This window comes from Ambystoma mexicanum, chromosome 8 (genome assembly GCF_040938575.1).
Source record: "Ambystoma mexicanum isolate Mex_15411 chromosome 8, UKY_AmexF1_1, whole genome shotgun sequence".
Classification (NCBI taxonomy): domain Eukaryota; kingdom Metazoa; phylum Chordata; class Amphibia; order Caudata; family Ambystomatidae; genus Ambystoma; species Ambystoma mexicanum.
In genome coordinates, this window is record NC_090929.1 from 759,526,457 (window position 1) to 759,670,635 (window position 144,179).

The following is a 144,179-nucleotide window of genomic DNA, read 5'->3' on the forward strand; positions in this document are numbered from 1 at the left end:
GCTAATTTATAAGTTACCTAGCATAACATGAGCATGTAGAAATCATATTATGAAGTATAAGGAAAATTACAGACAGCCTCAAGCTACAGAAATCTGAGACTAGAAGAGCTTATTCAGGCTGCACAGAGCGCAAGGCAGGCTCACAGCCAAGGTCGGAGATACATGGTCACATTCCAATCTTCAGACAACAAGGTAACCAGCTTCAGAGTAACAGAATAAATCCTAACAAATGCAATGCACAAGGGCTTGATTTTGTGGTCTCTAAGTATGTGATGCAGCCAAATGAAACAATGGTCATTCACCCATGGTGGGAAATCAGAGCCAGTCCCCGCAAAGCCAGACAAAAGAAGCAACAAGTGTTGCAATGTCGGAACACACTCTCATGGGCAAAGGTGGTACACTGATAGTTACAATAGAGACACATAATCGTTCACATCACCTTGAAGAGGTGCACAGAGAGCTGAGAACCAAATTGAGTCCCAGGCCTGGCAGGATCAGCTCTAACCAATCAGGGGTGATGGCAAGGGTCAAGGACCAATGATAAGCCCATTACTCTGCAAAAATGTAATAGATCGTTTCTTGAGGATGGGACATGACAACCACCTGACATACAAGGGCTTGAATAGGCATTACCACTCTCGATACCCAATCATGTGTGATGATAGGTTTTTGGAGGAAGGGCCCAGGAATGACGTGGATTGTCCACAAAAATGCAAAGCACGCCATGAAAGTTGAGAAGTATGGGAGAATCTTAATGGTCTTGTATGATCTCTGTTGGTTTTTGCAATAAACCACAGGTTTAGCTCGCCATTGGCTGAGTCCTCTGTTTATTCTGGGGAAGTGATTTGGGCCCTGGAGAGTCAGGCAGACCCCCCGCCATCCTCTGGTATACCTGGGAAAACTTCCCCAACAAGTTGGTAGCAGAGGTGATGGTTAGCTACGGTAGCCCGGCAAGAAGCTGATGCTCCCACTGCATTGCCTGAAATGCGTCAGGACCCCTTTTGTCTTTTGAGAAGAGTGGGAACACCTGCCCCACGGAAAGGCCATCAGGAGCAAGCCTGGGAAATATCCTACCTGAAGTCTTTGAGGAGTCCTGCAGACCAAGAAGGCAAAGTGGGAGCTTTTGGGACGTGGCGGCCGAGCAGCGTCACCAGGCCAAAGGAGTGTAGGTAATGACCCAGCCACATGGCAACAGGCATTTGAGGGGGGCATTGAGTATTGTGGAGTATTGTTTAGCATTAACAGGTATTGTCGAGCATTGTCTAGCATTGTGAAGCTTAGTAGGCACAGGAGAGAGGAAAGGTTCTGTTGAACAACCTAGACTATTGACTCGAGGGCACAATCACAGAAGTTATGTAAATAGTGGATTTCCTGTGGGTTGGGTGTTGTAGCTTGGCTCATAGATGACGGTATTCCTGTAAGGTTTAGCAAAGGGTGCTGACGTAGATTGCAGAAGGTGAGTCGACCGACTAAGTCTCGAGGAGATGCTTTGCTTCGGAGGTGATGTAGCAAGTACAGATCGAACCCAAAAAGAATAGTGGTATACTCTGCTAGTAAGCAGGAAGAAAGCTGTGTGGTTTGTGTTGGGAGTGTGTGTATTTTTGGGCAACATGGTTTTAAGCATTGTGCGCACTGTAATTGACTTCTTAGCACTACCTTGTTCAGTAAATTGGTTACGTCATCCATAGGTTTGCACATAGGACTTGGAGAACACGAGATGGTGAGAAGCTAGCGTGGAAAGCTTGAGATTGACAGACGAGGTGAACCAGTGGTGGTGCTTGGAAGGTGCATGCACAAGATTTGTGTGTGTGCCTGAGGAGGCAGTGATTGTAAAGGGGCGGTGGGTAGAGCATGCCTGACAGGTGGTTGAGGAGCCAGAGAGGCTCGTAGTAAATTAAAAGCATCTTGATTACGCTGTGTTTCCTCCTTAACAGCGGACTATCAAAACCCTCAATTTGAGGTCAAACACGAGAAAGAGCAATGTGTCAAGGAGAGTGCAGGGGTTACACACCTCTACAACACCTGTGTAAGACCCTTCCACCTTATAAAGACAAGATTTACAAATATAGCATAGAATGGACTAAATGCATAGAGGGTAAATTGACCAAACCATGGCCACCTTGCAGAGGTTTGTTTCTTCAAGGATGTGCAGTGATCACTATTGACACACATACAGGGTACATACGAGGGGAAGAAGCTAGTAAGCCACATGGCAATATTTTAATTGTGGAGGATGTTTCAGGAGGGGGACAGCACTAGGCGTCAGTTTATGCTGAGACAGCAGGATGTACAGGGGCCTGCGCCCCCACCCTCCGCTCCTCCAAGCAAGGTCTCCAAAGGCACAGACGATGAGCAGTGGATGTACCCATTACGAGAGCTAAAAGCAGCGGAGGGGTATTGAAACCCGACATATAAACCACCACCATATATTAAGGAAGAGGGACAGAAAGGAACAGGAGGGAGCAACCAAAGCCATTGAAGGCCTCAAGGAGACCAGTGAAGCAAGTTATTGGTCAGTGATAATGGAGGAGATGCAACAGAAAGGAGGAGAGGGAAAGAGAAGGGAGACTAGAGAAGGAATGCGGAGAAAGCAAGAGGGAGGACGATAAAGAGCGGGAGCAGTGGGAAAGAAGGAGACGGGAGAAAGAAGAGATGCAGGGCAGCAGACTAGAAGTGAAAACGCATGTTAATAAACAGGGAACAAAGGAAGTTGCAGGTATAGAGAATAGCAAGAGCGTGTGCATGCAAGGCAGAGGCTGAGGACATGCAATAAGGGACATAAAGGCATGATAGACAGTGAACACAGGAAATTACAGAAGAGGAGTGGTCAGACAAGCAGAGCCAGACAGCATGACCACACAGGGTTGGACTACCACAGTAGTAGATAGAACAGGCCTAGGGTCCTGTGGGGGAGGGAGTTAGCATGACTTGCATGACATCTATGTTAGCATGAAGCCTAACACAGACAGCACTACTAGGAGACTGAGCTTCATGGATGACTTTTACAGTAATATGGGCTCTGGTTCAGACAATGAAGGAAGGGATGGTGGGGACAAAGGAAGAGAGCGATTCAAGCCTCAGTCCACAGGGAAATGTGCAGAGAAATGTGTGACATCGGAGAGGTGGACAGGTACAGGGGGAACAAAGGGAGATAAAGACGATTGAACACCACGGACAGAAGATGAGTATTGCAATATTGATGACTTAGTATGATAGCTTGAGAGACTGAGAGATCTCCCAGGATGAAGGAAGGGGGAGACCGCTATAGTATAGTAGATAGGGAATACGCTGAGGATCTGACGACCGTGCTGGAATACACATAGGAGAACCAATAGATGTGTACACTGACATTAGAAATGCTGAAAGGCAGATCAGACTGACTAGAGGAGCGAGTGGGGAGGCAGGGTTCACACATATGCCCCTACTGGAAAAGGGAGGAGGGTGTACTCAATATATTGACAAGGAAAACAAGAGATGTAGGTTATCTTTGCTAACCGCGGGTGTGGGGAAATGGATATATGTAATGGAAAGAATGACAGCGGGACAGAGACTAGCAATAGGGGATGTGAAAGGGCAATTACTGGCAATTCTTGGAGAAGCTGCTGATGATGTATGGAAAACGGTGGGGTTTCCAAGAGTGACCACCCAGAACACGGCGCACGATGGCTCACAGTTTACCAATTGCAGAGCTGCCGTATGTCAAACCGTAGGGACACAATACCCAAACACATCAGACATTAGTGCAGTTATGGCCCGCAATATGGGGCCAGACGAGGACCCTTTACACTATATTCAGGCTATTCAAGAGGTATGGAGCCTTGAAACACGAGAACCGTGGGACAAAACGGTAGAAGTATTTTACCACATATTATGCCTGGGACTGCCAGAACCGGTTCAGAAACAGCTGAAGAAGTTAGTAGGCATGAAGGCAAAACCTTGGCCAGAAATACAGCTTACAATAGTACAGCACTGTAGGCTTTTGCAGTAGAACATTCGGAAGAAGGCAGAGGAAAGAAAGCTAGAGGAAGCAAACTGAGTGCAGAAGAAACTATCAAAGTATGCATTGGAAGGGGTGGTACTGACAAGTGCACATTGGACACAGCAGCAGCAGTAAACACCACAGGGGGAGGATTCTTCAGGTGAGGGAACATGTAGCACAGGTTTGAAGGAAGAGGGGGGCCATCCAGAGGATGCAGGTGTGGGCCACACATATATCACAACCAAGGGAGTTTCCCAGGAGGGTTTCAAGGATATGGGCAACAGATGCAGCAAGGCCCAGGGGACTATCAGTGGGGATGCAGGCAGATAGGGCACATCTCGAGAGTGTGCAGAAACAGGGGGATGTAGCAGAACTGGGGAGCACAGTACCAGCAAGCATATCAGTGGGTCCAAGACGTCTGTTACACATCGGACCAACCACAGCTATAAGGATAGATACAGAGCACACATCCGCAGGCACACCAGCACATGACACAGATACCACAGATGCAAGCACGCATTCCACAGTATTTGCAATCACCCCAGACTCGAGGCAGTACACATCAGGTGCCACAGATACAGAACAGCATGCAGACAAACAATGGCACAGTGTCACACATAGACTCCATAACAACGGCCCCTGTTAGAAACCTGGGCGCAGGGCTCACCATGGTGGGGAATAATCCATTTTCAGTGAAAGGGATGTCCTTACACCCTCAATAGGACAGCCCACAGATGGACCTGGTGTGTTTCATCCTGTCAATGACACCCATCCCTGCGGAGGAACCTCACATAGGGGTGGTGATAGGAGACAAAACGTTTTCCTTTCTTGTAGACACAGGGGCGACCTGGTCCTGCATTCGAGAGGGAACATTTAGATTGTCAGGTGATGCCATGAATACTCAAGGATTTCCTAGGGCTAGGAAGTGGTTACCTTTATAGACAATATCTCCCTTTCTGTAGGGGAACATGATTTATCTTTGCCTTTACTTTACTCTCAACAGACACCTGTAAATATGCTGGGACAAGACATTATGAGCCGACTAAACACGACAATTTCAATCATAGAGGAAGGGATAGTGTGCTCTACACCAGTGATACACTTTCTCAACGTAAGAGTGATCATTCAAGCCTATTGTGGATGAAAGGTACAGAGGTGGATGCAGTAGATGAGGAGCTGTTCTAGTACGGAACTGAGATTGCAATTCCATGGCTCCCAAGGGAAGATGTGGCATGTTCCAAAAGAGTATTTGTTCAGACCAGAGATACCATTGGATGAGGAAGAGGGCACAATAATACCAATACAGATTGTGGCAGTGATTGTGAGGAACGAGTGGATAGCGGTACACGGGATAGACGACACAGGACGACCATGGCGAGCAGTGATTGCTGTAGTTGAAGGCTACAGGCTAACCACAGCGACAGACAATGAACTATTCAGTGACTAAAGATCAGCGCACGAGATGCTGTTCGAGATGAGTGTGACATATTCGTTGAAGAAAGACTACAGAGAGGTACCACAGAGGATGGCAATGGCGCTGGAAGAATCCTTCTGCGAGGAGGATTTGGCTAAGGTGCCCAGCATCTTATGGAGCACAAGTTCCTATGATGTGGGGCTTCTGAAAGGAGTGGGGGGAGTGAAGATAAAGCTGAAATCAGGAGGAATATTACCCAGAGTCAAACAGTACCCATTATCAAAAGAAGCAGACAGCGGCATTTATGAGATTATTGCAGCACTAGTGGAGAGAGGCTTTCTAATACCACCAAAATCACCATGCAACATTGCTGTGCACACAGTTAAAAAAGCAAAAGGGTAGTCATGGTATTTTATCCAGAAAATACGCACCCCTAATCACATTGTACAAGCAGAGTATCCTCTGGTTCTGAATCCAGAGGCAATTTTGTGCAGCTGCCTGTTTCACGGTCATAGATCTGAAGAATGCCTTCTTCTCTATACCACTACACCCAGACTCACAAGACTTGACTTCCTTTATGTATAGAAACCAGAAGTGGAAATATACAAGACTTCCTCAAGGGTACTGTGAGTCACCCTCCACATTCAATAGGGTCCTCCAGATGGACCTAGGCAATGTACAGATGCCGAGCATGGTTATACAGTACGTAGTCGATGTTTTGATCTGCAGCACGACAGAAGACCAGTGTAGACATGACTCAGTGCACATGCTGACAGTGTTTACTGACAAGGGATACAAGGTTGACAAAGCAAAACTACAGTACTCTCAGAGAGAAGTGCTATACATTGGACAGATGATCTCACAAAATGGCCGATCAGTGATGCCAGAAAGGGCAGAGGCAATAAGCAAAACTGCAAAACCCACAACAGTGAGAGAGATGCAGCAATTTATGTAGTTATGTAATTATTGCAGAGCATAGGTTTTTGATTACAGCACTTACACAAGTCCTTTACTGGGTGCTCTGAAAGAAGCACAACAGGGACATAAGATAATAAAATGGACAACATAAATGACTCAGGCATTCGATGAGCTGAAAGGGCAATATGCACAGCTCCAGTGTTAGGGATCCCAGCCTACAAAAAGGAGTTATTTTTATTCTCACACACAGGTGGGGTGGTAATGAAAGCAGTACTGACACAGAAGACACGTTTGGGGCACACACCAATATCATATTACAGTGATGAGGAGGGGCTTCAGGGGGGCACACAGGTCACCAGTGCAGCATGCACTTTTATTGGCAGATTAATTGAAGTTATACAGTATCCTGCATAGATAGCCATAGTGAAGTGCCAAGCACACGCACAAGAGGAAGACCTTATTTCAAGGAGAAACGAGGCAGCAGACTCTTTGTGGACCAAAAGGCGGTGCACAGTTTCTCCAACAGATGCCCTATGGTGGCAGAACAACACAGGACATTGGTCATGCCACTAGCATTGTTCCACACAGCACTGGCACAGTTACACTATCCAACACACACAGGCAAGGAGGTCATTGCCACACATATTGGCTAAACATGGTTCTGTCCTAACTTGGCGGAACACATGGCTACATTTGTGAGTAACTGCTCAACATGTTAACAGTTTACTGCAGGGCATAGATTGAGAGTTGTGAGAGGAACCACACCTCACCCAGCTGGTCCATTTCAACATCTCCATGTCAACTATGTTAACAGGATCCAAGTCTGCCAAGCATACCAGTACATGATAGTGGTTGTGTGACCATTCTCTCGATGGATTGAGGCAAGCCCCTGCTTGCATCCTGATGCCCTCAGGGAAGCGAAGTTTCTGGACTGGGAAGTATCCCCACGGTAGTGCGTGTGTGAAGTCCTGCGATCTGACAATGGCCCTCACTTCGCCAATGAGATCTTCAAGCACATTACAACACTGCTGGGCATTCAACATAAATTCTCCTGTGTGTACCACCTGCAAGCAAATGGTGTGTGTGAAAATCTCAATGGTCTTTTGAAGGAAAGCATAGCAAAGACCAAAAAGAGTACGAACAAAAACTGGCTCTGTTGTTTTTCATTGGCACTCTTTGCTTTGCAGAATAAGCCTGGGTCCGAACATCATTTAACTTCACATGAGGTGGTGACAGGACAGCACATGCAACTCCCCTTGGCTCCTCCCACTGGGGTGTTAAAAGACGCTGAGAATAGTGCAGCTGTGCCAGGTCAGGAAATGTTTGATTACATTACTTCCTTGATTGCTTGTGCCTCTTTAATCTCTCGCCAAATACAACAACACTAGGGAGGCCCTGAAGACAGCAGAGAAAGCAACATTGTCAATGAACTAAAGGACTCTCTGACAGAACGACTTGTTTGTCCCGGGGACACTGTCCTGTTGAAGTATTTTGGCAGGAGGTGGGATGCACCCAGATTTACCAGACAATATATTGCTGAGAGAGTGGCAGACCGAGCTGTAAAACTAGAAGGAAAGACTGTCTGGAACCACCTCTTGGACATCAAACTGTACAAAACTGAGGCCTCACCTGGCAACAAGATCGACAGTGCCAATGATCAGCAGCAAGAGGAACAAGGCTATAATACTGATATTACACTGCTGAGTGGAGGACACCCAATGATTATTCGCTCCAGGGCAGCATAGTTAGGGAAAAGACTTCCTACATATCCAGAGCAAGACTACACTGTCTGGTTGTTATTTTATTCTCTACATACATTCTTTGTGAAAGCCGACTGTGATATTTGATGACTGTTTATGTTTCCCAGCCGTTTTCGAGCACGTTCACCAAGAGTATCTTGATTTCGTAGCATATCTGGCCCAATCTTACCCACAACTTGACAGGGAAACCCTTCTGTTCTTATCATACTGAGGGACCCTGGAATTAGAGATCTGTGGGAGCATTTATTTTCACAATAAACGACTATATGATTCACAGGGCTTTAAAATGTATCTGACACTGACACAATAATACTCACTCTTGTGCATTTCAGACAGGCAACTGATATCTTCAAGCTGCACCAGGATCGAGCAGCAAAGGTAATGATGGGTGAAATAATAAAAAATGTGCTTATTTTGTCATGTCTCTTACTTCCAAGTGGAGTATTTGTATTCATATTCTGGCGAATATTACTTGTTTCTATGAGACCGCTGTATCCTCTACTAACATTATCTGACCCCAGCAGGTGGAACAACCATGTCAGGTGGACAGGAGAGCACTGCAAGCACGGTAAGGAGAGGTAAGTGCAATGCTGACACAGACATGGAGGGGTGAATCTCTACCTCACTGACACTGCTTGAGTGTTTAATAACATGTGGTACAAGCACATGACCAAAGTAGGTAAGGAGACCCGCGGGGAGAGCTGTGATGTCTCCTTATTAATCCCCTACTCCATGAATGCCTCCAGAACGTTCTTAGGAACTGAAATATGGTAACATCTCGAGGAAGAGTTCAAGGGAAAACTGCAACATTGAGATCAATGTCTCAGGCAACGTTCCTGTATGAAAACAGTTACATAAAGACTCTTGTCATGATGAACAATTATTGGCAGCTAGACCAAGCTATACAGTACATAATTGATGGGCCTCAGAAAGGTGACATGAAAACCGTAACATTGAAGGAGAAGCCCTGCCCAAAGAAGGGGATGAAGAAATAGCTGGAGAACCAGGATGTAGGGAAAGACCACAGATGCTTGTTTATTGTCAAGTATAGACAAAAGGAGGATGGAAGGATGGAGTAGTAAGAAGCACAGCACACACCCTTGTACAATCACCAGTGAATACAGTACAAGGAGAAAATGACAGGTGCCTGAAGGAACAGGGTGCAGTGCAAAGCTGATCACTTGGGTAGAAAATGAAGCAGAACCAATGCCTATAATACTCTTGAAGAAACCAGCATTGTGTTTCCAGATTGATGGAGAAGTAAAAGTGAGAGATAAAACAGAATGTCGATAGACTGAAAAGCACCCAGCATTGAAGATAAGAACTGCAGTACTGATGGACCACTACTGGGCATGTGGATCCAAGGCATACGAGAAGCTGCCACCTAACTGGGAAGGACTTTTCTCATTGGTGCATTTCAATTTCCCATCACTGGTACTGCCCCACAAAGACATAAAGTTTGATGACTTCCCAAAAGTGTATACTAACTCAAGGAAGATGTATACAAATGTTACAGGGTATGACCAGATAAGTATGGGCGCTTGGGTTTAGTGATGGATACTTGCTAATATGAGGATAATTGAAACAGCTGCAGATTTTGGCACTACTAGGCTAACCCCTGCCTAGAATAGTTACAGCAAGAAACATTGTGTGACAGTGTCAATGCACTTGTGCAAAGTATAGGTTTTATTAGTTCATTAGTTTATTATACCAGTTTAAACACTGTAAGAGTTTGTCTCATTGTAACAGTTTTGCCACTCTAAAAGTATGCTAGTTTGCCAACACGTGTTTAGACCTCTGTGGTCTTTGTCATGGCAAAATTCAAAGATTAGCGACCTAAGTCTGCAATGTGATCTGTCAATATATATATGTCATTATTAAATACATGAAAACCATTAATGGATGCATCACATTGGCATCTCACAAAATCATTCAGTTTACATTGTATATCACCAGTAGAGAAAAGCATTTCCAAGGCCACTTTTAGTTCCCAGTCCTGGAGCAATGACATTTTCATAGTGGATCCATAGCATTCTCTGGAGGAGAATGCACGGTGGCCACCCCCAAAATGGTCATTAAAGTCCTTAAAGTTTGCGGCACATCATTTTGTATCGCATTATTTTGAATGTGTTTGACAAGGATTTTAGTACATTTGGGAATGTTTTTATTTTAACATTTTACAGAAATTATTTATAAAAAAACGATTTGTGTTTTCTAAGAAACACAATACATAGTGTTTATTTAATTAAAAAAATAACTCTAGCTATAGAGGCGAAGTGCGACCTCATAGGCTTTCTTATCGCATGCTCTCCCAGTCAAGTGGTGCACATCTGAGCCACTCTGGGACGCTCTGCAGACTGCATGCATGTCTCGTTGCTTTGCTGCAGTTTCAAAGAGAGTTCAGACAGTGATCTGTGGAAACCCGCATTACTCAGAGAATCAAAAGGAATGGATTTAACATTTGACCAGAACCTGCTGAGGGACGGATGCCTCGGAAGTCTGGAAACACTGTCTGACGCATTCTCATCATTTTGTTGATAAAAGCTTTGAGATGAAACATACCCATTTGTTTTTTATTAGCCAACTGTGAACTTGAAACACGGATTTGTTATGAGAGAAGAAAGACGAATGTGCTTCAAATGTTTTGAATATATAGGCTCCACAATCCTAGTAAAATAGCTCAGTGGGTTAAAAATCATGCAAAACCTAAAGGTTGTTCCCCAGGCTGGCTGAAATCCTGCTAAGATGAATATGATTGCATGGCCTCCATTATGATAGTGCCCTAACACAATACCAGCAAGAGCAGTACTGGGGGATGAAATGGACACTTTGCCTGTAATCAAAAGATTCGTAATAATTGCTTTCAAAGCCCACATTTAGCACTCGGAGAGAAGGAAATTCAGAGACACCTTAAGCCTAGTACTTGTGTGACACAAATACGTTAGTACAACACAGTGTGATACAAATCAACCTTCTCGGATGTTACAGAGACCAAAACTAGACCCTATGTTTCCTCATTACGAGTTTGGTGGTATTTTGGCCGTAAATCCACCAAAATATAACCAAACAGATTTACCGTTTCCACCACTTGGTCCAACCAAATTACTGCTGGATTACAAGTGGTGTTAGATGGTGTTAGTGCCCATGTATTGGAGTCCATAAGACTCCATGGGGATTTTGGGGGAATTACCAGTCTGGAATTCCTCACACAGTAATTCCACCGATTTTGCCATTTTCTTTGTGGTAAGTTGGAAAATTTTCCTCCAGCTCTTAGCTGGAGGTAAATCCTCCACCACACCACCAAACTCTAAGCATGGCAGTGCCGGAATTTGGTGCTAACATGGCAGTAACAGAATTACCAACACGTTACCACTGATTATTTCCCACACCACCATGAGGCCGTATACAACAGGCAAACACGGTATTGTGTGCCTATTAAAAACTAATTACCCAACAACATTATGGAATCATCTCTTTGCTCTACAATCAAATTGTAGAGAAAGCAGACAGCAGTGACAAAATTGGAACTCAAGCCAAAGAAAAGTAGCATTATCTAGACATTCATGACTAGGCAGAGGATCTGTTTTCAACATCTGCCAAATTATAAGTATTGAATGCAGTATTAGTATTGTTGGGCATTATGTATTTATTAGAGTTTGATGATGTGCCAATCATAGACACAGCTGCTTTGTAGCACTTCCAAATAATAAGTAAGGGTAAATGGATTTTTTTATTATTATTATTTTTTATTTATTTGATTTAATTGAAGGAACAATTTTTTCAAAGAAGAAAAAGGGAAAACATTTCCAAAGAAAACCATTTGTTTCCACCAGTCCGTATGTGCATCGCAGAAAAAGAAATGGGAAAAACCAAACAGAGAATTGCACAGTGAAGTCAAATCCTACTAGGAGTTTCAGAATATCAAATTAAGTGATGAATAAGAGAGGAATTGCATAGAAGAAAGAAAGAAGGAACAAAAGGGAGTAGAGTCCAATTCCCCACCGAGGGTATACATGGCGTCTTTAGAACTGTTTCATGTTTATTATTATTATGGTGAATTGGTTCACAAATGAAACATGACACAAATAACGTATAGTACCACACAACATGGTGTGGTTTAAAATAGACCAACATTACTTTGAATAAATAGCAAGTATCAAAAGTATTTAACATTAATAAAACGTACTACAGCCAATGACAATATGACGTCCTCCTGAAAACAATCTCAACCAAAATTCAAATCATCTAAAATAGAGATGTCTTTCTTTGAAAAACTCGGGGCATTTTGTACACAGATGTATTAATGTTTCATAGATTTTATCTCCACTAAAAAAATCTACCTAGGCGACCAACGTACGCATAATTATTTCTTAACCCTATTATTTCATTTGTAGGCAATAGGTTAAGATGAAATCTTGAAAATTGTGTACATCAGTTAGAATTTCAATAATGAGATAATGCGGCAGGGAATTATGCTGTTTTTCCTCTGCTGCAAGTTGTCTATATAGTTTATATCCCTTCATAGCTTTTATTGTTGAACACCAATCAGTCTTCCATAACTTCTTCTCGATTAAATCACAGGCCCCCATATTTATTAACACATCTTTGTATTTTCTTTCAAGTTCTAGTAGGACTTCAGCCGAGTCCTGCTCATATATCTGACGAAAATCATCAAAAACTGAAATCATAGGAGGAGCAAAGATTTTAAAGTAGATAGGAAGCCAGTTCCACTTTTAAAAAATCAACACACACATAGGAACGCAGGTAGGTAAACCGAAGGCTTTCCACCATAGTATACCTTCTAATCGCTCTATAATATCCCAACTGTGCAATGTCAATATCTTGAGCCCATATATAATACTTGGTACCACTTTACCTTTATAACATTTCACAAGTGTTAACAAGTAAAATCGACCTTAAGTAGTATTTTTCTACTTCACTGCAGAAAAAATAAATACAATTATATGTCTCAATTTCTTGATGTGCTCAACCACTTCTAATTTGTTTCAATCAATGGTCCAATTGTAAGTATGTCACGAGATATTATGCAGCACATGTCAGGGACCTTCTATCCCTGCAATTATGGTGACGCACAATAAAATACTTTTTATGATTCCACAGAATTCTTTTGAGGAGGCCTCCACCCTGTCTCACACCCAACCTCCACCAGCACCCCTTTTCTCAATAGACCAGGAACCAGGCCGGTGTGTTGTCAATGAATAATTTATTAATGTATTATTTTAATATTCAATCAGGACAAACATATGACATCAGCCACTAAAGTTGTGGCAACACAATGCACAGGCTTCTAGAACATAATCAGCTTAAGAGAGACTTCAATGTCACACCAAATTTGTGTTGGGAAAGCAATGCCAATTACTTTCCCTCAACTGATTGCAGGAAGGTTAAGCGCCCTGCTGTGACAATGGAAAACTGAGTTTTAAATGATTCAATACTACTACCATGGGACAGCACATAAGGGACCTTCAGACTGCTTACACTAGAGAACACATAGGGCTTCGAAAGAGACTAGCTAGCACACATAGGAAATCCAATTTTTACACAGCCCACGAGAAACAAAAATCAAAACAATCAAAGGGGATATAATTCGAATCTGTGATCAGTGTATGATAGAGAAGGAAAGGTAGAGTAGGAATAACGATGTATCCAAGGTGAAAAGAAAGATTTGGAAAAACGAAAATACAAATACCACTAAATTTAGCTGGAGCTGGAAATGACAGTCAAGCTCAACACCATGAAAAACGAAAGAAAGGCAATACCAAATATGAGCTCAGAACATGATAGAGGAAGGGGAATACTCTGGGAAATCACTGTTTAAAGTATGAAAAGAAATATTTTGAAAAACGAAATTGGGAGTCCCACTAAATTTGGCTGGGGCTGGAAATGACACACACGCTTTCCACAATGAGAAAGGAACGTAGGAACCATGGTTTTTAGTAAAAATCACAGGGGCAACTCACAGGTATGTTTTGGGCAAAGAGATTCTCACAGTGGGAACAACAGTTTGGGTTTAATATGACATATGCAAAGGGGATTTGTTTTTAAACACACAATTTAACACCTGTACAAATTCGGTTTTAGCTCATACAGGGAATAATTCTTCTGGGGCAACACTTTAATGACGATAACAATTAAAAAACAACACTGTCCACAGGATGGTTGATTACGAATTACAATAATCTTGATCTTTGTATTTCAATGGGGGAATTAATTGATTTACTAAGCAAAAGTCTAGGGAAATAAATTACTTAACTATGCAAACAAACAAATTACTGTTGAAGGGAAAGAGAACTATGATCAACAGATACACAAGGGGTGATTTTGTTCCATGGGAAAAATGACTTAAATGCACAGAGGAACACAGTATTTGTCAAGGGGAGAGTTACCAAATTGCAAGTACAAATAAAATATGTTTCAATAGAAAAAATAATAAATTTCACAAACAGAGAGCATAGAGGATTTTTCCTGATGGGGACACTCAAGAGTATTGCTTAAATAGATAGGACTTTTTTAAACTATGGCTGTGGAGAGCTATAACCACAGAAGAAAAGGATTATATAGTCATCAATGATGCCAGGGCTCCACTGCCAGGACCATCAAAGGGGCAAATCAAGGCCTCACTCTGTCCTCCGAACCAGTTACTCCAGGTCCCTGCTTCACTCTGGGACTAGACCCAATTTCTGCAAGTATAGCTCCAGATTTCCAGTCAGCTGCACACCTCGAATTTTGTAGAGTGAATCTTCAGTTTGAGGAGGAGTAACCTATTTATAAGCCAATCGACATCACTGCTGTGTCATCCTCCTCGCACAACTGATTGGGCAGTGGTTGAGGGTTCCCTCCCCCTCTGTCAGCTGTTAGGCTCAGAGAATGTAGGCGTGATTTGAGCAGTTAGGGGAGGATACCCCATCCATCATATGACACAGGGAGAGGTTTGGATCTGGCTTTTGTACCTGGTAACCTCACATTTTAATAAATGCCTTTTCACATCATGTTAGGTCACCTATGGCAGAATTTCTAGATAATATATTTTCCAGGCAATCACCTAAACTTTGTTTGATGACAGGGGGACCTACTGGTGCAAACCCACAGTTTTCCCTTGTTTCCGCCCAAACCATATTACTGAAAATTCAGGCATTCGATGGGTAGAACACCTAGCACCTCTTACAAATGTTCTCACATTTTTAGGATCGTCATATTTACGCAGAGATCATAATCAACTTTTCCCTTGTAACTTTTGTCATGTTGGGGTCACCAACATCATTTTCTGCTAATCAGATGCAGCTTGCGGACACGTTTCCAGAAATCTGCCAATAAAAATTCTGAGATAAATATTGGGGATATTACACAAAGAAAAGCATATCTCCCCATTGTGTCCAACTGGACACTAACCCCCTCTATGCAACTGCCCCCACCATCTGTCATCTGGGGCTGTGATGTCGCAAGGGTTGATGTTCCTGCTTCAAAGGGCTGATGTCTAGCCACAGCAGATTTTATGATGTCCTTAATTGCTATTGGTCATAAAACTGTGGAACACAGAGAATTCCTTAGCCCATCTTCTTGGCAACGGGGCTTGGACACAGCCAGCATCACACCTAAGGAGCCCACAGCAGAAATGAAAGTGAAACCCCGGCATTTCCCCCACTGTAACCACTTTCTTAAATCAACTATTAGAGTGGCACAATTACAATATATAAAAACCTTCACTCACTGGTTGCCTGCAATCCCTGATTATAGAAAGGCAACATAATGTATTTTACATGACTTTGACGGAACATGTGGACACTTCAAGTGTCGGTGTTTAAAAACACAATTACAATTTTGCTGCAGAAAGTTCCAGCTGTGACCGTTCAATTCTGTTGCAGTTTCACATTACCCTACGTGGATTCTGAAAATTATGTCTTTTCATGATGGACTCATGATGCACAAATGCACAGTTCCTTGATTATTCTTGTGCCCAATTTTCAGGAGCATATCTTTAACTGAAAAGGAAAAACGAATTTTGAAGGCAATGAGTGTGGCCAAAGTACAAAACTCCATTCTGCGGTGCAAGTCTATACCCAAATTTACACGCTGGACACTGCCGTTTTTACCAAGATGGACCCAGCCTTTCTGGAACTTTCTCAAAAGAATCACAAGGTCTTCCCCTCATGTGTGGCAAGATTCATTTTCAGGCCTCACTAGACTTAGATGACTAAATCTTCTCCATCATGTTTGGGCACGGGCCTCATTTTGCATGTGCTCATGCCCTTTTGCTGAGGTGCATATCTCACCCTCTGACTCTGGCCTGTAGCTATGGCATTTTAGGGCTATTTCACCCCACAAATCCCCCCTGATAGCTCTGAAGCATCTTTATTGAGAGAGAAGAGCTAGGAGAGAGTGGGGTGTCCACTCTTGATGGCCTGGGTTTGCTCCAGGGGTCTCCTTTTGAGTGCGTCAGCTCCTGGGTTCATTCGAGGACTCTCCTTTGGATTGTGTCTGCTCTATTCCTGGTCCGGATGGAGTGGTGCACTGGTTCGCACTCATCCTCTTCAGATTTTTTATTTTTCCATTAGGTTGGGGTTCCTGGGCCTCTCCCCGTCCGGCATCTCTCCTCTGTCCCGTAGAGGCAAGGAGATAATAGATCTGCCAAGAAGAACAGAGAAATTAAGTATTTTACACAATACCATTTTCCCAAGTAGGGACGTGAGAATAGATAACAAAACAGCAGGAGAGATACATATAAAGTTCAGATTACAAGCATACATAATCCTTATATAGACCTTACAAATATGCATTTTTGGCTTCTACAAACTTATCGCAAATACACATTCCCAAAGAAGAAGAATTGTTATACTCATGTTAATGTGTGATTTTGTTCATCCGGGTTGCAGTTCCTTAGATTACTCATCAGAGGATTCCTGGGCTCTACCCTCACTGGGTTCTTCAATCAGCTCCAAAACCTGCTCTCTTAACTTTTAGGGGGATGGTGAATTGTTGGGCCAGGCCTGGGAATGCAACCTCTTCTCCAGCTTGATCTTCAACTGCATACAGTAGCAATTGAGCTGACTGCAATGCCTTTTCAGGATTGTCAAAGCCCAGGGCTTTATCCCCCCATCGGGACCAGACTTGGAAATAAAATGAGTCCAAATTAATTGCAAATTGATTGAGAATGTCACTGCCTAAGTAGAAAGCACAGAGGACATCTGGCACAACCCCCAGTTATGCTCAATACTTTTGTTGCCAATGGAAATTTTGAACACGCACCTGCTAGGCAGGAGATGTTTGGAATTGGGAGTTTCAGGTCCGTTTCCCACTTATCAATCAATTTAAATGTGGGAATGGTCTGGTCTTTTGGGAGTTTCCTGAATAACACCTCGCTGATGAAGCTTTTTCCATTATTCAGGCATACTCTTGCGAGAACAGGCTTCCCCTTCATTTACCTGAATGGTGAGGAACAGCTGTGCACCCTTTTTCTGAATATCAGCCAAGCTTTGTGGTGGTTTTTCATCACCTTTTATCATGGGGTTGGGGTTCTCTTCAAATTGTGGATCAGTACAAAATTTCAGAGTATTTCCTCCCAGTGTAGAATGCCACTTAAAACTGGGAGGAAGGTGGATTTTCAAGAATGGAGAAGGGTTTAGTTTAGTTTAGTTTAGTTTGTTTATTTGTGTAGCGCAGCCAAACCCTGGGGTAACTGGGTGCATTAGACTTGTAAAGCAGCATAGGTTACAGAAGGTTACAAATGCAATAGACAGCAGCTGATGATAAATACAATAAATAGCATGAGGGACCAGGTTAAAGGATGGTCCGAGTCAGTGGATAGCATCAATTGTTACAAAGTGAACCGTTTTACAGAGTGGTCCGCGTCTAAGGATAAGACAGAGTTACAGTATGCTGAGGGATGATAACAGGGTATTGCTGAGTCGTGAACAAAGCCTTGACCTTGGCTCTGAACGAGCAAAAAGAGTGGTCAGCTCTAATTTCCGTGGGAAGTGTGTTCCAGCATATCGCTGCTAACACAGGGAAGCTTGCTCCCTATGCTGTTTTCAGGTTAAATTTAGGAATGTTTAGTTGGTGCAGATATAGGGATCTGGTCTCTCTGGTTGTGCTTTGTCTGGTAAATGTATCTGATAACTAACGTGGGGCTGTCAGGGAGAGGCATTGATGTGTAATGACGAGTGAGCGTAGTTTGATTCTGTCACAAATAGGGAGACAAAGAGCTTCCTTTCTGAAGGTAGAGATGTGGTCTTGCAGGGAAGATTAAGGACACATCTGAGGGTGTTATTTTGAAGAACCTGTCATCCGTGCCGTTGCTTTCACTAGGCAAGGTTAGGCGTTTGCCTATATTCGCAAATGTTAGAGCGGCAAAATGCTAACACTGCCTGTCACATAGCAGCGGACCTGCTGTTCGCCCTGTTCACACTGTCTGAGGCGAGGCTGCAGGCAGCCTGCAGGCCGAACCTGAGGCTGGCTGTAGGAGCGGCAGCGCGGCACCAGCCAGAACCCGCGAAATGATTGGGGTCAGTTTCGGTCACGCATGGGCGTGGTCAGCGCTCGCTCAAGCACTGGCATGATATATCTTAGCACCTGCGCAATGCATTAGCAATGATTGGCAACACAAATGCCCGAGCACCGCACGTGCCACTGCCCCTGGACTGACTGATTCAGTGTCAGTGAGTCTGCAGCCTGCCTGAGACAGTTAACTTCTTCTTTGTGGCACAAGCTGCAGGCGGCGGGCAGACACACAATCAGATCATCGTGCCTGGCATCCCCATTCCCGCATCACGAAGAGGGCAAGAGTCGAATAGTGTGGGACCTTAAGACCGTGGCCTGTGGCCAGAGCTGGCGGCCTTTCCAAGTCTGCTGAGCTGAGTGAGCTCCCACATTGTTCAGATTGAGAAGGTGCGTTGAATTCTGTTATAGTTATATATTAGGGCCGGGCAGAGGCCCGCATCCCTCATGGCAGCCACCCATGACTAGGCCGATGCCCGACGGTCTATCTCGCCCACACCACACACACACACGTGCGCACCGGACTGAGACACGCATCCCTCATGTGAACTCCAGCCAGGGTAGAAAGGTGCATTTTTCTTTAAAACCTCACCCCTTTGTATTTCTTTCACACCAAACACACAAACACACACTCACATGCCCGTTGGAGCACCATTTGCAGGCCCCATTGAAAAGGAACAACCTCTATTCATAATGCCCCGCGAGCCAAGATCCGGTGCCACTAGCCATCCAGGCACATTGTACTCTGCATGCCAGCGGCACAGGTTGGCAGGGAAATATCACAGGCATGTGGAAAATAGCTTTGCCGGACACAAGCCTGCAGACAACAGAGGCAAAATAGCAGTGCCAAACCCCTGCAGGATAACAGTGCCAGCCGCCTCCCTGCTTGGCCCAGGAATGTTGGGAGAGATTCGAGAGAAACCGCACTCCGCACACACTATATTGAAGACACCCACTAAAACCATGAATCACCAAATAGTGAACGTGTGTTGGAAGCGCTGCCTGCCATTGTGGCCTCATCAATGCCATTGTGGCCTCATCTTTGTGCACCTGTGCCCTCCTCCTTTTTCGTCGCCATTTTGCCTGCTGCTCCTCATTGTTGTAAGTGTGTTACAAATATCCCCTAGGTCCGTTCTGTGACCGATGGATACATAGACATAGGACAGTACAGTCTACATCCTTAGGCTTGTATTTGTGTTTCTTGGCATGGACAGCCGCAGAGCGTAAGTGGACATCAGCTGCAATGTTTCCATGCGTGTAACACCTCGAGCCAGGCCTCATTTGCATGCTGGGACTTTGCTGTACCGTTTTTCCCATTGCAAGCATGGGCAAACAAGTACCAGCATGCAGTGGGAAAACCAGCACTGGCTCGAGGTGTCACACATGGAACTGGGAAGGCTTCTTTCTATGGGACACACAACAGGCCGTTCATGGGGGCCATTTTCAAAGTCACCCCCAAAATGTTCATTAAAGTCCTTAACGTTTGCGGGACATCATTTTGTATCGCATTATTTTGAATGTGTTTGACAAGGATTTTAGTACATTTGTGAATGTTTTTATTTTACATTTTTACATAAATTATTTATAAAAAACATGGATTGTGTTTTCTAAGAAACACAATATATAGTTTTTATTTAATTAAAAAAAATACTCTAGCGATAGAGGCAAAGTGCGACCTTATAGGCTTTCTTATCGCATGCTCTCCCAGTCAATTGGTGCACATCTGAGCCACTCTGGGACGCTCTGCAGACTGCATGCATGTCTCGTTGCTTTGCTGCAGTTTCAAAGAGAGTTCAGACAGTGATCTGTGGAAACCCGCATTACTCAGAGAATCAAAAGGAATGGATTTAACATTTGACCAGAACCTGCTGAGGGACGTATGCCTCGGAAGTCTGGAAACACTGTCTGACGCATTCTCATCATTTTGTTGATAAAAGCTTTGAGATGAAACATACCCATTTGTTTTTTTATTAGCCAACTGTGAACTTGAAAAACGGATTTGTTATAAGAGAAGAACGACGAATGTGCTTCAAATGTTTTGAAAATATAGGCTCCACAATCCTAGTAAAATAGCTAAGGGGGTTAAAATTCATGCAAAACCTAAAGGTTGTTCCCTAGGCTGGCTGAAATCCTGCTAAAGTGAATATGATTGCATGGCCTCCATTATGATAGTGATTGTGAAAATTAGCAGCATTTAGAGACTCATCATTTGGCAGATGTTGAAAACAGATCCTCTGCCTAGTCATAAATATTGAAGGCAGTATTAGCATTGTTGGGCATTATGTATTTATTAGAGTTTGATGATGTGCCAATCATAGACACAGCTGCTTTGTAGCACCTCCAAAGAAAAAGGAAGGGTAAAAGGATTTGTTTATTATTATTATTGTATTTATTTGATTTAATTGAATGAACAATGTTTTCAAAGAAGAAAAAGGGAAAACATTTCCAAAGAAAACCTTTTGTTTCCACCAGTCCGTATGTGCATCGCAGAAAAAGAAATGGAAAAACAAAACAGAGAATTGCACAGTGAAGTCAAATCCTACTAGGAGTTTCAGAATATCAAATTAAGTGATGAATAAGAGAGGAATTGCATAGAAGAAAGAAAGAAGGAACAAAAGGGAGTAGAGTCCAATTCCCCACCGAGGGTATACATGGCGTCTTTAGAACCGTTTCATGTTTATTATTATTATTGTGAATTGGTTCACAAATGAAACATTACCCAAATAACGTTTAGTACCACACAACATGGTGTGGTTTAAAATAGACCAACATTACATTCAATAAATAGCAAGTATCAAAAGAATATAACATTAATAAAACGTACTACAGCCAATGACAATATGACATGTCCTCCTGAAAACAATCTCAACCAAAATTCAAATCATCTAAAATAGACATGTCTTTCTTTGAAAAACTTGGGGCATTTTGTACACAGATGTATTAATGTTTCATAGATTTTATCTCCACTAAAAAATCTACCTAGGCGATCAATGTACGCATAATTATTTCTTAACCCTATTATTTCATTTGTAGGCAATAGGTTAAGACGAAATCTTGAAAATTGTGTACATCAGTTAGTATTTCAATAATAAGACAATGCGGTAGGGAAAGATGCTGTTTTTCCTCTGCTGCAAGTTGTCTATATAGTTTATATCTCTTCATAGCTTTTATTGTTGAACACCAATCAGTCTTCCATAACTTCTTCTTGATTGAATCACAGGCCCCCAGATTTATTAACACATCTTTGTATTTTCTTTCAAATTCTAGTAGGACTTCAGCTGACTTCTGCTCATATATCTGACGAAAATCATCAAAAACTGAAATCATAGGAGGAGCAAAGATTTTAAAGTAGATAGGAAGCCAGTTCCACTTTTCAAAATGCAACTCACACATAGGAACACTGGTAGGTAAAATGAAGGCTTTCCACCAAAGTATACCTTCTGATCACTCTATAATATCCCAATTGTCCAATGTCAATATCTTGAGCCCATATATAATACTTGGAACCACTTTACCTTTATAACATTTCATAAGTTTTAACAAGTAAAATCGACCTTAAGTAGTATTTTTCTACTTCACTGCAGCAGAAAAAAATACAATTGTATGTCTCAATATCTTGATTTGCTCTACCACTTCTAATTTGTTTCAATCAATGGTCCAATTGTAAGTATGTCACAAGATATTATGCAGCGCAAGCATGTCAGGGACCTTCAACCTCTGCAATGATGGTGATGCAAAATAAAATGCTTTTCATGATTCCACAGAATTCTTTTGAGGAGGCCTCAACCCTGTCTCGCACCCAACCTCCACCAGCACCACTTTTCTCAATAGACCAGGAACGAGGCCGGTGTGTTGTCAATGAATAATTTATTAATGTATTATTTTAATATTTAATCAGGACAAAAATATGACAGCAGCCACTAAAGTTGTGGCAACACAATGCACAGGCTTCTAGAACATAATTAGGTTAAGCGAGACTTCAATGCAACACCAAATTTGTGTTGGGAAAAGCAATGCCAAATACTTTCCCTCAACTTATTGCAGGAAGGTTAAGCGCTCCTCTCTGTGACAATGGAAAACTGAGTTTTACATGATTCAATACGACTACCATGGGACAGCACATAAGGGACCTTCAGACTGCTTACACTAGAGAACACATAGGTCTTCGAAAGAGACGAGCTAGCACACATAGGAAATCCAATTTTTACACAGCACATGAGAAAGAAAAATCAAAACAATAAAAGAGATATAATTCGAATTTGTGATCAGTGTATGATAGAGAAGGAAAGATAGAGTAGGAAAAACGATTTTTCAAAGGTGAAAAGAAAGATTTGGAAAAACGAAAATACAAATCCCACTAAATTTAGCTGGAGCTAGAAATGACAGCCAAGCTCTACACCATGAAAAACGAAAGAAAGGCAATACCAAAAATGAGCTGAGAACATGATAGAGGAAGAGGAATACTCTGGGAAAATCACTGTTTAAAGGATGAAAAGAAATATTTGGAAACATGAAATTGGGAGTCCCACTAAATTTGGCTGGGGCTGGAAATGACACACACGCTTTCCACAATGAGAAAGGAACGTAGGAACCATGGTTTTTAGTGAAAATCACAGGGGCAACTCACAGGTATGTTTGGGCAAAGAGATTCTCACAGTGGGAACAACAGTTTGGGTTTAATATGACAGATGCAAAGGGGATTAGTTTTTAAACACACAATTTAACACCTGTACAAATTCGGTTTTAGCTCATACTGGGAATAATTCTTTGGGGCAACACTTTAATGACTATAACAAATAAAAAACAACACTGCGCACAAGATGGTTGATTTCGAATTACAACGATCTTGATCTGTGTATTTCAATGGGGGAATTAATTGATTTACTAAGCAAAATTCTAGGGAAATAACTTACTTGACTATGCAAACAAACAAATGACTGGGAAAGAGAACTATGATCAACAGATAAACAAGGGGTGATTTTGTTCCATAGGAAAAATGACTTAAATGCACAGAGGAACACAGTATTTGTCAAGGGGAGAGTTACCAAATTGCACAGACAAATAAAATATGTTTCAATAGAAAAAATACTAGATTTCACAAACAGAGAGCATAGAGGATTTTCCCTGATGGGGACACTCAAGGGTAGTGCTTAAATAGATAGGCCTTTTTTAATCTATGGCTGTGGAGAGCTATAATCACAGAAGAAAAGGATTCTATAGTCATCAATGGTGCCAGCGCTCCACTGCCAGGACCATCAAAGGGGTCAATCAAGGCCTTACACTGTCCTTCGAACCAGTTACTCCAGGTCCCTGCTTCACCTCGGGACTTTGCCCAATTTCTGCAAGTATAGCTCCAGATTTCCAGTCAGCTGCACACCTCGAATTTTGTAGAGTGAATCTTCAGTTTGATGAGGAGTAACCTATTTATAAGCCAATCGACATCACTGCTGTGTCATCCTCCTCGCACAACTGATTGGGCAGTGGTTAAGGGTTCCCTCCCCCTCTGTCAGCTCTTAAACTCGGAGAAAGTAGGTGTGATTTGAGCAGTTAGGGGAGGATACCCCATCCATCATATGACACAGGCAAAGGGTTGGATCTGGCTTTTGTACCTGGAATCCTCACATTTTAATAAATACCTTTTCTCTTCATGTTAGGTCACCTATGGCAGAATTTCTAGATAATATATTTTCCAGGCAATCGCCTAAACTTTGTTTGATGACGGGGGACCTACTGGTGCAAACACACAGTTTTCCCTTGTTTCCGCCCAAACCACATTACTGAAAATTCAGGCATTCGATGGGCAGAACACCTAGCACCTGTTACAAATGTTCTCAAATTTTTATGATCGTCATATTTACGCAGAGATCATAATCAACTTTTCCCTTATAACATTTGTTATGTTGGGGTCACCAAAATCATTTTCGGTTGATCAGATGCAGCCAGAAATCTGCAAATAAATATTCTGAGATAACTATTGGGGATATTACACAAAGAAAAGCATATCTCCCCATTGTGTGCAACGGGACACTAACCCCCTCTATTAAACTGCCACCACCATCTGTCATGTGGGGCTGCGATGTTACAAGGGTTGACGTTCCTGCTTCACAGGGCTGATGTCCAGCCACAGCATATTTTATGATGTCTTTATTTGCTTTTGGTCATAAAACTGTGGAACACTGAGAATCCCTTAGCCCATCTTCATGGCAACAGGGCATGGGCACAGCCAGTATCACACCTAAGGAGCCCACAGCAGAAATGAAAGTGAAACCCTGCCATTTCCCCCCCTGCAAGCACTTCCTTAAATGAACTATGAGAGTGGCACAATTACAATATATAAAAACCTTCACACACTGGTTGCCTGCAATCCCTGATTATAGAAAGGCAACATAATGTATTTTACATGACTTTGACTGAACATGTGGACACATCAAGTGTCAGTGTTTAAAAACACAATTATGATTTTGCTGCAGAAAGTTCCATATGTGACCCTTCATTTCTGTTGCAGTTTCACATTATCCTACGTGGATTCAGCAAATTATGTCTTTTCATGATGGGCTCATGATGCACAAATGCACAGTTCCTTGATTATACTTTTGCCCTAATTTTCAGGAGCATCTCTTTAACTGAAAAGGATAAATGACTTTTGAAGGCAATGATTGTGGTCAAAGTACAAAACTCCATTCTGCTGTGCAAGTCTGCACCCCAATTTACACGCTGGACGCTGCCGTTTTTTCCAGGATGGTCCCAGCCTTTCTTGATCTTTCTCAAAAGAATCACAAGGTCTTCCCCTCATGTGTGGCAAGATTCATTTTCAGGCCTCACTAGACATAGATTCCTAAATCTTCTCCATCATGTTTGGGCACAGGCCTCATTTTGCATGTGCTCATGCACAGGCCTTTTGCTGAGGGGCATATCTCACCCTCTGATTCTGGCCTGTAGCTATGGCATTTTAGGGCTATTTCACCCCACAAATCCCCCCTCATAGCTCTGAGGCAACTTTATTGAGAGAGAAGAGCTAGGAGAGAGTGGGGTGTTCACTCCGTGATGGCCTGGGTTTGCTCCAGGGGTCTCCTTTTGAGCGCGTCAGCTCCTGGGTTCATTACAGGACTCTCCTTCGGAGTGTGTCTGTTCTATTCCTGGTCCTGATGGAGTGGTGCACTGGTTCACACTCACCCTCTTCGGATTTTCAATTTTTCCATTAGGTTGGGGTTCATGGGCCTCTCCCCATCCGGAAGCTCTCCTCTGGCCGTAGAGGCAAGCAGTTAATAGATCTGCCAAGAAGAACAGAGAGATTAAGTAGTTTACACAATACCATTTTCCCAAGTAGGGATGTGAGAATAGATAACAAGACAGCAGGAGAGATACATATAAAGTTCACATTACAAGCATATATATTGCTTATATAGACCTTACAAATAAGCATTTTTGGGTTCTACAAAGATATCGCAAATACACATTCCGAAAGAAGAAGTGTTTTTATACTCCCTGTTAATGTGTGATTTTGTTCATCCAGGTTGCAATTCCTTATATTACTCCTCAGAGGATTCCTGGGCTCTACCCTCACTGGGTTCTTCAATCAGCCCCAAGTCCTGCTCTCTTAATTTTTAGGGAGATGGTGAATGGTTGGGCCAGGTCTGGGATGGGGACCTCTACACCGGCTTGAACTTCAACTGCATACGGTAGCAATTGAGCTGATGCAATGCCTTTTCAGGATTGTCAAAGCCCTGGGGTTTACCCCCCCCATCGGGACCAGGCTTGGAAATAAATTGAGTCCAAATTAATTGCGAATTGATTGAGAATGTCACTGCATAAGTAGAAAGCACAGGGGACATCTGGCACAACCAACAATTATGCTCAATGCTTTTGTTGCCAATGAACATTTTGTACACACACCTGCTAGGCAGGACATGTTTGGAATTGGGAGTTTCCAGGTCCGTTTCCCACTTATCAATCAATTTAAATGTGGGAATGGTCTGATCTTTTGGGAGTTTCCTGAATAAAACTTTGCTGATGAAGCTTTTTCCATTATTCAGGCATACTCTTGCGAGAACAGGCTTCCCCTTCATTTACCTGAATGGTGAGGAACAGCTGTGCACCCTTTTTCTGAATATCAGCCAAGCTTTGTGCTGATTTTTCCATCACCTTTTATCATGGGGTTGGGGTTCTCTTCAAATTGTGGATCAGTACAACATTTCAGAGTATTTCCTCCCAGTGTAGAATGCCACTTAAAACTGGGAGGAAGGTGGATTTTCAAGAATGGAGAAGGGCTTAGTTTAGTTTAGTTTAGTTTAGATTAGATTAGTTTAGTTTAGTTTAGTTTAGTTATTTGTATAGCGCAGCCAAACCTTGGGTACCTGGGTGCATTAGACTTGTAAAGCAGCATATGTCACAGAAGGTTACAAATGTAATAGACAGCAGAAGCCGATAAATACAATAAATAGCATGAGGGACCAGGTTACAGGGTGGGCCGAGTCAGTGGACAGCATCTGTTAGGAAAGATTTCGTAATTGTAGGTAATTTTCCTTCCATGTGGCAACCCCTAAACTTTTTGCTGTTGTTTTTCACCTTGTTCTTGACTTTGCCAGAGAAGTGCAGCCTTCTGCCGCACTCCTCTGGGCTTTTGCTCCTTTCTTACGGGGAAACTGACATGCCCTTAAGACAGTCAGTACCGGGGAACGCTGTTTCCCGTAGTTTCTTTTATCATGTTGCGGCTTTAGTGCAACATGACACAAGAGGGCACTGTAAGCTAAGTTACAGCTCTCTTGGATCTCTAGCCTTCTACAGGCCCTAGATACTCTTTTAGGATGGTATTTTGATCGGTGCAAGTCATTCAGGGACTGGAATGGTGGCAGCGATCGATTTGTGTATTTTGAGCTCCTTTTGGCGTTCTGAGCGCGTTTTTCGCACTGAACCCAAAATGGTGGCCTGGCTCCCAAAATGGCCAGACCACGAGGCTCCTTTGTCCTGTCCACTGACCGTCTTGCTCCCTTCACCTTCCCCAGGTCGAGCGACCCGGGGCCTTCCTTATTTGGGCATGTACTTTCCCGCGAAACGTGGTTGCTTTCGCGGGCTTCTACATGTCGTTTGTGTGCCTCCAGGGTGTGGGCTGGGATGTCTGGTCCCAATACACATCCTGGGGGCCAGAGAGTCTAGGGTGGTGTGAATGCCTGGGACCACCGTGGTCCGTGATTGGTCCACGTATGGTATGTGTGTTGATGAGCGGATCTCCCATTGGCTCCCCTCCGTTTTGGCACGAAGGGAACCGTGGATAAGAGGGGGCTGGAAACACCACTACCATGTCGATCTCCTGAGTTCTCACGAACGAAGGAATACAGGAGCCAAGTATCCTGCAACCACGAGGCTGGACCGAGGAATCGCTGGTGACCCGCTGAAGGAATCCTCCTTTGCACTGCTGTCGTCCTGTGAAACCCTTTCCTCCTTTGATCGAACCAGAAGGCCTGTACTGGTGCTTCGACCTTTGGAATAGCAGGAACAGCTATTCCCGGCGACTTCATCAACTCCTGCCAAGTAAGCCTTCGGAAGTGTCTCTGGGCCATCCAGTTGACTGACCAGCTTACAAGGGAGTCCTGCTCTGTAACCGCCGCCAGGTTGTGTTGTATTTCGAGTCCTTGTCACTCTCCCACGCTTCGTACACTTGGCGTTCCCAAGTCTGAAGGGAGGAGTGTACATTTGGCTCGAATACACACGGCCGCTCCGTTGCCCTGCGGTGGTGACAAAACTGTGCAGGTTTCTTCGATTGGGACGTCTTTTTGCTCTACACGACGACGAGGCATTTCCCGACTCTTCTGAACCTGCCAGCTGCTGAAACTAACGTGGAGAAGCCTGGGTCTGCTTGCATCGGGGACCGGTGAGTAGTATAGCTAGGATCTGGTCGCCCTCCTGCAGTAGCCCATTGCTTTTCCCCGCTGTGTAAAAACAGCACCCTTTTGCCCGTACTCGCGCTCTGCTTCTGCTCGCTGTGGAGGCTGCGCTTGAGTCGCGGAACCTGTTCTCCTTCTGTTGTGCACTAACCCGAACTGCCTGACTTCCTCCGAAGAGCTTCTCCTTTTGCCCGTTGGCACCGGCGTGGCAGGTACTTTGAGCACAAGGCTCCACTCTTCGCAGGGCTCGGACTTCCATCTAGTTAGGTGCCTCTGAAGGCGAACTGAGTCTAAAGCGTTATCGCACTGCCTGTTTTCCTTCCCTTTCAGGTGGACTACACATTTCGTGCTTATAACGCTAGCGACTGTCGTATTTGTATATATATTGTGTTGATATGGTATGTGTTGGCTTAGTATTGTGATATTGTGATTTTCTCGCTACGGTCATTATTTTAAAGGCCTTAAAATAAATGTGTATATATTTTTGATATAACAACTGTTTGGAGTAGTTTGTAAGCGCTCTTGCTTTGTGTGCTCATTGCGGGCTTTCAGTCACCCTCACCCCTCTTGAGACCTAGTCTTGACCGCCGCGATCGCTACCTTGATTGGTCTGGCTCGTCCAGAGGTTACCCTGTTCCAAGTAATTAGGTTGGCCTTCTGAACTTCTGCGCCACCAGGACAGAGTTCAGAAATCCGTCTTAACAAATTGGTGTACAGCGGTGGGATACGACTGAAGGTATCCAGTGTTGCGCTCGAACTAAGGCATTTCAGGTTATTCCAACCAGTACACGTAGTGAATTGTTGTAGAATAACTTTAAAAAGGCCATAGTCCTATCAAACAGTATGGAAACAAATACCTTGTTAACTTTAAATGCTTCCAAATCAGAAACATTGAAGAAGATGTGTGCGGAGAGAGGTGTTTCCTCTCAAGGCACTAAATTGGAAATGATCCAAAGAATCGTGGCGTGGCAAGAAGCGCAGCTTGACGCTATAACTTCTGAGGACAGTGCAGAAGGTGGTGGGGCTGCTCTCACTGGTAGAACCGACGGTTCCTGCGCTGCACTGATCCATCGCGACCACGAGGACAGGGAGGACGAGATGTCTAATGTTTCCTCTGCCAGTGTTGATGGGGATGCTATGCTTGAATTCAAGAAGCAAGAGCTGCGGTTTAGGCAGCAGGAGCTTGAATTCAGCATAGCCAAACTAAAAATCGAACAGGCAGAAAAACAGAAAGACAGGGATCACCAGTTGGAACTGGCCAAGCTTCAGGTTGCAAATGGGTCCAAGGGTCCTGGACATGGGTCTGGGGCTTCCTCTCATCCACGGTTTCCGAAAGATCTGCTCAGTGTGTATGAAGAAAGGAATGACATTATGGACTGGCTGAATGCGTTTGAGTATGCATGCGAAGTTCAAGAAGTTGACAATGCTGATAAGATTGCGTGGTTGCTCAGTAGACTGCCCCATTCTGGCTGTAGTGCCATCATGGAAATGTCGAAGGCTGAGCGAGCTGATTTCGCATTGTTAAAGCAAACTCTCATTTAAAAGTTTGGGAAGACTCCGGCCCAATATTTAAAGCGTTTTCGAGAGTATAAGAAAAAAGGAAGGTGGTACTTGGGTATCTTATGTCGCTGAATCTGTGAAAAACTTAACTGGCTGGGTCGAAGGTTATAAGGTTTCTACCTTCGAAGGCATGATCAATCTGGTCATGCTGGAACACATTTTTGCTTCTTCTTCCCCGGAGCTTAAGCAGCATTTGGCCGATTCAAAGGAGATAGATCCTAAGAAGCTGGCCATTGCAGCAGACTTATGGGTGTCACATCGAGTGTCCCATAAGGACAAAACTCATCCTGGTAAGCAGGAGGAAGGGAAAAAGTCCAAAGATATGGAGGGTGGGGAATCTGCTAAATCTTCTTCCCATAAGGGCCACAAAAAGAAAAACAAGGGTAAGACACAAGAGAACTCACAGGGTAGTGGAGGTCCGCCTCCAAAACAGAACTCTGGTTACAATAAGCCTTCCTACGTAAACAGACCCACTGGGGCTTGTTTTTCTTGTGGAGCAACTGACCACGTGAAGGGGGATCCCCGTTGTAAGGTTAGACCTTTGGGGGTGTACTCCGCTAATCTGGCCTTCTCCTCCTACGAGGAAGAAGAGATTACAGGAGCATCCTTCTCCTCAGACTCATTTCCCAGCGGGATAGAGGCTGAGGTAGTTTTAGTGTCCCTGGGTTCCTGGGAGCCTAAAGTCGCAGAGGCTTATGCTAGGATTCCGGATAATACCAAGCACTACTTTAAAGACAGTGTGCTGATCAATGGAGTGGATACTCCAGCTCTTAGGGATAGTGGGTGCAGTCGCACTGTAGTGGATTCTACCTTGGTAGACTCAGAGGAAGTTGCCAGAGCTACTCTGATGCCCACTAAGTTGGCTGACGGCCCCCTCCGTATGTTTCCAGTAATACCTGTAAATCTTACTTTAAATGGTACAGCAGTCAGGATTCCAGTGAGCATTCAGAGAAACGTCCCGGGAAAGGTCTTGTTGGGTAATGATCTCAGAGCTTTAGGGCTCGTAGGAGACACTGCCTAAAGACCCTACACACGGTCTCAAGCACGGGCAGCATTGGCCAAGTCCAATACGCCGCCCCAGCCGAAGGGGAAACCCAAGGCGAAAGGAGTCTACAAGTCAAAACGAGGGAAAGAGAATATTCCCCCGAGCTCGCCTACCACTGCGGTGGAGGAAGATGGTCAATCGCCCGGGCCTGACGAGGAGGTGGCGATGCCTGAAGTATTCGACCCCAACGATCATCCTGAACTAAAAGACTTGTTAGTTGAAGGAGGTCCTGATAGGGACGAATTCAGTAAAGGCCAACGTGAGTGCCCATCTCTGGAAGGCCTAAGGAGACAGGCCTGCTCCCAGCTTGAGGGTGAACCTCCTGGGAAGCATAGGATTTACTCGGAAGGTGGACTCCTGTATAGTGAGCCCACAGAGTCTACAGAAGGAGACCATAGGAGGTTGGTGGTTCCCCTTGCTGTTAGGCCCTTCCTCCTGCAGTTGGCGCATGAAGTTCCCCTTGCTAGTCACCTTGGTATGAAGAGGACCAAGCAAAGGTTATCCATGCACTTCTACTGGCCCAAGATGGGGGTGCAAGTAGAAAGTCATTGCAGGAGTTGTGCCTCCTGCCAGTTGTCTGGTAAGGTTGGCGCGACAATCCAAGCTCCGTTGGTACTGCTCCCAGTTGTAGGGGTACCATTTGAAAGGGTAGGGATCGACATCGTTGGTCCCCTTGACCCGCAAACATCCTCAGGCAATAGGTTTATCCTGGTGCTGGTCGACCATGCAACCAGATATCCTGAAGCCATCCCATTGACAACTGTAACTGCCAAGTCAGTTGCAGAAGCTTTACTCTGCATATTTACTAGGGTTGGCTTCCCTAAAGAAGTTGTGTCGGATCATGGCAGCAACTTTATGTCGAAGTATAGGCAGGCTATGTGGAAAGAATGTGGGGTCACCTACAGGTTCTCTTCTGCATACCACCCCCAGACCAATGGTCTGGGGGGGCGTTTCAACAGGACGTTAAAGAGCGTGATTGGGGCTCTGGAGGAGCCTCAGAGAAGAACATGGGATCTTCTTGTTTCATGCTTACTGTTTGCCTACCGAGAGATACCACCGGAGGGTGTTGGCTTCAGCCCCTTCGAACTTCTGTTCGGTCATCCCGTACGGGGACCCTTAGCCATCGTCAAGGAGGGATGGGAGATGCCCACTCCCCCTGTTACTACCAACGTAGTTGATTATGTGCTAGGGCTCAGAAAACGGATGGTACTTCTGATGGGCTTGGCTAGTGATAAATTGAAGGCAGGACAAGCGCTGGTGAAACATTGGTACGACCAGAAAGCTTCCCTCATCAACTTTACACTTGGTCAGCAAGTCCTGATCATGAATCCCATAAGGCCTCGAGCTTTACAGGACAAATGGTCAGGCCCTTACCCAGTGGTGGAGCCCCTGGGTGAGGTCAACTATTCAGTGGACCTTGGAAGGCCTGAACAGGCTCCAAAAGTGTTTCACGTGAATAGGCTGAAGGCTTTCGACCCAAGCGTCGAAATCGCAGCACTGCTACTGGCTTCAGATGTTGAGGAAGAGGAGTCTGAACCTCCCCCCGACCTGTTCCAAAGCAGTCCTTCAGATAGCTCTTTTGAGGGTGTCCGAGTGGCCCCTCACCAAAATGGACAAGGCTCAGTGGTTTACCTTGGACATGAAGTAGGTGGAGGGAGGAGACAGCCTCTACCCAGTAAGGTACAAGCAGTACGAGACTGGCCTACCCCCACTACGCAAACCCAAGTGAGAGCCTTCTTAGGACTCACAGGGTATTACCGCAATTTTGTGGCAGACTATGGCACCATAGCTGCTCCTCTGACTGCCCTCACAACTCCGAAGAAACCCAAGAAGGTAACTTGGACCGACGAGTGTGAGAAGGCCTTCAATGGCTTAAAAGACTCCTTGTGCCAGGCCCCTGTCCTCAGGGCCCCGGATTATCAAAGACCTTTTATTGTGCAGACGGATGCCTCTGACACTGGGATAGGAGCTGTACTATCACAAGTAGATGAGAAGGGTAAGGAACACCCTATCGGGTTTATTAGTCGCCAGCTTAAGGACAGAGAGCTCAGATGGTCCACGGTAGAGAAAGAATGTTTCTCTGTTGTGTGGGCCCTAAGGAAGCTGAGGCCCTACCTCTATGGGACCCACTTCACTGTGCAAACTGACCATAAGCCGTTAAAGTGGCTAATGAACATGAAGGGGGAGAATCCAAAGTTGCTTAGGTGGTCCATAAGTCTACAAGGCTTCGACTTCACTATTGAGCATAGGCCAGGTGTCCAACATAGCAATGCTGATGGGTTGTCCAGAATGTTTAACCGACCTGAACAAGAGACTCATCCAGGGGTGGATTAGTTCCCCCTGTCCATAGTCTGGGAGGGGCGAGTGTTAGGAAAGATTTCGTAATTGTAGGTAATTTTCCTTCCATGTGGCAACCCCTAAACTTTTTGCTGTTGTTTTTCACCTTGTTCTTGACTTTGCCAGAGAAGTGCAGCCTTCTGCCGCACTCCTCTGGGCTTTCGCTCCTTTCTTACGGGGAAACTGACATGCCCTTAAGACAGTCAGTACCGGGGAACGCTGTTTCCCGTAGTTTCTTTTATCATGTTGCGGCTTTAGTGCAACATGACACAAGAGGGCACTGTAAGCTAAGTTACAGCTCTCTTGGGTCTCTAGCCTTCTACAGGCCCTAGATACTCTTTTAGGATGGTATTTTGATCGGTGCAAGTCATTCAGGGACTGGAATGGTGGCAGCGATCGATTTGTGTATTTTGAGCTCCTTTTGGCGTTCTGAGCGCGTTTTTCGCACTGAACCCAAAATGGTGGCCTGGCTCCCAAAATGGCCAGACCACGAGGCTCCTTTGTCCTGTCCACTGACCGTCTTGCTCCCTTCACCTTCCCCAGGTCGAGCGACCCGGGGCCTTCCTTATTTGGGCATGTACTTTCCCGCGAAACGTGGTTGCTTTCGCGGGCTTCTACATGTCGTTTGTGTGCCTCCAGGGTGTGGGCTGGGATGTCTGGTCCCAATACACATCCTGGGTGCCAGAGAGTCTAGGGTGGTGTGAATGCCTGGGACCACCGTGGTCCGTGATTGGTCCACGTATGGTATGATTGTTGATGAGTGGATCTCCCATTGGCTCCCCTCCGTTTTGGCGCGAAGGGAACCGTGGATAAGAGGGGGCTGGAAACACCACTACCATGTCGATCTCCTGAGTTCTCACGAACGAAGGAATACAGGAGCCAAGTATCCTGCAACCACGAGGCTGGACCGAGGAATCGCTGGTGACCCGCTGAAGGAATCCTCCTTTGCACTGCTGTCGTCCTGTGAAACCCTTTCCTCCTTTGATCGAACCAGAAGGCCTGTACTGGTGCTTCGACCTTTGGAATAGCAGGAACAGCTATTCCCGGCGACTTCATCAACTCCTGCCAAGTAAGCCTTTGGAAGTGTCTCTGGGCCATCCAGTTGACTGACCAGCTTACAAGGGAGTCCTGCTCTGTAACCGCCGCCAGGTTGTGTTGTATTTCGAGTCCTTGTCACTCTCCCACGCTTCGTACACTTGGCGTTCCCAAGTCTGAAGGGAGGAGTGTACATTTGGCTCGAATACACACGGCCGCTCCGTTGCCCTGCGGTGGTGACAAAACTGTGCAGGTTTCTTCGATTGGGACGTCTTTTTGCTCTACACGACGACGAGGCATTTCCCGACTCTTCTGAACCTGCCAGCTGCTGAAACTAACGTGGAGAAGCCTGGGTCTGCTTGCATCGGGGACCGGTGAGTAGTATAGCTAGGATCTGGTCGCCCTCCTGCAGTAGCCCATTGCTTTTCCCCGCTGTGTAAAAACAGCACCCTTTTGCCCGTACTCGCGCTCTGCTTCTGCTCGCTGTGGAGGCTGCGCTTGAGTCGCGGAACCTGTTCTCCTTCTGTTGTGCACTAACCCGAACTGCCTGACTTCCTCCGAAGAGCTTCTCCTTTTGCCCGTTGGCACCGGCGTGGCAGGTACTTTGAGCACAAGGCTCCACTCTTCGCAGGGCTCGGACTTCCATCTAGTTAGGTGCCTCTGAAGGCGAACTGAGTCTAAAGCGTTATCGCACTGCCTGTTTTCCTTCCCTTTCAGGTGGACTACACATTTCGTGCTTATAACGCTAGCGACTGTCGTATTTGTATATATATTGTGTTGATATGGTATGTGTTGGCTTAGTATTGTGATATTGTGATTTTCTCGCTACGGTCATTATTTTAAAGGCCTTAAAATAAATGTGTATATATTTTTGATATAACAACTCTTTGGAGTAGTTTGTAAGCGCTCTTGCTTTGTGTGCTCATTGCGGGCTTTCAGTCACCCTCACCCCTCTTGAGACCTAGTCTTGACCGCCGCGATCGCTACCTTGATTGGTCTGGCTCGTCCAGAGGTTACCCTGTTCCAAGTAATTAGGTTGGCCTTCTGAACTTCTGCGCCACCAGGACAGAGTTCAGAAATCCGTCTTAACAGCATCAAGTGTTACAAAGTGGACCGTTTTACAGAGTGGTCCGTTTCTATGGATAACACAGAGTTACAGAATGCTGAGGGCAGATAACAGGCTTTTGCTGAGTCGTGAACAAAGCCTTCACCTTGGCTCTGAACGAGCAAAACGAGTGGTCAGCTCTAATTTCCATCGGAAGTGCATTCCAGCATTTCGCTGCTAACACAGGGAAGCTTGCTCCCCATGCTGTTTTCAGGTTAAATTTAGGACTGTTAAGTTGGTGCAGATATAGGGATCTGGTCAGTCTGGTTGTGCTTTGTCTGGTAAATTTATCTGATAAGTAACGTGGGGCTGTCAGGGAGAGGCATTGATGTGTAATGACGAGTGAGCGTAATTTGATTCTGTCACAAATAGGGAGACAATGAGCTTCCTTTCTGAAGGTAGAGATGTGGGCTTTGCAGGGAAGATTAAGGAAACATATGAGGGCGTTCTTTTGAGGAACCTGTAATCCGAGACGGTGCTATCACTAAGCAAGGTTAGGCGTTTGCCTATATTTGCAAAGGTTAGAGCGGCTAAATGCTAACACTGCCTGTCACATAGCACCGGCCCTGCTGTTCGCCCTGTTCACACTGTCTGAGGCGAGGCTGCAGGCAGCCTGCAGGCCGAGTCTGAGGCTGGCTGCAGGAGCGGCAACGCGGCACCAGCCAGGAACCGCAAAATGATTGGGGTCAGTTTCGGTCACGCATGGGCGTTGTCAGCGCTCGCTCAAGCACTGGCATGATGCATCTTAGCACCTGCGCAATGCATTAGCAATGATTGGCAACACGAATGCCGGAGCATGGCACGTGCCACTGCCCCTGGACTGACTGAGTCAGTGACAGTGAGTCTGCAGCCTGCCTGATACAGTTAACTTCTTCTTTGTGGCACTAGCTGCAGGCGGCGGGCAGACACACAATTAGATCATCATGCTTGGCTTCCCCATTCCCGCATCACGAAGAGGGCAAGAGTCGAATAGTGTGGGACCTTAAGACCGTGGCCTGTGGCCAGAGCGGGCGGCCTTTCCAAGTCTGCTGAGCTGAGTGAGCTCCCACTTGGTTCATATTGTGAAGGTGCGTTGAATTCTGTTATAGTTATTTATTAGGGCTGGGCAGAGGCACGCATCCCTCATGGCAGCCACCCATGACTAGGCCGACGCCCGCTCGTCTATCTCGCCCACACCGCACACACACAGGTGTGCACCGGCAGAGACACGCATCCCTCATGTGAACTCCAGCCAGGGTAGGAAGGGGCATCTTTCTAAACACCTGATCCCTTCATATTTCTTTCACACCAAACACACAAACATGTACTCACATGCCCTTTGGAGCGCCATTTGCAGGCGCCATTGAAAAGGAACAACCTCTATTCATAATGCCCCGCGAGCCAAGATCCGGTGCCACTAGCCATCCAGGCAGGTTGTTCTCTGCATGCCAGGGGCACGGGTTGGCAGGGAAATATCACAGGCATGTGGAAAATAGCTTCGCCGGACCCGAGCCCGCAGAAAACAGAGGGAAAATAGCAGTGCCATACCACCACAGCATAACAGTGCCAGCCGCCTCCCTGCTTGGCCCAGGAATGTTGGGAGAGATTCAAGAGAAACCGCACTCTGCACACACTATATTGAAGACACCCACTAAAACCATGAATTGCCAAATAGTGAACATTTGTTGGAGCGCTGCCTGCCATTGTGGCCTCATCTTTGCCATTGTGGCCTCATCTTTGTGCACCCTGGGCCCTCCTCCATTTTTGTCGCCATTTTGCCTGCTGCTCCTCATTGTTGTAAGTGTGTTACAAATATCCCCTAGGTCCGTTCTGTGACCGATGGATACATAGACATAGGACAGTACAGTCTACATCCTTAGGCTTGTATTTGTGTTTCTTGGCATGGACAGCCGCAGAGCGTAAGTGGACATCAGCTGCAATGTTTCCATGCGTGTAACACCTCGAGCTAGGCCTGATTTGCATGCTGGGATTTGGAGTTCCGTTTTTCCCATTGCAAGTATGGGCAAACAAGTACCAGCATGCAGTGGGAAAACCAGCACTGGCTCGAGGTGTTAGGCATGGAACTGGGAAGGCTTCTTTCTATGGGACACACAACAGGCCATTCATGGGGGCCATTTTCAAAGTCCTAGGGTGTAAAAGTGAGGGCTGAAGCTAAGATGTAAGCGCTTTATGTCTTATTTGTACACTCTGATGGATTTTGATGGCCTTTTGAGGCAGAGTAGGGGCATGAAACATAATGTTTCGGCCGTGCAATCTATTCACACTCAGCAGTGCCAGCGTGCAGGCTCCCTGCAGGATACGCAAGTGGGCTAGAAGAGAAATACCACATCGTGAATGGAACACTGTATCTGTAAACAAACAACGCGCCATTTATTTCGAAAACCATTACAACCCAACATGAAACGAGTATGGTGGCAGTGCCAGCCGTGTTGCACTGAGTATAGCCGGTGTGCGAAGCGTGAAGCAGGAATATGATGTGACACATACGATGGGAATCTTGATTACTCAAAAAAACACTTGATAAAAACCCCACCGACCCCCTAAAAAATGCATCTGAAATTATTTTTAAAGCACATTGGCAGTGCCATGCTCCGTCGATGCGGCACAGATCCTTGAACGGGAAATGCCCCCTAGTTGGAAGGGCCAGCACAGACAAAAAATGTGCAAACAGAAAAATAATGCCGAAAAAGCACAGACTTACGCCAACGTATCTTGGATCTAATGTCAAACTCGAGGGTCTCCTCCTTAGAGGACTACGAACATGTGGATGTGTCCGATGTAAGTAACCCTTAGGTTATGTTACGGAAATGCACTTAATTGATCGGAAAATAAGAATGCCCGTCTTCAAATGCGCTCCCCCGAAAAGTGCGCCGCAAACACAACTATGCCTGGGCAATGCCACCATGTCGGCAAAGCCAGCGTAAATGAGAGAGACCTATAACAAGACCTGTCTAGATATAAAGGCACTTTTTGATTTGAATCCAGATTGCCCCCTTATTCCAGCAGCATCCCCAAAAAGGTCCCTTCACCCGCCACAGACAAGACCTGCCCCTTCCGAAATGGCGCCTAACACGAGAGCTCATGTGTTCATTCAAAACACACACACGTGCACACAAAGGATGCTTTCTAGATTACAAGTGCCACACCAGCGCACCACAAAGTGCGTGCAATCGTGCTGCCGCCCTAATCGTTAGAATGCGCACCTAGCTGGAGAACTCACATTATGCGCAACCCAACCCGCAATATGCGCATAGAGACCCCAAACGCGCGCTGGCATCCCCACATCGCACGGCTCCCCTGCCCACACTAGAATCACGGAGCACCGCTCTAGGATCCGTTGCAAGATGATCAATTCACCCTTAGTCAGCCACTATATGGAACATGGTCACACTCCCGATGATCTACGATGGTGGGTGGTTGATACTGTCAAAAATGCCTCTAATTCATCTGAGGCTTTAAACAACAAGGAGGCACGTTGGATTTTCAAATTGGACACAGTCGCCAATGGTCTTAATGAGGCTTCTCCCACTTGGCGTTAACATTTGATTCCTTTTTCTAGGGCTTGGTATTCACTACCCCCTTTGCTCCAACCTTCATGTTTTTCATCATAGTGCACAATATGTCATGCGCTTTAGTGCTCTTTGATACATTAATTATACGCATTATCTTTAAATGCTGCTATTACATGTATCACACATTTTTTATGGAAGTCCTATATCCTTTTCAGCACTGGTCGTTTGTTGGTGTATATATATATATACACTTCAATGGAGAACTGTTTATATCGGCGGCTCTATTCCTCTTTCTATGCACATGCATCTCTTGAGTTTAGACCACTCCCCCGGAAGAGTAAACAGTGAAGTGTCTCGGCGTCTCTGTACTGACGCTGTGCTTCCAGTCTGGCGGAAACTTTCCAATACTCGGAGGGGTGCTCTGAAGTAAGTACTGTGCTTCACTTTCCTTTCTGCACACCAACCTTTTTTCAACTTGTTAAATCCTCTCAAATGCCTGCATCTGTCGTTTCAGCTACGGCGCTGCCTTCCATAGAATCTGTCATTACGGCTTGATGGAATCCGTTTAACCACTTGATTCCCTGCATTTCTAGCGTTGAACATGTACAACGCGCTCTTCCAGATAAAGCACAGGTCAGTGCAAACGTACCGTGTACGAGCTCTGCTCGTTGTGGTAACTCTTTGGAGTCCCTCATGTTAAAATGTGTGTGCGGCTTATCTTTTCGCAGATGTGACTTCGTATTTCTGTGTGCTGATATATAGTCATTTCATTACTGTATCGTAATACAGTGACCGCAAAGCGCCCTTTGCTGCAGGCTTTCTTCATGCCGCCTCTAGGTATGATTTTGCATTACATCCCTGGAGATGTGGGATTCTTTCCTCTCTTATTTGGGCTGACATGTAGTTCCCCTTTAACATTTGAGTGTCTATTTCCTTCTTGGCTTCTTGTGACCTTCTGTGCATGGGGCTCAAGACAGGATCTAGTGATCTTCTCTTTCCACTATCTCTTTTCTAGGGCACCTACTTTTTACCCCTTCACTGGGTGTTTTTTAGGGTCACTCAATATGTATTGATGGGGGCACCGGCTAACAGTTGAAGGGCAGCAGAGGCCTAATGCTTTTCACCATACATTGGTATTCATCTGTGTTTATCTCCCTTTCTATTAACATTTTGAATATGTCCCTTGTGAGTATCATTCTCTTGTGGACATTGCATTTTTTTCCATTTTTTTAGGGGCTGAACTTGAAGATCTCAGTACCTGAGGAAGGTGGTCTTTATCTACTATCATACCACCGGAACGCCACCCAGCTCGACGTGAAGACTAAAAGCGCAATTTGACCCCTGTGTTCAGTCATCGTGGCTATACACGCTCTTTAGCGGAAGGCGTAGTACACCTTTTTCAGCCTGGGTTATAAATACGCCCGTCTACAGCCTGTGATATTTCCGGAGGCTGTCTGTACAATATTTCAACATGTGACATTATTGTTGATTTTGCTTTTAAACTAGAAACACCTGTCCTTTTCAATTTCTCAAATGTATGCATTTTCATTTATGTTGTTGTTCCCCCCTTTTTTCTCCTTTGCCTAAATCAGGCCTAAGGCATAGCATTGATTTTCTGTGACACGTTCTGTTCATTTAAGTTGTCTCTTCCAATAATGAGACTACCCATTAATGTCTGGACAAACTGCATCTTTTCAGATAGTAAGGGTCAGTCAGTGATAATCTAACCCCCTGTTGTTATTTTCACTTACTAGGGTTTAATTTTGATATGGACAAAGACCCTCAAAAGTACTAATTTGTTGTTTACATACAATTTGTTGTGGTGTTGTACCTTCATTCATTTAATTTTTTTTGATGTTTTTGTTTCCTTGTTATTCATGTACGATTGTGTCCTTCCCTATTCAATGAGTCAAGAAATCTTGTTTTTTCCTGAAGTTTCAGTCATACATGCCACTGTGTGTAATTTCTGTTTTCATTTGTTACCAATTGTTTTTGTTAAATTGTTTGTTTCTTGTCACAAAATAAAAACTAAAAAAATATTTTTTTTTACACCTTGTACCTACTCGTCTTTTGTAGGATTATTTGATTGGTGAGATGTCTAAAAATTATATTCAAATCATCATATGATTTGTTCAGTTTGAGTTACCAGTTATAAGTACTGATAGCTACCCAAATAATACTTTAACTTGAGCTAATTCAGGAACACCCCTTAGTTTCAGGTCAGCCAAAGGAGGTGACATGAACCATAGCGGCCGTGCCCTCCATGTAAAAGAAGGCGATTCCCCTCACCATATAAACAACCTCTCCTCTCCTCTCACACACACAGGGTGCTGTATCCAGTGTGCCAAACAGCAGTAATTAATAATAGCCCCTTGTCGCCCTGCAATCTAGTCCACTCTAAATCATTATGTTTATACCGCTGTGGCAAGAAGCAAAATCAAATGAAATGATATTTTATTTATATCGTGCTCATACACAAGTGTTTGAGAGGGCGACCAGACAAAGGGAGGGGAACAAGGGAGAGCAAAAACAACGATCTTACTAGGCCCAGTGACATTGAGAATGTGCAAGTGCAGGGGAGAGGCAAGGGGGAAAGTGCAGAGGGGTAGGTGGAGAAGTGGAAAGTGCTGAACAGAGGAGAGAAAAGGTTAACTAATAATATCGTACATAATGGCTTTGGTGACCCAGACAAATGTTTCATGGTTTGTCAACAGGTGGCCCACTACTTCTGCTGCTCTGTTTCTTGGGATTTTGGATGGTTTTGGAGAGTCACTCACTGTTTTTCACTTTTTTAGGTGTTTTAATATAAGAAACATATTGCAGAGTATTGTTGAATTTATAAATATCATAGTAAGTAGTAAGTATTGGGACATGTTTAGTATTTTGTACCAGGTAGTTCTGCTTATGTGCTTACAAGTGTAGTATGCATTACCGAAATTGTTTTCCTACTGTTTGTATTGCCTATATATAATTTACAGAAAGGCTTAGATCCACCTGCCTCAGTATTACATTTGGTGTTGCTATAGTATCATTGACTTGTTTAATAAACCTGTATTTATGAAACACAGAGGCTTTAATTTGACTTCTGAAACCTAACACTGTGAGTGGACGTGAGGGTGAGGAAAGTGCAATGGGATCTATCCACAGTAGAAGACGTGAGGAATGTGTTAGGTAGAGGTAATAGGTTTGCGGCAATTTATAACAAAATGAGGACAGTTTGTTGAGATCAGTTCGGACCTAAAGTGGAAGGGGGGCGCCAATCTGACAGTTTGCCTAGGGTGGCAAAATTACTTGCACCGGCCCTGCCTGTAATCTGTTCAGATTGTGATTAATGGAGCCAGGAACAGTGTATTGCAATAATCCAATCTGGACAGAATCAGAGCCCTGGCCGATGTGAGGCAGCTGCTGGTGGATAAAAATGGTTTACAGGCATTGATACCTATATTAGTATAGGCGGTGGATGAGATAGTGGTGTTTATTTGTTTTTTAAGCGAGAGTGTGGAGTCGAAATACACACCCAGCGTTTTGATTCTTTTGAGTCTCAACCAAATCTTTAGCTCACTGTCCCTTTCACAGAGGAGAAATATCCCTGCATATCAGTCTTTGTCCTGGGTAGGACAAATACTGATATGTGACAGTGATCTAAAGACTTGGTTGAGACTCTCCCAGGGGCCATCCACCCAAGAACAGGTCAATGGGCTGTGTTTGTGCTGGTAGAGAGACTCCCAGAACCCCCTTTGTTTTGCATATTAAGTAACTTTGGTTCGCACCCTAAATTACCAGGGAAATCCAGACATGCACCCCTTGTTCACTGCTCCTAGAGAGGCACAGCTCCACCTCACTGATGAGGCCCGACTAGGCCGAAACATGTGTCTGGGGTTGCTGTTGGTACTCTTGTTCAGTGGAGAATTGCCTAACATTTCGGTGCTGGACTGCCCCTGGGCTGGACAAAGACTGGTATGCAGGGATATCTCTCCTCTGCGAAAGGGACAGTGAGTTAAAGACTTGGTTGAGACTCTCCCAGGGGCCATCCACCCAAGAACAGGTCAATGGGCTGTGTTCGGCTGGTAGAGAGACTCCCAGACCCCCCGTTGTTTTGTATAGTAGTTGTAGGTGCACCTTTGAAAGTATCTTTGGGTAAGGTGAAGGTGATGAAATGGCGGTCTGCCCAGGTGCATGGTGTGAGGTCTATCAAGAAGATGTCACAGTTGACGTCAGCCAGCCAGTCCAAAGTTTTACCTTTGGAATGTGTAGGCTTATTATTGTGTTGTGCGGGACCTAGTTGAGTGATAGTATCACTAAGCAAGGAGGCGGTCACATCGTTATGGTCGTGAAGGCCCAGTTTGAAGTCCCCCAATAGAATAATTTGTGAACCTGGATTTGTGTTAGATGTCAGTAGATGGGAGATGTCCTCCTCAAAGGAGGTGATGGCACCTGGGGGTCTGTAAATAAGGTGAAATACTATACTTCCGGTGTTAGATAATGGGTGTTTAATAGACAGAAGTTCAGCTGAAGGTAGACCTGGATTGGAGACTTCTCTAATGTTCAGATTAGATTTTGCAATGAGGGCCACACCACCACCAATCCTGGATTTTCTATCTGCCCGGATGATGATGTAGTTCTCTGGGATAGCAATTGAAAGTGCCAGACCAACATCGGGATGTAGCCATGTTTCCGTAACTACAAGGAAGTCCAGGTGATTGGACGTGATCAGGTCATCAATATCGGGGGCGTGAGCCACTAGGGATCGAGCGTTGATGAGAGCGCCCTTGATTGTTCTGATGGTAGTGTTTGTTGAGTCTCCTATTGGGAGATCAGGTGCCGTGGAGAGACTGTGGTCATTAAGAGTGTCAGTGTGTACTGCTGGGGGATTGGGAGGTAGCAAGTTGTTGTCCCTAGTATGCAAAGTGAGCGTCCTAGGAGTCTTAGGCTTCAGACTGGAGCGAGAACATAGTCTTGCGTTTCTCAAGTGTGTAGGACATGGGATACCCTCTTTCACCTACAGGGGGCAAGGGAAATGGGCATTTTGGGCCAGGTAGACAGTTAACTTCTTTATTTTGAACTCCGACACTGTGTGACCTTGGGCAGTTTTCTGGCCGGAGTTTGGGAATTTGTAAACAAAATTTGGCATCGTAAGAATTGGGGGATTTGAGAATCTCCTTTTTCCCCTGATTCTGTGCTGTCCCCCTTTTCCTGGAGACAGTCACTTGAACTGGTTTGGGGGTAGAATCCCTCATTTATTTCTGAGTTCTCGGGCTGCCATTCCTGGGGTTCAGGAATAGGCGGTTCTAGGTCAGTCCCCATACTTACCCAGGGTCTACATTAGGGTCTTTTGGGACCAATTTTTCTTTGGGAGGAATCCCCCTGACCTTGAAAGAGAAGACTTTCTTCCCAGAATCCTCCGGGTATTCGTCCCCTTCAAACTGGAGGATGCAGACTTTCTCAACAAAAGGGACTTTTTGATCACTTGGTTTCTCCTCCTTACCCTCTGTTCCCTAGGTTGCAGTTTTTTGAGGGTAGGAGTTTTGGGTTCAGATTCAGAGGTTTCTAGGGGCTGTTCACGGGTGTGGAAGGAAGCTTGCTCTAGGGCGTTGCATTCCCCTACCTCCTGAGCCTCCTCCTCTGGAACCTGTGGGTTGTCGGGGCTTTCTCCCCATCATTGTTCTGGGGTGCCAGACCCTTGGTTTGAGCTGTTCTGGGCAGCCATTTTCCTTTGAGGGCTCTGCTGAGCCCTCAACATGTGACCCAGGTCTTGGGTCAAGCTCTGGATCTGGTGCTCCAGTTGTGACACCATCTCTGGCTGATACGGGGGTTTTGGGTCAAATATTTGCTGCTCTCAGGAAGGGTAACTAAACCTTCTCCCAGAGTAGCCTGGTTATTGAGGGTTTCCCGGGTAACCCTCCATCCTTGGTCTTCATTCTCCCTGATTTAGGGTCTACATTCCTGAAAGCAGGGAGAGAGAGAAGTATTGTTCTGAATCTTGGAGTTTGGAGGGTACCTGTGGAAGAAACGTAAACTGGAGGGTGGAAAATTACTGCCCTCCTGAGGTAAGTTTAGCGGGAAGTTTGGGGGGAAGTTATGCCCATCTCCAACAGCAGGGGTTGGGTTAAACCCAACACCATTAGTCAATGTAGAACACAACACTGGTCTATCTGTTGAGGGGGGGCAAGTGAGAGTGGGAGTGGGGCCAGAACAAGCTGAGGCAGTAAAGCAACTCAAAAGAAGTCTCTCACAAGTGCCTTGTCTAGCTTACCTGAGTTCTTCTTGGAGACGGGACAGCAGTATTATACCAAAAGCATGACAAGTTCAATAATGCCATCTCTTATGCAAGTAAGACTTTATCCTCTGTGGAGGAAACATTCTACGATTGTGAGAAGGCACTCCTGGCAATGGTGTGGGTATTGAAAAATTACCACTCGTTCATCCAGAGGCAGCACATCATAGTGGAGACTCCACACCAGCCTTTGCAATACATCCAAAGTGACAGAATCCGGACAGAAAATGTGAGTAATTCCAGAATTACTTCCTGTATTCTGTCCATGCAAGGTTTTTGTATAGAGGTCAGATATGGCCAAAATAAAAAAAAGTCCCCTCACGTAAGGTCTGGCTGACTTGCATGATTGTGACAGAGAAAACTGTCTCGAGGACGAAATCTCAAAACCCAGGACAACATGGAGGCGTACCTGAATTCCCTGCACAAAGTCTATGAAGAAGACAAGTGCGAGGGGATGCCCACAGTTTATGTGGATGGGTGCTCCTACCATGTTGACAACAATGGGGAAAAGGAACTGGTGGCCGGCGTTGGAAATGTCTGCGTGAATGATGCCCTGGAACCCCCGCTGGGTACAAAATTGGTCCCCGCAGTAGTCAGGTGGCAGAGTTGATGGTAGTTCATCAGGCCATCCTCACTGCCGTGCAACACCGACTCCACAAACTGGTCATAATCACTGATTCATATTTTGTCCGGAACGGGTTTATGGAGCACCTGGTCAATTGGAAAACCAGAGGCATGCTGTGTGCTAATAACAAACCACTTAAACATGGCAAGCTAATACAAAATATTGATGATCTGCTAACCTCTAGTGGGATGACCATCTATTGGAAAAAGATTAAGGGTCACTCCTGGATAGAGGGGCCCGACAAAACTGGAAATGACCCGGATGATCAGTTGGCCAAAACTGGAGCCATTCAGGGGGATCTCCTTGTTGAGTGAAATCCAGGTCACTGCTGTCACCAGATCCCAGACAAATGCTCACAATGAACTCTCAACTGCCCAGTGGTGTAAGGAGACCCCAGATGCTGATTTAATCACGGCAAAACAAAGGGATCCGATTATTGGGAAATTTTACCATCACATTGAGGACCCTGAGAACTTTCCTCTGACGGAAACCGATTACATTGGGAAAGAGGACCTCAGGGTGTTGATGAAGTGTCCCAAGACGGTTTGTTGGTAAGGATATCCATCTTTGGATGTGACCAGTGAGAGCAACCTACCTCATTCCAAAGTCTGATACTAAGTCACGCCCATGACGCGGCCACATCCGGTCATCGGGGGTTTCATACTACTCTAGAAATCTTGCTGGAGTTTGCATACTGGCTACACATGGAGCACATGGCTACCCTCGACCAATATTTGAAGGGGTGTTTTGTGTGTGCACAATTTCAGCCAAGTTCACTCACACACCAAGCTCCCCTCCAGAAGAGGGGGGTGACACTGACATGATCAGATTTACAAGTAGATTTCATCTGGCCCATGATTCGCTCCTCTAGGGGGAACAAGTACATGTTAACAGTAACGTGCTTGTTCACCAAATGGGTGGAATGTCTCCCAGCCCCAAATTGCAAGGCAGAAACAGCATCTGCCCTGATGATCACCCACATCTTCTTGCGTTTTGGCCTACCCCAAAGGATTGAGTCAGACCGAGGGAGTCACTTCACCAGCGAAGTGATGACAAAGATGTGGGAGATACTGAGGGTAAAAAGGAAACTTCATATTGCATCCCACCTATCCTCTAGTGCCAGAGTTGAGAGGTACAATAAAACCATTGTGAGTATTCTAAAAAAAGTTTGTGGCAGATTCTGAGCCAAGTTGGGACATCCTATTACGGCTTGTCCCGATATCCATCAGATCTACACCATCTTCTGCGACAAAATGTCTCCATTTGAGCTAATGACTGGGCGAAAAATGGTGCTACCTCAGCATCTGCTCTGTAGAACACAAGAGCAGACACTGATAAACGCCTCCACAACACATGAATATGTTGAGAATCTAAGAAAACACCTTGAGCATGCTTTTGCGTATGCTCAGCAAATCTGGAAAAATCAGCAGATGGGATGAAAACTCAATATGATTTAAAAACAACCAAAAAGGAATACCAAGTAGGAGATATGGTTTACTTGTACAATTTTCAGAGAAATCAGACTAAGGAGAGAACATCAATACAAATATGCAAGAGCATCCAAAAAGATCCAGGACATTGCGCCTTTTAGAGTTTGAAAAAAGTATATATATTTTATTATCATCTGTAATCATAAATTTGCCCTTATGATAACACGTGTTTCGGCCCCTGCCGGCCTTTCTCAAATCATTTTATAAAAAAGGGGGAGGGGTTGGGAGAGAAAAAGGGAGGAGAAGAGGTACATACAGACAAACAGGAGACAAGAAAACGGACAGTACGTTAATCACAGTTTACCTCATACTTAAATATAAAGTTATGGTCACGGCTACAACATGTCATAACTTACCCACACCGGGGGTCAGTAGCTCCTCAATCAATCAGTAATGTATTGGGTCAAATCCCATTATAATGTAATCTGTTATCAAAAATCAGATATAAAGAAAGTTTTTGAGTTCCATGTCATTACCTAGTAAATCGCTCCGTTCCAGATTTCACTTCTTTGGAGTCTCATATACATTACGAGAGTAATAATATCTCTAATTACTCTCATTCTAATCATCAGTATGTTATTCATGCTACGGGTTCAAGCCTCTTAATGTATTTAAATCCAGAGCCGAAGTTTAATATGTCGACCGTGTTCGAGAACAAGAAGTGTTACTCACTTACCAAGAACTGTAGTCACTCGCGCAGACTTCAGAAATGAAACGGGCGCCATCTTGGGACTATTTTATTACTTCCCATGGTGACGTGACGCTAAAGTCCGCCGCTTAGCCAGTTGCCAAGCAACTGGCGCGCGGATTGCTTTGTTTAAAAAAATTATTATCATTCCGAAATCCCGATTCTCCCAATTAAGGGTCACCGAACCGAATATGGTATATATAAAGTTTAGAGTGTCTCCAGTTTCATTACTCAAACTAATTGTGAAATAAAATTGTACCATGGTGTGTTCGTATAGGATCACTTAAATTAGTCATCTTAGTCTATAATGGTGGATACCTTAAAGGCATAGACCCACAAACATGTCATAATTTACCCACACCAGGGGTCAGTAGCTCCTCAATCAATCAGTAATGTATTGGGTCAAAAGTTTTTTAGGGAACAGTGTATCTTCTTGTTTTAGGTTCTTTGTTTTCTCAAATGCCTTTTGTAGACACTTGGTGGGATAACCTCTTTGTTTGAAACGAGTCCTCAGAAGTTTGCATTCATTTTTGAATTTCTGGTCATCTTTACAATTGCGCTTTGCTCGGATATATTCACCAAATTGAATATTATGAATAGTGGCACGTTGGTGACAACTGTAAGCGTGTAAAACTGAGTTTACTTCCGTTGGTTTTCGAAATGTCCATGTTTCCAAATGATCATCTTTGACATGAATAGTGAGATCTAAGAAGTTTATTGATTTTGCATTATGTTCTCCTGTGAATTCCCAGTCCCAAGATGGCGCCCGTTTCATTTCTGAAGCCTGCGCGAGTGACTACAGTTCTTGGTAAGTGAGTGGCGCTTCTTGTTCTTGCACAGGGGCGACATATTGAACTTCGGCTCCGGATTGAAATACATTAAGAAACTCTGTGAAAGTAGCACTTAGAAGTATGCCCAATAGCCTCCCTGTGAATTTAGAAGTGTGCCCAAATACTCTCTCTGTGAAAGTTGCACTTAGAAGTGTGCCCAACAGCATCCCTGTGAATCTCCTGTGAATCTCGAAGTGTGCCCAATAGCCTCTCTGTGAAAAGTTGAATTTAGAAGTGCAATTAGAAGTTGTATTTAGAAATGTGCCTAATAGCCTCTGTGTGAAAAGCTCAATTTAGAATTGTGCCCAATAGTCTCTCTGTGAAATATCATAATAGTCTAATACCTTGCCGGGTTGAATCGACTAATCTCCCTAATAACCTCTCTGGGCAAAGCTGAGTTAGATACATCCTTAATACCCTCCCTGTACAAATTTGAAATGAGAGAAGTGTGCCTACCTGTACAAAGTTGAATTATATTCATGTCTAATACCCACTATATAAAGTTGAATTGAGAGAAGTGCACCTATTAGCATACCTAATTGAACTAACTAGTGTCCAGAATTGTCTCTCTGTGCTTAGTTCAGTTTAGAAGCGTGCACGACACCATTGAGGTGAAGAAGCATGCCTAAATATCCTGATTATACCTTTTAATATACCCAATAGTATATCTGTGTCATGTAGATTCTAGAACTGTGCCTAATAATCTAATATCCCCTCTATACATAGTTGAATCTAAAGTTAGACCTAATATCATCTCTGTGTACAGTTGATCATAGAAGTGTACCTAATAGTACCTAAATCCTCCTAAAAGCAAGCACCAAGCATGAGTACACCCACAATCCCACAGTTTGTCAGAAACAACCTCCGTGGACTGCCCCCACTCTCCGATCTGCCTTCCATCCCATCCCCCCCTTCCCAAATCGCCCCACCCTCCTTCGCACTCCCTGCCATTCCACTCTCCAAACACCAAGCCAGAGGGGCACGATGGCGAACCAACCACCCTAAGATCACTCCTCCCCTGAACCCCACCACCGACCAGCCAATGTTAAATATGCTTGCTCCCCTCACTATCATTCCTGGCACACCCCACTCTGCAAGCTTCCACCCGCCTCCTTGCCCTCAAACCCCCACCACCTTCCCCGCGACCAACCACACCCTTTCCCCTCCCTAAAAACTACACGCCTAGCCCTTGCAAGAACCGAAGCCACATCCCTCTCCCCCTCTGAACCTCCTACCATCTCTCATACTCCAATTGCAACAAAGAAACTAAAGAGGAAACGTACCTGGTCCCCCACAATCTCTCAGCACTCTTCGCCTCCCCTGTCTCGACCTACCACCTCATTCCCCCACTCACCTCCTTCCCTGTGGCTTCACCCCTCCTGAAACCCCTCTCCCTCGATTTCTCATCAACTGCAACCGAAACTCCTAACCGCCCACTCCCGCCTTCGAATTCCCCGAGCCAGACCAGATCATCCTAACACACACAGCCACCCAATCCCGCCCGAAGCCCGCCAATACTTCCGCTCGCCCACTATTCCCATTGATCATCACCAACCATCCCCCTCTTCCTCTCCAGCCTCCACTCTCTCCGCCACCACACCCATCCGCTCCAGCTCAGAGACCAACCTCGCCTGCCAATGTGAACTGCATCCTATTTAATTCCCGATCCGTAGCAAAAAACAGACATTGCATCTTTGACCTCCTCGCCTCTGACAAACCAGACCTGGTGTTCATCACCAAAAATTGGTTCTCTGACGATTTCGCCCCAATCGCTAATGAAGCCTTCCCCCCTGACTACTCCCTCATCCCACTGAACCGTTCCTCCAGAGGAGGGGGTGTAGCATTCGTCTTCAAGTCACTCTTCCACGCCTCAATCATCGACAACCAACCTTCCATTCCTTCCTGCAAATCTCTCCTCGTTAAACTATCCCTCTCCGCCTCGCATGCACACAGTTTCCTAATAATCTACAGGCCCCCTGGCTACGAGAGGTAATTCGGTAACAACCTCTGCGACTCCATTGCCACCCTTCAACTAAACCATCCCAACCTCACCCTTCTCGGAGACTTCAACATATGGCTCGACATCCCCACCAACCCTATGACACACTCTCTGGTTGACGGTTTAGACGCAATTAACCTCCAACCCCACATAAATTGCCCAACTCACTATAAAGGACACACTCTTGATGCCATCTTTAGCTCCAACACCCGGATTCATCTGAGCCCCCCCCCACCCCTATCATCTGGTCCGATCACTTAATCCTCTCGTTCGCCATTCGCTCACCCGACCCCCTCCCCGTACTCGAATCTGAACCTCCGAGTCTACGCAAATGCTGGAAAAAACGAATTATCGTCCCTGACCTAGCCGACAAACTCATCCAGTCTCCACCGCCTACTTGCCAACTCAGTAAACAACTAACCCCTGATGCCTTTGACTCATGGCTCAACGCATCTCTGATGTGGCTCACACCCCCCTGCAAACCATCAACCCACCGTGGCCTCTTCCCCAAATGGTTCACCCCTGAGTTGAAGACCACTAAACAACTATATAAATACCTAGAATGCAAATGGCAGAAAGACAAAACCCAGGAGATCAGGGCCACCTTGGCCTGACACCTCTATCAGTACAAGGCCGAAATCCGGAAAGCAAAAAAAGCCCACTACAACTCCCGAATCCTAAACTGCAAAAACCAGAGCAAAGAACTCCACAAAATCATCTCTGAATTCCACACATGCCAACATTCTGTGACCAAAAATCTGTAGGAATCTTAAAGTTTCAAAAATATTGAAAAAATTGGTATTTGTTGCCACTAAATCGGTAGGCGGTAGGACTACTTAAAAAGCAGTATCCTACCGCCTAAATCGGTAGGGTTGTCAAGTATGTAGCAGGTGCCGGAGCAAGGGGTGCTGCACTGTGCAGCTATTCTGAAGAAATAGCATATTAAACTTGCAGGCGGGTGGAAGTGGCGAGACTCGCGCTGGGCGGGGCTGAAATGTGCGGTTTCCCCCCGGCTCCTGGTGCAACTCACACCTGCCAGAACTCATTAGGAGGAGTGGCTCTCCATTGCTTCAGCGGCTCGCCCCAGCATGTAGATGACTGGCACTGGGGAGCTGAGGTACATTGAACCATGTGGCTGTTGATATCCAGAAGTGCTGGAGCGGATCTCACGGGCGCCTCTGGCAGTCTGGGGAGGTTGCACTGGCCTGCTAACTGCTGCGAGTAAGAACACACCATTATAAAAGCAGCAGCTTGGACACATCCCCACTGAAGAACGTTCCTCGGATTCTGTGTACTTGTGCACCCTGCAACCATGGCTGAATAAACTGCTAAATCCAGGTCAAAAAAATAATAATCATGTTTGACGTCACATCAAGAGTCACATATAAGAATGTCCCCAGCTGGCATTGAGATCTCGTATGAGACTGTGAAAACATCTCCATTGTACTCTGTAGCAACAAGGTGGATATTAGACAGGAAGGAGAAGGCGAAATCCATAGTCTTTCAAAGGAAGAAGAATCTCCAGTACTACGATATTTCTGCCAAGAGTAACGACAACTTTGAAAAACCCTTCCTGTGGCTTGCAAGAAAGCTAATTGGTGATCCCAACTTGGAGTTTGTAGCAATGCCTGCCCTCGCACCCGCTGAAGTTGTTATGGACCCAGCATTGGCAGCACAGTATGAAAAAGATTTACAGATTGCCCAAACCACTGCACTGCCAGATGAAGACGACGATCTGTGAGGGAGTGCGGCTGGAGCCCAGCGTCAGAAGGCAACTGTCCTGTGATGTCGATGGTGCAGCGTGTTTCACACTTTATTATCTAGCTGAGCAGAACATGTGCTTAATCTTTGGGATGCTGAAGGAGATGAATGGGCTTCGGAGTGAATGTGGCAGTAAAATTAATTCCTTCATATTTTGGACCTGCATATTTAGCTGTTTTGGACTGCAATACTTTACCCCTCAAGTTTCAAATCTAGTTTAAAGACTGTTACAGTCACATCACTTCAGTGGTGAACCCTGTTTGTTACTGTCATTCCCATTCCTTTTTTTCGTTTAGACCATAATAAAGTTGTATTTCAAATACCTAAGCAAGTGAACTTGTATACACTGTAAGTACTTCTTTTAAGGATGCAGTTCATGTGGAACCACCAATACTGTTTTCTGTTTGTTTTAATTGATTTTCTGGTTCTCTGGCACTGTAAAGACACTAGTGCATTACCCTGTGTATTGAACATGCTACTTGAAAGGACTTGTTGCTCTGCTGGTTAGTGTGAAAGTGACTCCATGTTGGCCGGTTAAACCATACTGAAATGTTGCTCTTGTCTGCAGCTGCAGATGTTAACTATTTGACAAGTCATTACTACTCCTGTCTGTCTTTTGGACCTCCGCTAGGAAAAGGGGCACCTCGAGATACTATATAGCAGTCTAAAACATTACTGTTGGTGCTATCCAAGCTGGTGCAACCGCTGGCTTTGTTATCTTTGGAACATAGCATACAAGTTGCAGCTGGTTCATACGTGTCCGAACAGATGCCACATTTACACGCCAATTCTAACTTTTCATTTTGATTGGTTTGGCAAAATGATAATTTAGGTGCTTTCAGCTGTAATCCGGGGTGTATACAGAGATGGAATATTGAGCAAAATAGATTGCGTTGTGAATGGTTTTTAATATGGGAATTAAAATGTTGGAGAGCTTGGACTCACACGGACCCAATGTCCACATATTGGCTAATAAAATATTTAAAACCCCAGATTGCTCCAATTGCTTGACCTAAAGGTTTGCTTAAGTTTGATACAGTGCCCACCCTCAGAGTCCGTTTGAGTGCAAAACCATTCCCACCCTCAGAATTCTCATCATGTACAGGTTACTAGATGCCCTCTTGACCCCTATGGATGAGGGCGGTGGCTCATGGGAAGTTGGCAGGGGGCAGAGTTCAGAAAGATAAATCAGAGATGAGGCATGGTAGCTGAAAGGCAGATAGGTGGGAGCCGGGGTCTGGCTGCTGGTTGGTGCTAGAGTCTGTGGGGAGCGCTGGGGGGTTCAGGATGCATGAGGGAACAGCCAGGTGATCCATACTGAGATGGAGAGACAGGGGAAGTGAGTTCCAGAAAGTGGGCACAAGGACGCAGAAGCTGGCTCCTCCTAGTCTGGAGAACTTGAAGTGGGGGGACTACCGGGAGGTGTGTTGAACCTGATCTGAGTATTCGGGTGGGGCGGGAGCATGTGAGTTTGTTTTGGAGGAAAGCAGGGTCTTTCTTAAGGATGGCACACATGGCTTTGAAGGAGGCCTGTCGGCTGACGGGCAGCCAGTGAAGTACCCTGAGTGTGGGGTAGATGTATTCTCTAGGTGAGAAGCCATGCTGCAGAGTTTTGGATATGTTGGAGCTTTCTGAGTTGAAAAGCAGGCACCCTAGATAGAGGGAATTGGAGTAGTCTAGGTGCCAGATGATGATGGCCATGATTGCAGAGACTTTATAGGGGTAGAAGAGCTATGGAAAGATCTGCTTGAGAATGCAGAGGTCAATGGTGCATGATCTGGAGACAGCATAAAGGTGGTGCGAGATGTGGCGCGAGAGGGTCAAGTACCAGCTAAAGGTGCATTCTAGGTTTTTGACAGAGGGCGATGTAGTGGCAGGCGTGCTATGGAAGGCGGCCATGAGGTAGATTGGGGAAAGAGAGCTCTTTGGCCACATATTAGGATTTCAAGTTTCCCAGGATCGAGGAGGAGGTGGCTGTTCATCATCCAGCGGTCTACGTCTGAGAGGCAAGATCTGTGAGGGGTGAAGACGGGGAGTTGGAGATCTTGAAGGTGATTTGAGTGTCATCGGCATAGTTGTAGCAGGGGAGATTGTGGGAGCGGATGAGCGCAGGAGGGACAAAATGTAGAGGTTGAAGGGGAGAGGGAGGCTCCCTGAGGGACTCTGTGGGGGACTGGGCGGGGGCAGAGGAGAAAGGAGGGAGGAAAATGATTTGGGAGCAGCCAGAGAGGAAAGAGGAGATGCATCTAAGGGCAGTGTCTCTGATGCCTAAGTCAAATAGTCTGTTTGTGTGAATGGAGTGGTTGATCCTGCCGAAAGCTGCTGAGATCTGTGTACTGCATTCCACAATCCCTAGGCACAGGTGGTCATAGTAGGCACTGCATGTGAAGGGCAACCAGTAACCATCCAGATGTTTTGGTCTACAACCCCCATGATCCTTCACCTATGACACTGCTGGTTAGGGCTGATGGGAGTTGGTGGCCAAAACACCTAGTGGGTCCAATGGGCTAGCCTTTTACATATATTTTCCTCTCACAGAGAAACCAATATAGGTTCTCCTGTCCCCCCGCTGAGAGGATGAGTGGAAAGGCCCAGTGACTGTTGGAACTCAAATGAATGCATGGGGATAGATATCAGGAGTAGTATGAATCCTCAAATGCATAACACCTGGATTGGCCTTTGGTCTGATTTCCGAGCAATACCTCAGCAAGAATCACTGTGAGGAAAGATGAAGCCCCAAGATTCAGTGAACCTTTGCCGCAGGATGAGCGAGCACATGGAGTCTCAATTGGGTGCCATAAGGTCCTTCAATCCTCACCAGAGGAGGGGCTTTAGATGTACAGGACATAGCTGAGGCAATGCTAGTTCCTTGGTTTTGCAACGGGACTAGTTGTCAGAAGAAGGACCAAAGGCTCCCTACTAGCATACTTGCCAACCCCTACCGATTTTAGTAAAAAAATAAAAAAAAAATATATATATTTTTTTTTTAACTAAAATCGATATTTGTTGCCACTAAATCGGTAGGCGGTAGGACTGCTTAAAAAGCGGTATCCTACCGCCTAAATCGGTAGGGTTGGCAAGTATGGAATTCACCAAACCGGCTTGCACCACAACCGTCCCAAACCCCTCGCAATCACTATGCGACTCACTCTCCCTCCACTTCTACACCACAGCTCTTGAAAGAACAAATACTCTAACCACCAAACTGGCCCTCTTACATCCACTAGGCAATACTCCCCCATACCAACCTGCCCACCAGCTGCAACCAATACGCAACCAACGTTCGAATCCTTTAGTCCAATATCACCAGAGAAATTTCTCAAACTTCTCTGTGCCCGCAAACCATTTGGCTCTCGGCTAGACCCTTGCCCAGCAACAACCCTGAAAGAAATGTTTGCCTCCATCTGCGCAGGAGAACATGCAAGATCCATCATAAATGCCTCCCTTTCCTCTGGTATCTTTCCTGACGCATTCAAAACAGTCCATGTCAAACCTCGATTAAAAAACCCTCCCTCGACCCTCTTGAGCCCAAAAACTACCGCCCCATCTCAAACACCAGGTTCCTTGCCAAACTCATTGACCGAACCACCTACTCCCAACTAAATGCCTTTGTCGAAGCCAACAATCTCCTAGACCCCGCACAATCAGGTATCAGAGCCCGTCACGGAACTGAAACCACCCAAACCTCTATCTGGGATGACTTTAAAATGACTGCAGACTCCGCGGAATGCGCTGCACTAATCCTTCTTGACCTATCCGCCACCTTTAACACAATCAATCACTCAATCCTCCTAGACCGCCTCCACTCCCTAGGAATTCGTGGAACCGCTCTTAAATGGATAGCTTCATTCCTCAAAGACAGGTACCAAATAACAATACTCTCCACATATACCTCCCAAGTCCGACCGGTCGACACAGGAGTCCCACAAGGAGCATGCCTATCCGCCCTCCTGTTCAATCTCTACTTGATTACCCTCCCACCAATGATCCGTTCCCACAACATCCTGTGTTACAACTACGCCGACGACACTCAACTAATTCTAAAACTCCTGAACTCAAAACCCAACTCCCGACCTGACCTGGCCTCCTGCCTCCTTGACATAGATCTCTGGATGACCCAAAGCCACCTCTTGTTAAATCCCTTCAAAACGGAAATCATGGTTTGTGGCAACTCTGATCTTCTTCCGCACCCACTACCCTGGCCACCCGCCATGGGCAACTTACCGACCCCCTCCAACTCAGTGAAAAATCTCGGATGCACTCTCAACTCTGACCTAACTCTCTTGCGCCAAGTCAACAACATCTCAATGTCCTGCCACTACCACCTTAAAACCCTTAGGCACATCTTTCCATATCTCTCCTTTCCCAACAGACTCTCCGCGGTCCAAGCAATCGTTATATCAAGACTGGACTACGCAAACCCCCTATGCCTCAGAATCCACCCCTACCAACTGAATAAACTCCAAAGGGCACAAAATGCAGAAGCCAAATGCTACTTGTGCTCGGCCTTAGAGACCACAGCTCCCCAGCCCTTAAGACGCTGCACTGGCTTCCTGTAGCACGAAAGGTGACTTTCAAAACCTTATGCATCTCCCATCGAGCACTGCATAAAACTGGACCTCAATATCTTCAAGACAAGCTAAAACCCTATCACCCCCCATGCACCCTAGGATCAAGCTCAGCCGGCCTCCTAGTCATACCTAAGACAAACGCAGTCAGATTAGGCGGATCATCATTCTCAGCCTTGGCCCCACCCTATGGAACTCACTCCTACCCCACATCCGCCTAACTGAAGATTTAATGTCTTTTCGCAAATTGCTGAAAACCTGGCTCTTCCCCTAAAACCAACCCATACCAGACTAATCCAAACAGACTAACAGCATCTCAATGACACAAACCCAACAAACTACCTGATGCGAGAAATTGACAGCTAGTAACTCCCTAACATAAACTAAAAGGACAACCAGAAGTATCTGAATAAAATAGATCAAAACAATGAAGTGGTTAATAAGAATAAATCGTACGGAAACAGTAAAGAGACTTATAACTCCTGAAATAGACATAATGCATGAGGAGTGAACAAAATGAATGGCATGGGTGAAATAGTTTGAATAGATGAAGCATGTGGACCAGATGAATGCACTGAGTGAAAGAATGCACAAGTGGAAGAACAGATGACTATATAATTTAAATGAGTGTACAAATCAAATGAATATCGAAATTGGATGAGTGTATAGAATGGATGATCATGTTGAGCTGTTGGGTGTGTAGAGCGGATGAGTGCAGAGAGCGGCTGAGTACATAGAGTGCCTGAGTGCATAGAGCGCCTGAATGCATAGAGTGCCTGAGTGCATAGAGCGCCTGGGTGCATAGAGCGCCTGAGTGCACTGAGCGCCTGAGTGCACTGAGCGCATGAGTGTACAGAGCGCATGAATGTACAGAGCGGATGAGTGTACAGAGCAGATGAGTGTACAGAGCGGAGGAGTGTACAGAGCAGAGGAGTGTAAAGAGCAGTGTACGGAGCAGAGGAGTGTACGGAGCGGAGGAGTTTACAGAGCGGAGGAGTGTACGGAGCCAAAGAGTGTACCGAGCGGAGGAGTGTACAGAGCGGAGGAGTGTACAGAGCGGAGGAGCATACAGAGCGGATGGGTGTACAGAGCGGATAGGTGTACGGAGCGGATGGGTGTACCGAGCGGATGGGTGGACAGAGCTGAAGAGTGTAGAGAGCAGACGAATAGATAGAACACGATTACTGCGCATTCGCGAATGTACGGCTGATGGGTGCACATTGCTGTTGAATGCGTGGGGACCGGATGAGCGGGGGGAGTGGATGAGCGCGGGGAGCGCATGAGTTCGGGGAGCGGATGAGTGCGGGGGTGGATGAGTGCCGGGGGTGGATGAGTGTGAGGGGTGGATGAGTGCAGGGGCGGATGAGTGCGGGGGGCGGATGAGTGCGGGGGGGAGGATGAGCGTGGGGGGCAGATGAGTGCAGGGGGCAGATGAGCACAGGGGGCGGGTGAGTGCGGAAGACGGATGAGTGCAGAGGACGGATGAGGGCAGAGGGCGGATGCGCATGGAGAGCTGGTGAGTTCGGGGAGCGGGTGAATGCGGGGAGCATGTGACTGCATAGGGTGGATGAATGCGTAGAGCAGTTCAAGGTATGGTGCATACGTGGGGATAAAGCGGAAAAACGCCTATAGCGGAGGAGTTACATAGACCAGATGAGTGTGCAGAACTGATAATCATGTAGAACGGATGAGTGCAGAATGCATGCAGAGCTGATGAGTGCGTAGAATGGGTGAGTGCGGGAACTGATTGATGAGCGAAACAGGATGGATGAGCTGACCAGAAGAGTGTATATAATGGAGGGCTGCATAGAACAGACTAGTGTGAAGAGTTGACAAGTACATAGAGCAGACGAGTGCACATGAGCGAAAGAGCGCTTATGAAAAAATAAAGAGATGCGTAGAAGGGGATGAGCATGTAGAAGGGGATGAATACGTAAAAGGGGATGAATGCGTAGAAGGGGATGAATGCGTAGAGGGGCTGAGTGCGTAGAGTGGCTGAATGCGTAGAGGGGCTGAGTGCGTAGAGGGGGCGAGTGCGTAGAGGGGGCGAGTGCGCAAAACAGATGAATGCATAGTGCATGCGTGGGGCAGACTGGAGCACGCGGGGCGGACTTGAGCGCTTGAGTGTGTTGAGTGAACCGGAGTGTGTGGAGCAGATTGTGATGCATGGAGTGGACAGGAGTGCATGGAACGGACTGGAGCACATTGAATTGCGTGACGTATATAGTAAATAGTATGGTTTAGAATGCAGAAAACCCCTTGAAAGAGCATACAACCCATCATATCACACCACCACGCTTACTCTCCCCTCTACACCACCACTCAACTAGAACACAGAGATACTATGACACCATTCGGTATAACTGTTCTCATACCAACATCCGCCGCATACTACACATCACTCTAAGTAAAACACTGCTGGTTACACACCCCCCAGCCAGGCGTTCTCCTCAGACCTAACGCAGCCACAACTCAGTCTGGATAAATCCTGCCAGGCCGAACACATACTCCTGATCTCTCAACCACCACACCTACCACTAAGAAGCAGCTATTACACGAATACCGCACCAGCTGCACACATACCCGGTGCTCACATGCACCTTGAATCTCTCTACTCTCTCTACTGACCTGAACTTCGGTTCCCAAGGGCGTTCAACCTACCAGCACCTTCAGACCATACAAATGGTATATAAGGCGCTATATAAATGCAAAATAACAATAACAATAACTTTAGCGTCACGTCACCACGGGAACTAATAAAATAGTCCCAAGATGGCACCCGTTTAATTTCTGAAGCCTGCGCGAGTGACTACAGTTCTTGGTAAGTGAGTGGCGCTTCTGGTTCTAGCACACGGGCGACATATTGAACTTCTGCTCCGGATTTAAATACATTAAGAGGCTTGAACCCGTAGCATGAATAACATACTGATGATTAGAATGAGAGTAATTAGAGATATTATTACTCTCGTAATGTACATGAGACTCCAATGAAGTGAAGTCTGGAACGGAGCGTTTTACTAGGTAATGATATGGAAATCAAAAACTTTCTTTATATCTGTTTTTTGATAACAGATCACATTATAATGGGATTTGACCCAATGCATTACTGATTGATTGAGGAGCTACTGACCCCCGGTGTGGGCGAGTTATGACATGTTGTAGCCGTGACCATAAATTTATATTTAAGTATGAGGTAAACCGTGACTAACGTACTATCCGTTTTCTTGTCTCCTGTTGTCCTTCTGCTCCTCCCTTTTTCTCTCCCAACCCCTCCCCCCTTTTTTTATAAAATTCATTAATGTACGTTTTTACTGATACCAAAATAATGTTTATGTTTGCATATGATGTTTTCCGTTTGCAATATGATGTTCTTTGTTTTTCTATGGGGAATGCTTTTGCTTTTTGAAATGTATGGCGTAATACATAACTTCATATAATTACTTTGTTGGATTGGCATTTTCAAATATGTTTTTTTTTTCGTGCAAAAATATATATTCTATTGTACCTTCTCACTAGTATGATTACACCAGCCCCGATTTGAGAAAGGCCGGCAGGGGCCGAAACCCATGTTATCATAAGGACAAATTTATGATTACAGATGATAATAAAATATATATACTTTTTTCAAACTCTAAAAGGCGCAATGTCCTGGATCTTTTTGGATGCTCTTGCATATTTGCATTACTATTTATGACGGGCTCCCTCTGGCTTACCGTCAATCCAGTGACCTGCGACGAAACACGATAAATATGTGGAAATAAGGGGTTCTTCCTGTCCGTAAACTTTACCTTTTTGATTTGGCTTGAATTATTTTTATTTCAACCCAATACTGAAAGCGTCACCCAATAGACCAGCTGCACCTCTAAGCCTTACATTTATTCTTTAAATAAGGAGATTTCTTTCTTTAAAAAAGGCACAGTCCTTTTGAAATTGCAGATAAAATATCACCTGCCGCCTACAGAATCTGCATCCCCAAAGGAGAGCTGTCAGAAGAGAAATGGGTCCACATGAATCAGTTAAGGAGTTGTCACCCTAGATACACTTCACAGCTAATAGAGGAGCCAGAGTAAAGTCAAATAGAGGAGATACCTGGAGAATAAGACGCAAGAAAAAGAAAAAGCAGAAGGGAATAGGTAGGTCCATAGGTATATCTATCTAACAGGGAGTACGTTTCTTCATTATCATTGCAAAAATGTATCACAAAATCATGGTGTAAAAGTTCAATAACAACCATTGTCTTGTTAAGTCATTTGGCTGCTGCTAGACAGTCTTTGATAAAAATCTAAAACCTGTCTTTATCTATCTCCTATTTAGTACAAAACCATTCCCTCATAGATCTCATGAGAACCTCCCCGGGGACCTGAAAAGGGATCGAAGGAAAGGGAGTGTCGCTCCACACTCTCCAACAAAAGACAAAGGGAGCATCGTGGTGTACTGCTCCCTGATGGAAGAAGAACCCCCCTTTGCCCTACTGTCCCTCAACAGAAGTCTCGGGGAAGCAGGGGGGAATCTGTGGGGTACATTTACCAGCCCAGCTGAACTCCCCAACATCACCAAACTGAACTTCAGCAGTTACCAGCAGTATGGCTGCGCTGGTTCTGTTGAGCACTATTGCCTTGCATCAAAACTGCATTTTGCAGTCACCAAAATGATGGTTGCGCTGTTTTACCAGGCACATATTGGGCGAGATGAAACATGGAACACCCCATGTTATTTTCTTCATTTGCATCAAAAATAAGAATTCAAAAGCAGCATAGTGCACCCCTGCTAGGCTTTCAGCCTAAAAACTTCGACCTAAAGAAAAGGAAATGTTCTGCATTTAAAATGGCTTTGCACTGATGTCATTTCCATTTTTTTCAACATAACACAGTTCGTTCCAGTAAGACACATTCATGCTCATTTATCTTTAGGCTATACACCAGCAATGGAGGGCAGTGTAACGATCACCTGGCTCCCACGGAGGCGCTGACCTGGCCTGGATTGTTGTGACCTCCTCAAGCGTGATGCGCAGGATTCGAAACACTGACTGAACTGGACCCCCAAATCTGGCTTGTCTGGCCCGTAGAGAAATCTTTCTGTAGGTGGAGAAAGGGGATTAACTGACTGCAGAGTATTGTGATTGCTTCCCACCTCCCCTTTGCTCTTCTCTGACCACCTCCGAAATCCCCAATCAAGGCTCACCTTAATGTTTGAATGGATGAGCTCTCCATCCTGCTTCTGGTGCAGGGGCGCGTATTTGACCAGTTACTTCACTGGTTTCGGAAGGCGAAATGCCGTAAGTATGCAGTTTAAAAAGTTCCTGAGTAGAGTCTTCTCTTTGTTTGCTTTTCATAATCTGCGATCTGTCCTTATTTTCAGGTGCAGAGTGGAAGTGATGCTTCGAGGGATATTGCCGGAGATAAACTCAGGTGAGTTTGTGATAAAATTTTCCCTTTAAATGTCTTTGAATCCCTCTAGTAATGTCTTTCTTTTTTCCCCTTAGGGGCCGGGGTGCGGTACCAGGCCAAGAAGTGGCGCCGAGCCAAAATGAGGAGTGGTTCTGTCAAATATGGCCAGGTTAGTCTTGTGACGGAAAATCAGGCTTTCCTCATTTGTTCCTCCTGCTCACCTTTTGTCTCTTCTTCTCCCCTGCAGGTGCAGAGATGTGGCGGAATGCCCAGAAGGTCGCGGTGGATAGTGAAGAGCCGACGAGGCAGGTGAGTGATGCGCGGCGCTGCAACAAGTAGCGCAATGCTTTTAAAGAATGTCTATCTTCAGGATCGCTGGCGTGATGGTTCCGGACACAGGTACGAAATTAGATTAAGTTCTTGGTTTTCACCTTTTCTCTTCCCTTCCTTCCTTTCAGGAATCCCAAGATCGAGGCGGTCGTGGCTGGAGGCAAGATGCAGGAGCAGGCACGGTGAGCGTTCAGCTGCTAGATGCAGAGCAACGCGAAGCACGTGTGGCAGTCCGGGCGTGGTTTAAATAGCCTTGGAAGAAGTTCCAGGTAAGTATTCTTCCACGGTCCCCACCCAAGTAAAATAGTTCCTTTGATAAAATAGTCCCTCCTAAGCCTCATTTGGCTTGAGGCTTCATGCAGCATGGTCTGCGTCAGGTAAGTGCACCAAACACCCTCTTTTATGAGCCTGGCGCCTATGGCGCCAGGACTGATGTCCAACATGAGCCTGGCGCCAAAGGCGCCAGGACAAAGTCCAAAGAGCCCCTCCCTGAAAGGCATTATGTGTCAAGGCAAATCTGTGAAATAGCAGAGGAATTCACTCCACGCCGCATGGCAAACATTATACTTTTTGCAACAATCTAACGCAGTCCAAACCCTTCAGAAAAAGCTCACTCTCTCCTTCTGATTGATATCATTTTCAGAGTCCCTTGTGTTGGACAGATTTCTGTGTATTAGAAATTGACTAGGGCTATAAATAATGTTCAGAATATAGACGCGAGAAAAAGCTGTATTTGTAAAGTGGCATCCAAAAATTGACCCATGTGTAAAAGGGTGCTTTTGCCAAACAAGAAAATGCCTTTTAAAAAGTGAAATGTTAAACTAAGGCTTTGTGCTTGCATAGAATGTGATGGGGGTTTGCTTGACAATATATACATGATATCTATTCCCAAAAACGCTTGCTTTCTGGTTAAAGAAATACAAATAAATAAATAAATACAACTACTGTGAGGCCAGCAGAACATGTTTAGCAGGCCCTGGGTTCAAAGGGCCCTGCCTCCCCTGGGAACAGAATCACCCTCCACAAGTGGACCAGCCCCCTGGAAACTATGAATGGGCCAAGGTAGAGAATCTAGCACCTTCATCAGAGAAAGCAGCATTGCTCCAGCATGAGACAATGGACTGCCCTGGCACACAAGTGTGAATTCCTGGTGACACCTCCCCTCAACTCAAACTGAAGGACTTCAAAGGCGAATCCATGGCAACACTGAGCTAAGCTGACCAGAGCCTGACATTTGGCTGGGGGTTGGAAGGAATGCCCATATTTGGAAAACAAAGCCAACCCTTTTGATTTCAGAGACTGTTCAGATCATGTCATTTATTTCAGTAATCAAAAGACATATTAATGTGAAATTCCAACCGTTTAAATGTCATGTTTGTGCCATTAAAATAAGACATTGTAGGAGGTCCTAACGTGTTGGGGACGCAAACACCAGGAAAATGTCATTTCTGGGAAAAGCATACTTGGTACAGCTTTGAAAAGTAATGAAAACATGCCCTGTGATAATATGTATACATATATACAATTGTAGAATTTTAGGTGAAATGTTTTCAATGGAAATGGCGAAAGATTGGCAGAATGACTAAACAGCATCACACCGTTTTGGGATTTGAATGGCATATTCTTTGTAAAATATGGAATCTATCTACCTAATTTTTATAAAGGTGATGTGTATAAAACTAAGGGCCTCATTACGACCCTTGCGGAAATGGAAAAATGATGGCGGAAATGCAATACCGCCATCGAACACCGCTCGTTGCGATCATGACCCGTCACCGTAAAGTACGATGCCATTAGCGACACCGCAGTGAACGGCAACGCTAACTGCACCAAGTACGCGCACGCGCGCCTTGCAAAACCGGAATCACCGCCATGGCGCAACGGTACGCGAATTCTGACCCTAGCGGACATGTACTGAACGCCATCAAGCACGTCGTAAAGTACCATTCCGCCATGGCGAGAAATACGGCAACGTGAACCAACCGTAAATGGCCCACTGAGTGCCTGTACTCCACTCCCTGGCCACATTGCACAACTCCTGGCAGGCGCAATGTACTCACACTATGCAACCAGTGAAATCTACAATTCACCCATGCATGCCAACGTAGAAAAGCATGCAGGGGCTCAAAGCGCCCCGTGAGTGGGCATCCATGTACGGCATGTCACCATAGCCGTACTGACGCAGCACAGGCATGTGAAGGTACAATACATCAAAATGAAAATCAAGAACACATGACACAAAACAACAGTAGTCCCCCATCGCTTGCCACCAGCGCAAGGCAACATCCAAAACAGCATCCTGAGGGGGATTGCACCAGCCCTGTACTCATGCCAGTAAACAAACCAACCATCAGCAGAAGCATGTACCACACAAGTTGGCAGAGTGACTGAGCAGCCAGGCTCATCCCAAGAGGGGCCGATGGGAGCTGCAGGGCACAGATGGCATCAATACAGAAGCTATTCCAATGGACATGACCCCAGTCCCCCTCCAACAAACGCACGCAAACACAGTCACCTGTGACCAGCCACATTCTGAACATCCCATCATTCCACCAATCGACCTGGCTGACAGGCACCAGTCGGCCAAAAGCCAATCCCCCGCCCCTGAACAGCACATCATGTAAACAGTCACAATGGCAGCCCCTATCCGTGACCATACTGTGCTACGTTGGCAAACGCGGCCAGTACTGTACCACACAACTCAACTCAGAAGGCGGAACACAATGCAGATCATCTCGCAATACATACCGCCACAAAGCGAAAATCGCCACATCACCTGCAAAGAACAACGCAACACGACAAATATCGGAATACAATTTAAATGCACATCCAAATGACAAAGGCCCCACAGCAATTTGCAAAATAACACCAAAACAACCATCATCACCGAGGGCTGCATCTGCAATAATTGACCAGCTTCCACTTGTGTGACGCCCTGTACCATCATGGCACACAGGGCCTACATCAACGTTCCAAAAGGCAACATGGAAGCGGCAAGAACCGCAGGTCCGTCCCATGAGGCAGGCACTAGTCGAGCTGAAAGGCCGAAATGTTGCACCTAGCCACCAGTACAGCGTAAGGGCATGTGGCCCATTGGCGATCGTCCCATAAGATCGAAATGGTGCTCCACTGATTCACCCGAAGCTGCAGGAGTCGAGAGTAAAAACCATCTGGAGGAGTGGCGTAGAGATGGCATCTGCAATAGGGCAGGAGATACCTGTCACCCAAAAGAAACACAAATTAACCGATTGCATTACGGGACTCATGATGCATTACAATCTTCATTCAACACACCAAATCCACACCCATATGCATGCTAGCCCACTCCAAAGGAATATACACACCCCTAAATCAGTATCGAATCATAACGAAATCAATCGAGCTAAATACACCATTGGCAACGTCGGTTACTGTGCATGCGTCCGTCAAGATAGAACCCATGACATGGGATTAGTAACGTGCCTAGACACAAGTGTATGAAGGCGCGTCGAGACAGGGAGGATCCGACAAGGGCAGATAGACGTATGTCCCACTATGGCAGCCTTGCATCACATAGCGCAGGGGAAGGGGAGTGATTCAAAAAACCCATTTACATGGCAGACCCTAAACGGAATCATCAGTCCATGCATCCATTCATCATTCCCTCATCCCGCAATGAAAACGCATGAATATTCACTCACATTATATGTGAAACTTCCATCGCGTCTGTGCGTAATGCAGTCCGCAAAAACCACTGTGCCCCTGGCCGGATCTGTAGTGTTGTGAAGCAAGATGGATTTGGGAACGTCCTGCCTTATCGTCCACTACGCTATTGCGCATCCCATTCAATTCATATCATTCATTGCCTGCTCGTTATGGGCCATGTCCCAAGGACATTCTACAATAGAACGTTACATTTCCAGCCAGACCTGTGGGCGTATCCTCGCCGCTACTTCAAAACCAAAAATGCTGGCCTTCGAATTCCTCACTTGCAACATTACGTCGAAAAGGCTTCTGTGAACGCTTGCATTCACAATTACATCAATGTAGTGCGGCTGTGTGTCATGATGCTAACTGGCTGCAATCACAAATGGGACGCCACGCCCGTCGGTGAAGTACGTTACTGTGCTGCATGAGGGTCGGCCATCGATCGAGCCCTACATACCACTGACTCTTCACAGGTATGTAAGCGGCTGCAATCATAGCATGTGTAACAATGGGAGCATACCATGAAAATCAGTCAAAGTACATCACACTGCCATCGGGATTTGATACATGATTCCAATCCCAAGATGCCATGCGGCCAAATGCAGCCTTACGTGCGGGACGTGCTCGGCCAGAAGGGATAGCATCTGCCACAGAATCATTCAATCAGCACAGGTGGAGGCCATACAGGCCGACAGCACATATATAGCAGACCCAAACCCCTCCCACAACCACTCCCACTCCAAAATGCTACCGGCAGGACTAGCGATGTTGGGCCTGGGGGACCAGATAGCACTGCAAGTGCTACAACTACAAGAAGACGACGAACAACAACAGGTACAACAACCGGCGCACAGGGGAGACGGAGGAGAAGGAGGAGGAGGAGGGCAAGGCAGGGTCAGCAAGGCCCACAAGCACTGCCACTACCACCACGCAGGCGGCCCGCAATCCCACGCCTCCGAGCCGATCCGTTCAACCTCACTGCTGAGCAGATCCACACCCTCTACCGTTTGGACCGGGACACCATAATCGCCATTGTGGACATGACACATGCTGACCTCGTGAGCATGATAGATAGCCCAACCGCCATCCCACCCCTACTGAAGGTGGTGTCTGCACTCCACTTCCTGGCCACAGGCACCTACCAGCACACAGTGGGACAGTTGCATGGCATTTCACAGCCACTGTTCTCACGGACACTCTTCCAAGTGCACGATGCCCTCCTGAAGCACGCCGACGACCACATCACACTACCACGCACGTACCAGGAGATTACCAACGCAAAAGTGGGATTCCATGCACTTGGCGGCATCCCGGGTTGCATTGGTGCCATCGACTGCACCCATGTTGAATTGGTTGTCCCACATGCCATGGAGGTCCAGTACCGCAACCGGAAACAATTTCATTCAATCAATGTGCAAATGGTGTGTGACTCCAACAAGATATTTACGCATTGTTGTGCCAGATTTCCAGGATCTACACATGATTCTATGGTCCTGAGGAACACAAGAATACCACGCTACATGGAGCGACACGCAGGGCACAGATCCTGGCTACTCGGTGAGTCTCATTCCATGCATGACATCGTGGCCCATTTGATGCGTCAATGACCTTGCAGGAGGGGGGGGGGGCTACTTAGCACTATCATTCCACTGACACCCTTTATTCGTCTCATACAGGTGATGCCGGGTATCCACTGAAGAGATGGCTCCTTACACCAATCCGGAACCCACAGAACGAGCATGAGGAGGACTACAACCATGCCCACTCACGTACCCGTGTGGTCATTGAACAGGCATTCGGCCTACTGAAGGCTCGTTTCCGCAGCCTCAGCAGGTCTGGCGGGGCACTCATGTACAGCCATGAGAAGGTTTCTAAGATGGTCATGGCATGTGTCATGCTGCACAACATGTGCATACGTAGGAATGTGCCCATGCCCCCTGACGCTGTACTGCATGCACCTGAAGATGATGATGATGATGAGGGTGGGGATGTGGAGGCACCTCAAGGAGTCCATGAGGCACAGGATGCACGTGCAATCCGACAGAGCATCATAGATGCATGCTTCTAGCAACCACGCATGGTGCCTATTACACGGAAAGGGGACCTGTGGCACTGTGTGTGTGTGGTACAGGCACATTGTGGACTGTACGCCTATGAAGGCCTCGTACGCAAATATCAATGTCCACACATGTCATTGGATGATTATGAGATGCTGTATTGTTAATGTGATTTGATTTATACACCCTATGGACCCGCCACCCAGTGAAGCCCAACACACCCCCTCCACCCTACTACCTCCCCCCCCAACACCAGTGTCCAAATATGCATGCTGTCCGTGGTTGGACGCTATTGCAAGCCCCCTCTACGGGTATCAGGGGCACCCCTGCCCGTGGAGCGCAGGTTCCTGCCAGATCTGCGTTGGGGGCTGCCCTGGACGGAACTTGCCACGGATGATGTCTCTGCCTGCTCGCGTCCATGCATGTCTCTGAGGGTTTGTGAGAGCTCCGAGAGCACACGGCGCACAGCAGCAAGTTCAGCACAAACGTCTTTGGACGTCGCATGCAGTTCCCCCCTCAGGCTCTCGGTGCTTTTCTCCATTTGTGCTCTCAGGCTCTCGGTGCTTTTCTCCATTTGTGCTCTCAGGCTCTCGGTGCTTCTCTCCATTTCTCCCCTGAGGCTCTCACTACTTTTCTCTATTTGTGCCCTGAGTGTCTCGGTGGATGTTTCCATGGCTGCCCTGGAACCCCCGCATTCATTTGCATGGTCCTTGAGTAGCGTGGACACTTCCTGCTGTTGCTCGATCAGCAGGTCGAGGGACTGTTGCCTCTGCTGGGCCATGGACATTTGCGGTGGTGTGACAGGGGGGCTGCTCAACACATGTTGCCTTGGCACAGGACTTGTGGGGGTTGGCCAGTCGTCGTCTTCAGGGTGCCCCTGCGTGGTTTCGTCATGGTGTAGGGGATGGAACATGCAGGGGGATTGGGAAAGGTCATGGATGGTACCTACGTCGCCAGCACTGTTTTCCGTGTCGGAGCATGCTGGCATGACAGCTGTGTCACCTATGGTGCTGCTAGCACCAGAGGCAGTGCCATCAGATACGTTCTTTGGGGGGACCTGTGGTGCTGGGGTTGTGGACTTGCTGGCTGCTGGGGTGCCTGTTGCAGTCCCCTCCAGTGTGCTGCCACTTGATTCCTGCTGCTGCCGTGTCTTGATCCTTGCACCTGAGGTGGAGGCTCTTGGGACGTTGGTCCTGGCCCTCTTTGCAGGCGTGCTGGTAGGGGTGTCCTGCAGCTCGTCGTTGGTATCGGACCCTGTGGTGGAGTAAAGAGGGGCGAGCGTTAGTTATGGGTCTGTCGGATTTGGAATGGCAACGTATCAAATGCATTGGGGTGGTACATGAGGCTGATTTGGGACTGGGCCTTGGAGGTGGTCTCATTTTCGTGTGGATTGAGGATGCATTCATTTGGCTGCCTGCAGTTAGGGGGTGCATGCTGCACATGTAGGGGTTGTTTATGGCATCTTGATTGATTTGTTTATTCATTCTGACTTTTAGAGGGCGCTGTCAGGGCAAAGTATGTATTGCACTATGGGGTCACATGGTACTGCACATGTTCGTGGTTTGTGGATTTCGCATTGTTTCTCTTGGCCAACCTACCTGATTCTCCGGATGTCGGCACTCCTTTCTCCATCCCTCCGACTCCCTCTATGCTCTCCATTCCTATGGTGGAGGCGCAGATATCCTCCCAGGGGGTCAACTTGATGGGCGACTCTGAACCCCCCCCGGTAGCTGTGGCGATGTTCCTGTTCGCAGAAAGTATGCTGCGTACGCGGATCCGCAGGTCGTCCCACCGCTTGCGACATTGCTGTGGCGTGCGGGGTGTTGTCCCCACCGCACTTACGCGCTGTGCCACCAGGGCCCATATGGCCTTCTTGTTGGCAAGGGCCGTCCTGGTCATTTGACTGGAGAAGACGACGGCGGCATTTTCCTGGAGGGTCTCGGTGAGCACGGTCAGTTCCTCTCGGGAGAAGTGTACCTGCCGCTTGCGGTCACACGCTTTCTTGGCTACCTTTCCCATATTTATTTTTTTAACTGGGGTTGCTAACGGGTTGGGATGTGTGTCAGGCTCGGATTTTTAATGGTTGTGTTGGGATTCGGTTTTTATAGTTGTGCGGCGTGCTGTTTCCCGTTCCGGCCACATGCTTTTACTTCCGTTTCCGTATATTTACGGTGGCCGTAATTTGCGGTGCCCGCTCGTTACGGTGACCGCTCATTACGGTGACCGCTAAGATGGGTGGCGGTATTGCACCTGGTGCAGCGTACGGCGGCGGTAAGGGCCGTTTTGGGGTCATTTCCGCCATCGCAGCCTTTCGGATTCCGCCATGGCGTAATGCTCGTGCCCGATGGGTCGTGATTAGCCGCACTTTGCTCCTTCGTGCAATGGCGGAAACGCTATTTACGCTGTTGCGGTCCGGTCAGTCACTTTCCGCCAGGGTCGTAATGAGGGCCTAAGTGTTTTGCTCCATAACTTATTTTGGCAAAAATCGCTTTGGTGAAACAAAGGTACCTCATAAAATTCCCACCCTAAAAATCAGTCACCTCATTCAGTCCAATTTGCTTACAGGAGTTGGCAGCTTCGATAAACTGACCTATCCGATTTAGAGGTATGTCTAGCTTGGTTCTGCCCACATAGTAAAGATACTCTGATGTCATCCGGCCTATAAAGGTAGAGACATTCAAAGTTCATGACAGACCTTCCAGAAAATCTGACAGGCAGACATTCAATGTCAAATCCCCATTCACCTTGCAAGATTCCAGATTCCCGAGCCGGGTCAGAGCTAGCTGACCGTACCCAGGCTGAACCTCTGATCCAGAATTAAAACTCTACAAAAATCCCAAAAATTCAGGGAGAAAGGGGGAAAAGCTGTGGTACCTTTTTTGGGAGTATCCCGTGACCAGCCCGGCTTTTGCCCTGCTACCTGCTTGCCCAGCTGATGCACCTCATTGTCTCCAGTGACCAGAGTAGGCCCAGCTGTCCCCATCTAGGAGATCCTGCCACTGTGCAGAGACCAGATCTTGCCTCGCTGTCCAGAAACCCGGTCGACTGTCCAAGCTACCCCATTCAAGTGCTTGTTGTGAGTATTTCCCTTCCCCAGTAACCACAAACTGCATCCCTTGCTTTGTTACCTAGTATTAGGCCCAATCCCATAGAAATTCTATAAATATCCCAGTAAATCCTTAAAATTGTCAGAATCCTCTGTGTATCCTGTCCTTTAATCTCTATGTGTTAGCGCCATTCTTTCAAATCCTTTTAGTCCGTTGCCCAAATTCCCAAACCGTTTTGCTATTTTAAACCTGTGAAATCAATCAATTGCAATTTCTTCATGTGTGATTTTGCTGCACTGTGTTTTTCCTTCCAAAGTTGATTTTCTGAACTGTATGCCCGTTGCTAGTACATTGCCTTGTAGTTTGCTAGTGTTCTGATATCTTTGATACTGCTATACTCATTTACTCATTCATCCAAACATGTAAAACAAATATCTAGTAAGTGCTATTTTGCTCAATTTCAAGGGGTTTCTATCCGAATTTGCCTCCCATTCAGAGGTGGAAGGTCGGATTTTCATTCTGTTTGTAGCCTAGTATACCTCACTCCTTGCTACTTCTTCCTACCCACACAATATTTATTTAACAGGGGTTTGAGGGGTTGTTGCAGGGGGAAACATAAACTGTGGTGCTATCGGAAAATACCACCTGAAAAGTAATCTTGGCTTTATTCAATTGTGCATTGTATATCTTAGGTAAAAAGGTCAAACTAAGTGTGTTATATCAATTTACAGTGTATTTATCACCACACTGGTGATTACTGCCCTATATTAAATGTGTGTGATTTTCATTGGAATTTAAAAATGAGAAAATATTGTATTATTACACACCTGCCTGGTTGATGGTCCATTGCAATCCAGAGTGTTTGTAAAGGTGGGTGTGAGACGGATTGGGTGCCTTGTCAAACTGAATTTGTAATAAATAAAATAAAAGTTTTTTAATTGTTCACTGCATCCTCGGTCAGAAAAAGAGTCCTGGTTTGGAGTGTACTGTGCCTTTCAAATCCTTAACACATCTGATTTAGAGAAACTAAGAGTGTGTTTTGAAGTATATTATAATTGGTACTTGTTTTGCTCCCTTCTGAAGAAGGCTTATATAACTGACTGATATAACTGACTGTTAAATAAATGAATAATTGTTTTATCAAAAAACCTTGAGTGTAAGGGTTTATTTGAATTACTGTCACTGTGAAACTCTGTGTTACAACCCTAATGCTCACATTTACCCCTCTTGAGATAGGCCTGGCTGCTCAGCCACTCTACCAACCTGTGCAGTACAGACTTATTATTATTATTTTTTAATCAGCTGATATAAATCAACTTTACAATAAATCAAACAACTTTAAATAACATACATGATAATATTTAAAAACACAATAAGACATAATTTCATTGAAATCACAGAATAGGAAAAAATAAAAATCTATTCCAATGTAGTAAAATAAGAATTACATTGAAATGTTCATTCATACTGATATACATATTTGCTCTAATAGCTCTAAAGCCCATGATTGCATTCTTCCAAAAACAAACATTGATTGTTCACTGTTCACTCTAGCAGAGTTCATGAGTGTTGGTAACAGACAATTTAGCACCACTTTATTGCTTAAAGCTCCTATGCAGCCTTAAAGTCAGAGTTGTTAAGCAATAGATTGAGCTTGGGGCATGACCTCTAGAGACTAGGATATGTTACAGAAATATGGTCACTTATAAAAGCGGAAGAACACAATCCTCAAGTTACAAGGCATTCAAGAAGATAATTGGCCCAAGTCTAAGTTAAATATTAGCTGCCAGAGCAATTCCGGAGATAGAGCTTCATATTTTTTAACAGGAATTTTTAAATATTGTATACAATTCGCTGTTAACTTCCCGCACTCAATCACTAAATGATACAAAGTTTCTGGATGATCTTTACATTGGCAGAATCGACAAAGATTATCTTGAGTCTGAATGCATTTTCGTCTGGATTGAATATCTTTGGTTGGCCATAGATTGAATCTCACTCTCATGAAGTTCAAACAGTGTGAAAAGGAGGGTGATTGCTGTAAATATAATTTTGGAGGACTGAATCTCTTGTGTGGAAAAGGAAACGATTATTCTCAAAATCTCGTTCCCGCATAAAGTTATCTTTGTTTTTCATCCAATCCTGTTGGTATATTTTGGTTTTTGCCTTCATTGGGTTATGCAAACGTGTATCTAAAGAGACCTCGGCCAACACTTGAATCACTACGGATCTCCAACTTTGCAAAAAGCTATCCTGAGAGTGAGAAACATGTTTGGTCAAAATACCTATGACCTGACCTGATTCAAACACCAAAATACGTTTCCTGAATAGTGCTGTTGCTTGCCATAGGTATCTAGTGTACAATGAAATAAGTCCCAGCTCGTATCTAATCCATACAGCCGGTACATAGTGAGGTAATCTTAACAACCTTAACAAGGATTTTTCTTTTTTATTTTGTTTTATTTTGTGTTTGGTTTACAGAATATAAACCTTTACAAACGAAGCACAAAATACTTTTTTTATACAAAAAAGGATATCCAGTTTGAATTAATAAATAGACAAAAAGAAACAGTTAAAACCTATTTTACATTCAATATATACAACACCCCATCTCATATTGATCCCTTAGTCCTATTAACAGAAGTTTAGAGTTATCGCATAAGTGATATTTCCAAAGGAAGACATACATACATTAACAATAATGTGTGTTACTCTGACTTAAAATTATTACAGATGACATATAAATCCCAATCCCTTCATTGATTCGATTCCCCATGGCATTCCAATTATTAAAGTTGTGTATCTGGAGGCGGATTACACACTTCACGCAGAAATTTCACTACAGCCAGTTTCAATGCATTCAGTTTGCCATAAAGCATGTTCCACCATAGATCTTCAATGTCAACTTTGGAAGGATCATGAACAAATTTAACAAAAGCTGCTAAGCGTTGGGGAATTAATGCCTGACACTTCAATAATACGTGCTTCAGTGATTCAGATGTTACAATACTGTGGCAGAAACGACAGGGGATTCTCTGAGTTGTACCTGAGCAAATTTCTAAGATTTCCCCTGTCAGCAAAATATTGAAACGAAATCTCACGTAAGCGGCCCTCCTTCTTGGGTCAGGGACTTTAGTTAAGTATGACTCCAGGGTGGCAATTTACTTTCCATCATATATAATCTGTTTATAAATCCTGGAAGCCTTAAACCTTTCCATGGATTTCACCCAGTCCAGGGATTAGAGTTTTTCCTTAACTCTCATAGGATTAAGTATCAGGATTTCAGATGTAAAACAGATGGAGTCTAAACAGTTAAAACAATCTATTTGTTGATTCAGTAGCCACTTCGATGTCGAGGAACCAGTTCTTAATCTGCAACCCATAAGTGCATAAAGAGTATTGTCTATTTCCACAATCAGGTTCCGATATAGGGCTAGTCTTCTCCAACGTATTTTACTATCTAATGAGAGAAGGCCCCTCTCAAAACGAATAGCAGACATTGGAACGCCCTTCGATAAGTAGTAAAGTATTTTCTGCCAGATTCCAGTTTGGCAGCCAGTCGATGAGTTGGAAAAGGTAGAATTTCAAAGCCGGATAAAAGTTTAGGCAAATCTTTAAAATTGTAAAACCTAATTAACGGGGTCGCTGAGTATTTGCAGTATTTTATAGCGACCTTTTTCATTTGAAAGATCAGTTTATCTACTTTGTCTAAGTAATAATTCCAATACATATGGGTCGCAGAGCCATGAAAAATCGGAAAACCCAAATAACAGAGGGATCTAACCCTAAGTAAGAAACAGCCATCTATCTTCCATTTGAAAATAGATGGTTTTTTCCTATTTGTGAGGGTAATTACAACAGATTTCTTTCCATTGATAATCATGCCATTATTGACCACATAATTTGAAAGGGCCACCAGTTTCCGCTGAAGACCTACTGGGGTGGCATCGATCAGAAGGATATCGTCGGCATAAGGTGTCCAAGATATATTTTTACCCTCAATCCTTGGTGAGACAAGAGATGCTGTTGTTAAGGGTCCATCAATATCCAATATATATAACGTAAAAAGTGTGGGTGCAAACAGACATCCCTGTCTCAATCCATTGCCTGTTTGTATAAGCCGTGACAAATCCCCTGATAAATTTAAGCAAATTTGAATGGCAGAATCTTCATGTAGATGTATGACTATGGTTAAAAGTCCTGATGGAATCCCCATTGAAGCCAACTTAAACGACAATCTTACCCGGTCTACCTTGTCAATCGGAGTGGCTGTTTTCTTGCACGCCTTCTCCAGGAGGAGAGTAAAAATTAAACCCCCTATTTCTGTGCCCATCACCTTTCGAAAGCCAAATTGTTGTATATGTAGTATCCTATTTATTTCCACCCATTCCTCAATTTTCCGAAGGACTATTCCTGCTGATATTTTAGAGTCTGCGTCTATGATGAATATTGGACGGTAATTATGAGGGCACCTTCTGTCCCCTTTTTGTATATGGGAACAATGTAGGAGATCCTCCAGGAGAAAGGGATGGAGCGAGTCAATTTAATATCTGAAAATAATATACAGAGTGCCCTAGCCCATAATTCAGGGTTTCTATTCAATGTACAGTTGGTTAGTGTTAAGACGGATTTCTGAACTCTGTCCTGGTGGCGCAGAAGTTCAGAAGGCCAACCTAATTACTTGGAACAGGGTAACCTCTGGACAAGCCAGACCAATCAAGGTAGCGATCGCGGCGGTCAAGACTAGGTCTCAAGAGGGGTGAGGGTGACTGAAAGCCCGCAGTGAGCACACAAAGCAAGAGCGCTTACAAACTACTCCAAACAGTTGTTATATCAAAAATAGATACACATTTATTTTAAGGCCTTTAAAATAATGACCGTAGCGAGAAAATCACAATATCACAATATTAAACCAACACATACCATATCAACACAATATATATACAAATACACAGTCGCAAGCGTTTAAAGCACGAAATATGTAGTCCACCTGCCAGGGAAGGAAAACAGGCAGTGCGATAATGCTTTCGACTCAGTTCGCCTTCATAGGCACCTAACTAGATGGAAGTCCGAGCCCTGCGAAGAGTGGAGCCTTGTGCTCAAAGTACCTGCCACGCCGGTGCCAACGGGCAAAAGGGGAAGCTCTTCGGAGGAAGTCAGGCGGTTCACGTTAGTGCACAGCAGAAGAAGAACAGGTTCCGCAACTCAAGCGCAGCCTCCACAGCGGGCAGAAGCAGAGCGCGAGCGCGGCAAAAGGGTGCTGTTTTTACACAGCAGGGAAAAGCAATGGGATACTGCAGGAGGGCGACCAGATCCTAGATATACTACTCACCGGTCCCCGAAGCAAGCAGACCCAGGCTTCTCCACGATTGTTTCAGCAGCTGGCAGGTTCAGAAGTGCAGGAAACGCTTTGTAGTCGTGTAGAGCAAAAAGACGTCCCAATCGACGAAACCGGCACAGTTTTGTTGCCGCACAGGACAACGGAGCGGCCGTGTGTATTCGAGCCAAATGAACCCTCCTCCCTTCAGACCTGGGGACGCCATGCGTACGAAGCGTGGGAGAGGGACAAGGACTCGCAATACAACACAACCTGGCGGCGGTTGCAGAGCCAAACTCCTTGGTAAGCTGGTCAGTCAACTGGATGGCCCAGAGACACTTCCGAAGGCTTACTTGGCAGGAGATGGTTGAAGATGCCGGGAATAGCTGTTCCTGCTATTCCAAAGGTCGAAGCACCAGTACAGGCCTTCTGGTTCGATCAAAGGAGGACAGGGGCTCTCCGGACGACAGCAGTGCAAAGGAGGATTCCTTCAGCGGGTCACCAGCGATTCCTCGGTCCAGCCTCGTAGTTGCAGGATACTTGGCTCCTGTATTCCTTCGTTCGTGAGAACTCAGGAGATCGACATGGTAGTGGTGTTTCCAGCCCCCTCTTATCCACGGTTCCCTTCGCGCCAAAACGGAGGGGAGCCAATGGGAGATCCGCTCATCAAAACACATACCATACGTGGACCAATCACGGACCACGGTGGTCCCAGGCATTCACACCACCCTAGACTCTCTGGCACCCAGGATGTGTATTGGGACCAGACATCCCAGCCCACACCCTGGAGGCACACAAACGACATGTAGAAGCCCGCGAAAGCAACCACGTTTCGCGGGAAAGTACATGCCCAAATAAGGAAGGCCCCGGGTCACCGGACCTGGGGAAGGTGAAGGGAGCAAGACGGTCAGTGGACAAGACAAAGGAGCCTCGCGGCCTGGCCATTTTGGGAGCCAGGCCACCATTTTGGGTTCAGTGCAAAAACGTGCTCAGAACGCCAAAAGGAGCTCAAAATAAACAATACGATCGCTGCCACCATTCGAGTCCCTGAATGACTTGCACCGATCAAATACCATCCTAAAAGAGTATCTAGGGCCTGTAGAAGGCTAGAGACCCAAGAGAGCTGTAACTTAGCTTACAGTGCCCTCTTGTGTCGTGTTGCACTAAAGCTGCGACACGATAGAAGAAACTACGGGAAACCACGTTCCCCGGTACTGACTGTCTTAAGGGCATGTCAGTTTCCCCGTAAGAAAGGAGCGAAAGCCCAGAGAAGTGCGGCAGAAGGCTGTACTTCTCTGGCAAAGTCAAGAACAAGGTTAAAAACAATAGCAAAAAGTTTAGGGGTTGCCACATGGAAGGAAAATTCCCTACAATAACGAAATCTTTCCTAACACTCCCCCCTCCCAGACTATGGACAGGGGGAACTAATCCACCCCTGGATGAGTCTCTTGTTCAGGTCGGTTAAACATTCTGGACAACCCATCAGCATTGCTATGTTGGACACCTGGCCTATGCTCAATAGTGAAGTCGAAGCCTTGAAGACTTATGGACCACCTAAGCAACTTTGGATTCTCCCCCTTCATGTTCATTAGCCACTTTAACGGCTTATGGTCAGTCTGCACAGTGAAGTGGGTCCCATAGAGGTAGGGCCTCAGCTTCCTTAGGGCCCACACAACAGAGAAACATTCTTTCTCTACCGTGGACCATCTGAGCTCTCTGTCCTTAAGCTGGCGACTAATAAAACCGATAGGGTGTTCCTTACCCTTCTCATCTACTTGTGATAGTACAGCTCCTATCCCAGTGTCAGAGGCATCCGTCTGCACGATAAAAGGTCTTTGATAATCAGGGGCCCTGAGCACAGGGGCCTGGCACAAGGAGTCTTTTAAGCCATTGAAGGCCTTCTCACACTCGTCGGTCCAAGTTACCTTCTTGGGTTTCTTCGGAGTTGTGAGAGCAGTCAGAGGAGCAGCTATGGTACCATAGTCTGCCACAAAATTGTGGTAATACCCCGTGAGTCCTAAAAAGGCTCTCACGTGGGTTGGCGTAGTGGGGGTAGGCCAGTCTTGTACTGCTTGTACCTGACTGAGTAGAGGCTGTCTCCTCCCTCCACCTACTTCATGTCCAAGGTAAACCACTGAGCCTTGTCCATTTTGGTGAGGGGCCACTCGGACACCCTCAAAAGAGCTTTCTGAAGGACTGCTTTTGAACAGGTCGGGGAGAGGTTCAGACTCCTCTTCCTCAACGTCTGAAGCCAATAGCAGTGCTGCGATTTCGCCGCTTGGGACGAAAGCCTTCAGCCTATTCACGTGAAACACTTGTGGAGCCTGTCCAGGCCTTCCAAGGTCCACTGAATAGTTAACCTCACCCAGGGGCTCCACCACTGGGCAAGGACCTGACCATTTATCCTGTAAAGCTCGAGGCCTTATGAGATTCATGATCAGGACTTGCTGACCAAGTGTAAAGTTGATGAGGGAAGCTTTCTGGTCGTACCGATGTTTCACCAGCGCTTGCCCTGCCTTCAATTTATCACTAGCCAAGCCCACCAGAAGTACCATCCGTTTTCTGAGCCCTAGCACATAATCAACTACATTGGTAGTAACAGGGGGAGTGGGCATCTCCCATCCCTCTTTGACGATGGCTAAGGGTCCCCGTACGGGATGACCGAACAGAAGTTCGAAGGGGCTGAAGCCAACACCCTCCTGTGGTACCTCTCGGTAGGCAAACAGTAAGCATGAAACAAGAAGATCCCATTCTCTTCTCTGAGGCTCCTCCAGAGCCCCAATCATGCTCGTTAACGTCCTGTTGAAACGCCCCCCCAGACCATCGGTCTGGGGGCGGTATGCAGAAGAGAACCTGTAGGTGACCCCACATTCTGTCCACATAGCCTGCCTATAATACTTCGACATAAAGTTGCTGCCATGATCCGACACAACTTCTTTAGGGAAGCCAACCCTAGTAAATCTGCCGAGTAAAGCTTCTGCAACTGACTTGGCAGTTACAGTTTTCAATGGGATGGCCTCAGGATACCTGGTTGCATGGTCGACCAGCACCAGGATAAACCTATTGCCTGAGGATGTTTGCGGGTCAAGGGGACCAACCATGTCGATCCCTACCCTTTCAAATGGTACCCCCACAACTGGGAGCGGTACCAACGGAGCTTGGATTGTCGCGCCAACCTTACCAGACAACTGGCAGGCGGCACAACTCCTGCAGTGACTTTCTACTTGCTCCCCCATCTTGGGCCAGTAGAAGTGCATGGATAACCTTTGCTTGGTCCTCCTCATACCAAGGTGACCAGCAAGGGGAACGACATGCGCCAACTGCAGGAGGAAGGGCCTAACAGCAAGGGGAACCACCAACCTCCTATGGTCTCCTTCTGTAGACTCTGTGGGCTCACTATACAGGAGTCCACCTTCCTGGTAAATCCTATGCATCCCAGGAGGTTCACCCTCAAGCTGGGAGCAGGCCTGTCTCCTTAGGCCTTCCAGAGATGGGCACTCACGTTGGCCTTTACTGAATTCGTCCCTATCAGGACCTCCTTCAACTAACAAGTCTTTTAGTTCCGGATGGTCGTTGGGGTCGAATACTTCAGGCATCGCCACCTCCTCGTCAGGCTCGGGCGATTGACCAACTTCCTCCACCGCAGTGGTAGGCGAGCTCGGGGGAATATTCTCTTTCCCTCGTCTTGACTTGTAGACTCCTTTCGCCTTGGGTTTCCCCTTCGGCTGGGGCGGCGTATTGGACTTGGCCAATGCTGCCCGTGTTTGAGACCGTGTGTAGGGTCGTTCGGCAGTGTCTCCTACGAGCCCTAGAGCTCTGAGATCATTACCTAGTAAGACCTTTCCCGGGACGTTTCTCTGAATGCTCACTGGAATCCTGACTGCTGTACCATTTAAAGTTAGATTAACAGGGATCACGGGAAACATACGGAGGGGGCCGTCAGCCAACTTAGTGGGCATCAGAGTAGCTCTGGCAACTTCCTCTGAGTCTACCAAGGTAGAATCCACTACAGTTCGACTGCACCCACTATCCCTAAGAGCTGGAGTATCCACTCCATTGATCAGCACACTGTCTTTAAAGTAGTGCTTGGTATTATCCGGAATCCTAGCATACGCCTCTGCGACTTTAGGCTCCCAGGAACCCAGGGACACTAAAACTACCTCAGCCTCTATTCCGCTGGGAAATGAGTCTGAGGAGAAGGATGCTCCTGTAATCTCTTCTTCCTCGTAGGAGGAGAAGGCCAGATTAGCGGAGTGGACCCCCAAAGGTCTAACCTTACAACGGGGATCCCCCTTCACATGGTCAGTTGCTCCACAAGAAAAACAAGCCCCAGTGGGTCTGTTTACGTAGGGAGGCTTATTGTAACCAGAGTTCTGTTTCGGAGGCGCACCTCCACTACCCTGTGAGTTCTCTTGTGTCGTACCCTTGTTTTTCTTTTTGTGGCCCTTTTGGGAAGAAGATTTAGCAGATTCCCCACCCTCCATATCTTTGGACTTTTTCCCCTCCTCCTGCTTACCAGGATGAGTTTTGTCCTTATGGGACACTCGATGTGACACCCATAAGTCTGCTGCAATGGCCAGCTTCTTAGGATCTATCTCCTTTGAATCGGCCAAATGCTGCTTAAGCTCCGGGGAAGAAGAAGCAAAAATGTGTTCCAGCATGACAAGATTTATCATGCCGTCGAAGGTAGAAACCTTATAGCCTTCGACCCAGCCAGTTAAGTTTTTCAAAGATTCAGCGACATAAGATACCCAAGTACCACCTTCCTTTTTCTTATACTCTCGAAAACGCTTTAAATATTGGGCCGGAGTCTTCCCAAACTTTAAAATGAGAGTCTGCTTTAACATTGCGAAATCAGCCCGCTCAGCTTTCGACATTTCCATAATGGCACTACAGCCAGAATGGGGCAGTCTACTGAGCAACCACGCAATCTTATCAGCATTGTCAACTTCCTGGACCTCGCATGCATACTCAAACGCATTCAGCCAGTCCATAATGTCATTCCTCTCTTCATACACACTGAGCAGATCTTTTGGAAACCGTGGATGAGAGGAGGCCCCAGACCCATGTCCAGGACCCTTGGATCCATTTGCAACCTGAAGCTTGGCCAGTTCCAACTGGTGATCCCTGTCTTTTTGTTTTTCTGCCTGTTCGATTTTTAGTTTGGCTATGCTGAATTCAAGCTCCTGCTGCCTAAACTGCAGCTCTTGCTTCTTGAATTCAAGCATAGCCTCCCCATCAGCACTGGCAGAGGAAACATTAGACAGCTCGTCCTCCCTGTCCTCGTGGTCGCGGTGGAACAGTGCGGCGGCAGAACCGTCGGTTCTACCAGTGAGAGCAGCCCCACCACCTTCCGCACTGTCCTCAGAAGTAATAGCGTCAAGCTGCGCTTCTTGCCACGCCACGATTCTTTGGATCATTTCCAATTTCGTGCCTTGAGAGGAAACACCTCTCTCCGCACACATCTTTTTCAGCGTTTCTGATTTGGAAGCATTTAAAGTTAACAACGTACTTGTTTCCATACTGTTTGATAGGACTATGGCCTTTTTAAAGTTATACTATAACGATTCACTACGTGTACTGTTTGGAATAACCTGAAATGCCTTAGTTCGAGCGCAACACTGGATACCTTCAGTCGTATCCCACCGCTGTACACCAATTTGTTAAGACGGATTTCTGAACTCTGTCCTGGTGGCGCAGAAGTTCAGAAGGCCAACCTAATTACTTGGAACAGGGTAACCTCTGGACAAGCCAGACCAATCAAGGTAGCGATCGCGGCGGTCAAGACTAGGTCTCAAGAGGGGTGAGGGTGACTGAAAGCCCGCAGTGAGCACACAAAGCAAGAGCGCTTACAAACTACTCCAAACAGTTGTTATATCAAAAATAGATACACATTTATTTTAAGGCCTTTAAAATAATGACCGTAGCGAGAAAATCACAATATCACAATATTAAACCAACACATACCATATCAACACAATATATATACAAATACACAGTCGCAAGCGTTTAAAGCACGAAATATGTAGTCCACCTGCCAGGGAAGGAAAACAGGCAGTGCGATAATGCTTTCGACTCAGTTCGCCTTCATAGGCACCTAACTAGATGGAAGTCCGAGCCCTGCGAAGAGTGGAGCCTTGTGCTCAAAGTACCTGCCACGCCGGTGCCAACGGGCAAAAGGGGAAGCTCTTCGGAGGAAGTCAGGCGGTTCACGTTAGTGCACAGCAGAAGAAGAACAGGTTCCGCAACTCAAGCGCAGCCTCCACAGCGGGCAGAAGCAGAGCGCGAGCGCGGCAAAAGGGTGCTGTTTTTACACAGCAGGGAAAAGCAATGGGATACTGCAGGAGGGCGACCAGATCCTAGATATACTACTCACCGGTCCCCGAAGCAAGCAGACCCAGGCTTCTCCACGATTGTTTCAGCAGCTGGCAGGTTCAGAAGAGCAGGAAACGCTTTGTAGTCGTGTAGAGCAAAAAGACGTCCCAATCGACGAAACCGGCACAGTTTTGTTGCCGCACAGGACAACGGAGCGGCCGTGTGTATTCGAGCCAAATGAACCCTCCTCCCTTCAGACCTGGGGACGCCAAGCGTACGAAGCGTGGGAGAGGGACAAGGACTCGCAATACAACACAACCTGGTTGCGGTTGCAGAGCCAAACTCCTTGGTAAGCTGGTCAGTCAACTGGATGGCCCAGAGACACTTCCGAAGGCTTACTTGGCAGGAGATGGTTGAAGATGCCGGGAATAGCTGTTCCTGCTATTCCAAAGGTCGAAGCACCAGTACAGGCCTTCTGGTTCGATCAAAGGAGGACAGGGGCTCTCCGGACGACAGCAGTGCAAAGGAGGATTCCTTCAGCGGGTCACCAGCGATTCCTCGGTCCAGCCTCGTAGTTGCAGGATACTTGGCTCCTGTATTCCTTCTTTCGTGAGAACTCAGGAGATCGACATGGTAGTGGTGTTTCCAGCCCCCTCTTATCCACGGTTCCCTTCGCGCCAAAACGGAGGGGAGCCAATGGGAGATCCGCTCATCAAAACACATACCATACGTGGACCAATCACGGACCACGGTGGTCCCAGGCATTCACACCACCCTAGACTCTCTGGCACCCAGGATGTGTATTGGGACCAGACATCCCAGCCCACACCCTGGAGGCACACAAACGACATGTAGAAGCCCGCGAAAGCAACCACGTTTCGCGGGAAAGTACATGCCCAAATAAGGAAGGCCCCGGGTCGCCGGACCTGGGGAAGGTGAAGGGAGCAAGACGGTCAGTGGACAAGACAAAGGAGCCTCGCGGCCTGGCCATTTTGGGAGCCAGGCCACCATTTTGGGTTCAGTGCAAAAACGTGCTCAGAACGCCAAAAGGAGCTCAAAATAAACAATACGATCGCTGCCACCATTCGAGTCCCTGAATGACTTGCACCAATCAAATACCATCCTAAAAGAGTATCTAGGGCCTGTAGAAGGCTAGAGACCCAAGAGAGCTGTAACTTAGCTTACAGTGCCCTCTTGTGTCGTGTTGCACTAAAGCTGCGACACGATAGAAGAAACTACGGGAAACCACGTTCCCCGGTACTGACTGTCTTAAGGGCATGTCAGTTTCCCCGTAAGAAAGGAGCGAAAGCCCAGAGAAGTGCGGCAGAAGGCTGTACTTCTCTGGCAAAGTCAAGAACAAGGTTAAAAACAATAGCAAAAAGTTTAGGGGTTGCCACATGGAAGGAAAATTCCCTACAATAACGAAATCTTTCCTAACAGTTAGCCCATTTGGGCCTGCAGCTCGAGAGGTATTAGCAACCCTAATTTGTTTTCCAACGTCCTCAACATCAAAATTACATGACCAGCTTCCCATTTTAATTACCTCTAGACTATTTGTCATAGCAAACTTTTCCTCATATAGAGTGGAGAAATGAGTAGCCCATAAGCCCTCTTGTACGCAGACAGTTTGTAGCATTACTTGTGTTTTCTCCAAAGAGTTTATTAACGTCTAAAATTGATGGGCAGATGAGTCTCTTAATGCTGTTTGCATTGCCGTATTATCTTTCTCCAACATATACAATTTATGGGTTTTCAGCCAGTTCTTCTTCTTTGCTTGTTTAATGGAGTGAATTGCCTTAACCTTTGTATACTGATCTTGATTAGATTTTAAAATTGCTCTTATACGACGGTTTGTGTCATTTTTTGTAACCTTACAATAGGATCATAAACATGCACATTTTGGCGCTTCGTGTTTCCCATTTTTTTAGATTTTACAGATCTGACAATTAGACATTTGACATATTCACAGAAGTAAGGAACCGAGAATAATGTTAGTCTTGTGGACAGTGGCGTACAATGGTGCTCAGGTATTACCCAAATTGTTCGTTTTCAATTGTTCAAATTAACAATTGACCGAATTTAAAGGGTCACAATTGACCTTTTCACAATTTCACAATATTCATTTATATATATAGGGGTTTTGGGGGGTTTGGCGTTAGGTGGGGGGTTGTGGGGGGTTACCCCACATATATGTTACAATTGACCTTCACAATTCGGTCAATTGTGAAAAGGTCAATTGTAATTCGAACAGTTGTAAAACGAACAATTCGTATTCATAGAGAAAGGTAGCATTTAATTTATCTATATTGCCATCATGCCATCCAATTCTATTACCCCCACACGACGCCATCAAAGTAGATTAAAGGGAGTCCTGAGTTAGTTTAACCTAGTTCCAATTCAGTTTGGCCTCCAGGGTTCTATGGTCGCTCGAATAGGACTCACCCACACAAAAATCAGCACAAGAGGCAGCGAGTCCATCTGAGAAAAATATGTGATCAATAATTGATTTATATATGCCATTTGACCATGTATGCTCATTGGCAGAGTTATTGAAGACAGGATTCATATAAGTAAGTCCCCAGGAATGGAAAAGTTTAGACCAGATATGGCCCTGCATTATTTTGCGTGAAGTTGCATATGGAGCCCCATCTACCGAGCTCGAGTTCCCCATAGATCTAAAAGAGGTGGAACCCATCATTTTATTCATCCCCACACCATATCTGATTTCCGAATTAAATCTCCCACTACAATAATATCAAGACCTTTGTATTTGAGCAACATGATCGAGAGGCAAGCATTGATGGAGTGAATGATATTGTCAAATACATTTTGTAGCGGGTTATAGTAGATATTCATTACCAACATAAACGTCGAACAATATGAATTTCTGTACTCTAACACAATTGCCATTACCCCCCTTGTAATAGTGAGAGATTGCATTATTCGTGTACCATTTGCTATTTTCACTGCAGTTAAAAGGCCACCGGATGGTCTGCCCCATCGTAGCAAATTGATATCTACACTCAAATCCGTCAAAATGAAGAGTGGCTGTCAACCATGTTTCTTGGATACAAATCACTTCCATAGATTTAAGTTTAGTGCATACCACATTGGAGGCCATCAAGGTTGAACGGCCCCTTGAGTTCCATGAGAGTATTTGCCAAAATTGTGTGGAATCTGTGCAACTAAAGTTTCTGTTGCATAGTTTGAATTTGGGAAATAGATTCGCTCAGAGATAGAGCTAACCATCTCCATTCTTGGTCATCACCTCCCCTCGCAGGAATATTAACTTCTTTATGCATCCGACCCTCCTCCCGCAATGGCAGATGGTTGTGTTTCTGTTCTTTAGAGTACCTACTGCTCTCCCAACCGTTGCTAAAGATAAGAATGTCATACCCCATTTTATTAAAGTGTTCAGTCTCCTGTGTTATGAGATCAAAGATGTTTTGAGACCTCGGGACAATTCTAACATGGTCAAGCCGCTTAGCGTGAATGAAATCCACCAAGCTAATGTCTGCCGAAGAAATCACTCTCAGTTTTGGGATCTCATTAAGCAGTGAGAGAACACATGATCTGTTTAGGGAGGGAGGAGCACCAATATCACATAGATTGTATAACAAGATACTTGGATAATCTGGAAGGGCCAGTTGCCGCCAAATCATATTGCGCAGATCACTGTCTTTAATGTGAATTGGGATTATTGGCTGTTGGCAAGACCTAGCTTCACCATCCAGTTGATATTTTGTTGGGGTAATTCTGGGATTAAAGGGGTGTTCAGAAAAATTATCTTGGACCCTTTGTGAGTTTTCCCCCATGCTCGGCAGGGTTGCCCGAATATGAAGTTTCAAAGTCGGCTCTCCCTGCAAGTTCATATTAATAGGAGCCTCCACATGGTCAAGGAGGGAACTTCCATTTCCTTCTTTTAGATTTTCCCATTATTCCTGATTTTTGAGCCTAGACCCATCTGGTAATAGATCCATTACGATTTTCTTAATGATCATTGGAAGGTCACTATAATGTTTCCCAGTTTCCTCTATATATTGTTGTGGTACAATTTTTAACACTGGTAATTCCTGGCCCATATCGACAATTTTGTTGGGGTCACCAAGCTCTATTTTTATGGTGGGTGCCTTGCCCAAGAGCCATGAATCCACTTCCCTTGGGGGTAACAGAGCTTGATTACCAGCCACTGGTTGTGAGGTGAAGCCAAGTCTGTTAGATTCCATTGATGTCATTGGGGCTTCCTCCTTCTGATTCAAGATCTCTTGTGGTAAAATTTGGCTTGAGGTTGATTTTTCCAATACTTTGTAAAAGTTGGATAGTTGGAGTTGTTTCACTTCTTTGATATCCTCCCCCTTCACTGTTAGGGAAAGAGATCTGTACTCGGGCCCTGAGATTACATTTCCACCCTGAGGGGTCTTCACCCCCCCCTTGTTCTCTCTTTGTATTTTTTGTTTTTTGTGGTTTTTTATTTTTTTTATTTTCCATGACTGGACAAGATGGTTTTAGATCAGCAGTGACATTGTGAAGCTGCAGAGCCACTCGGCTTTCTTCATTCAGCTGTATCGAATCTGACAATGCAACCTCATTTGTCAGGACTTTGAATTCTTTCATTTTTATTTGTGCCTTAGCCTGGTTCTGATTTTTCTTTAATTGCCTTTTTTTTTTGCTTTTAACGCCAAACGTTTTTGGCGTCGTGAGAGAGAGTAACCCTCACATTCTGGCATTGGAAAATCTTCTATATTTTGAGAGCCTGCATCTGATTTATTTGTGTTGTTGGACTTTCCCATAAGATCTATCAGAACTGATGGACTATCAGGGGGGTCTGGAGTTGATTTTGGTATCTCTGGGATCTTTTCCCCCTCCCCCCAGTTGTCTTGAGAGTAGTGGACAGAATTAAGGTTGAAACTCCCTGTTCTACTTTTGTCATTTTTTGATAGAGCTCTTTCATTACATTTAGAATTTGTTTGTCACATTCATTACGTATTTTCGGAGCATTATATGTAAGGGCTGAGTCAGTCATTGTCGACTTACTTGTGGTAATTACAACCGCACTAAAACTGGGACGATTGTTTATGTGTTCACTAGTCTGAGATCCCTGGGATTTGGCTCTCACAGGGAAAGGCAAGGTTGTTGCCCTTACTCCTGGGATATCAGTACATGTTTTACCCATTAGAAATCCTACCACCCTATTGAGTTTGGATTGTGTGTCTAATACAATCCCTTTAAGGTCTCTGATTTCCCAATGAGTCAGCTCATGCCCCTTGTCCAGGAGATTTAGTATCCTGGAAATTACTGGCAATGATTCCTCAAAATGCTCATTGTTCACAGGATTTGGGGAACTAGTCAGGGAAGCCTGAGGCGGCGGTGGCTGAATATCGGGTAATGATGTCAATAATTTGTTTTGCTCCATTGGATTTGCCGACCCTTCAAGCAAAGCCAATATTCTCCTCCATTGCCCACTTTTGACCGCCAGCCTCAGAAAAAATAGAAGCAGATGGAAGAGGGAATTTTGCACTAGCTGAGAATATTCCATGTGGTGTTAAGGTCTGCATTCGAGGAAGGGTATTAAAGAGGTGAACATTGTCGACTCCATTACATGCAGCATTAACCGGAGTGGAAGGACCTCTTGAAAGCCTTACACTTTTACTCAATTCTAGTTTCACAGTTTGTGACATCATTGAGACGTCCAGTTTTGTGTCTTTTATCTCCTCAAATTGCTCCACAGATTGATCTACAGTCGGTGTCTCTCGGATACTCAAAATGCTTGTCTGGATAGGAACTTGAGAGTCAAACGATAAACATACTGGGGTAAATGTAGCATCCTCATCCTCTGACATAGCACCACTCCCCTTTGCATACACCTGGGCAAACATATGCGATAGTTCCACTTCTTGGATAATATCTGTATTTTTGTTGTTTTTTTATTTACTCCCAAGTTTGGCAAGCAGTCTTTGTCTCCCCCACCTCCAGATTTATTTCCACCAAAATCTCTTTTGGTCCATTGATTTCTCCCCCTAGCCCTGGATCCACTAGTTTACCCTTGGGTTCAACCACATCATTTTAATTGTTTGGTATGGGAGTCTATTAAGAGAGTACCTTTCTATAATAGGAATTCTCTTTTGGAGCCTAAAGAAAGGATTGGGAACACTCGCCTGGTATGTAACACTACCTTTTGTCACTTGATTAAATCTGGACACTTAATCATTTTACTAATTTTAAAATAAACCTACATGATTTATGTTATTATTTGCAATTGCAGCAAATACTATACTTGCGCATTAACGAGCACAAGTCAAGAATATGGAGTACGTAGCAATGGCTCCAATGGTTTCCCATTTTTGCCAGATGAATCATTCTGTGGATAGCTTGACATGGTTTTCAATTGATAAAGTTACTGGCAATAGGGAGATTAAGGTTTCACTGTTGGAACAACATTGGATACATGTATTGCAGACACATATCAGAGGATTAAATGAACAGTTGGACTGGTCTCTACTGATGTAAGTGGGTTACCTATATAGGTATGATACGAGATTGGCTATTGCCATATGGCTGCCCCTTTTGGCAATCGAGATTTGCCATCTTTCTACTAATGCTAGGAAGATGATAATAGAGTTTATACCACCACACATTTTTGTTTACAATCATGGTGATGCTTTGCCATTAGCATTGAATTGACGGGACTCTTGAGCCCTTAAACCTGAGCTGGTCGGTATTGTATTGATGTAACTGGGTTGTTTGTGCATTTAGGTATGATACGAGATTGGGTATTGTAATATGGCCTCGCCTTTAGTAATCGAGACGTGTCATCTTTGTATTGACATAGGAAGATGAAAACACAGTTTATACCACTGTGAACTGTATTTACAATTGTGGTGTAGCTTTTGCTATTAGGATTCCATTGAAGTGAATCTGAATATTACCTAGTTTTGCCTCTTTTGTGTTATACCAGATACAAACTGCTACTAGGGTCCGTGTTCTATGTCCATTTGCACGTCGATTGGACACCTGGTGTCCTTCATGGTTATTTTATTCGAGCCAACTAGTGTCTGCTCGCAACTCGCGGGTGAAACTGTTTGAACGCGGAGTAAGTGCGAGTTCTGTACTTTTTCTTCGATTTGGAAACGGAATGTTAGTGAACCTACTTTGACCATGAATGCTGGGCCTTTTTGAACAGAGCACCCGAACAAGGTGCATGTGCTTTACAGGTAGAATAATGGATTCTAAACATCGCTGTGCTTTTGATTGGAATATGATGCCGTCATTTGTGAAATAACCTCTCTCTGATTTGGATATGAAGCATTTCCTGATGTTGCCCGTTGTTGAGTCCATGGTGTGCATGTTGTTTACAGATTGGTCGCTATTTGGAAGGTTGACTATTTTGTGAATGGGGTTACCTACTTGGTGTTTATATATATTTTGCAGAATGAAGAGTGTTACTCCTTGCTATTGGATACTTGTTGAAGAAAATGCTAATATGCATCCTGTTGAATAGCATGGAACTCCATACAGGTAATAATGAAGAGCCGCCAGTGCTCTGGTGCTCTGTATCTTGGTGTAAGCTAGTTTAATTATTCTTATTGCTATTGGTAATATGAATTTGTTGGAACCGGCTTAGATCTGAAGAATGTTATTCTAATGTGTAGCGTTTGCTAGTTTTGTTTTAAAGTCCTGACTGAGCATGTTGTGGTTTATTTTACTATTTTCTCTTTTTTTACTTTGTACATGATGTAGTTTTTCGTTATGAAAAAGAAAATTAGGATAGTTGATTTGAATTGATTGTTGTAAATGTATTTAAATGAGAATTGTAAATGTATTTATGTTGCTTTATATTGAAAGGTTGAGTTTCTCAACCAAACCAATAAATAAAAATAAAAATAAAAAATTATTCTTAGGGGAAACTGGCCGTTCCCGTGATTTTCTGTTCTGTGTTTCAGATTTATTGTGAATGTTGAACATTTGGAGATGGCAGCATTTTATTTCCGTCCATATTACAACCTGTATGGCAACAGGTAAATGAATTTAGGTAAACTATTAGGTTGGTGATGTTTTTGAGTGTCGGGATTTGTCTGAGTATTAAGCAGTTGTTTGATTTTGTTTTAGAATGGTGCTGGTGGCCCTGAGGAAGATGAACGTACAACATTATCTGTCGAAACTAGTGGGGACAACACTGGAGGCATTGTAGATATTGGGTATAGGCACCTGATGTCCCTGTTACATGTTCTCTTTGTGCGCATGGAATATGTGATCTCCATCGGTGTGACGTTTGCCTACTAGTTGGACAGTGGTTGGATGTGCGAACATTGGGTGAGAGTGTGCCATCGTGTGATTGCACCGCCACCCTTTAGTTGGCATGCAACATGAATATACACTTTATTAAGATTCTTTTTTTTTTCTGTTACAACATTGATTAAGTGTTTTGCTCTTTTGTAATATGATGCACAGTTTGCACTTTATGGATTATTTGTTTATGATTGTTGTAAATGTGTCTTGTATTCTTTTTGAACTGATTGGACTATGCGAATAAATATTTGTCCCCACGTGCTTGCACCCCCCGCATATTTAAATTTAATCTGAGAGAACTGAAGGTCCCCATAACAGAAAGTTGAAACGATATTAATTATTGGACCGTTATTATTATTGTAAACTACTTGCTAGCCAATTCTAACAAGTGGGAGCCATTAATTCAATCAGTAATTTTATCAACTGCTCTGAATGCTCTGTTCATTTCCCATTGAGATGGCCTGATTTTTGCAAAATGTTACATTTCAAACAATCTGCCATCTTGGAAATACCTCCCAAGACAGTGTTGTCCCATTTCAGTCTCTTATCGACTGTCTGTGATAACACGTAAAATGAACATAATGGCAGCTCCCATGACCATTGAAAAAACATTACAATCAATTAATCTCAAAAACTGTTAGTGCCATTCAGTTCCACTCTCATTAGCTAACAGAGATTCTGCCAAATGTTTACAAAAGAAGCTTTAAGATTAGAAAGTGGGCAAACCCTCTTCATAGTTGCAGCCAGTTTGCATCTGCTTCTTATGACTTTTGCTTTTTGAAGTCACATTTTCAATGCTGCAGATTTCTCTGATTTTCGGTAACAAGGATATGTTAAAATCAGAATTATTTCAACTGACCATTTTGCAATTTATAAATGAAATGAACATACGCTTCTCTTACATTTTGTAATGAATCTTTTCAAAATAACGTAATGTTTAACTGAGCACTCCTCCATATTTTTGAAACGTCGTTCTATGCATCATAAGTAAATGAGACTAACTAATAACCTTCAACGTACCCACATTTTAGGAAAGCATGTAGGAATATTTCGAACACATGATTTGTAATCAATACAAGATAGAAATGAAACCTTGTGTAGTCCAAGGCCTATGTTTCTTTGCATAGAAAAAAATATGTTAAAGGTACAGAGCTCGTCTAGCTTTAAGTCACCAGACCCGTCACTTGCAGTGACTGCATGCTTTCTTTACCAGTGTTACATGCAATTGAAAAGGGTTTCATAATGTTTTGCGTATTTGTCTTGTGCTTGAAAATAAGGGCTGTTACAGCCAATAGCTCTGAATGCACATATTTCACAATGCATTGCTTTATGTGTTTTTACCAAACCCTGTCAAAGTAAATAGGCAGTATTGCAGTTAGGTTCCAGGACTATATGTCTTGACTTGTGTGGGATGTTTTTACCCATGCATCCAAGCTCTACCATAAAACTGTGCATTACTGGCATTGAAAACATCATGATGGCCAGAACTTCCCAGAGAGTGCACAGGGAAAACATGAAGAATAGGCTGCCACCCATTTTGCCTATGTTGTGAGCACAGGAGGGCACTGCCTAAAATCACCATTGGGCTACACACACAGTAGCCTGAAACCATTGGGAATGGCAATGCTGATTGCCAAAAGCAACCCAGAACTGTGGGGAATTCATTTTCTTAATGTCAAAAATGGATGCAATACCGGTGCTCACCACTATCAGAAAGCCGGCGTTTTAAAACCACCAGACTTTTGTGTAAAACTGAACAGATGAACCCAAACCAGGCCAAGGAAAGACTTGCTAAGAGGTGGATACAATGTAAAACTATATTCTGAAATGACTTGAAGGAAGTATTTATTTAATGTTTATGTAAAACTTGTAAGTTTGATTTAAACTGGGAACTAAAGGGACATTTAGCTGAATTCCGCCTGACAACTACCCCCGACAGGAGAAACCTGCTCAGCCACTCTTCCCAGGCCAAGCTGCATCCTGCTGCCCCTGCCAAAAGGAGATGACACCTCTCTGATTGAATTAAGGGAGGGGTACCTGCAGACTGCAGGAGGTTGAACAAAGGCCTGTCCTGGGCTCAGGCAATTGTTATATTGGGAGGGGTCGTAAAATGGCTTCCTCTTGGGGGAAACTGGGAGGGGCAGTGCCTCTGCTAGCAAGCTGAGCTTGGGGGAAGTGGATAAACCAGTTATTCCACCATGTGATGTGGGAAGCCACACCCCTTTTTGACGAAGGCATCATTTTAAAAAGATAGATAACTCATAGTGCGGACTGGTCAAAATTATATAAATAATATCATTATTCTTGGGAATTTTCTGTGCACATTTTAAGAGGTGTTAGGACCCTGGGGGGTTGCTAGCGGAAAATAGGGTCTTACTCCAAATGTCTGCATGTTAAAAATCTGACACTTCATCAATTAATGTCCATACTCCTTGCGCAGATTTGTGTAATTTTTGGTAAATGTCCGATATTGGTAAACCGACCAAAAATCACAAAATGTTATCATTTCTGAATCCCAGCTCGCAGGAACATGGGGCTTGAACAGAGACCTATCTTAATTCATCTGTAATATGTACATGTAATGTCAACCACTTGTGTATCTGGGAAATATGTATTTGAATCAAATATAGATTTGTGGGCAAATTGACCATGGGAGGATCCTCTGACCCATAAACAGACCTCATCATGATGACAATCCATTTCCTTCCCCCAATCATGGGAGAGGGGAGAATTGGGCCAATGACAAGTAGAGAGGGGCAGGCTCAGCTAGGCCCAGGCACACACCCACTTTCTAAACACATAAAAAGAGCCACAGGAACCCAGGTAGGGACATTCACTTTCCACTTTCTTGCGGGACGCTTTCCCAGGAGACTCCAGACTTCAAATCCATCAACCTCCAGAGACCAGAGATCCAGAGAGACCAGAGATCCAGAGAGACCAGAGATCCAGAGAGACCAGAACTGTGCAGTGCTGAGAGCAGAACCAGAGACCAGACCGCTGTTCAGAACCACCCGGCGGAAGTCCCGTCCAACCTGACCAGACCTTGACGGCTTATTTCAAAATATAGTGTGAGTACTCACTGTGCAAAACCAATTTCTTAGTTTAAAATAATCTAATCCAAACTATTTTAGCCTATTAGAACTGCCTCCTAGAATCGTGTCATTCTGTCATCTTTAAAACTGAAAACTGTCATCTGCCATTTTGAACTTTTAAATTTCAAATCCGAAAAACTACCTTCACAAAACCGTCTGTATCTCTGGTACCGTTTGAACGGGATTTAACTTTCATCTTAAAGGTAAGATTCTAGGCTTTCCAACAAACCTAGATCCGACTTCCTACTCCTTATAGTGCCTCCGTAATTACGCTCGACGCACGCGATTAAATTTGCCGCGATTTGACATTTTGCACAATTTCAGCCACGTGTAAAAATCAGCAGCGACTTGCTTTCATTTGCTAAAATTCGTTTTAACCTGCGAGTTACTCATAGAGCATTTCTAAAGAGAGCCTGAACTAATATAAACTAGATATTACTCACCCTGAACCTCCTACAGGGAATTAAAATCAATTTTAGCATAATTTCACTTCATTGCCACGACATTCAAAGCATTTTGGGCCTGTGTTTTAAAATCATACCTGTTTTTCTCTAAGCTTGCTAGGGTGGAACTGAATTTCATATTGCATTTTGTTGGGATTCTTGAAGACTGTAGCTCTCCGTCCATTTCTTACATTACAAAGGGGGGGGGGTGAATTGCCAGAGAAAATGTGATTATATATTGTTTAATTTTTCAAATAAACCTTTTAAGTTTGCAAAACAATCCTACTTCATGGCTCAGTGGGGTCAAGAGGGATTCTAAGAGAGGGGTGTTATACAAGGGTTCATCATCCAGATTATAACTTGCCATAAAAATATATAAATAAGGGCTTCCCTTGGGCATCCCAGACAAGGCACTGACTTAGTGGGATTGCTTGATTGGAGTCACGCACAGAGTGGGGGCTCGGAGCCGGGTTATTCTGGGTTAGATTTACCACTTGTGCAGCTTAATACAGTGTGCCAACTGACCAGATACACATATCCGGTTAGATCACCACGCTGTTTTACACTGTGAAAGCACCCCTCAAAGGAACGCTCTAAGGAAACGGTCTGTTTTGCAAAATAAAATACAAACTTCTGTAAGTCAGGAAGGAACTCAAATTCCAGAATGACGACACTGGAAGACATCAAAATAGCCAGAGAGCACTTCTTACATAAGCTATTTGTGAGAGATGAATGGATTGAGCAGGGCCAGGATGCGTGGTTGCAGGCAATCACACAACAGGTCACTGCAACTGGGTTAGATATCTGGAGAGATCAGGTTCCCTTACATGTGGCCCTGAGTGAACTATACATGGCTCCTAAAGCTAAAGATGAACACGACAAGATGGTTAGGATAGCGGAATATTTGAACCTATATATGGGAGCCATGCAGGACAAATGTGCTGAAGGCCAAGATCTGGCAAATAGGCAACAGATCGCGTTAGAGAAGGCCAAATCTGACCTGGTCTCTTCTGAGCAGAGGATGCACAGAAGCCAGGAGTCAGAAAATGAGAGCAGACATTATCTCATTAAAATCAAAGAGGACATGTGTATCCTGCAACAGGAAAAGTCTGACCAGGATACCAGATTTCAGGCCTTGCAGAAGGAGTACCAAGAAGGTTTGGACTTCCTACTGCAGAGCCAGAAAAAGCTGGAGCAACAATTAGATTTCAATAGGGCATGTGCTGAGCAGGTAGCCACTCTGCAAAGCCAATTGGATAGAGAAAAAGAGGAGAGCAATAAACTGATTCTGAAAGATCTGGACACCCAGACAGAATTTCAGGAAGAGCGCCAGAAAGCTGGTGCCTTTCAAAGGCAGAGGGACAACCTGGCGGCACAGATGCAGGCTCTTAGTCAGGAAAGGGACACCTTAGACCAGGAAGTCTGCCAATTAAAAGAAAAAATTGAAGAAAATCACCTGGCCCTCCAGGGGCTGGGTGACCTCCAAAAACAGCATCACGACTTGCTAGAGCACACCAGGAGGGTGGAAGATGCTCTGGCAAGAAAGGAGCAGGCCAGTAGGGATGGGACTCAGGAGGTAACCCTCCTGCAGCAAAGACTGGCCCAGTTTTCCAGGACCAATCAGGAGGCACAGAGAGAGAATGAGGCTCTCTGTCAGCACAATGATAAGCTCCAGCAACAGGTAGCCATGCAGGAGAGACTGATAGAGTCTAGTAAGGCCTTAACTGAGGAACTGAAAGCGCAGGCTCTTGCATTGCAACAGGGAGCAGGGGCTGACAGAGATGAAGTTCGCTGGTAAAGGGAAATACCTGAGCATAACCTTAGAAGCCCTAGTACCAGAGGCCTTCATCTCTCTCAGTCCCTGGACTCTGCCACCCCCATGTCCCCTGGCGCGCATGAGCACAAGGCTACAGGAATGGCAGATTACTATCCAGCCAAAAGTATGGGGCTAATAGGCCAGTACCACCCAGGAATGGATGGGCGGGCACCCGGGTATGGGCACCTAAGTACAGTGCAATTTAGTGGGGAACCCCAGGAGAGTAGGCCCATTAAGGGCATCCTGAAAACTTCTGCCCAGTTAGGTCAGTGGGGGGAGGGGTACCCATCAAATCCTGGCAGCAAGGAGGGATCTGAAGACTCCTCTGAGCGTTACAGGACACAGGAGACCAGGTCCCCACATTCTGCCAGCCATTCCCAGGCTCGCAGAATCCGGGAAAACCTGGAAGATCAGACGGGCACCTCTGGGAGCAGTGCTTCGGAGTCAGAGGATGAATGGGCCAGGGTGACCCGAACCAAAAAGGCCAATAGGGCAAAACGGGCCTTGCTTAAGGACCCATTGAAACAAATAAAGGCAATAAGGAGTGTCATCACGCCTTATCATAAGAACGCCAAGTATTCTGTTTGGGAACACTTGGAGCTCTATGAGCAAATGATGGAGACTTTCCATTTGAAGGACAGCAGTAGCTGCATCCAGTACGTCAAATGGACATTCTCCCCGGAATACTCCAGTTTCTTTGCAGGGCTGGAGGATCAAAACCATTCAAGATGGTCCGCATATAGGGCGGCCATCTTGAAAGATTTTTCTGTTCATAGAAATCCCCAAGAGGCTCGCAAGGCAGCCTACAATTTGCAATGTGGGGAGGATCAGGCCCCACAAGAGTTTGTGCAAGAATTGAAGCGTGCCTTTGCGCAGACCACCAGAAGGGTGCGCACGGACAGCAGAGAGTTCCTCAATACGTTTTTCCATGCTCTCCCCAAATACATAATGACTCAGCTCGTGAGAGATTTTCACGAGAAAAGATCTTTAGACTGGGTCATTGAGCAAGCCATCCGGATCTATGAGGTGCAGAAGACCATAGAAAACAAAAGTAATGCGCAGAAAAACCCCAAAACCAACAGCACCCCTGCTGCTGCCAAGGTGGCGGAGGTAAAGGTTGCCCGCGTTTTAGATTTGGAGATGGGGGGGCCTAAAAACCTGCCTGAGCCAAATAATTCACAGCCCAGAAGGCCCTCGGGCCAGTCACAGACAGGGAGTCAAGGAGGTAGTCCCACAAATGGGGTCCCTCGCTCCCCTGATTATGTAACTCCCCGCTACAAGGGAAACCGACCAATCCTGGGTTATGTGTGGACTCCACCAGCCCAAGGGGGGATCCAGCCAAGCACCTAACCCAGGGAACTTCCCTCCTAACTTCCCACAGGAGGGCAGAAATTCTCCAAATCCTGGGCAGAACTTTTTCCCCAGGTATCCGCCCAAGTTCCAACCCCAAAATCATCCATCTTTCTTTCCCCAATTCCCTGAGCCCAGACAACCTAATCCGGGAGAGGGGAGGCCAAGGGTGGAGGGGTACCGAAATCTTCCCAATCCGGGGTATTACCAGAGAAGGGATAGCTACCCTTCCTGGGATCAGCCCAGGGGAGAAAATAGAGCCCCGTATCAGCCTGAGCGGGTTTCACAACTTGAGCGACAGGTCCAAAATATTGCACGGGATCTGGGTCACATACTGAGGGCTCAACAGCACCCTCGGATGAGCATGCCACCGCAGGATGCCCCAAACTCTGGGCCTGGTGCTCCAGAACAATGACGGGGGCAGCACCCCGATAACCCACCGGTTCCCAGGGAGGAGGCACAAGGGGAAGGGGGGTGTAAAGCCTTGGAGGAAGCTTCCTTCCCAACTTGTAAACAGCCCCTGGAAAACCAGGAACCGGACACAAAATCTCCTGCCCCTGAAAGCCTGCCTCCCAAGGAGCAGAGGGGGGGTAGGAGAAACAAAGGACCCAAACAGACCCACTTTGTGGAGGAGGTACAGGTCTTCCAATTTGAGGGAGAGGGATCCTCAGAGGATCCTGGGAAAAGGATCTTCTCCTTCAGAGATGGGGGAACTCCTCCCAAGGAAAAATGGGTCCCAAGAGATTCCAATCCACACTGGGTAGATGTGGGGATTGAGCTGTCGCCGCCCATCATCCTATCCCAGAACCAACAAAACCAAACTTCCCTGGTTCAAACCCATCCTGGTGACTGCCTCCAAAAAGGCAGGGGCGGTCCAGAACCGGAACCAGGGGAACCTAAAACCGAATCAACGGACTGGGTAGATGTGGGGATTGAGCTGTCGCCGCCCATCATTCTATCCCAGAACCAACAATATCAAAATCCCATGGGTCAAACCCATCCTGGTGACTGCCTCCAAAAAGGGGGGGGGCGGCCCAGAACCGGAACCAGGGGAACCCACAATGGCTCTGATCTCCAGTTGCCAACTTTTTCTTTTAGATTCCCAAGGCTCTCCACAGAATTCTGCCCAAATCTCTTCTCTTGCAATGTCCAAACCCAGAAAATTGGCTCACCAGTTGTCCAAAAATGTGCATTATCTGTGCCCCCTTGAGGAGAAGGTGGGAAGATATTATGCCCCGGTACAAGTACAGGGGCAGGGTACAATTTCAGCGCTGGTGGACACTGGATCTCAAGCTACCCTTCTGTCCAAAAGGGCCTTTGATGAACTAAATGCAGGAAGGGGGGAGAATTACCGTATTCCTCTCACCTCTCTTCCTGGACAACTGCAGAACTTTGACGGGAAGGAAATTCCTGTCGAGGGGACTGCAGATTTGGACACCAAAATTGGGCGACACAAGGTGAAACACCCGATCATAGTAGTGACTCCAGAGGGCACCCCTTGATTACTAGGGAACAACCTCCTGAGAAGGTTGTCACCCCTAATAGATTGTGTAAACAAGGTCCTCTGGACCCAGACTAGCCGACCAATAAAATTAAAACAGAGTGTCAGTTAGTTTAAATGGCACCTGCCACATGGTTGAACATGGTTGAACAAAATTCTGACCAAGTAGAATTTCATTTCCAGAACAACCAAATTCCAGACGTGACAGTAATAGCAGTAGGGCAACAGACTGGTGATGCGGGGTCCTCTCTATTTCTGAAAATCAACCTTCCTTCCAGTTTAAGGTGGTATTCCACAATGGAAGGAAACACTCTGAAATTCTTTACCAATCCACAATCAGACATTCCCACTCCTATAGTCCAGAAAAATGTGAAATCAGCTCAGAGCCTGGCTGATATTCAGCAAATTGGAGATCAGTTGTTCATCCCTGTTCAGCTAAATGATGGGAAGGACTCTGTTCTCGCTCGAGTGTGTGTGAACAATGGTAAGAGCTTCATCAGCGAAGCCATGTTCCCCCAACTCCCAAAAGATCCAGCCATTCCCACATTCAAACTGATAGACAAATGGGAAATGGACCTGGAAGCACCCAATTCAAAACATCTCCTGCCAAGCAGGTGTATGCTCAAAATCTCCATTGGCAACAAGAGCATTGTCCGTAATTGTTGGGTTGTGCGAGACGTCACTGCCGCCTTTTACTTAGGCAGTGACATTCTCAATCGCTTCGCCATTAGTTTGGACCTAATAAACTTCAAAGCTTGGTCTCGATTAGCGGATAATCCAATGGGCTTTGATGATCCAGAAAAAGCATTTAGGTCAGCTCAATTGCTACCTTATGCAGTTGAAATTCAGATTAAAGAGGAAGTCACCCTCCTGGAAAGGACCCGACAATTCTCCCTGGAAGTGAAAGTTAAAAGAGGACAAAAATTGAAAAACCCTGATGCTTATATTCATCTAAATGCTTCTCTCCAACAGCAAGGTTTAGGGGTAAACCCAACACCATTAGTCAACATAGAACATGACACCATTCCAATAGAGGTGGATAACAGCGACTTACTGAGTATTACTCTAGCCGCAGGCACCATCATTGGAATGGCGGTTGATGAGCGACATTTCTCCATTGATTTAGGAAATGAACTGGTAGGACAAATCCCCAAGGACTGTTCTGACAGTGACAGTGAGGACAATACAACACCAGACAGGATTTTCACCCGGCATGGGGGGAACTTCCTGGTGTACACTTCTTGCCCTTATGGTAAGGAAGATGTGACTTGTGACTTCAGGAGGGATGAGGTGATTTTCCAGGTCCATGAGGGCTGCCTTTCCCACCTGAAGCCTCCAGTCCAAAACAGCACTCTGACCAGGGACTTTTCCAGCCAGCTGGAGGAGGCCGCTGAGATAGCCAAACCAGAAGTCTTTCCAGGCTTCAGGCAGATGGTGGAAGAGAGAGTCAACCTAGCTGATGCCTGTGCGACGCTGGAACAGAAGCAAAAGTTGAAACAAGTTTTCTTGGATTTCCAAGATCTCTTTGCGGTAGACTCATATGACTGTGGTCGCACCGACGTCCACACCACAACAATTCCCACGGACCCTGGAATGACTCCAGTGTTTGTGAAGCAATATCGTTTGCCTCTCGCATCCATGGAGTCCCTTACTGAAATAATTAAGAACCTTGAGTCCCCGGGAATAATCCGTCCAGTACACAGCACCATCAATAATCCGGTGCTGGGAATATTGAAGCCAAACGGCCAGTGGAGACTCTGTGCCGACCTTAGGGAGCTCAACAAATGGGTCCATACTTCCCGATGGCCTCTGCCCTACATTGACCAAGGGCTAGCACAGATCCAGGGGTCACAGGTATTCACTGCAATAGACCTGACCAATGGATACTGGACCGTGCCTGTCAGTAGGGAGGACCAATAAAACTGGCTTTTAACTTTGGGGGCCAGCAGTACACATGGACCCGGACTCCCTTCGGATACCTCAACTCCGGCAATTAATTCAACATTTTGCTACATAAGGCCATGCCCGACCTGGGTGCGAGGGGTAACCTGTCTTATGTAGATGATGTCCTCATCAAAAGTTCATCTGTGGAGGAACACATAGCGGAGATCCGTTGTGTTCTGACGCAGTTGAGGGCCGCCGGAGTAAAACTTTCTTTTCAGAAAGCACAGTGGTGTAGAACCCGTGTTAATTTCTTGGGGCATGAGATTACTCCTCAGGGTCTCTGTCCCCAGGAAAGAAAGTGGAAGCACTCCAGAAACTGAAGGATCCCACAACTCTGCGGGAACTAAGGAGCCTCCTTGGACTGACTAATTACAGCAGAAAGTTCATTGAGGGCTACGCAGAGATCACCAGACCCCTGATTCATCTCTTGAAGGGGGGGTGAAGTGGGAATGGGGTCCAGAACAATCCGAGCCAGTAAGACAACTCAAGAGAAGCCTCTCACAAGCGCCTTGCGTAGCTTACCCTGTCAGAAACAAGGAGTTCTTCCTGGAGACAGGGTTCTCTAATACGTGCTTGAAAGCAGTATTATACCAAAAGCATGACAAGGTCAGTAAAGTAATCTCCTATGCAAGCAAAACTTTATCCTCTGTGGAGGAAAAATTCAACGATTGTGATAAGGCACTCCTGGCAACGGTGTGGGCATTGAAGAATTACCGCCCGTTTATCCAGGGGGAACACATCATAGTGGAGACTCCACACCAGCCTCTGCAATATCTCCAAAGTGACCAAATCCGGGCCGGAAATGTGAGTAATTCCCGAATTACTTCCTGGATTCTGTCAATGCAAGGCTTTCCTGTGGAGGTCAGATATGGCCAAAACAAGAAGAGTCCCCTCGCGCAAGGTCTGGCTGACTTGCATGATTGTGCCAGAGAAAGCTGTCTTGAGGACGAAAGTCTAAAAATCAAGGACAACATGGAGGCATACCTTAATTCCCCACACAAAGTCTTTGAAGAAGACAAGTGTGAGGGAATGCCCACTGTCTATGTGGATGGATGCTCTTACCATGTTGACAACAATGGGGTAAAAGAACTCGTGGCCGGCGTAGGGAACGCATGGGTGAATGAGTCCCCAGAACCCTCTGCTGGATGCAAAATTGGTCCCCGAAGTAGTCAGGTGGCTGTGCATCAAGCCATCCTCACTGCTGTTCAACATCAACTCCACGAACTGGTCATAATCACAGATTTGACTATGTACGGAACGGGTACGTGGAGCACCTGGTTAACTGGAAAACCAGAGGCATGCTATGTGCTAATAACAAACCCTTGAAACATGGGAAGTTAATCCAAAACATTGATGATCTGGTCACATCTAATGGGATGACCATCTACTGGAAAAAGATCAAGGGTCATTCCAAAGAAGAGGGACCAGACAAAACTGGAAATTACTTAGCTGATCAGCTGGCCAAAACCGGGGCCATCCAAGGGGATCTAATCGAAATAGAGTCCCTGTTGGGGGAAATCCAGGTCACTGCTATCACTAGGTCCCAGACAAATGCTCACAATGATCTTTCAACTGCACAATGGAGTAAGGAGACCCCTGATGCTGATTTGATTACAGCTCAGAAGGGGGATCCAATAATTGGTAAGTTTTACCAACACATTGAGGACCCTGAGAACTTTCCCCTGACGGATACCGATTACATTGGGAAGGAGGACCTAAGAGTGTTGATGAAATGTCCAAAAAGGTTCGGAATCCAAGACGGTTTGTTGGTAAGGAAATCCCAAGCTGGCCATGATCAGTGGGTGGTTCCTACCTCATTCCGAAGCCTGATGTTAAGTCACGCCCATGATGCGGCCACCTGCGGTCATAGGGGGTTTCACACAACACTTGAGATGTTAAGAGAGATTGCATACTGGCCACACATGGGGCAGGACCTCGACCAATACTTGAAGGGGTGTCTTGTGTGTGCACAATTTCAGCCATCATCCCTCACACACCGTGCGCTTCTCCAAAAGAGGGGGATGACACTGCCATGGTCAGATTTGCAAATCGACTTTGTAGGCCCTGTAATTCGCTCGTCTAGAGGAAACCAGTACATGTTGACCGTCACATGCTTGTTTACCAAGTGGGTGGAATGTCTCCCGGCCCCAAACTGCAAGGCAGAAACAGCAGCTGCCCTGATGATTAACCACATCTTTTCCCGTTTTGGTCTACCTCAAAGGATTGTGTCAGACAGGGCTATCCACTTCACCAGTGAAGTAATGACAAAGATGTGGGAGATACTGGGGGTCAAAAGGAAGCTACATATTGCTTACAGGCTTCTTCGGGGGCAGTAGAACGCTACAACCGGACAATTGTGAGCATATTAAAAATGTTTGTGGCAGATTCTGAGCTAAGTTGGGATATCCGATTACCTCTGGTCCTAATGGCCATCAGATCTACCCCTTCATCTGCAACTAAAATGTCACCATTTGAGTTGATGACTGGACGCAAGATGGTGCTTCCTCAGCATTTTCTCTACAGGACCCAAGAGCAGACACTGATAAATGCCTCCACAACTCATGAGTATGTGGAGAATTTAAGGAAACACCTCCAACATGCTTTTGCCTATGCTCAGCGGAATCTAGAAAGATCAGCTGAGAGTATGAAAACGCACTATGATTTGAAAACCACCAGGAAGGAATATGATGTGGGAGACCGGGTCTATCTATACAATTTCCAAAGGAACCAGGCCAAACGGCAAACATTTTTACCTACATGGAAGGGACCCTTTGAAATTATAGACTAGATCTCCCCTGTTACCTACAAAATCCGCATCCCTAAAGGTAATTTGGCGGAAGGGGAAGATAAGTGGGTCCATGTTAATCAGCTGAAGTGTTGCCATCCCAGGCACACTCTGCAACAACTGGAGGAACCCACTGGAATCCCAGAGGGGGCCGCTCCAGAGTAATTCAGTTCCAACCCTAAAATATTCCACATTTAGCATATAAAATTCTGTGATTTTTGAATATATATGTTCTTGTCTCCTAATTTAAAAAAGAAATGTATATATTCATATCTTCTGATTTATAAAATGTATATGTTCGCCACACCATTAATAGTGGTGGAAAAATGTCTAGGAATGTGTATTGCCGCTTTGCTTTATCATCCTAGGAGAGATGAAACCATGGAGACTGACCAAGGAGAACGACCCAGGGACTGGAAGCAAAGATCCGAAGGGCCCGGGGTACCGCCCAATATTCCCATCAGGACCAGCAAGGAGAACTGATTGATCGACTGGAGGGAGGAAAAGATGCTGAACTGTGCCATCTACGGAATCGGAAGAAGATGAGGCGAACATCCCAGATCTTGCGAGTTCCATCAGTGAAAGATCAGAATGGCCATCGCAAGAGGGGGGGCTTGTGGGATGTTTTTACCCATGCATCCAAGCCCTACCATAAAACTGTGCATTACTGCCATTGAAAACATCATGATGGCCAGAACTCCCCAGAGAGTGCACAGGGAAAACATGAACAATAGGCTGCCACCCATTTTTGCCTATGTTGTGAGCACAGGAGGGCACTGCCTAAAACCACCATTGGGCTACACACACAGTAGCCTGAAACCATTGGGAATGGCAATGCTGATTGCCAAAAGCAACCCAGAACTGTGGGGAATTCATTTTCTTAATGTCAAAAATGGATGCAATACCGGTGCTCACCACTATCAGAAAGCCGGCGTTTTAAAACCACCAGACTTTTCTGTAAAACTGAACAGATGAACCCAAACCAGGCCAAGGAAAGATTTGCTAAGAGGTGTATACAATGTAAAACTATATTCTGAAATGACTTGAAGGAAGTATTTATTTAATGTATATGTAAAAATTGTAAAGTGACATTTAGCTGAATTCTGCCTAACAACTACCCCCGACAAGAGAAACCTGCTCAGCCACTCTTCCCAGGCCTAGCTGCATCCTGCTGCCCCTGCCAAAAGGAGATTACACCTCTCTGATTGAATTAAGGGAGGGGTACCTGCAGACTGCAGGAGGTTGAACAAAGCCCTGTCCTGGGCTCAGGCAAATGTTATATTGGGGGGGTCGTAAAATGGCTTCCTCTTGGGGAAACTGGGAGGGGCAGTGCCTCTGCTAGCAAGCTGAGCTTGGGAGAAGTGGATAAACCAGTTATTCCACCATGTGATGTGGGAAGCCACACCCCTTTTTGACCAGAGCATAATTTTAAAAAGATAGATAACTCATAGTGCGGACTGGTCAAAATTATATAAATAATATCATTATTCTTGGGATTTTTCCGTGCACATTTTAAGAGGTGTTATGACCCTGTGGTGTATTCTGGGGGGTTGCTAGCGGAAAATAGGGTCTTACTCCAAATGTCTGCATGTTAAAAATCTGACACTTCATCAATTAATGTCCATACTCCTTGCGCACATTTGTGTAATTTTTGGTAAATGTCCGATATTGGTAAACCGACCAAAAAGCGCAAAATGTTGTCATTTCTGAATCCCAGCTCGCAGGAACATGGGGCTTGAACAGAGACCTGTCTTAATTCATCTGTAATATGTACATGTAATGTCAACCACTTGTGTATCTGGGAAATATGTATTTGAATTAAATATAGATTTGTGGGCAAATTGACCAGGGGAGGATCCTCTGACCCATAAACAGACCTCATCATGATGACAATCCATTTCCTTCCCCAATCATGGGAGAGGGGAGAATTGGGCCAATGACAAGTAGAGAGGGGCAGGCTCAGCTAGGCCCACGCACACACCCACTTTCTAAACACATAAAAAGAGCCACAGGAACCCAGGTAGGGACATTCACTTTCCACTTTGTTGCGGGACGCTTTGCCGGGAGACTCCAGACTTCAAATCCATCAACCTCCAGAGACCAGAGATCCAGAGAGACCAGAGATCCAGAGAGACCAGAGATCCAGAGAGACCAGAAGTGTGCAGTGCTGAGAGCAGAACCAGAGACCAGACCGCTGTTCAGAACCACCCGCCGGAAGTCCCGTCCAACCTGACCAGACCTTGACGGCTTATTTCAAAATATAGTGTGAGTACTCACTGTGCAAAACCAATTTCTTTTTTTTTTAAACCTTTTTTTATTAAACAGGTTGGCAGATAAACACAGGCGTACAATACACAAGGTAAACCCAAGGTAGGTACATTTAAAACATTATAGGCATACAGTCAGTGCATTTAGTTTGAACATTTTCCATCAAGGACGCGTACATTTGCGAGCGCAGTATAGGAGAGCCCTCAGTTCAGGTTAGACCACCTGTGCGAGTGGGTGAGGTAGTTGGGGAAGTTGTATCCGGCGTCTCACTTAACTCCGACATATAGGAGCGGAACCGGACCCAGTCATCCCTGGGCCTCGAGTGAGCCGGTTGTAGGCAGGACCACGCTTCCTCAGTGTCTGAGGCCCATGTGAGAGCTCTGAGCCATTGTGTATGTGTGGGGGATGTGGGGCGAAGCCAACAAAGCAGAATGGCTCGCACCGCAAGGAGCATGCAAAGGCCGGCCAGTTTCTTGGAATTTCGGGGGAGCCCAGGGAAGTCATGGAATAGAGCCTTCATTGGGGAGGGATCTATACGTTGATCGAGTACAGCGGAGACGGTTGTGAACACCGTCTCCCAATATTGGGAGAGTCGGGGGCAGGCCCAGATCATGTGCATATAGTCAGCGCCATCCTGTCCACATCTGGGGCATCTTGGGGAATGATCGCTAAGCATACGATGCAACCTGCTCAGGGTATAATGAAACCTATGTAACACCTTTAGTTGGATCAATTTGAACCGATAATTGAATGATACCTGGTGTATGCGGGCACACATGTGAGCCCAGCAGTCGTCAGTCACCTCCTCCCCAAGGTCCTCCTCCCACGCCCACCTGAGCCCAGTGAATTTCGGAATGGATCTGGATTGGATCATTGTGTATAGCCTAGATATTTTCCCTCTGGTAGGCATGGGGGAGGTCAGTTCCTCAATGGCGGGATCATCCGGTGGCATTGCTGGAAACATGGGGTAGGTTTTTTTAAGAGTTTACGTAAGGCTGAATACTGAAGCCATGCACTCGGCCCACCCCTCAAGGGCAACGGCAGGTTGGGCCACTCAACAAAGTTACCCTGCTCGAATACGTCACAGAGCAACTCGTATCCCGCTTCAGCCCATCTACACACAGTCGACGGAGGGACCCGCGGGATCCCGGAGAGAAAGTTCCACAGTGGGAGGTTGCCATGAAAAGGATGAGGGGTGTCTAGTAATTTCCACGTTTTCGTTAACGCCAGGGAGGTACAAGCCACCGGATTTAGTGTATCCCGTGTCAAAGGGATGGGCTGTATCACCAGGGAGCGGATGTCACGGTCGCTGACCGCTAGCTTTTCGAGTCTAACATGTGGGGGAGGGTCTGCTGTGTTGAACCAGTAGGACGTGTATTGTATTTGAGAGACCAACCAGTATTTAAGAAAATCGGGGGCTCCAAAGCCACCGTCAGCCATCGGGGTAGACAAGGTCCCGAGCTTGAGCTTGACCGCGCCCGAGTTCCACAGGAAAGAGTTGATGCTGCGTGACAATGCGTGGAAGAAACTCTTGCCCGGCCACAGGGAGACGTTGGTGAACCTGTATAGTAGTTGGGGCAACACTATCATTTTTAATAGCCCTATTCTGCCTGCCAGGGAGATCGGCAATTTACTCCACGCCTGAGTCTTAGTCTCCAGGTGCGCTAGGTAGTTATGATAGTTCTCCTCAAGGGTCGTCTCGGACTGACGTGTTATTTCAATCCCCAGGTAAGTGAACTTCGATTGTGCCCACGCAAACCCCATGGTGTCAGGGGGGTGAAGGGTGCATTCCGTGAGTGGAAAGAGCGTAGATTTTGCGCAGTTCACCTTGAGGCCGGAGATGTATCCGAAGTAGATGACATCTTTCAATATCGGGGGTAGATTAGTGGAGGGGGACCGCACGAAGAGGAGTGCATCATACGCGTAGAGGGATACGATATCGGCTTGGCCCGCCGAGCGAAGCCCCCTGTGCGAGTGTCGCTGTCGAAGCATGTCGGCGAAAGCTTCTATCGCCAAAGCGAAAATCAGTGGAGAGAACGGGCAGCCTTGTCTTGTTCCTCTGGAAATATTGAATATTGGAGAGCATCTGTCCTCTGTGCGGACACTGGCCACGGGCCCTGAGTAAAGTACCTTGACCCAGGAGCAAAAAACCAGCCCGAATCTCCATTGTTCGAGCACCCGCCAGAGGTATCTCCAAGAGACTGAATCAAACGCCTTCTGCATGTCGAGGGTTGTGGTGACCGCCTGCACATTGGGGCTGATCCTGCTAATTATATTAAAGAGCCTTCTAAGGTTTAGAGCGGTGGAGCGACGCGGGATAAATCCCGCCTGGTCCGGGTGTATAATAGATGGCATACAAGGAGCAAGTCTGGTCGCTAACATTTTGGCAAAGATTTTCGTGTCACAGTTAATGAGGGAAAGCGGGTGATATGAGCTGCACTGGGTAGCAGGTTTACCAGGCTTGAGCAGTACAGTAATTGTGGCTTCGCGGAGTGATGGGGGGAGTATGCCTGCTTCCACCGATTCCTCCCAAAGAGCTATTAAATGAGGGAGTAAGAGAGTCTTAAAGGTTTTATAGAATTCGACCGGGATGCCGTCGGATCCGGGAGCCTTCCCTGAAGAGAGAGAGTCTATAGCCTCTGTAAACTCTTCAGGGGTGAGTGGAGAATCGAGGGAACCAGCGGTCTCGGGAGAAAGGACCGTTAGAGGGAGAGCCGTAAGATAGGAATCCACCTCCGACTCCGTGGCCTCGTCCGACTCGGAGTACAGGGCTTCGTAGAAAGCGAGGAACTCTGAGTTGATGGCCTGTGATGTAATAGCTAAGGAGCCATCTGGTCGAGCAATCCCAGGTATATGTGGAGCACCCAGCTCATGGCGGACGAGTCTAGCCAGGAGGCGGCCCGGGCGTTCGCCCTCACCGTATCTCCTCGCCAGGCCGGGGTTATCTAGGAATTTTTGTTCCCGATCCGCTAGAGACCGAAAAACGTCTAGTTCCACTCCTATGGCTGCAAGGGTCGCAGGGGTTGAAGACCGTGAGCACTGGGCCTCCAGGGCCGATAGTTTGGCTTCACTGGCAGCGATATCCCTTCAGATTGTCCTGAGTATGCCGCTCTCTTTAGACAATGCTATGCCCCTAATATATGCTTTAAAGGCCTCCCATAGGGTGGCATGCGAGGACACCGAGCCCTTGTTTATTTCAAAAAACTCCTCAATGGCTACCTCGAGCTCCGTTCTGAACAGAGGGTCAAGGAGAGAGTGAGGTTTCATCGTCTGGTGCGGTCACCGTCCAGCCCCCAGCACATGGTGATGGTCACCGGGGAGTGGTCCGATAGGGTCCTAGGGGGAATCGTTAGTTGTACTACATTTTTGATCAAAACGTCAGAGATTACCCACCTATCAATTCGGGAGTGAGAATCATGGACTGAAGAGTAAAAGGAGTAAACACGGGAATCAGGGTAGAGTAGTCTCCATGCGTCCACGACCGCAAGGCTGCCCTGGAGAGCTGGCGGGGCCTGGACCCAGATCTGTCAAGGTCTGTATCAAAAATGGTGTTGAAGTCCCCACCCCAGAGAATAGGAACCAAAGGGAATCCATCTAGAAGGGATGTGAGGTGTGTGAAAAACTGCGGGTCATCTATGTTGGGACCATAGATGTTCAGCAATATCACCTCCCTATTCTGGAGTGTAGCATGGAGTAATACATATCTACCCTGGGGGTCTATTCGTGATGAGAGGAGTGTGAATTTAAGACTCTTTAGAATAATAGTCATAACCCCATGACTTTGAGTAGAGAAGTTGGTGAAGTATCTCTGGGGGCCCCAGGTTCTGGCAAATCTTAAACAATGTTCAGAGCGCGCATGCGTCTCCTGTAAGAAGAGGATCTTGGTTCCATGGCGTTCCACGTGCAGCTGTATCTGTCTCATTTTTTTAAAGTTGCCATGCCCCCTCACATTCCAGCTCATGAAGGTTAGATGGACCTCCGTCGGTGGAGCGGCGACGCTCATATCGGCTGGGTGATAATGTCCAGTGAGCTGATATAGCAGTCCTTTGGCCTCAAGAACACAGCATTACCTTGTGATCCGCCCTCGCTGCCAACGCCAAACTTTTTTATAACAAAACACCCATCCCAACCCACCCCCACTCACATCCCTCCCCCAACTAGAGGAATGACAATCCCAAAACCCCTAAACCAAATCCAAACCAGTGGCATCAACGCCTGGGGGCCTGCGAGCCGGATTGATGACGCCGCTCCGGGCCTGTGGCAGATCCAGCAAGAACATGGTGCCCGCAATAAGGCTTCGGACGTGACTTGATAACTATATTCGGCACAGTTTAACTTGGCACAGTCATGTAGAGTAATCCAACCAATAATCGTTGAGAGGTACAAGTGTGGTATATTCTTGGCGTCGGGGAGAAAGCCGGTGTCGGCGCACCCCAACGGGCAAGCTGAGTGGCTGTAGAGGAATAGCTGGGGATGGAGGTCAACCTGGGAAATGGTCGTCAATAAACCTGGAGGCCTCCTCCGGAATCGTGAAGAATGACACCTGATTGTTGTGTTCCACCCGAAGCTTAACGGGGTATATAATGGAGTACTTGACTCCGTGATCCCTGAGTCTTCTCTTCACTGCCAGGAAAGTCTTGCGCTCCCGCTGGACGGCCATCGAGAAGTCAGGGTATAAGTGTATCCTTGCTCCATCCAATAGAAGTTCGCCTTTGAGTCTTGCGGCTCTAAGGAGGGCATCACGGTCTCGAAAGTTAAGGACACGCGCTATAATGGGTCGTGGAGGAGCACATGGCTTGGGTTTAGTCGTCAGGGCCCGGTGTGCCCGCTCTATAGCAAACTGTGGAGAGAGCTTCGGTGAATCCAGAAGCAACAGCAATGTGTGTTCTATAAAGTCTTCCATCGGTTCTGTAATGCCACTCTCGGGGACCCCAATGATACAGAGGTTGTTACGCCTCGAGCGAGACTCCAAATCCTCATTTTTTTTTTCCACCTCCAGGACGTGGTTGGATAGCGCCGTGACCTCTGAAAGTAGCGCTCCCAGGCCGTCCTCGGCGGAGCTCACCCTGGTTTCCACCTCCAGCACTCGACTGTCAGTCCTCTCAATATGGGCCTTAATAGAGGAGACAGTGCCGGTCATGTTATCTAACTTCGAGTGGAGCGTGGTAAAACCTTCACGGATAAAGTCCATCATGTTCTAGGATTCTGAGGTACCAGGGGTTGAGTTAGTGACAGGGGCCTGTGCGGAGACCTCCTCAGCAGGAACGACCGCAGTCTTCGGGTTCATGTTGATGGAGCTCTGTTTTTTCCTAGTCCCTTTTGTCATTGTGGTAGTGATGTGACTCCGGGGAGGAAGAGCCGATGGTGTCAGCAAGGTATAGCCCCCAGAGGGACCAGGCCTCCACAGCAAGGGCTGGTAGGGTAGTCCGAAGTCAGGCGCCCTGGGAAGAGGAGAAGCGGGGTCGGACCACAGTGAGGCGCACAGTGGGAGCAGGCCGATAACAGGGCATCCTCTATCGAGCGCGGGTGGTCGGTATCAACGTATTAATCTGACCTTATCTCCGCTTCGAGACCACGAGGGGTAGCGGCCACCCCAACCCCCATGTACTTTGCGGCTGCCACGGGTCCAGCAGCCTAGTCCAGGCCAACAGGGGAGCGCAGCACCGGCATCCGTTGGTGTGTCGCAGCTCTACCCCGGGTTCCGAGATCATGCTGGGGGGGGAGGGGAGAGCCCAGCGAGGGGGTCGTGCAGGATGAAGGCTGATGTAGGAGTCAATGAGGGCCCGGGAAGGAGCCGCCCAGCATGGGCGCAGGCCCGTGCACGAGCGGTTATAGTTCTAATATCTGCAGTGTTCAGCGTCAGCGCCGCATGGCCCAGGCAATCGTGTGGTTCACTCCAGGTCGTCGACGCTGAGGTGTTCGACCGTCACACAGGCCTCCGCAGGAGAGGCGGGGCGGCACAGTCCAAGGGCTTGGGCCGACTGACTCTCCTTGGGCGCCAGATCTCGGCGCGCAGACACGCGGGCGATTGGGGATGGTCGCGGCAGTTCCCGAACCAAGGGTTACCGGCGCCGATTTACTTCGGGATTTGGGCCAGTTGGTCCCTGGTCCCGCAGCTCACGAATCGTAGCAGTCTGGTACAAGTTGTAGTTTGTAAATGCCTAAAATCAGGATAGAGTGATCTGCCGGCCGCGGAGCTAGCTCACGTTTCAGGCGGCCATCTTGTTCGGCGCTCAACAGCACCCCCCCAAAACCAATTTCTTAGTTTAAAAGAATCTAATCCAAACTATTTTAGCCTATTAGAACTGCCTCCTAGAATCGTGTCATTCTCTTATCTTTAAAACTGAAAACTTTCATCTGCCATTTTGAACTTTTAAATTTCAAATCCGAAAAACTACCTTCACAAAATCGTCTGTATCTCCGGAACCGCCGTTTGTGCTAGGAACGGGATTTAACTTTCATCTTAAAGCTACGATTCTAGGCTTTCCAACGAACCTAGAACCGACTTCCTACTCCTTATAGTGCCTCCGTAATTACGCTCGACGCACGCGATTAAATTTGCCGCGATTTGACATTTTGCACAATTTCAGCCACGTGTAAAAATCAGCAGGTCCTTGCTTTCCTTTGCTAAAATTCATTTTAACCTGCTAGTTACTCATAGAGCATTGCTAAAGAGAGCCTGAACTAATATAAACTAGATATCACTCACCCTGAACCTCCTACAGGGAATTAAAATCAATTTTAGCAAAATTTCACTTCATTGCCACCACATTCAAAGCATTTTGGGCCTGTGTTTTAAAATCATACCTGTTTTTCTCTAAGCTTGCTAGTGGGGAACTGCATTTCGTATTGCATTTTGTTGGGATTCTTGAAGAATGTGTGCTCTCCGTCCATTTCTTACATTGCAAAGGGGGGGGGGGTGAATTGCCAGAGAAAAAGCGATTATATTATCTTTTGCTAAAATCATATCAAGTTATTTCCGTACTGCATTTTATTCCTCATTGCTTTTCCCTTGAAACCATAAAAGTATTCTCGCTGCCTTATCCATCCTATACCAACTCCTCATTGATTGTACGGAAGTGTGCTAGTGTCAGGTTACCCATTGTTGATCAACATTATATTCATAAGTGTGATATCAATTATTAATTTATTATAAAAGTGTGATTATATATATATATATATATTGTTTAATTTTTCAAATAAACCTTTTAAGTTTGCAAAACAAGCCTACTTCTTGGCTCAGTGGGGTCAAGGGGGATTCTAAGAGAGGGGTGTTATACAAGGGTTCATCATCCAGATTATAACTTGCCATAAAAATATATAAATAAGGGCTTCCCTTGGGCATCCCAGACAAGGCACTGACTTAGTGGGATTGCTTGATTGGAGTCACTTACACTTGTCTTGAGAACATATATATTTATGCCATTTACGACAGTTATGAATCAAAGAGATGAAGGGTAAACACAGGTACATAGGTAGAGAAAAGGGCACCATGCCATTGGATGATTGCAGCAGTGCCTCCAAAGAATTTTGTAGAAGGGTACATGGCACTATAACACAGGGAAAGGCATAGGTGGGCAAGGCAAGACTTTACAGCTTTTATAAACACTCTTATCCCTTTGACTCACCTCTTATATGTCTCCATTGCCCTGCTGGTGCTCTAATCCATGCACCCCCTAATGGTTGAGCAAAGATGGGATGGAGAGAAGGCGCATAAATGCAAGGAAAAGGGAAGGAAAACATGGAGAAATGGCCCCAACTCCCCTAAATATGAACACACAGCATATTACACTCGAAACAAACAATATATAGGAGGCAAAACATAGGAGGTAAAATAAACAGGTAACGGCTGTAAGGTTTAGAATTATTCTTAACTACAGCATCGCTCTGGGCAACCCTCTAGTCCATCGTTCTCCGACTGCTAAGCCATTATAGAAATGGGAAATACCATATGCAAATTAGGCTTGGTCTCACCCCAAAAGGAGCAGTCGAGCCTGAACTACTTGGTCACAAGCCTTCTGCACGAGACCACATGCAACCTCAGACATGTTTCAGCCTCATTGGGCATTATCAGTGAGGTGTAGTTTGTGTCTCTAGGCCCAGCAGGCACTGGACCCACGTCTGACCCACGTCCCACTCGCAGTAAAATCAGCAAAGCAATGATGGCCGGAAGGTTTATAATTTCTCTTAAATACTAGTTTCACTCTGGGCAATCCTTTACACCATCGTTCTTCGCCTGACGAGCCATTACAGAAAGGGTAAATACCATATGCAAATCAGGAGTGTCTAAGTACCCACACCAGTTGGAAATGTGACTGTATAATGACAATGGTAGTGCTTGAAAGTCTGCTTGGTTTGCTCGGTTTAGCTGTTTCATTGGGTATGGAAGCCACAACTTAATTCTTGTTGTTGCCAATATTTTTACAAAGTGTGGCCCACAAATGGGATACCAACACAATCCCACATAATGTAACTGTAAATGCAATGCACTTTTTCTCATGCCTATCTTATTCTGTAACCAAGTTTTTAAGTAATCCTATCTTCCTGACCTCTGTTGCGCCCTGTTACCTCTGGGTTTTGCGCGCTATACTAAATAAATAAACAAATAAACAAACAAATAAACAAACTGCAACCCTCTTTGGTGATGATTTTTTCAGGAAGGCCATGACGTCTATTGATAGTGTCGATGAACACAGGGGCCATTGTATTGACCTTCAGTATTGATGCAAGTGGAATATAATGGGCCAGCTTACTGAAGCAGTCTACCATGACCGTAACACGTGTCTTCACTTTGGATACTGAGAGATCAGAGTCAGAGGCTTTGGCAGACAAGGCTGGTGTGTTTTATACACATGTTGAAACAATCCCTGGGGTTGATTCTATTTAATGTGGTTTGGGCACAAATTCAACAGAAGGCTGCATAACTGGCCACTTGTGAGGAAATGCTAAACCCACACAATTGGTGGGAGATTAATTTGGCTGTAGCTCGGATTCTTCATTGTCCCACTAAGCTGGAATCATGGAAACATATAGTAGCATTTTTCGTAATGTTTAAGTGGGAATACACAACCCGTGTAGCAAGGTGGATAATCATTCCATTCAGTACAATCATGACCAGGGCCTGTTTAACAAAATAGACACTGCGGGATCCCTTCAAGAGTACTGTTGTTCCAATTCCATAAATGGTGAAAACGTGAAATGCCTTGGTATCACTGATGTCAAGTGTTCTTCTTGCTGAGGTTTAGTTTCCAGGAAGCGTGACAGGGCATACAGTCTCTTTTTCTGAACCAAGTATGTAGGAAATGGTGCAATCATACTGGGAAAAGAAAAATGCTCATCAGGTTTGGTTGATATTATTGCAAGCCATGTACTGTACTGATGGTGCTGCAGGTTGCAATGGTCAGCCCGCACTTCCACAGGCAATGCTCCTCCTTACATGTGATGTTGTCATTCTGCAAAACATTTCTTTATTGCTAGTTGTCCCTTTTGTGTCATATCCGAATGTTGTTTACTAGGTGCTAGCATGTCAGCATGTCAGAATGACAGAATAGAATACAATATGGTTTTGTTGTTGAGTAGACACATTCCATTGAAAGAGCTTAGCATCAAAAGCTTCCTCAAAGGCATCCACTTCGATGTTAAATTGCTGAGTGATGTTACGGTTTTTATTTTATTTATTTATTGAATATTTCTAAGATACACTGTACATCAAAAAGTGTTTCTAGGCGCCACAATGCAACAAGGGGGAGGGGTGGGAACAGAGAATATAAAACAACAATAACGGTCCTAATTGGCCTTGTGACATTTGGATCGTGCAAGTGGGGCTAGAGGAGTGGGGGGGTCAATGAAAGGTCATAAGAACCCGGAGAGAGGCCATAGCCCAGGGCCCAGGCAAGTGCTTGTGAGGGGGCCCAAAAAAAGGGCAGGACAGTGCTCAATGGAGGGCCCAGGGGGGCCAAGTACCAGGGAATGATAGGGGAGGGCCAACATCTAAGTGCAAGGCATTGATCAGGCTTGGAGGTGGGGGGGGGCGCGTCCCACTAGGCTGGTCAGGGAAGCGGTCAAGGAGGGCAGTGCTGGTAGGGGGTGATGGTGAAGACTGTGTGATTCATAAGTGAACCAGGCCAGCAATCACAGTGGCTGGAGGGGGAATTAGCAAGGGAGGGGAGGACGAAGGGGGTAGAGAAGAGAAGAGTCTTGAGAAGGTTCCAGAACTTAAGGCTGAAGTCTGAGAGGGACAGGAACGCTATTACAGAGGGAGGCACCTGCCGAAGACAGAGATCTACCCCCCCCCCCCCCCACTCTCTGCTTGAAAAAACATCTGGCCTGCAGAGTTGGAGCTAGAGGATCGAAGGGCTCTAGCTGGGAGGTACTTTGGGAGACAGGGTTTGATGTAGCAGGATCCCAGCCCCCAGAATGCTTTGTGGATGGTGCAGAGGGTCTTGAATTTAATCCTTGCAGCCAACAGGAGTCAATGGAGAGATTTAAGGGCTGGAATGATGTGGGCTTGAGGCCAAGGATAAGCCTTGCAGTCCTATTCTGGATTAGTTTAAGGGGCGAAGTGTGGAAAGAGATAAGATGAGGAAGAGGTTATTGCAGTAGTCTAGTCTAGATTGAACTAGAGCTCTAGAGACATTGAGGTTCGAGGGGATGGTAAGGAAGGGGAGAATGCCTGTGAGGAGGTGAAACTGAAAGTGGGCATTGTGGCAATGTCTGTGATGTGAGGGGAGAAAAAGAGTGAAGAGTCAAAGATGATTCCAAGGGTATTGCAGTACATTGTTATCAGAGTTGACCAGCATGTGTAACAACATCAACACTGTGGGATCCCATGAAGACTACTGTTGTACCAGTTCCATGTATGGTGAGAACATGAAATGCCTGGTTGGTATCACTGATGTCAAGTGTTCTGCTTTCTGAGGTTGCTTTCCAGGAAGTGTAACAGGGCATCAAGACTGAATCATGTATGTAGGAAATGGTGCAATCATACTGGGAAAAGAAAAAATGCTCATCAGGTTTGGCTGGTATTATTGCAAGCCATGTACTGTACTGATGGTGCTGCAGGTAGCAGTGGTCAGCCCACACTGCCACAGGGAATGCTCCTCCTTACATATGATGTTGCCATTTTGCAAAAACGTCCTTTAGAGCTAGTAGTTCCTTTTTATTTGGTAACTTAATGTTTTTCACTAGGTGTTAGCTTGCCGGAATAGTATTTAATATGGTGTTGCTGTTGAGCAGAGGCATTCCATTGAAACATTTTAGCACCAGAAGCTTCATCAGAAGCAGCCACTTCTATGCTAAATTGCTGAGTATTGTTAGAGTATTGCAGGACAGAGCTGTCAAAACGGTTTTCACCCAGTCCTGAAAGGCATTTTCTGCTGTATCATCCAACTGAAATGATTTACCTTCATAGAGAAGGAGGTAAATATCAGCATAAAGAAAGCATAGCTGCAAAGAAAACATTGGTAATAATTGGAAAATCCAATACAATGTTGCATAGAGTTCACATCATGAGCACATGGTCAGTCCAGAATAGCTTTGATCGGCATAGGGTCTATATGAATGGATGCCTTTGTTGCTTATAACATATCGAAGGTCTTCTATTTATTGCTTCTGAAAGGTTATTTTCTCTGCCTTAACGTATAGGTAATGGGTGAGCTTGCAGGATACAACCTTTTGAAAGAGTTGTATATAGAGGTTCATAGGTGGTGAGACAATGTACCTATCGTACAGGTATATCCAAGCCAGACAAATCCAGAAGATCCACAAAGATAAAGTTTGTGAATCCCTGGGCGATAGCAGAGATATTGCACAGACCGAAAAACATCACACAGTATTCATATTGACCTAATAGTGTTTTAAAGTCCATCTTGCACATGTCTGCAGGAAAGATTCTCACCAGGTGATATGCCCCATGCAGGTCAAGTTTGGAGTAAATGTTGGAAACATAGGTGAGCTCGTATTGTATGGGGAGGTAATGTTAATGGAAGATGTAAAAGCCTTTCATGAGGCTTTAGCACATTCCATCATCGTTATCCCGATTTCCATTCAGTCGTATCCATTCAGTCGTATGGTTGAGAGGAGGGGCAGGAGCCAACTTGCATTTTCACAGCCTTTCTTACTCTCTGCCATACAAATGCTCAAGCATTTGCACCAGCATGGCTTGTCATGCTGGTGATCCCTATGGGGTCTGCTGGCTTTCTGCACAAGCATAAAGCAGGCAGACCCCACAGCGATCCATTGTAAATGCTGCCTGCCCTGCTCGCCTCGCAGGCAGGGTTATCAATTACAGTCCATCAAATAACTTTATTCAGCCATCAAAGTACATCCTAACACAATACAACAGTTACTTTAATTTAACAATATGTCATGTCAAAGCAGAGAAAAAAATAACACCAATAATAAGGGAATCCCCTTTTCATTTTCATGTAACAGTTCTGAAACCCATAGGTTTATAGCCACAGTGGTTACAATTCAGCCATGGCCCTACTGGTGTTAGATTCGTGCCAGATAAAGCAGAGTTATTTAAGAGGTTTCCAGATTGGCTGACAGATTTCAAATAAGGCTAAGAGTTGTTTACACTCCCACTGTTTACAGTCCTGCAGCAACTCTACCCAGAACAACATTGGCCACCCTTGTATCAAAAAAATTCCAGTTTGACAGAGTCACAAGAATTTTCCCCCTCATTGCGCACTCTGGGGCAGTTCGCTATAGCTTCCCTGGGCACAAAGGTACAGACCCTTACAGTATGAAGTCAGTGCAAGCATGTATTTAGGAGTGCGTCCCTTGGTTACTGCTGGTTGGGAGACAATTTCTGTACCCCATTAAGTAATACTCTTGCCCTCCGTGAGCCCCCATGGACTTGATGGCTGATCATGCTTTCCCTAGAGCAGGGTCTGTGTGATCTATTTTCAACCAAACTGGGGCCTTGGGTTCCCACTGTGTTTGTAGCCTGAGTATCCCCTAGGGTGTTCATGATGATAACATATCGGGACCTCATTGGCTTCCCCAAGTATGTTCTGCTGGGCTACTTGCTTGTCTTGGGGCTGAGTCACATGAGTATGCATATTGGTCTCGCAGTGGATAGGGACCTGAGATTGTCTCACGTTTTCAGATATGCAGGAATCCTTCTTTTCTTCAGGGGGCAGTGTATCACATATATCGATCTTCTCTGGGCGTTCCAGGGGTAGATTGTGAGACCCCATTTGCTTCCAGTGGGCCAGTGTTAAAGTCCACTGTGGGTCCCCTTCCTCTCTTCCCTTGGGCTTCTATCAAAACCAGTAATAACCTTTTGATGTCTACAAGTTCAGAGACTACTTGTTTACAATTTCATCCATGAGAAAAGCAATCCTCCTTAAGAAAAAGATCAGAATTCGGATATTTGTGTTGACTGCTTTGCTTGGAGCCCTTTAATTGTGTTAAACAGAGAAAAGAGATGTTCCCTGAACACATGCTCAGCATGTTCTCCCTTCAGAAACTACTAGTAAGGGAGGGCTTGTCTGCAGGCACAGCATCATTCTCCAAATCCTTTTGGACTAGGGGGACCAAGGGGCTCGGTTTCTCAGCAAATGTAGGCAGAGTCTTGTCCATGTGGATAAAACCAGGCACAGTCGGAGACTCAGGAACCAAGCAGTTGTCCTTGGAAGTGGTATAGGGGGGTGGGCCCCGCCTGAGCCCAAAAGGGGTAAAAGCTAGTAGGGGATACGGGGCTAGCGAATGCCTCCACAGGAGTTGCCCATGGCACCAACCCATAGCTAGTCAACGTTGGTATGGGATGTAAGATAGTCATGCTAGTGGGGACCGGGAAGGTGACAGAAAGTTTATTATACAAGGACAGTTTAGTTGTTGACAGGGTTCCATTTCCACTTTGGGTGCCTTTCTCTGTATCATTTATCCTTTCTCTTGACTCAACACATGAATGAATGGTGGGGATTCCCTGCATGGCCTTTTCCCTTAAGTTCAGGCGCAAAGTCCCTGAATAGTGCAAATTGCTTGCTACTTCTACATTCTGAGTGGTGTGTCTTCTTTTCATCATGGGCCTCATTACGAGGTTGGCGGTAACCCACTGGTGCGAGCGGCAGTTTGACGCCAACCCTGTAACACTGAATCCGACCTCTGATTTCCCGGTGCCACCAGGACATTGCAAGTCCTGGCGGTGCGGGTAGTCAGGCGCTAGATACTGTAACGCCCCATTCCCATACAGTCCTATAGAACTTTATGGGCGTGGGGAAACATAGGCACCATCACGGTTACTAACGGTCCCGGTGCTTCCGTGACAAGTTTGCCTTTCAGGGTAGCTGCGCCCAGCAGGTCAAACCTGCCGGGCGTCACAGCCCTGGCAGGCAGACTCGTAGTGTGCTGTTCCGGCAACAAGGGTGTCGGCAAGCTTACCGGCACCCTTGTTTCGGGAACGCCACACTTGTAACGAGGTTAATGTCTCTCTGATTTTCAATGGGTGACTTGGATTCTATGCAACTTATCCATCACTGCCTGCCGAAATATGATCTGCCCCGGCCGTGGTCCTGCATTTTAGCATGCCTCCGTCTTGGGGCTGCAGCCCGAAAACTCCATGGGTCTGCACCGGTCATGACAGACCATGATAAGAGCACAATTTACAGTCTTTTATATTGATAGTGCAGGCTGCAAAGTATTTTATCCTTCTAACGTACTGTTGCGGCTTTCTATAGCTCTTCTTTTATTTTGCTATATGCCTCATTGCTTTGTCCTTCGAAACTCCGGTATGCGACATCAGTGTAACACTGAAGAGCTTCCACGAAAGGGTTTAGCATCTTTTGATGGCTTTCTGAACCCATGTCTGCAGAAAGTCACATTCGTCTCCTGGATGAGCATATTCCACTTCTACCCGTCCAATTCTTTCCATGACAATTATTTACAAAATCAATACAAATGAATAAGACATTATGTATTTACTTGGTAAGTGTTGAAGTCACTGAATGAGAAATCTGTCTCTGCAATACATTATGTGAGAGAGAAAAAAAAAGCAATTTGAATGCTTAGTAGTTCTTATCTGGAAGGTTATTGATTCGAGTTCTTTTCTCAGCTATATTTCTTGGATGACAGATTGTTTGGGAGAGAAGAAGAGGCCTGCAGATCTCTGAAACAATCAAAATAAAATCACACCTGCAATATCCTGGGCGCAGAAGATGCTGTAAAAGGAGCAGGAGAACGCCTTCTAGTTTCCCAGCACCCTTCCCAATTTAACTCTTTCTAGCACTTTTAAAAACTTTAAAAAACTCGCAAAGTGAGATTGCTTAAGTAAAGCACTGGCTTCAGAGATCTGTGCGCACCTTGAAGTCACGTGTTTGAATCCCAGCAGAGCCATGTGCACGCCTGTCAGGTGGAATAAAACCAGTACTGCTAATATCGATATTCACACCCTATTGCCGTGTTCAAAGGTAGGACAAAGTGCTTCATAAAATGAACATTTTTATAATGATCTGAGGTGTGCAGGTTGACTTCATCTTTATACGAATGGGGAATGGGGAGGCTGCCTTTACAAGGGCATTTTCATCATTATTTTTATTAGTACTGTTATTATTGTTATTAACGTAACTACATTCTTAACTCATAGGGCCTCTTTACAACTCCACAGTACCTGTGCCGGTAAACACAGCAGGCTGCCGCCAGAGTTGTGTATTTTTTCCGGCGCCTGGCAATGGGGAATCACGGGGGCATTACAGCCCCAGCGGTCCGTGAAGCCAGACGTCGGAAAAAGTTAATACACATTCCCATTGAGTCCCAGTCAAAGTCTGTGAGTGGGTGCCTTTCCGCCCGCCAAGTTAGACCTGGCTAGTTAGACCTGGTGGGCAGAAAGGCACCCAGCCCGCAAACTTGTACTCTGCCGGTCCGGTAACAACTGTGCCGGTAAGCCTACCAGCACCGTTGTTACCGGACCGGCACAGTTGTAATGAGGCCCATAGTCTCAGTTTTAGCCTTCCCGTCCTAATGCATTTATTTTCCTAGTTGTATACAGAGGTAATTAACCATGTCACCTTGCAGCCAGGTCAGAGTGGTTCTGTTGTTAGCGAGTTTGTGTTATTCTCTTCTAGGTGTACTTTTGTGGAGCTCATCAATTCTCAGCTTTCACTACAAACACATGGCTGGAAAATGTGGTAGGCCTCAACATTGCATGTCCCACTATGGGAAAATGCTCTCGGATATGACATACAAGATAACAGAATTTGTCTCAGTTGCCTCCATCCGCTTTGTAGTCAGGTTGAGCGCATTTAAGTATCAGTGGACCTTTACTGGGACCATTACGTACTGAAACGTGAACTTTGCAAGTCGAATTGCCAAGAGACTTTCTAAACCAGTAGGTCTTGCATTGTTTCCTTGTGGCTAGCAGGTTTCTGCTGGTACCGGTTCAGAATTGTTTTGGGTCCTGGAAAAATTGGTTTTTATTTTGGGGATTCTGGTTTATTTGATCTTTTACTGCATGTGACGGAAATGTGTTTGTTCTTTTGCTGTCCACACAGCTGCAAGCAGCTCGACCTCAAGCTGAAGAACGCACGTGACGTGAAAAGATGGATTCGGGAGTAGGGAGCTCTTTAATAGCTTTTATATGGCGGAAGAGTGGATAGCAAAACGTCATGATGTTGCGAGTGGCAGCCCGTGCTGAAGTACTTCCACTATCCTGAGGCTCCTTTTATATCCAATATTTGCCCAGCAGCCCCCCGCCCCCACTCCCACAAAGCAATGCATGGTATTGACTGGTACACGATGACGGACAATTGCCCTACAGAAACCCAAATCCCTCACTATGTAATCCAATAAGCAACCTCAAGCAGCAAAAGAAAGACATGATTTATTTCGATGCAGTGGTACAGCAGTGAACAGGGAAACCGATGCAGTGGTACAGCAGTGAACAGGGAAACCGATGCAGTGGTACAGCAGTGAACAGGGAAACCAGCGTAGTAACCCAGTCCCAAAAATGTGTCCTCTGAGCACAGAAAACTAAATGTTTCAAAGTCGTCCCACACAATGAGCCTCATGCAGCAGAGTTAAGATGGTACATTTAGTCAGTTACATTAACAACATACTTCATAACAGAGCATCCTCTGGGCTTGAAGACCATGGCTTTGCCGCATGATTCAAGACTTGTACAATTCTTCTCAGACTACCCACGTGCAGAGGTGCAGCCAGGATTGTCTTTCAGGTGGGGCCCAAAGCTAATCTAGTTGGCTCCACCGCAGTGATATTAAAATCTGTAAATGCCCACAGAGCGCTGTGACCGGGCATTTACAGATTTTGGGTGGGCCTTGCTCACTCAGGCCCTACTGCCCTGTCTAGGCTTCTGCCCACTTGATACAGACCACCACCTCTTGCGGATCTTCCCATTACACATAATGAGACCTGATCATGTACCTAGTGCCCATTTCACTCTTATTCTGGTTCTCGGGTGGCTAAGCACGCCTGCATGTGAAGATGCAGGGCTGCGCCTCAGATGGAGACTTACAGCCTGCCACAGCCGTATGGGTTCTCATGTGTAAGCCAACCGAGTGAACGCTGTTACCACGCCATCTCCCCAAAACACGGCTGCGGTCACTGCTTTATTCCCCAGCTAGGGCTGCAGTTCTGGTCTGTGGCTCATTTATGTCCACGGATCATCAGATATAAAATAGGGCTGTCTTCTCCCCTTCCCCAAATTCATTCCCCGACTTCCACTGTAGGAGGTTGTTAACAGTTTATATTAGACTATTGAGTGGTAGTATACATCATTTTAAGAACTATGGCCTTTATTGGAGTTTGGAGACGAGGTTGATGTTTTGACAGGAAAGGGCAATTCTGTGCTGGATGAATTGTGGCCCTTTATATGTGTGGCTGTGTGTGCAGTGATATGGAGCTAGTTTGTGTGCTATGCAGTGACTGATTTCCAGTGCCCTTGCAGCAGCACAGAGATGACACTTTCTGTCTGATTATTTTCCTTGATGAGCCGGCATTGCTATGTTGAACACATTTTGCAATTGGTTGTTATTTCCAGTGGCAGGTCTACAAATGAATCATGACAGTAAACATGTTCATCTTTATTGCATGGAAAAAATAGGAGTTACAACACATCCATACAGTTCATCAATATAACATGCACACAATCTTAAAATAATATGCTATCCATTGACAAGCTTACATATTTTTAGTTCCCTACATGATAAAATCTTCAAGAAATAAAAGAATTCCAAGTTGCAAGACGATCTGTCATAGATTAAAACCTTCTCTATTTCTAATTAAACATTTTAGTAGTAGTAGCGGCGGCAGCATTAGCAGCAGCAGTGTTGTGCTTGCTTCACAATCCACTGGGTGCATCTCTGTGCCTGCCTGAAAGTCACACACATAGCTCTAATTTCTCAATCCCCCTACATACAACTTTCAGTAGCAAATATGGCTATGGTAGAGTCGGTTCTATTGGACCACAGCAATACTTCACCCATGCTCCTTTGTAAGTACTGCCCCTATAAAGGCAGACACACCTACTCCCTAGCAGCTTAGCTTATATTGAGGATATAGAAACAAGACGTGGATCATCATTTAAAGAGATATCAGAGGCACATTGCATCACAGGGCCGTGACTCAGTGGCAGAATCCCCAACCTAAGCTTAAAATAAAGGATTCTCATTTTAGGCCTGTCCATAGGACTGAGTCACTGGTCAGAGCCACTTGTGATATTGAGCAAGTTCTAGAGTCAAACTCTGGTATTAGAGGGTATCAAGGACAGCGAGTCATCAACCACCTGCTCCCAGTAGAACCCAAAACATCCCTGTGGTTCTCATACAGTATATGATCAGTCAATTCCCAGAGGTCCATCTGGCCCAGCCTTGTCAACAGTTCCCTAATATGTTTCAAGCAGGGGAAATGATGTGCTCCGGCCAGGTCATTCATCTCAGCCTAGTATTCCATTACACTGAGGGCTCTTCTTGGTGCAGATTGTGAGCAAAAGCAACAACAGCTTTACCTCTGCTGTGGCTCAATGCCTCTAACATAGTCTTGTTCTGTGTGTTGCCAAAGATGTCTGAAACACTTCACATGCACCTCAACTGTCCTGTTTTGCTAGTACAAAAGAAAACAGCTATGCATGCAATTACCTTCCTCTTTTTAATTGTATGTAAAGTGGTCTTATATAGCACACTAATGTTGGCCTCATTGTGCATTGCTCTGTAAGAAAGGAGGGCAGGGTGTGTTAGCGGCATAGCTAAAAGGCAGATGCAGAAACCTCCGGTGTTGATGGATGTTGTTCTGAAGTAGCTGCTACTTGTGTTTGTGGGGTACAACTTCGTATCATCCACACCCGTTTTTTCGACAGCTGTTTTACTGAACAATATTTTCCAAAAAACACATCAAATTCTTTTTTTGGAGGGTCGGGGGGGGGGGGGGGCTTGGGAGCAGAACCCTCCACATATTTTTTTTTTAAAAGTCAATTCGTTTGTTCGGCAAAAATTGTTCGGAAAAACACCCGTCGAAAAAATGGGTGTCGATAATATGACATAGTACCGTTTGTAGTTGGTACTGACAGGGCAGGTTAGCCATATGGGCAGTCCACAGATTGTGGAGTGCAAAAATGGACAGCATGCTTACGGACAGAAGATGGATATGGTCGGAATCTGTTAAGTGCACTAGACCTGGAGGTTGTCTGAAGGAGTGTGGGAGGAATAAGGATGTAAGATTGTAGTAGTCAGTGTGGTGGAAAAAATTACTACTCGTGATTCCAGTGGATTGGTTAACAATGTATTAGTAAAAAGCAGTAACAAAACAAAACTAATGGCAGTGCAAGACTTCGGCGCAAGGGAGAACCCCCTCCCTCTGTTCACCATTCTCTTATATCTGAAGGAGCAAATGCATTTCAATGGAAGGGGTGGTCCTGACAGGGCAAAGAATCATACTGCAACAATGTTGCTGGCAGGGAATAAAAGCCTCATTATACAAACCTTTGATAGCAGCTGCACTCTTCCATGTTATTCAGTGTTATCAGGGAGGACAGCATATCATGATACTTTTCGTGAAGGTGAATATACTCCTTGAAGTTTCACACCTGCCCTGAGCTGGTGAGAACACTTGTAATATGATGACTTCCATCTGATAATTCCTCATAATGTCTGATAATATCTGATAATGCCGCTTTTCCTAAGAATGCAGGAGCCTAAAACATGCTTACATATGCCAAAAAGGAAACATTGTCAGTAGTGAGAGATATGTCAAGGCGAGCATTACTACATGCTAGGCAAAGAGCCTTCATTGCAAAGACATGTGCAGTACAATCTAAAGCCTCAGCTCACAGAAGCAAGAAACAGTTGTTTAAACATGGCAGTTTGCAGCCTCTGCTGAACATTATAATTGCAGATATGTGCAACAGGAGTACATCACATTTTCAATCCCCAAATTTTCCCCCACAGTGCCCCCTATGAGGCATTCACTCTAGTATCATTGAAAACATCTCTAGGAGAACAAACATCACAACCCGGCATATTGTAGCAAATTATGTCTTCATTAGCATAGCAATAAAGCAATTGGGCAGTTTGAGAAACTTCAGAACAGGTGATGAATAACAGATAATAGAACCACTTACAAATCATCGACAGACAGGACAGACTTAGAATTATAACCAGTGCTATAAGTAAAATCTGAACAATGGATGACCCAAGGGTCCCAATAGACCTACAATTCAAGACCAAAAGGTCCAGGAAGCCTCTGGACCAGTGTAAAGGAGGCAATCCGTATGTCAAATGTGTGAGTGAAGATATCAGTAATATTTCTTCGGCAAACACCTCCTTGTGAGGACAGAACAATGTCTAGAGCTGTATGATTCTGAATTGCCATGGTTTGGATAGTTCCTTGTTCTCGAGAAACCAGAATGAAGGAGAACACAATGGCATTTGCAATAACCTCCACTAACCCTGACAATTGGGCCAGTTGCTTTCTGTCTTAATCACTAGGGCTGGTATCAGGTATCCCACCCTTGCAACTAAGTTTTCTGAGACACTGTTTCTCCTAGTACAGGACTGAGTGGGAAAAGCAGAAGTGTGATGCACTGCATAGAGAACATACTCCTTGTAACACCCCCCTGCCCAATTGATGGGTAACCAGTGATACGCGTTGTCCCCACAGATGAAATACATTCCAGAATATGTAGTATACCCAGACTGGAAGAATTAAAAATTATGTTCAAATGGGCAAATGTAGCATTATTGATTATTACAATGGAATTGGTGGACAAGTAATAATGACATTGGCCTCATTACAAGTGTGGTGGTCTGGAAACAAGGGTGCATGATCGATCGACAGTGAAGAAGAATTTGAAGAAGAAGCAACAATCTCTGCAGGCCCCACGGGCTCAGGAAGGATTCTGTAGAAGAAACAGGAGTCTCCCCATCGGTGTCAATTAAAGCAGGCTCGTTGTGAGCGTTAAGATCACCAATTCCCTTCACCTCCCCTTTGTCGTAGATCAGAGGAAAAGGAATCCTCTTCACATGTGTTGCGTGGATCCAATGCTTCTTCCAGTTACTCATACAGCGGTCTGCGTAGCTCAAAAGGATTTGATGAGGTCACCTCCAACGAGGTGCAAGACGGGAGCCTCTTTCAAAATTCTTCAGTGGGACCCACTGGCCAGGTCGGAGTCGATGACCTGGACCCTCGTATCATACAGGGAGGGATGCCGGCACCTGTTGATGAATCAAATACACGTTTTGAGTCAACTGGTCACAATAATCAGACAAAAGCGGATACTGGATTTCTTTCAACTGCTTGGGTTTTGGAACATTCCATATATTGGCTGGTCTCCCCATTACAATCTCATAGGGGGAGAGCCCTGTCTTTGATTGTGTGGTCATCCGCATTGATAATAAGGCTGTTGGCAAAGCGTCAGGCCACTTCAAATTATTATGTGCACACACTTTCGTGATTTTGTTCTTTAAGATTCCGTTATGACGTACCACAAAACCGGCACTCTGAGCGTGTCTGGCCGAGTGGAACCATTTATCAATCTATAATCCCGCAAAAACTTGCAGGATGACAGCAGCGACAAAATGTGGACCATTATCAGACCAAATTACCCTAGGCAAGCCAAACCTAGGAACGTATTCCTTCAGTATGGTCTTTGCCGTTGATATTGCTGTGGCATCTTTTAGAGGAAAAGCCTCAACCCATTTACTGAAAGCACAGATGATGACTAAAAGCATATTTATAGTTTTGACAACGTTCCATCTCAAAACCAAAATTAATCACCTCAAAGGGCATGGAGGGGGGACCAAAACGACCCTTCAGTGTTGGTGTTCCTTTCCCAATGTTATGTTGCAAGCGTATCATGCAACTTTGGACAAAACGATCAGCAGTTTTATGAATATTGGTGTTATACCAGACATGATCTAACTATTTGTAAATCTATTTAGCACATAAATGTATTGGACTATGAAACATGGTCACCATAGCAGTAACATAGGCATTGGGTAGCATCCATCTTTGCTTTTGATTATCCACCCAACAACCCTCATCGTCTAGACCCGCTGGACCCTCAGCCCACTCTTTGATTTTTTCTGGAGTAGCTTCAGCCTGAATTTCTCTTTCTGGTGTGTGGCACACTTCCTTATTGCTAACTGTGTAGGAAGTGCAAGTGCTGAAAGTAGCCAAACTATTAGAGTGCCATGCTGGATTTTTGTTCTATGCGAGGTCAAGAAACCTCTCTAGCCCATCGTCGACCAAAGTTGTGGACTACCCCGAAGGCATATTGGCTATCTGTGTATATATTCACACTAAGTGCTTCAGAAAGTTGACAGGCTCTGGTTAACGCAAAAATCTCTGCGGCTTGAGCAGAATTATGCAGAATTTGCTTGGTTTCCACAACAGTGCTTAATGTGGTGATTGTGTAAGCAGCAGCAGATGTACCATCCAGAAGTTTAAAGCAGGAGCCATCACAAAACAGCTCCCCATGTGGATTCTTTAAGGGTGTATCATTTAAATCAATTCTGCCCTTAGTTTCTTGTTCTGTGGTATAGAGGCAATCATGTGACATTTTTTCACTGCAGTCTGTACCTTGCGGAAGAGGCAATAGTTCATCCAGATTTAATGAGCAACATCTCTTAACTTGGATATGCGGAGTAAATAGAATCAGCTCCTACCTTGTTAGCCGGACCAATGTGAGATGTTGCATTTGCGTTCTGTTTAATAGAATGTCTACGTAGTGGGGTACCATCACGGTTAAAGAGTGACCTAAAACCATACCCTCACATTGTATCATGGATGCAGCGGCAGCAGCTACAGCTCTCAAAAATCTCTGCAAAGCGCAAGCAACAGGGTCTAACGTTGTGTAAAAATAACCGACTGTCTATTCTTGCCCCCATGTTCCTGTGTCAAAACAGCCAAAGTGCATCCATCACATTCATGCACATATAACACAAAGATCTTTTCATAATTTGATGTGCCCAACACCGGTGCTGAACACAACGCAGCCTTGAGCAGATCAAAAGCATTCTGGCAATCCATGTTCCATTGTAAAGACAAAGAAATGCCCTTCTTTGTCAATGCCAACCTAGGTTTTATCATTAATGAAAAATTCAGGATTCACTGTCTACAATATTAAGCCATGCCTATTAAAGCTCTGACCTCTTTCTGTGTATTTAGGACAGACATATTAGAGATGCTTTGTATTGTCAGGTGTCAGTCTTCTTCCCTCCTTTGACAGGAGATAGCCCAAAAAGGCGACCTCCTGTTGACGATACTGAAACTTTTTCAATGAAGCCTTATGCCCATGGTCTGCTAGATGAATAAGCAGCCACACGGTGCCTTCTTTACAAGCAACTTCAAAATCAGCAGCTAGAAGTGGATCGTCAACGTACTGCAACAATGTGCAACTAGAAGGTAACTCAAGCGTATCAAGCTGTTCTTTCAACGCTCTACTATAGATGCTTGGACTCTCAGTGTACCCTTGTGGCACGCGAGTGAATGTAAATGAGCGTTCCCCTGGGATGAACGCGTACAAATATCTGCTTTCAACATGTACAGGAATACTGAAAAAAGGTTTTTTCAAATCCACAACACTAAAATCCGTAGCCGATGCTGGAATCATAGTCAATACTGTAGTAACATCAGGTACAATCGGAAACTGTGGAGCAACAACCTTATTAATGGCGTGCAAGACAGTAATGAAACGAAAAGGAATCGCATTATCCCCTTTCTTATAAACTGGTAGAATCATACTATTACACACACTCCCTGCAATCTTCTCAATCACACCTATGTGTACAAAATCAGAAATAATACTCTTCAAAGCCTGTTCACCTTCAACTGAAATCTTATATTGCGAAATATGCGGCAATTTGACACCTGTTTTCAACACAATTTTAACTGGTTCAATTTGTAAAATTCCAACATCATTATCATTATCATTAACTGCCCATAGAGATGTCGAACCTTATTCAATTCAGGTGGTAAAGGCCTAGACAAAAATTATGGAACAGAAGTTTGTTGAGGCGAAATCGTTAAATGCACTCCATCAGGAGAACAGTAAATCACAGCATTCAACTTCTTTAATAAATTGAATCATAACAAATCTTCGCCACAATTTGTCTTCAATAGAAATGGACAAGAATCAGTAAATGGTCCCAGTGAAATTGGTAACAGCCGAGAGACTGGACTAACCACTGGCATACCAGAGAACCCTACAGAAATGTTGTTCTGCCCTGACAGTGGAATATCTGAAACCCGTGAATGATCAATAGAACACTTCTATGCTGCTGTATCTATCAAAAATAGATGCTCCCTATTCCTCACCTTCATTTCAATGTAGGGCCCTTTCTGATCGATGGGAATAGGTACTGGTTCCAGATGCTGCTTCAGGCTTTCCTAAAGGAACAGTATATTGTCAAATGTAAGATCCTCAGAAAAATAGACAGTTGAAGTATTATCAAAAATGTTCCCACTATTTACACTGTGTTGCTGATTATCTTGTGAAGGTGCCTGATGATTCTGTGCAAACTTCTACCAGGACCCCCTATCCCAGGACATCCTCTGGATCGTCTACCCATGGCACCATATGTTCTATTCGATCTCTGCTGAAGGATCGGGCATTGTGCTCACCAACGACCTTCCTGTCTACAATGTGCACATTGGTTTATGTGTACAGGACCCAGTTGTGCGCTACCTTGTGGTGTACACTGGCCTCTAAATTGTGTATTCCCACCTCTAGCTCCTCTAGCTATTTGCTGCATTAATACTCTTTTTCAAGTCTCCCCACTTCTTTTACGCCTTCTGCTTCTCTGTATTAACCATATTCCCATAGTACTGAGCCATATGTAATACTTCAGATTGTGATTTCGCTTGGCAAGCACTCTCAGAAGTCATAATCTGTGATTGGATTTCAGGCAACAATCCACGCACAAACTTGTCTACAAACAACCATTTTCGTGACTCTGTACTTAAGTCTTGACCACTAAAATCTGAAAACACTTGCTTGAATCTATTAAAATACTCAGTTGCACCCTCTGACTTCAAACCTGCTTGAATAATCAAGCCTTTGGAACACTCTGAATATTTTGATTCTGAAAGACTTTGAACATTTTCAAATAATTTAATTTGTACAAACAACATTATAAATTGCTTTCTTTGTTGTTTTATTGTTTTTTGCTATTTAAACATGTAATGTATTTGCTTATTTTTTCAACAACAGTTTTTATATATATTTTTTTGTTAATTCACTTGTACTATATTTTTCTACAAAAAGTCTGTTTTATACCCTTCTATTAGCATGAAATAAACACAATGCAAAGAATTTCTCTTTTCCTTTTTCCTATTGCGGCTGACTGGCTACTTTAACTACAAAGGCATTAAAATAATTGAGATATCTAAAGATATCCAACACAAAAACTAATTGAATTTATTTCATTATTTGGGCAAAACAATTTTTACTAGTGGTCTTTTGGAAACCTAGTGTATGTATACAATTGTATGCAAGCCGTAAGTTGATCCCATATGATTCTTTTCTCAGGAACCAGAGTTTTTAATTTAGTCAATATTCTGTCTGGCAACACTAATATCATGTGTGGCAGTTTCTCACCAGCATTCCTTTCCCCATCTATTTCTACTAAAGCATCCCATGTATCACCCATCCCTGCCTGATCATCTACAGTTCTAATTTCCTTCCATAAATAAGCAGGAAGGATCACGGGAAACACCAAATCTATATCACCCAGCGTGAAAACTGATGAATGCAAAACAGATTACATTTCTTTATAAAATCCTGTTGGATTCTTCCTAATATCTGGAATTGTTTGTCTAATAGTATCCACTTCTTGTGTAGGAAATGGGACATGAACAAACTGTGAGACATAGGGGGGTCATTCCAACCCTGGCGGTAAGGGGTTAACAGCGCCGGTAAAGGTGCCGGTGCTGTCAACCCCTTACCGCCCTATTGCGAGGTCTCCTCACGGGACCCGGTAGGGACCCCTGATAAAACCAGGCATCCTCAGCGGGTCCCACAAAGACACCAGCATGCTAACAATGGGCCCGTTATTAACGTACCAGTTGTTAGCAAGCTCCCCATTCCCATTGAGCCCTATGGGGGCTCGAATGGGAATGGGGAGGTACCGGGTCTGGGTTCCTTGAATGAGGAATTACCGGGTCCTCCAAGGTTGGAATGGCCCGGTAATTCCTCATTTGAGGGACCCGGACCAGGTACCCCCTTCCTCGTAATGACCCCCATAATGTGCTTCAATAGTAGTGGCAGGTGTTCCTGCTGCAGCATTAGCTGGAATTTCTACTTTCGAAACAAATGTCAGAGGAACCTCCCTCATCGGCAATTGCAAAGTTAGCAAATCTGAGCGTCAATTAACCAACAGGCTAAATCAAGTGACAAAGTAGTCAAAGCAGTATCGGGCGAAAAAATGCTCTCTTATAAATGACCATTAAATCTGTTGGACAACAATCCTTTCTCTTCATAAATTCATCTTGTAGATACTCTACCATCACCAGTAAACTTTCCTTTGCATTGCCAGAGCATACTGAATAAACGTGGCATTCACTTCAACGGGAGAAATTGAAACATCCGAAATCCATCTAAGAGCGTCTCTTGTGCAAATGCGCATTTCTTCACTCATTGGTTTCAATGGAGGAAGACATCCTTTATGCACATATGAAGCTTCCCATCCATTATCATCCATTTAATCTTTCTGTAACCGATCTAGCTCCCTATTAATCTCAAATACCTTCTCTAAATGTTCATGTACTTTCTCTGCAGTGTCCCTAGAGCGGGCAAGGACATTCAAATCCCTCAACCCCTGTGGGACATTCATGTCCGTCAAATCACTCCATATATCAGCTAAATACGTTCCCACCCATTCTATCAAAATAGTATACTCGGGAATATCCCCTTGCATAGAGATCGCAACTAAAACAGCCGATTCATCACCCTCTTCTATTTACTTTTTTGTCCACGTATATCATTCTCTAGTTTTAGATACTGTACCATGAGTCACTATTCTTGAATCAGCTCCCGCTCCTTCAACCACTACAGGTGGAGCAGAACAACTTGGTAAAGAGAGTTCAGACAAATCGTGTTCAATAGGTAACAGAGAGAATACCACTGGCGGTGCAGGCGGAATCAAGGGGATGGCAACTGTCAGTAAGGATGGAGGTGCAGGAGGAGGAACAACAACAGGAAGAGGAACAACAACAGGAAGAGGAGGAACTACACCAGGAGGAGGCACAACAACGGGAAGAGGCTCATAAGGAGGTGGTGATGTGGAAACAGTTCTTTGTTCATACAACAATTTCTTAACTAACTCATCTGACGTATGGAAATCCTGAGACGGATATATCTTTTGCACATCAAGTTGGAAAGCGCTGTCCATACCCCTAATAGATTATGTCTGTGCTCATCATGCAATAGTGCTTTCTCAGCATTCGTCATATGTCTTCGTGCATGCTTTTCTTTACTTCTGAGTTGCTGCATAGCTTCCTTTCTCCAATCTTTAAATGCATCATATGCTGCAGGCCTAGCCTTTTTCCTCAACAATACAAATTCTAAATGCTCTAGGTGAGCAATTTCAAAACTACTATAAACTGGCCAATGAAGTTCAGAAACATGTCTAGTCTGTCTGTGCCAAATATCATTAAATATGATAACTCCTAGGCCGTACTTACAATACATTAAATAAGCCTGCGACCCATCGGGTGGCGCCTGTTGGCCTTGTCCCAAAGATTGTCTATCTCTGCGGAATAATACCCTGAAACAGGAAGACAATTTCCCAGGCATATCAGATCACTGGTGTTACCTGGCATTGTTTGTATTTGCTATTACAAAGCTGCAACTAATATCAGGATTCTTAGGAATCGAGGCACGACTCACCTGACTTCAAAACAAAGGGATCCGATCAGATTTCAAAGGATTGTTGTGGCTGGTGAGTTTGATAAACAGGCCTCGATATGGGGACCCTCGTCAAGCTGCCCTATTAAACGATGCTCACCATGCAGGGATCGGGTTGTGCAGTACTGCAGAGGAATTGCGTCTATCTTTGCAGGGGCCCCCGTCACTCTCCGATCCCAGTCCGGTAGCCTCGTCTACATCTAGCAATGGGACATCAATCTTGAGGGTCCCTATTTGGGTGCCATCTGAAAGATCAAAAGAAATATCGAGGCTTAATACCACCAAAAATGAAATAGAGTTCAAAAGTTCATGGTCAGTTTATTGGTCAGATAGCTATCTGGGTCCCAACGCCTCGCAGTGTGTACCAGCAGACACTGTGAGGGGAGAGAGTGCTGGACATCTCAAAAACATCAGTATTTATACATTTTCTCATAATGCCGAAAACATCTTCCAGCCCCTCTTTGTGTTACATATTCACAAGGGTTCATAGCCAGTTCACATAACTAATAAAGATTCAAATAACTATACATTGTTCAATGTTTTCCTCAAACACTAGACATTTATTTATTTTATTTATTTGCATTTTCAAAGCGCACAGCTGCCCTCGGGCATTGTGGCGCTGTTACAAGAAGGTTTACTTGGCATGGTGAAAATAACGACAACAGAAATGGAGACATGGTTACAGGCATGGCTACAGTTCTGAGGTTACATGGGAACAGTGAGCATGGTACAGTTGTAATTTACAGACATTGTTGCATGCAGTAGTATTATAAGTGAGATTCACTTGAATAGGGTGGTTTTCAGAGCTTTTCTGAAAGCTATGAGGGATGTTTCAGCTCTTAGTTTAGGCGGTAAGGAGTTCCAGGCTTTTGGCGCTAGGACTTCAAAACTCGAACCGCCAGCTTTAACTCTGGTGAAGTTGGGGATTGTGAGTTGGTTAGCGTACAAGTCTCTTTTGGGTCTGAGTGACTGGACTGGTTGTATCCATTCAGTAAGATAGCTAGGGGAAGATTGGGATATGCATCTGTGGGTAATGGTGAGAGTCTTGAACTGAATTCGCTCTTTGACTGGGAGCCAGTGGGCATTTTGTCTTGCTAGGGAGATGTGTTCCCTCCTTGGAATATTGAGGGCTGCTCGCAAAGTGTTGTTCTGTGCGATCTGAAGTCTGTTCATGTTTTTGGCAGAGGTGCCTAGTAGGAGGACGTTGCAGTAGTCCGGTTTAGCGCCTATGGTGGCCCTGGCGATGTTGAGGCGGTTTGTAGTGGACAAGAAGGGCTTTACTGCGTTGATTATTTTGGTCGTTAGGGCTGCTGAGGAGGAGATGTAACTGACATGTCTGTCCATGGACAGGGTAGAATCTAGGTATACTCCCAGTGTTTTTACAGCAGAGGAGATGGAGATTACTGAGTTCTCAATTAGGAAGGTGCTGTATTTGCTGTCTAGTTTGTTGAGGGTTTCTTTATGGCCCACCAGTAAGATCTCTGTCTGGTCTCCATTGAGACAGAGGCCATTGGCTGCCATCCATGCCTGGATGATGGCATGAGTGTTTTGTAGGATTTTTAGATCTTGCTCATAGTCGCCAGTTAGTGGTAGAAGGATTTCAGTATCGTCTGCATAATTGGAGTGGCTGACGCTTGGTCTGAGTAGACCCTCATCGCTCTGCCCTCCAGGAAGGATGAGATCCATGTTGTGGCTTCATCCGAGAAGTGAGCTGTATTGGTGAGGTGTGTCCTTAAGGTTTTATGGTCGACTAGGTCGAACGCAGCCGACAGGTCAAGGAGTAGGAGGATGGCACATTTGCCTTTATCCATATTTTTTAGGAGTTTGTTCTTTAGGTCGAGTAGCACAGACTCTGTGCCATGACGTGGGCAAAAACCGGACTGTCCCTTGCCTAGGATGTTGTGAGATTCAAGGTAGGCTTGTATCTGTAGATAAGCGGCCTTATCCAAGATTTTCAGCAAGAAGGGCACTGTTGTGATGGGTCTGTAGTTGTTGGGTGAGTCTGGGTCTAGAGTGGGCTTTTTTAGTAGTGGGCGAACCCAGGCTTCCTTGAGGGAGGAGGGTACTGAGCCAGTGCCGAATGAGGCCTTAATAAAGGTAGCGATGGACTGGGATAGGGGCTCAGCGCAGTCTTTGAATATGTTTGCAGGACAAGTGTCCCCCTTGCAGAGTGAAGGTTTTATGTGTTCCATGATGCGTAGGACCTCAGGAGCAGTTACCTTTCTGAAGGTAAATGGTGGTGGAGGATTGCTGTTGTGTTGGGTAGGGTGTTTAGGGCTGAGGGCAATCCGCGTTTTGTGAGGAGATTTGGGTAGACTGTCAAGGTTGGCTTTGATTTTCTTTTGGAGTAGGTCTATTTTGTGAAGCATAGCCTTCTGGATGTCATTACACCATTTCTCGTCTTTGACTGTTTGATGTTTGGATGCGGGCGGTATGACTAGTTCATTGAAGATAGTGAATATTTCTTTTGAATGTGATTGGGCATTGTCGATTCTAGTGTTGTATGTGTCAGCTTTAGCTTTGGCTATGGCGTTTTTGTATTGTTTAGAAATAGTTAGGTATGAGTCGCGTAGTGGGGTGGAGGGGCAGGATTGCCATTTTTTGAGTACGTGTCTTATGAGTCTTTTTAGGTCACAGAGGTCTTGGTCGAACCATGAGTTGGCGTGGAAGAGTTTTTTTGCTTTTTTGTCTCTAGTGGGGCAATTGTGTCGATGATCTCTTTAATGATGGTGTCGTAAAGTTCGACTAGTTCTTCGGGGTTATTGGAGGTGGGTGATGCTAATGCTGAGACTTCTAGGAGTGGACACATTCTCTCTTTGGTGAGTAACTTTTTTGATCTGGCTAGGGCCGCTGGCATGGGAAGGTTTTGACTAATAGGTGCCTTTGTTGGGATGTAGAAGTGGATGAGGTGGTGGTCGGTCCATGGTTGTGGCGTGTTTGAGCTGATGTCTACCCTGCAGTTGTGGTCAACTACCCAGTCTAGTATACAGCCTTTAGTGTGAGTGGCAGAGTCAACTCTCTGGATGAATTGTAGGTCTAGAAGGGCTTTAGCAAAGGTTTTAATGTGTTTGTCTTTTGTGTCATTAAATCCGAGGTTCAGGTCTCCTAGGAGTATGGCTTTAGTGTTAGGTTTGAGGTTGTTACCTAAGAGGTGTAAGATGTCGGCTTGGAAGTTCAGGAGTGGGCCAGGTAGTCGGTAGAGAAGGTGCATTATCATGGTGTCGTTGGGAGATAAGGAGGTTTTTACTGATAGGGCATCAAAGTTCTCGGATGTGATGGGTTTAATTTGTCTGGCCTTCAGTGTTTCTTTGACTATTAGGGCCACACCTCCGCCTTTGTGTGTTGGTCTATCTTGATGGAGGATGATGTACCCAGGGGGGAGGGACTGGAATATGGCCGGTCCAGAAGCTTTGCAGCCAAGTTTCTGTAATGGCAAGAGCGCCTAGCTCGAGGTCAGAGATTAGGTTGTGTATTTCTGTGGCGTGTGCTTGTATGGATCTCGCGTTAATGAGAGCCAGTTGGATTTGGGAGGGTTCATGTGTGCTCGGTTTGGTGGAGTTGGTGTGGTGTTTGGTGGTGTTGGTATGGAGTTTAGTGGTGGGGTGTTGGGGTATAGGACTGGGAGTGATAGTGGAGGGTGTGGGGAGTGACTGCAGTGTGAGTTTGAGAGTATAGGTGTGAGCTGTGGAGGTGCGGGCTCCTAGTCTGGCGTTTCTTATGTGCACTGGTAACGTGTGGGATGTGCTTCCAGCAGTGGATTTGGGGTTGGGGAACGTTTTAGTGGATGGGGATTGGTAGTTGTGGCGCTCGTGTGTGAGTAAGGCTGGTAGGAACGGAGTTGGGCGAATGGAGTCAGAACATGGAGGCCTGTTGGGGTGGACGGGGGCCATGTTAAATATGATGGGTGTTGCCTGGGGTACGGGTGAGGGGTATGGGTGCATATAAAATGGGCAGATTTGACTTTAGGCTAGGTGCAGATAAAATTGGCAGATTCGACTTTAGGCTGGGTGCAAACAAAATAGGCAGATTCGACTTTAGGCTAGGTGCAAACAAAATAGGCAGGTACGACTTTAGGCTAGGTGCAAACAAAATCGGCAGATTCGACTTTAGGCTAGGTGCAAACAAAATAGGCAGATTCGACTTTAGGCTAGGTGCAAACAAAATCGGCAGATTCGACTTTAGGCTAGGTGCAAACAAAATAGGCAGATTCGACTTTAGGCTAGGTGCAAACAAAATAGGCAGTTTCGACATTAGGCTAGGTGCAAACAAAATAGGCAGATTGGACTTTAGGCTAGGTGCAAACAAACAGACATGTTTTTCTGCACATACGATACAATGGTAACATTTGTTTTCAAGCTTAAAGTTAATCCAGTTTCAAGGAACGTACACACAGATTTCTGCAAAGGCACAAGGTTTCCGCTATTCAACATGCTGTTCCACTGTTTGAACGAGGATGGCGCTATTGATACAGGCAACATCTAAATTACTGTTCAGTTCAACTCTAGTTTAGCTCCAAGGTTTCTTATTGCAAGACGAACAATCCACTTTCAGCGGCCTCAACAAGTTTATCTATGTTGACACAGTACAAAGTTCATTTTTCTCTGCTGGAGCCAAAAACACAAAGTTTAACATGAGACAGAAAGCAGGAGTTAATCAAAATGATAGATGACTTTAAAATGGCGGTGTAGTCAGCCTTATTCAAGTTCATTCAAAGGTGATTTTTCAATTTGATGCAAATGTGCTTAGGCCAATAATTGTTTCTAGGCGGTTTTATGTGAAATATACTTTAACAACATCAAACCTTTACAAAATATTAACAGATATGATCAATATCACTATGGCTATAACTGCAGGAAGTAAAATACATTCAATAAAGCCAATACATAGTTTCCATTTAATTTTGGGGTGCCAGTGGAAGTTAAATATTCACGTTGCTTCCAGAGGATTCTGAAATCATGGACCACCGCAGGGGCGTACATGGAGTTTGTATAGATTGTTATAGATTGGAGCAAATCTATCTCGTGCCACAGGACATGCATGAGTGAGAGCCATGAGTTTGGCAACATGTGCTGAATTTGCCATAGGTAATTGATAAGCTTCTAGAACATCATGGGGTGTACATGCAGATACTGTACACATAAATATTTTACAAGGGCTTATTCCAATTATTTCTTTCACAGCAGTTGCATTGTTCCCCTTGGATAGCCTAAGCATGCAATATAATCCCCCAATTGAAAAGCCAACTGACCTTCACAGCGACCGAAAGAGAACATACTCCAAGTGGCTGCAAATATGTAATACCATTCCTTTGATTGCTAGGTATACATATATTTGTGACTCGCCCCCATCTTAACTTGACATTCAAATTATTTTGCCAGCCTGGTGAAGGCACATCTCGCCCTACAAGTGGCTTTGGTTATGCATGGCTATAATTACCAAATACACCTCAGTGTTTCTAAACATATTGGTAGTGGTAGACTAAATAAAAGAAAAAAACAGTAGTTTCTGTAGGTATGGGGGGTTGAGATTTGAAAGGAAGAGGGGTTATATGCAATTGCCTTTTCCAGTTCCCCATAAACCACCAAAGCTATGGGTGAATCTACATCTCATCTTTTAAATACATTGGTTTGGCTGAGTAACAACACAAATGACATGGATTGTAAGGAGGCAATTTTAAAACTGCATGAGTTGAAAATCAAGGCGTGAAAAGAAGGTGCATCACTTGTATATAGTTGCAAACAAAAATATATTATGGTGAATCTTCTCGTAGCAATGACACACACAGTCTGGCTCGGGCCTCTGTGCTTTCAAAGGCTTCTTCAAGCCTACCCCTAGGGTTTCAGGACTCAAAACACTTTCTTTTGTCAGGCCTCAATTTAGCCTGTTGGGTTCTCAACAGTTCCATCCTTGACCTTGTTCAACTCTGATCTTGAGGCAGCTCTCTAATGGACATTGGGCCTCATTATGAAACCGGGCCGATAGGGCTCAATGATAATGAGGAGGTCTGATGCACTGGCACCATTCGTGAATGGTGCCGGTGCATCCGACATGCTCTGCTCGCGGGTTCCAGTATGCCCGCCAGGTCAGACCTGGTGGGTGGGAAGGCACCCATGAGCAGAACTCGTAGTTTGCTGGTCCGGTGACAACCGTACCGGAAAGCTTACCGGTATTATTGTTACCGGACCGGAAAACTTACAATGATGCCCATTATTTCTCCCAGGATTCAAAACCTTTTATCCTATGAACTTGACACTCTCTCTTGAGATTCAAACAAGGTCCCACCTGGACCACCATTTTCTGTTAGGATGTCATTTAAACAGGTCCGTCCAAGATTTAACTTCCCCTCAAGATTGAAACTTTTCCCTTCTGGCTCATGGCTTATTGTTATTATTCCAACAGGTCACAACTGGACCTTATCATTTTCTCAGCATTCAAGCATGGCGCCCTTGGAGCATGGCTTACGGTCAGGATTCCAACAGGTCACTCCTGTACCTTAGCCTTCTCTCAGGTCTCAAACAGATCTCTCCTGCACCTTGACTTTTTTCTCTATGGGCTTCGGAACAGTAATGGGTATTACTCCCCATCTCATTAGGGTCATTGTGAGGCAGCCAGTATTGTTTTACCCTTGTGCCAAAAGTTCTGGTTCTGCCTCTTTTTACCTCTTTGCTTGTGGATAGCCCTGGAATTTGGACTCCCAGTTGAGAGGGAGCAGTTTAGCATTCATGGCACTGACCCTTCTTTCCAGGTTCTCTAAGAAAGGACGGTATACAACTTCCTTACTTCTAGTCTGCTCAAGAGTACCGTTACTCTCCTCGAAGTTGTTGCAGTTCTCTGATTTTGCTCTCCAGGAATCTACCCTTGTATCAAGGGTGCATAGTTAGGAGGGCCTACCACTTCCGGGAGCAAAGCTCCTTAGTTTCCCATCCTCCTTTATATTCCCAGTTATAGGGCTTAGTTTCTTATTTTACCCCTGACTGGTTATTCTTCATTGTCATTCGAATTTAGTTCAGTTCAGAATTTGTACTGCTGATTGCATATTCTTGGGATTGGTTTTAATAGCCCTATAGCCCTCATTAAAGAAGTTTTAATAATGGTTTGATATTGGCTAATTGTTTATGAGCTTTGAGGGCCTAAACAGCTGCCTGTGAAGGTTTGAAGATGATCACAGCATGCAGTGTCATGTTTCGATTCTTAGCCTACCAGAGAGCAGTTCTGCATTTCTCCACTGCTCCACTGCTCTGATCTGACACCGGTCACGTGGAGCGACTTTGCGCTCTGGGTCTTAAATCACTCTCTTGAGGCTGAGACTTCTCTTCTTTTTCTGTGTTAATCGTGAACACAGAACACCTTTTTTTGCTCAATACCGACTGTTCCTCTGACCTGTGGTTTACAACTGTGTCCTCCAACGTCCACATGTAAATGTAGTTTTGCAGCAGGATATCATTAGGGCACTGCTGCAGATCTGGAGGAACATTGAGCCGATGGGAACCTTCCTCTTCCACCCTCTAGTAGGAACATCTGGTTGCGACTGGCCAGACCCCTCCCAGTCTCTGTTGGCTCTATTCCACCAGTTGCAAAGATAGGGATTCAGACAGCTCATCAGAATGCCTACACTATTTATACATTGTAGTTGTTTTTGTGTTAGCACTAGACAAATAATATTTAAAAAGGAGGGCTGGTCTTTTCAACTACAATGGTTTCAGTAATATTTGCCAAATACTCCATTTTGCTTGAAATCTGAGTTTACAGTTTGGAAGTGTGGTTTTGTGTTATGCGTTCCTCCACTGCTAATCCTTTTCCTTCCAAAATAGGTGTGCAATGGCTAAACACTGTCCAAAAAATGTATATAGCTTGAAATGCTTGCCAATCCCAAACACTTTACTACTGTATCAATAAGAAAAAAAACAGGCATTTTTGGAACTGACAGTTTCTGGGTGCTGCTCGCTCCCAGGCCAAGTGCTCTAGCATCTTGATCATCACCAATTTGGCTACTGGCATGTTTAAGTGCAAATAAACCTACTGTAACATCAGGAGGCCCGCAGTTCCCAAAACTCTACTTGAAATTAAAAAGCATGATAAACCCGGGAGAACACAGTTCTCTCTCCTACGGTAGTTTATGAACTTCCTATACCTGGGAGCACCGGCATATCAACTTAAACTCCAAAGAACCCAAAACGCTGCTGCCAAACTCCTTCTCGCCCTTGGACACAGAGACCACATCTCGCCCACTCTCTGCACCCATCACTGGCTCTCTGTAGGACAAATGCCCACCTTCAAAACCCCATGCATTACACAGTGAGCAGTGCACAAGACCAGCCCAACATACTTACAAGAGAAGATTAAACCCTACCTCCCTTCATGCACCCTAAGATCAAGCACTGCCCTCTTACTAGTGATTCCATCCTCTACTTCAGCCAGGATTGGATGATCTGCCTTCTCAACCTTGGCTCCAAGACTGTTGAACTCACTCCACCCACACATTCGACACACCCATGACTACATGACCTTCTGCAAAGCTCTTAAACCCTAGATCTTCACATAAAAGATGACTAAGACCATTTAAGGCCACTAAAACACTACAACTCCAATAGCACTACATTGGAATGTAAATACAGCCTGCAGACAAATGTTTGAGTAGATACCTACCCACGACACCACTGAAAGTGACTAACAAGTCACCCAGAGAGAATCAGAAAACAGTGACCGTTGAACACAACCCTAGCATCCCGCAGGCGGTAGATATAGGACCACTAACTAACAGCTTTGACAGTCCACTACACGTGCCTATCTACCCCATGTTCCATCTGCCACTGAATGCAGTTATCGCGAAGCTCATGACTGTAATTCAGAACAGTGGGCTCACAAGAACAAAACATCCATTCCAGACCCGCACCTCTCCTATCA